The sequence below is a fragment of the Pithys albifrons genome, chromosome Z (genome assembly GCF_047495875.1).
Source record: "Pithys albifrons albifrons isolate INPA30051 chromosome Z, PitAlb_v1, whole genome shotgun sequence".
In the NCBI taxonomy this organism is placed as follows: Eukaryota; Metazoa; Chordata; class Aves; order Passeriformes; family Thamnophilidae; genus Pithys; species Pithys albifrons.
In genome coordinates, this window is record NC_092497.1 from 14,717,634 (window position 1) to 14,839,529 (window position 121,896).

General features: G+C 39.1%; 5 protein-coding genes across 5 annotated transcripts in view; 2 read left to right on the forward strand and 3 right to left on the reverse strand.

Moving 5' to 3' along the window:
• Positions 1–8,228, forward strand: part of PTGER4 (prostaglandin E receptor 4) — a 10,871-nt gene extending 2,643 nt beyond the window's left edge. The window contains exon 2 of the mRNA XM_071581014.1: positions 6,077–8,228. Coding sequence (XP_071437115.1) covers positions 6,077–6,670 — 594 coding nt within the window. The 3' untranslated portion in view covers positions 6,671–8,228. The remainder of the gene's footprint in view (positions 1–6,076) is intronic.
• A 3,466-nt stretch (positions 8,229–11,694) lies between these two features.
• TTC33 (tetratricopeptide repeat domain 33) lies at positions 11,695–51,900 on the reverse strand. Its single transcript, XM_071581219.1, has 5 exons — positions 51,832–51,900; positions 51,439–51,667; positions 29,122–29,203; positions 22,450–22,581; positions 11,695–15,264 (listed from the first exon to the last, which is right to left on the reverse strand). Exons 2-5 carry the CDS (start codon positions 51,657–51,659, stop codon positions 14,914–14,916), a joined length of 786 nt encoding a protein of 261 aa, XP_071437320.1. The 5' UTR covers positions 51,660–51,667; positions 51,832–51,900; the 3' UTR covers positions 11,695–14,913.
• A 712-nt stretch (positions 51,901–52,612) lies between these two features.
• Positions 52,613–74,453, reverse strand: PRKAA1 (protein kinase AMP-activated catalytic subunit alpha 1). The gene is made up of 9 exons (XM_071580344.1): positions 74,292–74,453; positions 68,433–68,574; positions 67,393–67,486; positions 65,599–65,743; positions 63,304–63,391; positions 62,374–62,598; positions 58,486–58,972; positions 57,990–58,116; positions 52,613–55,690 (listed from the first exon to the last, which is right to left on the reverse strand). Exons 1-9 carry the CDS (start codon positions 74,422–74,424, stop codon positions 55,446–55,448), a joined length of 1,686 nt encoding a protein of 561 aa, XP_071436445.1. The 5' UTR covers positions 74,425–74,453; the 3' UTR covers positions 52,613–55,445.
• A 4,993-nt stretch (positions 74,454–79,446) lies between these two features.
• Positions 79,447–81,935, reverse strand: RPL37 (ribosomal protein L37). The gene is made up of 4 exons (XM_071580417.1): positions 81,831–81,935; positions 81,164–81,299; positions 80,773–80,857; positions 79,447–79,558 (listed from the first exon to the last, which is right to left on the reverse strand). Exons 1-4 carry the CDS (start codon positions 81,831–81,833, stop codon positions 79,489–79,491), a joined length of 294 nt encoding a protein of 97 aa, XP_071436518.1. The 5' UTR covers positions 81,834–81,935; the 3' UTR covers positions 79,447–79,488.
• Positions 81,936–97,400: 15,465 nt separating this feature from the next.
• Positions 97,401–121,655, forward strand: C7 (complement C7). Its single transcript, XM_071580837.1, has 18 exons — positions 97,401–97,638; positions 97,927–97,982; positions 98,514–98,589; positions 99,538–99,679; positions 101,262–101,403; positions 102,210–102,348; positions 102,987–103,121; positions 104,224–104,467; positions 105,119–105,232; positions 105,654–105,820; positions 106,826–107,054; positions 107,626–107,797; positions 108,165–108,252; positions 109,484–109,616; positions 110,341–110,532; positions 113,011–113,107; positions 117,919–118,103; positions 119,971–121,655. The coding sequence occupies exons 1-18, from the start codon at positions 97,633–97,635 to the stop codon at positions 120,156–120,158; spliced, it is 2,505 nt and encodes an 834-aa protein (XP_071436938.1). The 5' UTR covers positions 97,401–97,632; the 3' UTR covers positions 120,159–121,655.
• The last annotated feature ends 241 nt before the right edge of the window (positions 121,656–121,896 follow it).

Here is a 121,896-nt window from a genome sequence, read left to right on the forward strand (position 1 = left end):
TTTGTCACTTTGCGTTGCGCCGGGGCTTGACCGAGCACACCGCGATGTGCTGCAGCTTGACATATGAAGGAGGTCGAGAGCTGCTGACGGAGCTGTGCATGCAGGGTGTCCTCGGGAGGTGCACATGCGTTAGACAGCCTGCCCTGCAGTCCAGCTCTGGAAACTGCGGGAGTAAGCTGACTGGTGCACTACGACGCATCAAATGTCCGAAACCCGGGCAGTACTATCTGATGACAGTACTTAATTTGCATTTTCAAAAGAGAGACTGGTAAATGCAGAGAATAGGTTCTGTGAATTAAGTACAGTGTCATAACATGATGGACTAATGCACTTTCAGAAAAAAGCCAAACTTTATCCTGTGGCAAAGCAGCTAGAAGGCGGCTGCAAAGTCTGAATGTGAAATACAAAATGAAATTGTTTATATCCATTTGGACCTAGGCAGTCTTTTACATAAAACTGAAAGAAAAGAAAAAGGGAAAAATCAAGGGGAGAGAGGGGTTACCAGACAAGAAACTGGATCACTGAGAGTTAAAATTAATGAACCTAGGTGGGGCAAAAGGTTTATTATTTAAACAGTTGCTAGTGAAAAACTTGCATATAGCAGAAGTATGTGAAGGTGCAGGTGATAAAGTTTTGTAGCTCTCCCAGACCTTGATTTCACTTTCTAGTTACAAAGGCACAGTGTTACTTTGGAAGTGTTCACATAAATTAGCTTTTCCCTGCTAAACCAGCATGTATTTACTATATCTAAAATTACACCATACACTCTGATTTCACTTGAATGAATGACTAAAAATAAAAGGAGCTTTCTCTAAAAAATACTCCAAATAACCATATATATATATACACATCATCATGATGTCCAGTGTGGTTAAATTGCTTCATTGTTAAATGGCTTTTTTAAGTAATTTGCCTCCCTCTGTGGGAATAAGCCCACAGGCACATTATACTACTTCTTGACATGGTACGCTGCCATGTATGATGCTGTGTTAAGCCCTCTGGATGCATGTACGCTGAGGTTAAGAATGGCAAAACTCAGAGCAGTGACACCTTTTTGCTTTAAATCCTTGAAAAGAGCCACTAGCAGAAATAGGTAAATTACTAATACAGAGACTTAAATTTTCATGACTCGGAGGAGTTTGAGAAAGTCTTCACTGAGTGAAAGGCTCACCTATTAAAGGTCAGCCTGGAAGTCTTCAAGACCATACAAATGATGAGGTGGTGGTGCCAGCATGATTCAGACACACAAAGTGGGCTCAGAAGGTGCTTCGTGACTGAAGTTTTCTGGTGAGCTGACTTCCTACTGGTGATTTCAGCTGAATAACCATCACTAATGTATAATCAAAGAACTTCTGAAAGAGACACAGACCTCTGACAATTTAGAACACTTTCACAAGATAAAAAGATAGCAAATAGGGGCAGTGCAGCAGGCTACATTTATTATGGTTTGAAAAAAAAATTCAGGTCTTGAAATATTAAATAGCCCATGAGTCACAAAACCCAATAGTTTTTAATAAGATGCTTCATTACATAGTTCACAAATAGGGTTTATTAGTGTTTGGTAATTTATCCATAAAATCAACAAAAGAACAAAAGTTTACAGTAACAAGTGTTGTAACAAAATTATGGGGGTTTATGCAAAATGCTGAATGAACTTGACTGAGCTGAAGGCTAATCAAATTTATCAAGGAAAGAAAAGTTACATAAAAAAAAAAGTGAAAAGAAATTTTGGATATAACCTGCTATGTTCTTGATGTGGAGAAAGTGGTGTAAAAGCCATGAATCTGACAATTGTTTTAAAATTACATAAGAAAAAATCATAGTTTATCAGCTGACTCTTCTCTTCACACTAATTATGCCATCTCTTAAAATATTTCAAGTTTTGAGAAGTTTGAATTGGATAGTGTAAAATGTAAGAAATAAGATATATTAGGAGGAATTTGGTCAAGGAGAGAGTAGACAATATTATCCAGCCTTTTAAAAAATCACCCAACTTTCAAGAGTGAATAGGTACACACTACTCAAAGTCAGTAATTCAGTCCAGCTGCCTGTCAAATACTCTTAAAATTTTTAAGTGTGTGATCTTTTTCTTAGTGTTTCAGGCTGTACCTCCTGTTGATTGAATGAAATGATTAGGGTTTCTAACTTTAATTGGTCTAAGAGTGGATTTTCTTTCGGCTTGGCTGCTTTCAACTTTTTGATATCAGCGACTGTCTGGGGCCAACTGCAAGGTGTCAAACACAATTTTTTAGCACTGGAATAGTCACCAAGCAGATACTGAGGCCTGTAAGGGCACAAACACAATTTTTTAGCACTGGAATAGTCACCAAGCAGATACTGAGGCCTGTAAGGGCAAAGGTTATTGACTTGTGGAGCTGAAAAACTTGTTCCTGCTTACTACCATACATTTTTTAAATTTATCTTATCTGCATGTGGGTAGATTTTGAGGGCAAGTAGAAGCTGTGAAGAGAATTACTAGTGTGACTGTAACTATAAAAGTCACTTTATAATACTTCATAGGATTAGAAATCGTGACTTCCATCTGTAGTTAGTAAAAAGGAAAAGCACAAACAGCACTCAGGACTCTGATCCCACAAGTACCTATCACAAGCATAAACTCAATGTACCTTAGAGCTATGTGCTTCTTAATTGCAGACAAACTACTACTACTTTTAATAACATACATTGTCTGGATTCTACAGCTGCAAAGCTAACATACAAAACTCATTCTTTAGAGATCTGAATTGTTCTAACTTCCTTCTTTCTTTATCTGGGATTTCAAATTGCACAAATTGAGGCATCAAATTAGATAACATAGTAGTGGATTCCACTTACTTTGCGCTTGCTCGGAAGATGGAAGGCAGTATCTTTTATCATATTGCTTCCCACAGCAGAGGACTTTTAGCCATAACAGGATACATCACTTGGTGTTTTTAAATGATACACTAGTAAATGTTATTTCGCCAGTAAGTGAAGAACTGACATTCCAACATGGATAAATTTTTGCCTTATTGTGATTAAGATGTAACCCCAGCAACAGGTCTGAATTGATATATGCATATGGCATTCTGGGGAGCTTCTAACAAGACATATGGTACCTTTCCTGGAAATAGAACAGTTTTGTACAGTCAGAATTTTCACTAAATAGGCCCACGTTATGAATCTTTAACCTACACATGCTGTGCATCTGACAAAAGGAAATAAAGCGTAGAGACAGCATAAAGCAAACTGCACTGTACCTTCAGCCATAGTCCTTTTCAGCCACAGAGCCAGAACTTAAAAGACATTTTGTCTTTCCGTAACGTCTGCCAGGCAGAGAAAGGTGGAATAGGTACCTCAATTTCACATGCTGCTTATCAAAAGAACAATCCAACTATTAAATCGCTGACATGTAACTGTAACTCCAAGTAAAAAAAAAAAAAAAAAACAAAAGCCAGGTATCCAAGTTGAACTGGGTATTTCTTCTGTTGTCTTCAAAGTGTGTCTTCTCTGATTTGGGTGGATTTACCACCGGACACCCCTCCCTGCACATCTCTCCCAACCCTGCCAGGGCTGCGTGGGGCTGTGTGAGCTGCTGGCAGGGCCCCCACCTTGGGGCACGCACCTGCCCTGCGCGCAGCTTCTGAAAATACACACAGACACCAGCTTCCATAGGATGCAAGGAGGGGTCCACGGTGTGGGGAAGGGGAAAGGGGCATTTGGAAAACACTGAGGTGTTAAGTGCAGGTTGGATCTCTCAGGGACACACGGCCTTGGTACGATTATATATATGTGTGACCTATATATAGAAATATGTTATATATACACATACACATTATACATCCAAATGTAATATATGAACATCATATACAGCCTCCTCAGGCCGGGCTGCGGGACAGCGGCGCCACCTCGCGGTGAACTCGGGAACGGCACCTCCCGGCCCGCGGAGGGACAGACCCCTCCCCATCCCTAATTACGGACCTTGTTTAGGGAATCATCAGCTAATAACACCCAAACAGCAGATATTTAAAAATCGTGGCTGCTGGGAGGGCTCGCCTTCTCTGAGCTATGGAACCACATAGCGACGGACATCGGAAAACACGTGTTTAATTTAAAAGAATTTATTTATAAACCATTTATTTGTGAGTTGTTTATTTATAACATAAATAGCAAAAATTTATTAAATAAATAGGTTAAGTTTAAATATTAACAAATTTTCTTATAAAATAGTTAGAAATAAAAATACTAAAAATAATGGGAAAACTCTTAATAAAAGGAAAAAAAGACATAAAAATAAGTTCATTTGCATAGGATTACTCTTTGAACTACCTGAATGGCACGTTTGGCTTAAGAGATAAATCAGGTGAGGAAATTAGTTGTCAGAAAGACATCTACAGTGTTAGAAATCACAGTATTAAAAATCACTAGGAGAAAAAAAATGAGAATAAAACTGGGATCACTATAATACTGTATGAATTCAAGGTTTTCCCATATTTTGAATTGACTAGGTTACCCATAAGCCTAGAGAAAAGTACTGAGAAAGAAAATACAGTCAATCATCAGTTTGACGTGCCGTTTGAAAGAGACTGTATGCGCAGAGACTCTGTGTTAGTCTGAACATACTTCATTGATAGATTTGGAGCATACTCCATCTCTGAATCCTGACAAGGCTAAATACCACTAAATTACACAATTGCAGGAAAAATTGTCAAGAATTGTGAAATTTTTCATCAGAATTGGATGGTTTCACATGTAGGACATCTAATAAAAATTACTTAAGAGGGCTGTCCTAATGTGACTTATTTATTTCAATGCTTGCATGCCTCCTTGTCTGTAACCTCCTAGCTAGGCAAGACTTGATTCATTTCAGGAGCCAAGGATAAGATTCTGAAAACCTCATAATTTTGCTACTAGATTTTTATTGTATCAGATAAATATATAATTAAGGTATTTATTTTGACTTACCTTAAGGAATCTGAAGAAAACAGAATCTTCCATTATCCACTTTTCAGTGGCTTTCCTAGGCCTTCCTATAATTGGACGCTGCATAGGTTTTGCTAAAATGGAGAATTTTAGCAAAATTTGAGACTGATCAATATAATGAACTCCTTTGGTGCACTTCTCCGTAGTGACACTGGAAAGATGATATCCAAGAATTGGACTGTGCCTTACTCATAGTAGCATTTACCAAAATCGCTTCTAAACAAGGAGAGGGACCAGCTGAAGAACAAAACAGACAAATAAGCTGAAGGAGACATTTCTGTGTAGCAAACAGGATCCTTTAGTTTTAGATTTTGTGCGTGATAAAATAAAATTACTGATTAGTCACTTCACATAACAACTTTAACATCTTAATTTCTTGACCACTTCATCAGTATTTCTGTCAGTAAAAATAAAAAGCTGGCTCATGTAGGAGAACAGAGCATCATCTCACTATCTTGACTATTAAAATTCTGCTAACTAGGGGGCCTTTCCTTTCCCCTCTCTTCTTTTTTTTTTCCACATTTGTGTTTTTCCAAACCATTTTCAGCAAGCAAACAGTTGAGGTTACATAAACAATTCCAGTAAGGACAGGTGCCAAGAAAATTCTAAACTTGAGAATTGACAACTCTGGTCTTGTTTCCAGAGTCTTACGTACCTGGATTATCATCTGTGTTCCAGTTCATTTCTAAAAGATTATTAGACCTTTGCCAGAGGAACTTGTAAAGTCTTCACAGTCAGTTACCTTGTTGCTGGTAGCATAAGACTCAAGGTATACCAAGGAGGCAGGATACAGGTCTGTAGCTTTGCATTTGGGATTTTTTAAAACACCAGCCAAAAGTTGGAGCTTCAAGGATTAATTATGAGGGAAAAAAAGAGAAAAAAAGCTAGTCCTTTCATATGTGTAACAAAAGTGGCCAATTCTCATCTATTGGATTCTTTTACTGTTTCCCAAAATGAGCTCATGGGTGCCCATCTGAGATGCCTGACTTTACCAGCCTCTTCTTCTGATACAGCTTGCAGCAGCAAATCTAGATCTCCACTCTGAAATGTAAAGTTTGCTTTCCTGATGTAATTGTGTAATTGTCTCTTCTTTTTCCCCCATTTCCTGGAGTAGGTCCGTGTCTTCGTGAACCAGCTGTACCGAGCAGAATCGGTGAAGGACATCAAGCAAAACCCTGACCTGCAAGCCATCCGCATTGCCTCGGTGAACCCCATTTTGGACCCATGGGTCTACATCCTCCTCCGCAAGACTGTGCTCAGCAAAGCCATTGAGAAGATCAAATGCCTCTTCTGCCGCATTGGAGGGGCTCGGAGGCAGCACTCTGGGGGCAACTTCAACTGCGTGGATGGCCGCAGGACCTCCTCTGGCATGTCAAGTCAGTCACCCTCCTTCATCTCCCGTGAGCTGAGGGAGATCAGCAGCACCTCCCAAACACTGCTCTACCCTCCAGAGTTAAGTGAAAGCAGCGTCGGGGGCCGTGTGCTGCTCCCAGGCCCCAGCGCCAGTGCAGCCCAATCTGACACCACATCTGTAAGGACACTGCGCAGCTCCGAGACCTCGGACTCCTCACAGGGACAGGACTCTGAGAGTGTCCTCCTGGTGAATGAAATCAGGTCTGGTGGTGGGGCGAGCTCTGCATCCAAGAGTGGCCCTCTGCAGGTCACCTTCCCCACAGAGACATTGAATTTATCAGAAAAGTGCATCTAGATAGCCATGAAAGGCATCAACCCTGGGGATACTTCCTGGTACATTGGAAAAACTGGTGCAATAGATAGGTGTTCTGCCTATTCTGGGAAGAGGGGTTCAGCTGTGCTTCAAAGGGCTATTTTTCTCTTGCCGTGTGATGGGTACATTTCTTTTAGACTACTGAGAACTGTATGGAACAGACATTGATTGCACTTGGGCCCTGCCATCAGAAACAATACAATGGAGGTCTGGTGGGACTGGAAACAAAAATTGCCTTGTTCTGGGACACAGGAGAGCTACTGGGCCTCTGGAAATAGAAACACCCATCACTTGCTATTTTTCTTTCCTTTTCCAAATCTGGTAGAACTGTGTTTTCTCTCCCCATGGTTGCTTAGCTATCAAGAGTTTAAGCTTTTAGTACTAGGGCTGAATGTCACGCAGCTGCTAGGAACTGGACATAGCTACTCTGAATGCTGCCTGGGGTAGAATTTTGTTTTACAGTGTCTCACTAAAGCATGAAAATGTGAATTTTTATCATTGTATATATATCAGGATTGAAAATATTTAAAAGTCTATTCTTCTCTATGAGAAGGTTTATTAATACAAGGTATATAGAAATTATTGCAAGCCTTCTCTTCCCTCAGTATTTCCTGCTGATAAGACATTCTTGGATTAGATTTGTTGTCCATGCTAGATTCACAGCTGATGACGTAAATCTCTAGCTGAGAGTACATAAGCACTTTCTGAGTGAAATGGGAATATACATGTTTTTATGAGAGAAAAAGAAAATGCATCCTTTCAGTTAAGAATATTAGTTTTCAGTATATGTATATACTAAAATACCTAAGGTTTTATTTATGTTCTGAGAATGTTTCTCTGTATAACATATGCGTGCCTTTCCAAGTACTTTGGCCCCCAGTCTGCACACCTTAGGCACATACTTATTATCGCCCATCAGAGTAGTCCCTCTGTTGCCAGGGAGACTCCTTACATGTAAAGTTAAAGAGATATAGAAGTGCTTTCAGTATCAGGGCCTAAAACTTTCAACTCCTGGTTAATAGTCTAAATATTCACTTTAGTTAAAACATCACCGATGTAATAAAGGTATTTTTTCATAACATTTATCATTTTACTTTAAATAGTAAATAGAATTTTATAACTGTGTAATCTGATATTCCATCAATAAATGTACAAAACTATGGAAGCAGAATCTTTATTTAAAGTATAGATTATATAGAACTATATCTTGGTTCTTGAATACCTGGAAAAGTATTTGTTGCTAGAGTTTTTATGGCAAACACATCACCAAAGCTAGCTGTTAACCACTGACAAAATGAAGTTTTGTGTTTTATGTTGTAAGGGTTAGATCGTGTTCCAGAAACACTGTGTATTAAAATAATTCTGTACAGATATATGGAGGAAATTTTGTCAAATACTAAGCATGTTATGCTGCTTTAAGTGTTTTCATGTGAATGCTATATTGTAATGAAAATATTGAGCCTTATGTTGATATGTTTAAGCAGTTGTACCGACCAAAGTCATTTTGGGGATCACAATTAAATGGACATGTTCTGCTTGATCTCAGATGTTTACACGAGTCTGCCATTCAGTGTCAACTTCTCACCTTAACAAGCCACGGATCTTGGAATGCTTTGTGCTTAGTTACTGCCAAAACATACTTTGTCCTGTAAGTTTCCAAAACACCACAGCATGATAACCATTAGCAAGAGTCAGCTGACTTCAAAAATGTTCCCAGGAACACTGACACAGAGCCAAAATTCTTTAAGTAAACAAACAAACAAAGACATTCTGCTTTAAAGTGGGAGCAGCTGAGCTAATTTGTCTACTTATGGAAAGTGAAGTGAGATCTCTACACAAATTTTTGCAGCAAAATCCACTTTTCCACCAGTTAAGCTGGAGAACAGTATTTCTCAAGTTCCTACTGCAGCTACAGATAAAAGATCTGCCTGAATTCTTTGCAATAAAACCACTTAACTATGATCTCTTGCTTACTAGTGACCAACAAATAGACTCACCACACTTCCCAAGACAGGCAAAAGCACCTGGCAGAACAGGAAGATGGGACTGCCACCTGCAGATAACACTACATGTACAAATATGGGACCACACCTTTGCAGCTGGCCCAAAACAGCACCCCAATGTAATTGGTACTGTATGCGATGACAGTATTAAATATCTACAGTGTATAATTAGTTTTTAAATAAGCAAGGGCTTTTTATTTTTTAATAATTTCATTAATATGATTTTATTATTCTTTGTCATCATTACTGATGAGAAATACATGCTGTGTGAAAGAGCTTCAAGCAAGAATAGACCATCTTAAGTAGCTGACCTTCTAGCTTCCCTTAGCAAACGTGTGATAAACCCGAGGTGTTCCTGCCCACAGCATTCCTGGTGTGTCTAGTAGTGGACTGGATTTGCAGCACACACATCATCAACATGAATCCATGATTCCCATCCAGCCCACAGATTACACAGTCTCCTGAGCAATACTGGAAATGCCTGCCCCAGCTCCATTGCAGTGCACAGAGGCAAAATGGGAACACCTCTGCTGCCTAGTTGCAAACACAGATGAGTGTTCAGGAGCAGTTTGGCTAAAGGACTGAGCAAGTCTGCCTTTTTTTTAGGGTGAAAAGAATATCAGACATCCTTCACCTGCCCCACAGTCTTGCTCAAATTTAGCACCTTCCTCCAATGCTGACCACAAAGACATCACTGAATTCTATTCCTTGGCCTCCCTGATCATAACAAGTCTCATAAAATAAGGCTTCAAGTTTGTAGAGTATAATTTGCCACATGGAATTTAAAAGGTTATTTTCCTGCTAGGTATTAAAAGTAGTTTCTACATATTCAAAAGCACTTCTCACATATTGCTTCTCTGTGTTCCCAAGCCCCCAGAGATCCTCAGAATGGCCTTTCACATCTGCATCCACCTTCACCAGTCTGTATTCCTAGAAAACGCACTGATTTACCATTAAAAATGTCTCATACCAAACTTGTATCTGACTCCACCCCACTGGTCCTGGGACTGGCAAGCCCTCTCCCTTGCTTCCAGCACTGCCCTGCCCACACATCCCAGACCACTATTTCACCAGAGCTTTTCCATCCAGAAGCACTGCTAGACCTCTCACCCTGCTACCACACCCCAAGGGCCAGCCCTAACTTAAGTCCATCCTGTGGCAAGGCTTGGAGGATCCACCCACCACAGGCAGGATGGGAGCCAGTATCTGTAGGAGACTGGTTTCTACAACAATCTGTATATTAATCTGAATGCCTGATCAGTAAGTTAGCCTTATGAATGGCTTAGGGTGTAGGATACACTGTCAGAGGACTTAGAATGTAAGGCTGGGCTGTAGGATCCTGTTTTAAATCAGGCATGTACATTCCTGCTGTCTGCAACACCAGCACTGCCCAGCCTGAACCAGCACCACAGACAGTGCCAAGGCAAGATCTGCCATCTCAAAATGGCACCAGAAGACATTCTAAACAAGAAGTTCTTTAAAGTTTTCAGTTCTGCTCCTTGACACAATGGCAAATCTATACTACTTAAGGCAGATTTAGGGCTACTAATTACCACCAGGCCCTTCTACTCCCAGGCTTTGTTCTAGGTCTGGAACTACTGGATCTGGAAACAGACTGAAGACTGAATTTCCTGCTTTGTGAACCCAAAGTCAGCTCAATCCCCACTCCTTATCTTTCCCATTGATCATTTATTCCTAGAGCTCCTAGTCTTGTGGCTCTTAGGAACTATCAGCCCTAAAAACCAGGCCAGCACTTCTGGCAGGATCCAGCAGTCATCCACGCCCATCAGCTCCTCCTGGTTCCGAACTAGCCCCACCTGGAGATGCCACAGCCCAAGGACTCCAGCCCCTCTGAGAACAGAACGTTAACATGATACTGACCCGCAATAAACACGGTACCTGCAACCTGCCAACAAAACAAGCCCATGCGCTTCTGCTTCCCCATGCTCCAGTCCTAACTGCAGTCATTATATATTGTATGACCTCAAAATAAGTTAAGATAGCACCTGCCCTCAACACAAGCTTTTTACCTCCTTCCCCCTGTATTTAGGATTGGGAAGACCCTGGATGGCCAGGCAAGTTTCCAGTATTGCTGCTCTGATCTTGACCTCTAACACCAACACATACTCAGACTACTTCAAACAACTTTCAGAAATTACAAGAGTAAACCACTACATTTGCTTTTTTCCTCTTCCATAACTTTTAAAATCCTGTATCTTACAGTATTATCAAATTAGAGTCACTGTTGTGTTATCTGAGCCATACTTTTTTATTTAGCCTCTAGTATTATCAGAAAGGATTTATTCTCTCAATGTGTTTGATTTTTTTAAAGATAAGTATCTCCATCTCTAAAAGTAGAACTCACATGCCCGGTTTCAGCATTTCAAGTTAACTACCAGTCAGTCACCTTGAGCTCCCTTTGTAGTCAAGGAAGTAATTAGGCACCTTGGGAGGCTGATTCACCTCATTCTGATACTTATCTAACATAAGGCTTATGAATGGCCCTGTGAGGCTGTATATTTCTTTCCACTGGATATAGAGGGATGCATAAGGAAAAATGGTTTAAATATTTAACTTGATTTTTAAATAAAGCAAAATTAATCCACCTAACCTGCTGTTTTTCTTGGTGCTTTCCTCTTTAACAACATTGCAACACTTGAGCATTTTAATATATGATTCACATAGAAGGCAAGTCACTGCAGTCACTGTCACTACTGAGGATGAAGAATAAAATAAATTCCTGATGTCAAGGGGCAAGTGTTGAGGGTATCCTATTTCAGATAACATCTCCCTTTGCTCCATCTCATGTGGATACCCCTGAAAGGCTTAAAAGCACTCAAGCACTACCTTCATTTTCTCCTGAGATATCTTTTTTTCCTTTTTTTTCACTGTAACACATTAATATATTAACTAGAGACAGAAGCAAATTATTAAAAGAGGAGCATTCCAAAATGGGCAATAATACTTTTGTTTTAACCAAAAGAATAAACAGACATCACTAAGCAGGAGAGAAGTCAGTATTTTATTCAAAGAGATCCAGAAAGTTTCATACATGCAAAACATGGCATGCTGTACAAAACCCCAATGTTGAAATCATCAATTTTTGAACTTCCCAGTTTGAGAATAACAGTGCTACAAGAATTTATCTGCTCTACAGTGCTCCACAAAACACTACAGTTCTGACAATACCAAGAATTCATAACCTAGCCTAATCAGAAGGAAACACATTTAGTGCAGATGATGGAAAGAACCACCTCTGGAGCCCAGCACAGCTGTTCTGCCTGATGGTCTAGATGAACACCCAGCCATTAACTTGGCCCTGCAGCACTGAAGTGAATAGAAACTTTGTGAATCATTTCAGTGGAAACAGATTCTGTGATAACATGGGCCTCTGAGAGGAGGAAAACAGTCCTTCCTGTGTGAGTAAATACAGAACAGACGCAAGTTTAAAGTGCAAAGAAAGAAAAGATGTGGTGGATATAGCTGAGCTCCTCCAAAATAAAAACATATCCTCGAGTATCTCCCAGATTTCCTTTTATAGCCAGAGAACATTTTGTCTTTGAAGAAATCTGTCCAGATCCTTCTCATGCTAACTCGATGGGCAAAATAAGATTAAAAAATCTTTCACGTGTAACAATTTAAACCATAAAACCGTACCTTAATCAAATGCCTATTGAGTAAGCATTTAAGATCTATTTTGGAACTGAATGAACATATATAAATGTAGCAAGATGTTTTACATTTAATATATTTTAGCCATTGTAATTATCATTATTTTGAATACTCAGAAGATATTAAGAAGTGTAACTTTTTAAAGTGTGTGCTTGTGCAAGCATAGATCTAAAAATTCCCACATACAAAAGAAGGTTCAGGAAGAATACTGCAAAAATTAATCAAAACTTAGTAAGTACAGTAAGGCAATTAAGTTTTTGAAAAGGATAATTACTTTTTCTGAAGACTGTAAGTGTCCTCTTAAATAAAGATATTCTGATATCAGATATACTGAAAGTATTATTTAAGAAAATTTTTCTGCAATATATTTTCTATTGTAAAAACCAGTATGCTTCGCAAGCAACATTATTTTCTTTTAAAATATGTTACTTTGAAATTATAGATCAGACTTAAAAAATGCAAAGATGACTGATTTCAAAAGGTTTCCCTCAGGTACAAAACTATTTTTTGAATGTTATATAAAATGTTATCAAAATCAAGTAAAAATGACAGGTTCCCAATCCTGAATTCTTCAGCAATTCCTCAGCTGACAATTTTTTTCCAGTGCAGTTAGGAGGCAACCATCTCTGCTATGTGTCCAAGACCACAAAATGAGAGCAGTTTCAGCACAGAGTACATCAAAGAAGCAGCCTGAATTCCTTTCTCTGGACTGCCCGTGTGAGGAACCAACTGCCACCTTCCCCTAAAGACAGATGAACATTGAAAAATCTCTTACATTATGCCTGTAAGTTAACACCATGTGAATGCCCACAACATCCAAAATCCAAAAAGGACAAAAAGGGAGGCACCAGCAATGCTGTCTTGAAAAGCTGGTTCACTAAGAACGTACTTTTAATGGCAGGTAAAAACAATTCTTTCCAGAGAGAGTAATTAGGTGTTGGGATGGGCTGCCCAGAGAGGGGGTGGATTCACCATCCCTAAAGGTTTTTAAACTGAGACTGGACGTGGCACTGAGTGCCATGATCTAGTAAATGGACTGGAGTTGGACCAAGGGTTGGACCTGATGATCTCGAAGGTCTTTTCCAACCCAATCAAATCTATGATTTTATGATTAGGAAAAACAAATTTACTCCCTTTATCACATTAGCCTCACTAGGAATGAAAAGGCTGAACACAAGACACCTGAGTCATACCTAGTTTCTATTCCCACCATTTTACTTCTGGTGATATCTGTCGCATAGCACTCAAGATGAGGAAAAGTCAGTTTCAGTTTCGAACCAAATGTTCTTTCTTCTGGTGAAACATTTAGTAGTAACTAAGCATTCAGGGGCTTATTTGGTATAGCATTTCCTTTCATCTAATCAGAAAGTGTTTTACCCATTCACCTATGAAAGCAATGTAAAAGTTGCTACTTGATTTCATCTGACTACAAATCAGAAGCCAGATCTGTCACATACACACAAAAGCAAAATAATAATCCATCACTTCTTCACAGGAAACTCTCAAAGAAAAAGCAATCTGAATGAAAATAAACACTGCCGATAACAGAAAACAGTTCACACTTTAACTGGAAGATAATGTTAATAATGATTGAAATAATTTTTAAAAATTCCTTTTTCTTTTCGAATAGGTTTTGGCTGGGATAGAGTTAATTTTCCTAACAGTGACTAGAATGGGGCTGTGGTTTGGATTTGTGCTGGAGACAGTGTTGATAACACAGGGGTGTTTTCATTATCACTGAGCAGTGCTCACGAAGGGTTGACACCTTTTCCTGCTCATCCCACCCCACCAGAGAGGAGAGTGGGGGTGCATAAGAAGCTGGGAGAGGACACAGCCAGAACAGCTGACCCCAGCTGACACCAGGGATATTCGATCCAAAATGTCATCATGCTTAACATATAGAACTGGAGGAAGAAGGAGATAGGGGAAGACATTCAGAGTGATGGCATTTGTCTTCCCATGTCGAACGGGATGAAGCCCTGCTTTAAAAGGGAACACCTGTCTGCCCTTGGGAAGTGGTGGATAAATCCCTTGTTTTGCTTTGCTTTCATGTGCAGCTTTGGCTTTCCCTATCAAACTGCCTCTGCATCAGCCCACAAGCTTTCCCCTTTTTATTCTTCTAATTCTCTCCTCCATCCCACCAGAAGGAAGTGAGCAAGCGGCTGCATAGGGCTGAGTTGCCAGTTGGGGATAAACCATGACACTTTTACAGTTTAAATAAAAGCTTCCCTAATTACTGGAAAAATGTAGACATCACTTGTAAAATTAAGAAATACATCAAAATGAAAGCAGCTGTTAGGGCACAGTTAAGCTTTTTAACATTATATTTGTTTTCAGGATTTTTTTAGAATAGACTCTTGGCTTTCTTCTCCAAAAATAAGGGTGGAACAACAACTCGGGTCAATGATTTTTTAATTTACAAGAGAAAAATAACTTCAATTCTCTAACTTTTGTAGGTCTCCTACCACTTAAAAAAAAAAACAAACCACAAAGCAAGCCAAATACAATAACACTAGTTCTTAAAACAGGATGGCAACCCATGTGGCTGCCCTATCGGGCTCTGATGAAAAGGGTTTCATCAGGAGTTGCAGGACAACTGTCCTTCTCAGTAACAGTCTCTACTGCACCTGAAGCAGACACAATCACTACAGTTTTAGCTGCTGAAAGAGCTTTCTCCTTCTCTGCAATGGCAGCACAGACTGCCACAATTTCATCACTTTCAAAGTCATAGTCTGGGATTGGTTCTTGTGCAAGCTCTTTTTGTTTTAGCAGTTCTTGCACTGACTCAATCTTTGTTGCCTTCTGCTGTTCATGTAGTTTTCTTGCCCAGGAAAGGTCCTCTTTCCATACTTCAGGGTTCATTGGAAAGATGTGTAAGGATACCTGGAAGCTTCGGATTGCCTATAAATAGAACAGGAAAGAAACAAAGATTAGACACTTTAAAACCTACCTATTTCATCCTAAAAATTGGCAATAACAAAAAAATTACATACATCATTCACTCAAAGACAAAAGCCATTTTACCCCAGTCTGTCTTTATTGGAGCAACCCTCCCTCAGCCTAAGTTCAATAGCAGCATCATTCCTAGACAACTGTGTCTGAAAGTGTGAAAATGAATGAACAACCCAAGTACCTGGCAACAAGGGCAAAAATAAAGTCATGTCTATGAAAAACAATAATGTAAATGAAAAGGTAAAAACAAAACTAATTCTTGTTTTCACAGTGTTTTATTCCACTTTTCTCTCATCATCAGATGGTATGGACAAGCAAAACCAGAGAGATAAGGTTTAAAGAAATACAGAAATGAGATGACTGGAATTTGAAGTATCATTAATATAGCTGTTTTAAATTAGCATACAGACCTAATACTACATTAACACTACCCAATGATAAGTAGTTTCTGTAACAGGTTTGTCTTTGCAAAAAACACTTAAATAAACAGGCAGAAGTAGGCAAATAAACTCCCAATGTGGAGAGTTCCTCTCAGAAAGAATCCCTATAATCTCACAAACCATGTAATATTAGTATAGGTAAGTACAGTCGATACTGCTTCTCCTTTTGTTCAGTTCAGATGGGAAAAGACTCACAAATACAAATCTACAACCCAGAAGTCGTTAAATATAAAAAAATAACGCATGTGATCATCAAAATCCAGTAGATGTGCTCTTTGACAGTAAGAGGTTGCTACAAAACTGGAAAAAAGCTAGACCAAGAATTACAAGTGTATTGTATTTCAGTTATATTAACAGTGAAAAGGTAAAAACTGACCTTACCAACTCAAACTTAGGTGCATGTGTACAGAGGCATGTGTGTATTTCACACTTATGACTGTACAGTCAGTCATGAATATAGTCTCCATAGTGACCAAGCTCTTGGGTGACAAGATACAGAACCCTTGCTATAGGCTGGGAAAACAATGATTATATAGATTTGGATTATATTTGGGAAGAGTTCTAGCAACTTGCGTATTAAGACTTTAAAGACATAAGGACAAGCACCAGTTTTCATATTCAGTTGTGGTCTATAAATACTTAAAGCATGCAAATTAATTTGTAAAATCCCTGGTTTTCATCTGTATTTACAGAAACTAATAGTTCATACTTCTGATGGCACACATGAATACATGAAGCTCATATGATGTGAACTCAGAAGACAAGAGATAGAAATCAGATTTAAGAAATGATAATTATGCTACCAGCATTACAGCTGCCTCTCAGTTCCAGGGGAAAAAACACCAACTTCGATTATTGGTCCACAGACAGCTTAGAAGTGTAGGAGTATGCTGACCTTTAAATAGAAGGAGGAGTGCAATTTAATTCTCGTAAAACAGTGTCTTTTTATTCAACTCTGCTAGCTTTTAATTTTCAGGGATAGATGAAATCCAAGTGAACACTAAATCTTCCTTTTTGTATTTCTGTTGAAAACAAGACCTAAACAAACACCATATGCTTTTAAGCTCTCCATGAAAGAGACTCCTTAATTAAAACTTGTATATATAGCTATGCTTATGTACAATGAACAACATTAAACACAGGAATAAAATATAAGGTAATATTCAGTAGGCTTTGAAGCTGCTTTGATGAATAATACAATACAGCACAAAAAGATCATCCTAATAAATTTACTAGAAAAAAGCTTTTGTGTGTGACATTTTTATAAAGAAATAATAAAATAATAAATTTTTCAGTGCTGCAAAAGACGAGAGGATTATTTTAAAGCAGCAATGTAATACTGAAAAATACAGACTTGCCATCCATATGAACTTTTATGTTGCCACTGCAACTGTGCCCAAAGATACTCATTTCTATTAACACTGAAGAAGAGTGCTACTTCTAAGTCTTCCCCTAATGCAGATGTAAATCTCCTTTACCAACTACCTACTACATTGTAGGAAAATATAATGATGCTAGATAAAATTAGTATTTCCAGCCTGATTTTAAAGAGCAGCTATGGTTTCAGAGACCCTGCAAGTAAGGACTACAGGACTTTAAGTCAGTACATAGTCATGTATCTCATTTTGATTCTGCAGGGAATTGCAGTGTAAAATCTATTGCAAGACATTCTTGCTTATGAATTACAATTTTTGAAAAACTTGTATTTCCTAAGTATTTTACATTTTTTCTCACTCAAGAATATTCTGTAGCACATAATCTTTCATTTGTCCCATGAGCAGTCTCTTCTGCTAGTTTGCATAGTCTTTAAATGTCTTTTGCACAGTCTGTAAATGTCTTTACACTTTTTACATGTTTTTAGAACCCATGGACTTAATAACTGTCACTATGCAGAGACATCTAAAAAATATAAGGGAGCTTTTAAGAGGTTATGCAGTTATGCACCAAAGTATGTATTAGGCATTTATGTTACATTTGAAAATTTCTGACCTACTTTAAGGGATGTCCGTCAGTGAAGATGTGCATACATCTACCATCTTCTTCTGTGTTTAATCAACTTTAATGTGGATTTTTATTGTTCATGTTTTTGTTTGTTTTTACAGCATTCAGCTTAGTGCTTGGGGGTAATGGTCCATGAAAACCTGGACATGTGCTCTTGCATCCCAGAAAGCTAGCCATGTCCTGGGCTGCATCCAAAGCAGGGTGGGCAGCAGGTGAGTGATGGGATTCTGCCCCACTGCTCTGCTCTGGAGCTCTGCATCCAGATCTGGGGTAAGAGTACTTTTACCTTGAAAATCAGGAAAATCCAGGAGGCTAGAAAACATTTACCTCTCTATTACCAAATTCTATTAAATTTACTGAAGTTATTACAGTAATTTTAAAACAGTGTTTACCAGTGTTTAATAAACTTTCCTCCACACCCCTGTTTGTCTTATACTGTGCATCTGTTGTAGCTAAAACATTTAATTACAAGGTCAAAATTTTCAGACATTTATTTCTCCAAAGTTCTGATCATCTGGCAAAGGTAACTAACAGCAGATATAAGCTAATCAGTTGCAATCACTTGCAAGAACTCAGTTCCCCAGGCAGAAATGGAGCTGAAAAGGGCTTTTCAACTTTTGGAGACCTACTTGCCCTTCTTTCTTGAAGGAAAATAAAAATCACCTCTGACTAGAAAATACTCTCATGTGTTAAAAACCTCTAGGTGAGTTATCACAAAATATATTTATGATTTCCAACAGCAGTTAAAAAGGGAAAAAAGGATTGCACTATAGTAGATGGAGACTAATACAAGACCTTTCGGGGGAAAGTAGTATTACTGGCTAATGCCTGTAGCACAGTAGGACTGTTTAAAGCTGTTAAAAATAATTTTATAGAATCCCACTTCCACTGACTAAGCATGGTATTTTCTCTCTAACTTAGTATTTCCAAATACTTAGCCTTTCAGTGGAAGGTCAACCATCAGTTTCTTTTTGATTACCAAAATTTTTTTTATGTTTCTAAATGCTAACATTGGTAACAGTTTGAAAAATCATCTCAAACTCAGAGTTAGTTATTTTAATTGGCTAGATTCCAATAAAATGTTTCTCTCTTCGGGAGTACATAACTCCCACCATTATCTACAAGACCTAAAACTATGTCTTTCAAGAGAAGTAAAAGGAAAGGGCTAATCTGAGAATTCATATTGTCAAGGCTTGATTCCTTTGACAAAATGTTGTGTCACACTTGTGGACTGTAATGCCACTATTTAGTAAGAATACAGCAAATTACAGCCTTCAAAACATCAAACAAAAAGCCTGAAAAATGTGGTGCATATTTACACACCTACACAGTTCAATTTGTGATCCTCCGTACTCCAGATCCAACAGGGACCCAGAACAGGGTCAGGTGAAGCCACAGAGTTGCAGAATGGCTGAGGTTGGCCAGGATCTGCTGAGGTCATTGGGGGCCAACCTCCTGCTCAACCAGGGCCACCTGGAGCTGGTTGCCCATGGCCATATCCTGATGCTTACAAAATTTTCCACCATGAGAAACTCTTGCAACTTTCATTTGGTCCCGTTGTTTGGTATTTTTTAATGCCGCTTTTGTTTGGGCTGTTCTTTTTTCCTGTTTAATCAAAGTATAGGGTTCACTCTGTTTCATGGTTTTAATGAAGCTAGTATTGTGAAATTGTTACTGGTTAAGATGTCATAACCAAGACAGTAAATGAAATTTGTAAACCTAAATATTTACAAAGACATGAGAGAAATATTGCAATCTTGACTATATTTCTACAGTTTCTAAATTCCCATTGCAAGTTTACTCAGGTGTGATCTGTAGACTGATTTATAGAATTTAAGGAATTTCAGCCTTTACAGAAATAAAGTTCTCCTTGCTCACACTGAAGTAATAGTGTTGAATTACCCTATTAAAATTCAGAGGAAAAGAGCAAACAACTTTTAAAAAAGCTAAATAAAAAGGGACTACTTTACCTCATCCTTTCTATCACAAGTTTGACAAAAGATAAAACAAATCTTTCTTTGTTTGCAAGAAATTAATATATTACGCAGTTCATAAATTAGATTTATTTGGAAGCTCTAATGTAGACCTGGGAAACTTCAAATTAAAATACAATAAATTGAGGGGGTTTTCCCTAAGAAAAAAATGCATAATTCATTGTGAAGTAATAAAAATATTTACAACAACCATTTGGCAGGATATTGGTGATTGGTGGGGGAGAAATGAAATAAAGACACAGAAGAAGCTGCTTTTCAGGGCAGTAATTTCCAAATCTCATAAAAAATACTAAAAAGCCCCAACACTTATGCTTTATTAACTTTTCTATGTAAAAAACATAATACAGGGGAAAATTAAAAAATCAGGACAATGAAAGACTAGTGAAAAAAAGGGTAATTATGACTTAGACCACTTGGTCAAGAAGCCCCCACAGGTTCAATAATTATGAATTAATTTCATATTTTAAAACTCCTTCCATCTTAACCTTTTAAAATTCCTTACAAATTGTTTGGTTGAAAAACAAATAGTGGACATTATCTACATTTCAGAGCAACTCCTCCAACTTGTCTGTATGTGAGAACACATTCCTCAGAAAGCAATTCAACCCTCCGTAAAGACAAAAAGGCAATCAAGTGGAAACAACCAGTACCAAAGCTCTGGAGACATCAACAAGAGCTTACACCCCTCAGATTCCCTACTCAGAGACAAACAAAACATTAAGAGGGCAAACTACCTGATGGTAATAACTCATTGTCCCTACCTCTTCACAGACAGAAATGTCAAATAACAAGAACACCTATACACTTCGATGCAAATATCAGATTGTTCCTATTTAAAATGGCTCGCTTTGCATCATGGAATAGTCACAGACTACATAAACCAGATCCCTTTCTCATGAAGCTCAACAGTGCACTCTAAGAGAGCACCTGAAGTGCTACTCTGAAATGAATCAAAATGAATATAATGTGAACACTACGTTCCCAGCACTTCAGATATCCATTTCATTAGAATGTACACAAAGCTTACAGGATCTAGTAAGCAGACCTGGTGGTGTAAGCAGTATGTGTATATTACTACTTAAACCTGACATTACAGCAACTATAGCATTTTTCAGAGAATAAACATCACCAGTTACCTAGGATCCTTGAAGGAAATAAAACTTTGGATTTCCTCAGACTAATGCATTTAGAAATCTCATCTATAATTTACAGCAACAGTTTCATACACTTAAAAGGAAAAGATCCAGACAGTATACAGACCATTTGCCTTTACATTCTACACCACAAAAGCCATGGAATGCCACCAGTATTGTAATGCAGATATGCACAGATTTATATTGGGTATTTCATATTATGATACTGCAGCAACAAAGGGAGCACACTGCACATCTGCAATACACAGCTTTTGTCTTAGGTTTTGTCTAAGGGAATTGGAGCACCTGCTCTACAAAGACAGGCTGAGGAAGTTGGGGCTGTTCAGCCTGGAGAAAAGAAGATTAAAGGGAGACCTCATAGCAACCTCCCAGTATCTGAATGGGACCTACAGGGGAGCAAGAAAGGGACACACTGTCAGGAACTGTAGTTGATAGGACAAGGAATAATGGGTACAAACTGAAAGCTGGGAATTTTACACTAGATTTTAGGAAGATGATCTTTAAAGTTCCTTCCAACAGAAACCATTCCTTGACTCTATAATGGTAGGTTATTCCCATTGTTTGGGTTTCGTTTGGTTTCGTTGGGTTTTCTAAATACTGCTCCTTAATACAATTTAGAAATTAAGTTTTGCATGAATTGTTAACCTCCTTTTTTTTAATTCTTGAAAATTTTCAGACTAAACATTCTAATTTTGCAAAAACTGTAAATTAAACAACAACATTAATTGTATCAAACCAGCACACAGTTACTTCTATTCGAAATACAATCAGTATCTTTATCTGAGAGCTCATGATGAATTATTCTTCTGACCTTTGTGAATGTGTCTGAGTTTTAAAAGGTCACTTGCTGTGTTTCACACTAACTAGCAGAAATCTATTATACTCCATATGTTACATTGTTTACAGAGGGTATACAATACAGAGGAAGAGTCTCCCTTTGCATCACATCATGTACCCAAAACAGCACCATGGCATACAGATGCAGCTAGAAAAAAGATGCATTCCATCTACTACTGCGGAGTATTCCTGGCTTTTTGCTGTCTTACTAAGTGAAGAAACATTTGAGGTAAAGGACGCAGAGAAAAGCAGGAATTGAGCACACATGATTTGCTGCATATGAAGCAGGAGAGCAGGAGACAAGGAAAGTAAGATACTAGAATTTTATCAGCAAGCATGTATAAAACTGAGTCTGAGTATCAACTGGGAGTTCACATTACCTTCATAGTTAAACTGTGGTGAGCTGCAGCAGTACAGCACCCAGAATGTAGTATGTGCAGTTATGTCAACATAATTACTCTATTGCATTAAGCCACCACATAAAAATAGTATATACCACAAAAGTCTTTGAGCTAGGCAGGTCTTTATCAAGTCCACTAATAAAACCACACAAGAAGCATTTGTGAAAAACAGTAAAGTAGAAGGAATACTGGAGATAAGTAACAATAATCTTTTTTCTTGTCTATATTCAGGATACCATCAGGATATATAGCTATCTTGATATCTCTGTATTTTCCTTCTCACACACAATTAATTTTGTTTTCCCACCAGTGCTATCTCTCCTAATCCAAGCTGGGCACGTCCCAAAGTCTGCCAGGCATCCCAGGAACGTGGGTTTCTCTGGACAGCCATTTCTGCTGCATGCACTGCTGGGAACATTTCATGTAAAGACATCAGAACCTATAACAGAAATAGAAAAATAAAAGAAAGAAAAATAAGCAAAATTGAAAATAAATTTAAGTGTTCTAGGATTACCCAGGCAACAACCATTGCTTCAATGACTAAGGACCAGCTCAGCTTATCTAGCTTTTTTTAGTTTGTAAGTTAAATTATCTGATCTCAGATAGTCACCCAGACTCATTTCAATTCTCATGGAGAGAAACAAGCATGCTAGGAGATGATTCACCTGAACTATTTAAGCAACTCCATTAGAAGTAGATTAGTTGCTTCTGATGGTGTACCTACCCCCTTGTTTACAAACCCTATGCTCTGTAAAAGATTGAAACACTGAAGGACAAACACAGGGAAAATTAAACACAATAAATGTGCAACTATTGTTGAAAAATTTTTGGGTTGCATTTTTTCTTTTTAATAGAAGACTGGAACCTACCAAAGACAGTTGCAGTGCACATGATATAATCACAGAAACAATTCCTGTAATTCAGGCATAGAAAGAGATCTTAACAATGACTGTTGTATTTAGAGAGTAAGCATTCTGAAAGAGCAAAGCCTAATTTAGACATGAAGTCACCTACTTTTGAATAAGAAAAAAAGTGGTTTCTTAAAGTGAAAATCTCTGTTATTCAGCAGTGTGCATAATATTTTTCTTCTTGCATTGAATCTCCATAACTAAACCTATAAATCATAGTTATCAATACATAATGTGGCTCAAAGCTTGCCTTACGTTTCCAAGACCACCACGAGATTGGCACATTACCTGAAGAACTGCATCACTCTGAGATCATGATTTCAGACACCCACATGCTATGGTGATAGATAACAGTGTAAGAAACAAATGACAACTGCATTCCTGCAGTATGATGAGAATGTCAACCACAAGAGTAAGACTCATGTGTGGGCAACCACTTTCATCCCATCTGACCCACAAGTAAGATGAATAATTTTAGAACACATTAGGATGATTACTGAAGTGCAAAAAGCATTTATTTAATCTCACTGTTCTATGATATATGAAATAGATAAATATGAGTGCAGAAGAGGATTCAAATGTGATGATCTTGAGTATTTACTGTAATTAATGGGAAAGTACATGCACAGCACAAGGGTGAATACACTAAAAAACAAGTGAGGGTGCTGGGGAAGAGAGGAAGGCAAGACTTAGAGAAAATAATTCTGTACTGAAGAAACCAAGACACATCACAATCACAGCTTCTGATAAACCCTTATACATACTTCTGCTGTCTTGGTATGACTAAATTTTTCTAAAGACTAGCTCTCTATGGCTTCTCTTTGATTCAATTTAATGGACTGTACCTTAAAATTTAGAAATAACAAAAAAAATCTATAAAAAACAACCCACTTTCTCCTTTTTTCTTCAACAGTTCTCAATGACTGTGAGTTGTATCAAAGTCTGTAATGAATGTTACATATTTTTCCAAAACTTTTAGCGCATTGACATTGTTGTGTGCAGCTTCTCTTTTCTGGAGACATGTAAAGTGAATCAAACTGTTACTAGTGGACAGGTGTACATCCTACCAAGATTAAGTGATTCTGCACCTATCAGCTATGTTTTACACTAGTGTCTTAATGTGCTTATTCCCACAGGAGAAAACACAGACTATACACTCACCAGAACATTTTTATGCATCCCAAGTATTCATGACTTCCTACCAATATTTTCTACTGCAAAACAGTAATGTTTAGGGAATCTTTTGCAGTTTTTAATGTATTTTAATATTTTGTTGACTGAATTATGACCTCACTAATAAAAGACCATTATTCTGCTTTCATCTGTTTATGACTGTTGTATGTACATGGACAGCTGCCTTGAAAATGTTTTTTCAAATCATGGCAGTAATTACTGTGCTCCTAGTAACTCTGACATCAGTTTTTCAAAGTCCATTCAAACAAGTACACATTTGAATGTACATGCATTTTGTCCAGCATAGGTAATTTTTTCAGTTATTAATAAAATGACTCAGCCATACCTGTCAGTCATTGCAAAAGAGTAAATTTATTAATGCACACTGTTTTCCCACACTTTTGTTTTCAGGTGAAGAGATCATAAAAATGAACATACAATAGAAGACCTGAATGTGTGCGGCCTTGTAATAAGTTACTCTACCTGTATGTTATTATCATCTTAATACAATACCTCTACAGGCTGCTGCTTGGAAACTGAACCAGCAAGCCAGGTGTTCTGGAAAATCACACTGAAAAAGGAATAAAAAACACGGCTTGCATGAAGTTTTGCTTTGTACATATTTGACAAGTGGTGATCAGACCTTTTAATAGGGTGGGCCACATGGCCAAGACAAAGCCAGAAAGACACCACACATGCTGTAGGTCTTGTACAACCTGCCTGTCACATGCTCAGCATGCAGCCACATTAAGCAGCAGATCCATTTCTGTGTGTGTAATATACTTATCATGTGCATATATACAGTGCACATATATAGCGATGTGTGCATATATATATATATATATATATATATATGTAGTGATAACACTCTATTAGAAAACTTTCTTAGAACAAATCCAAAAACTAGAAAAAAAAGTTACAAAGTGACAGAAACATCTCAGGACTCTCATTGCACATATATAGATATGTGTACATATATATACATATATACACACACACATAACTGACTAGAAGGAAATGTCTATATTATAAAGATGTTCAGTAAGGGGATTTTCAGGACTTTATTCCAACAGATTTACCATTATTGCATGCATTAAAATTAACAACATCCATGTCATGCAATGACTTAGTTCAACAGACCTAGTTTTAAAAAAAAAAACCATACATGAGAGATCAGAAGAATCAGAAGAACTCAGTGGCAAAAAGCCAACTAAATATACCAACTATCATCAGGAGACTGACCAAGCATTAATAATCCAGACATTAGAAGGACCCATCCTGTTTTACCGACAATATTCTGGAAGTGTCATGAATCTGAGTAAGTTCTGGTTTTAAATGACCTCACTGGATTGAGACTGAATCACTATATATAGATACATTCCAGGCCCAGTGAAATTGATCCAATTCCTTTTTCCACCCAGAAACTCATTTCAAAATACAGATGAATAAAATTCTTCCTATTCATAAGCAGCTTACATTCATCCATAGGCAGTTAAATGCCTCCCTGACATCCAATCCCGTCAGATCTCGGAAGCTAAGCAGGGTCAGCCCCAGATCAGTACTTGGATGGGAGACCTCCTGGGAAATGCCGGGTGCTGTAGGTTCTAGTCCTGAGGAACTTCACTGGCACTGTCCAAGCTCGCTCAGCCGTAGCAGATGAACCTCAGGACTTAAACGGTGGGGCCAGTTCTGCGCACGCTGAGCCTCACCTAAAATCCACTGCGCAGGCTGGAAGGGCCCACCCACGTGGGGACAGCCCTTCCCAAATCTTCGTTCGCGAAGCCGAGCCACACACACACACACACATTCATCCATGCTGTAAAACAACTACCATTACACCACCCAGAAATGCTTTTTGGAAATTTAGATTTCTGTAGTTTACATAAATGTTTTGATGGTAAACTTGTCTCACTACACATCCCAACTTAAGGAGAAATAAAAACTTCAAAATGGTCAGCAGTTATTAGCTGATTAGTTATAGCCTAAAACTTGGAACTGTAAGTCTGGTAATGTCTTAAAAATGTTATAATGTCTTAAGTGGGAAGACGGTTGGATGGAAGTTGATATCATTTCTTTACCAGTTCAAGATTAAGAAAACCTTTAGAAAAGGGGAAAGGGAATGATTCAAATATGAATATGATGGGTTTCATCTATGGAAACAAAGAGGAGACATAAATCTGAAATCCTTGTTGTGTTCAATGAATGCAAATTCAGGATCCAACATTATATGAAACTAGATCCTCATATAGCTGGTGACAAAACATCTAAAAAGCTTATTAAATGGAACTAAACCTGTGTGCTTTCATTTGAACTTATTTGTTTCTATAAATATCTATAAACTATTCCATTCTGTACTTTAAAAGTCCTGTCATAGTTGCATAGTGTGTTTCACTGTTATCTGAGGTCTGAGGTGGAAGTTAGTTTTACACAGTCTTAGTGACTGCATTAATATAGGCAGTGTTTATACACTCTTTCGTATATACTTACAATAGTACTTATCTAACATTAGAATCAACACTAGGCTGTTACTGGGTCTTTATTTTATTGATTTTTGTTTTTCAACTAAAAGGTAAAAATGAACTTGTATAAACATTTACTTGCCACTCATTGTTCTTGCAATGGGGGAGTAGCTTAGACAGGTAATGGAATATTAATTACATATACCACACAGGTCTTGCATGCAAAGAAAACTGCATCCCTAACCTAACCTCCTTACACACCATAAAAACTGTTTCTAAATGGGTCAAAGAGTAGCTAAGAGAAATGGAAAAAATCTCATCAACTTCAGTGGGTTTCTGCAGCAGTTGAGCAACTCCACAATTCCCAAATGATTTTCTGGAAACAGTTATTTTAAGTGTCTTTGACAACTAGGAACTTTAAATGCTATTTCCGCTCTTCAGAAATACTGAAAAACATTTGTCTTACATCTGTTAAAATACAGATCTTTAAGAACTTACCATAAACATTTACAGATTCCTATTGTGCCATTAGCATATTTATCTGAGCTGCCTATTAACAGTATGGAAAACATCAAATTTGCTGCTCAAAAATGAAACCTTAATGAACTGGGAATCTGCTATATAACCCAACATAGGATTATCTTAACAAATGTAACAGAACATAAGACAGATATTCAAGCCTGGGCAAAACTCTATATCCTCCAATGTTAATGCTCAAAAGAAATTACTTTACAAATAGACTTTTCCCCACTGAAAGAAAATTAGTATAGACCATAAAGAATCTTTGCATACTGCACAAAGTATCCTCCTCCTCCAGTATGTGACCAACACACCAGCATGGGTAGATTTTTAAAGACCTGGTGCTGGTCAAGCCCTTGCTGAAAGTGGTGTACAATTCTTCCGAAACATTTTCATTGAGCTACGCACTAACAGCTGCAGTATTTGAGCTGGTATGCTGGATTGGAATAACACGGTCAGCTCTAAAACAGTGCTATTTAGATGTTAACTGCAATATTTTTTGAATGAATTACATATTCCTATCTTGGCAAAAGCTCATACTAACGCCTTTAGAAGAAGAAAGCGATCAAATTACGCATTAAACAGTTTCCAGTAACCATAAGTCATACTGCAAAAAACATCTGTAATAATTATCTACATGTACGAAAGAGAGGTTACCAAGTGTGTTTGATTTAAAAGACTCACTAAAGAGTTTTATAAACGTATACTTTGTAGATAAGTTTTTCTCCTATTCGCATTAGGTGTAACAGAAGTGTTAAGCAATATGAGAAAGTCCAGCCAAACAGAAACAATGAACTGCCTAGCCCTGATCTCCTCTTCAGGAAAGAAAGTAAAGGTATGGTAGAAGCAGAGGCCTGGGTTGCTTTATTCTTTCAGCCTTCATTACTTTCCAATGGTTTCATTAGACAAGGAAAGATATTTTACAAGATGAATTAGAGTCACAGAGCTGGTTTCTGAGCTGCACCCAGTGAGCAGGAAACCTGTGTGCCTCTAACTCACCTTTGCTATTTTGGTGAAATAAAGGGACTGGGGTGCTGAATAAGCAACAACCCCTCAGTATTAGGTATTGCATCTGAAGCAGAAATTGAAGCATGTTGTAGTAAGCATCCATTTGGATTAGTCATTGCATCATAGTTCAGATCCTTGTAAGCTGTTCCCCTCCTGTCCTGCAATTTCCATGGTGAAAATATTTGATTTTAGTAAAATTTCAATTAAATAGAGTGTTTTTGAAGACCTAGCTTAATTCTTACCTACACGTAAGATCCTAAAAATGAACTGTTGGAAGGGAGCTGTTCACTAATTTGTCTCACAGAGCACTGTCCCACTGTCCTGAAATTTTCAACAGCTTCCTCTTGACTTCAGGTTCAAAAAAAATAGTTTGATTCCAAAATAAATGCTACTTTAAAAACACCCTGTGTTAAGGACTTAAGGAGTCACCATCATCACTATCTTAGCACATAAATCGTTTCTTTCCAGCATATAAGACACCTTAGTAAATCTATGTAATAATATGAAATCAAACTGGAACATATCTTTTGCATACAGTATCCCAGTATAATGTTGATGGTATTAAGCCAAATCTTTAAAAATAGCAGGTAGATTTTTAATAGTCAAATTGCCTAATCTATCACATTAAGGCTCTCCTTGATCCTTTCAATACAACTTTTAAATCTTTCGGTTTTTCCCCCACACTGTGACATACTAACAAACTACCCAACAAAGACATTTATTGTCATTGCCTAGGATAACAGCATTTTTGAATTCCTGTTAAAAAGTACTTTGTTGTTGGGAAAAATTAAATACCTAAATTGTGCTGTAGTGCTTGCACACAACAACTAAACAATGTTGCCTGTTATCTGTTCAAAAACACAATGCTTTCTTTCCTAATTTGTAAACTGCTAATGAATTGTGATGCTTTACCTGTGATTTCATCTCATAAAGTGTAGCATCCTCTGGAGTTAACTGAAGTGCTTCATCCCACTTGAGAATAGCCTCTCGGTACCTGCAGTTAAAATAACAGTGTAACTGTGTTTAAAGTACTGGATATTTCTATTTATATCCTGACGTTGTCCTAAAGAAAGTGTCATGGCATATAATTAATATTAATCACTTTTCTAACTATTTCCCCATAAGGCATACTGAACTGTTTTCAGGAACTAGCTATTTGTTGTTTTCACCAAGTAGATGCTAAGTAAAACTATACAACTGGCCTCAAGTGAACTTACAAATCCATGTAAGAAACCTGTGGCAAAGCTTAATCACTTAAAATTAGAAATTTTAAACCGAGTTCAATTCCCCTCAGTGGCAAAATCATCCTCAGCCAGGCATAAAGAAACATATTCTGAACCCAACATCCCTTAATACAGTCACAATTTAAAACTTCCTTTCTGCACTGTAAGATACTGTAAGAATCTAGAGACACCTAAGTAACTTGGGTATATAAATAGAAGAATCAAGTTGAAAGTAAACAGCTATACTTCAACTTTGGGAAAGCATACACTTGCTTCATATGTTGACCTTTCCTAGAAAACAACAAAATAGAAGAGGTGAGCAAAATCAATAAAAAGTAGTTCTTTGTCTTCAACGATGAGGTAAATTTGGACAAATGCATACTATGGTTTTGAACCACACTGAAGAACTGTAACAGAATAGCGAGATGCAGTTACAGGGCTGCAGCCTTAAAACTGGCATCAGGTAAACATTTATCAGTCTGGGGGGTACCACATGTTGTCTGATTCTGTTTCAAAATCCACATTTGTTACACAGACCTGTGTAGGAATCCCTGTATTCCATTGCAAAGGTATAAAAATAGTTACTCTTGGTAGATACACATGTAACAATGTCAATGTAGTGTAGATAATGCTACAGTAATTCTCCCATGCACTTCATATGGAAACACCTTCCTCTACTCCCCATTCTACCTTGTCATTCCTTTCATCGTTTTTCAATCTTCTGTGTTGTGTTACACCTCCAGGTTTGCCAGAGCAGTCACATGAAAACTTTACGTAGTTCTGAACGAAATGGGAATAGAAAAATAAGACTGCAAAAGCAATTCAAACTCTCCTTATGATTCAGGTTTTATTAGTTTGCAAATTACACTGATAAGTATGATGTTTGATTTGAGTTGTAAGCAAAGAATGTTTCAATAAATTTTCACATTTCCTCAAAGTTCAGCCACCAGCTGCGCATTTTGTCATCTCTGCTCATTCCCAATGGGCAGGTGTTCACTCTAAAGAAAACATCATGACATTTTCTACATATGCCAGCAGAATCTTTAAGCTGTTATTTAGTTGGCAGGGACTACTTTTTAAGTAGAAGATTATAATTTTGTCCCAGACCTACCACAGACCTTGCACAATAAAGCCTACATGAGTAAGGGAAGTCCTCAGCTCAGTTAAGTGGTTATTCTGGCCATGCAGAAAGGTGCAGTAATACAAGTGCAGCAAAAAAATTTTAGTAAAAGAAGATTCTGGAAAACAGACCAAACACAGTAATAACATCAGCAAACAGACAGGAAAGAACAGTACTGGCATCCTGCAAGTAGAAAAGTATCAAGACAAAAAGTTGCATTTCAGGAATCCTAATTTTCACTTCTATGAAGAGATCATTGCTCAAAGTGTCAATCTGAATGGGATAAAAATGGGATAACAAGAACATGGTACCTCTGAAGGACGTGCCAAATATAAGCTAATGTCCACACAAATCCTCTTAGGTTTTGCTGCCAATTTGTCAACAGTCTGACAACAGAATAAAGATGGACAAGGGAAAAGAAGTTGTCCATTAACAGGAACTGCTATGTGTGTTCTGTGTGTGAACAGTATGTTACTTAAGTCTGCCTGTGTGCCTCAGAAAACAGAGAAGGGACAACAGAATGCCAGCATCACTTCCCAGACAGAACACAGCTGCAGAGGCTTGGTGAAGGAAATGTTTTTCACAGGTACATGCTGAACTGGCTGCTAAAAGGACTGACCGCTGAGTACTAGTCTGTAGTGCGCAGATACCCACAAGGCTGTGAAATAGTCACTTTTTCAGTGCGTGCATTTTCTTGAGAGGAAAGTCTCCTAAAATACGAGTGTTCTATTCCTTTAAATACTCAGAAAGAAAGGTATTTCCATTGGTGCTCCAGAAGAAACTAAGGTCCTTACTAAGAGAAAGAGACACATTTCTTGCTTGCTCTAGTAATGCAAATTTAGGAAAAAAATCATTTAAGTAAAGATAGTCCATTAATGACATAATTTTCTACCTCATTCTTTTGAAGGAAAATATTATATATGTATTAAAATATCAAATTATTGAAAAAGCTTCCTAGGGATATAAGATGCAGTTGTAAAGAGAAGGTTCCAGTAAATGTTTTATGCAAACCATAAACCTTGGCTGAAGCGAGCTAACTCAGGAGCAGTGTTGTAAAATAATTTAAAAAATAGAACATTTTTCTATCTTTTTTTGAGCTTTACCACTACAAGAAGGGAGAACTAGTTTTGAGAAGGAAAACTTCAATACAAATATGACATCTGTTTTGGGTTTAATTACTACATATTTAATGGGCATTCCATTTGCTGTTTCCATTTCTTTTCTTAGAAATTAAACAAGCTCACACACAGTTGTATAACTAGCAAGTCACAGGCTTGTATGCATCAGCTGCGCTACAAAGACTGCCATGTCACTGCTGGCAAAATTGAAGTAATGAATTTCAGCTTGATGGTGCTCCACCAAGGTCTGCAAGGACTTCTTCCAAAATGTCTGTTATGGAGAGAGAGTACACATGTTCTGAACACAAGCTATGGCACAGCTAATACACAGCATCACAGAATATGCTGAGTTGGAAAGGACCCACAAGGATCATCCAGTCCAGCTCCCAGCTCTGCACAGTACCAGACCCAAGAGTCACACCATGTGCCTGTGAGTATCATCCAAACACTTCTTGAACTCTGTCAGGCTTGGTGCTGCGACCCCTTCCTTAGGGAGCCTGTTCCAGTGCCCCAACATCCCCTGGGTGAAGAACCGTTTTCTAATATCCAACCTAAATGTCCTCTGACGCAACTTTAGGCCACCCCTTGGGTCCTGTCATTGGACACTGCAGAGAAGAGATCAGTGCCTGTCCCTCCAATTCCCCTCAGGAGCAACTTGTAACTGCAATGAGGTCTCCCCTCAGTTTCCTCTTCTCCAGACTGAATAGACAAAGTGACCTCAGCTGATCCTCATACAGCTTCCCCTCAAGTCCCTTCACTGTCTTTGTAGCCCTCCTTTCGACACTCTCTTATAGCTTAATATCCTTCTTACATTGTGGTGCCCAAAACTGCACACACCATTCCAGGTGAGGCCACCCCAGTGCAGAGCAGAGTGGGGCAATCCCCTCCCTTGCCCAGCTGGCGATGCTGTGCCTGATGTCCCCCACGACACAGTTCACCCTCCTGGCTGCCAGGGCACTGCTGACTCATGTTCAACTTGCCATCCACAAGGACCCCCAGGTCCCCTTCCATGGGCCAGGTCTCCAGCCTCTCATTCCCCAGTCTGTACACAAATCCAGGGTTACCCCATTCCAAGTGCAAAATCCAGTACTTGCCCTTTCATTTGCCCAGGCCTCCAGTTCATCAAGGTCTCTCTGCAGGGTCTCCCTGCGTTCAATGGAGTCAATTGCTTCTCCCAGTTTTGTGTCATCTGCAAACTTGCTTAGTATCTCTTCCAGTCCTGCATCCAAGTCATATATGAAGATGTTGAAGAGCAAGGGCCTAAGATGGATCCCTGCAGAACCCTGCTAGTGACAGGTCACCAGTCTGATGTCACCCCATTCACTACTACCCTCTGCACTCAACCCATGAGCCAAGCGCTCACCCACCACATGATGTGTTTATCCAGCTGTGTGCTGGACATTTTCTCCAGAAGAATCTTGTGAGAGACATTATCAAAAGCTTTACTGAAATCCAGAAAGTTTGCATCTACTAGCTTCCCTTGATCAGTTAGGTGGGTTAACTTGTCATAAAAGGAATTCAGATTTGACAAGCAATAATATGCACTTGAATCTTAGGTCCCTTCAGAAAAACGGATATGAAATCTAGCATTTCCAAATCAAAAATAGCTCATCTCAAAAATAACATTTCAAAAACAAGGATGAGACTCAGAAGAACACAGATATATCCACCAGTGATCTATGATGGTGTATTTCTTCAGAAATCTCTGATGTTTAATCAAGCAGAGATTAATCCCAAGAATGACTTGTCTTGGGATTAATTAATGAGTTGGCTGTGGGCCTACTGACCTGTACAGCAGTTTTACAGATAAATGATTTCGGGGACAAGAAGCTGTGTGTGAGTCAGCAATGTGTCCTTATGCCAAAGCAGCCCAACAGCATCCTGAGCTGCCTTAACGTCACCAGCAGACAGAGAGGTGAACTCCCTTAACTAGTGAGCCCACACCTGGAGTGCTGCATCCAGTTCTGGGATGCCCGGTGTGACAGGGACATGGACACACTGGAGTGAGTCCAGCAATGGGCCACAAAGATGATTTAGGAGCATCTGTCATACAAGGAGAGGCTAAGAGAAATACGACTATGCGATCTGGAGAAGAGAAAGTTCAAGAGGAATTTTACCAAGGTGCAAAATAACCCATTTGGAAGTGGGGCTGGGAGTAAAGAAGATGGAACTAGACTCTTCTCACTCCTACCAAGGGACAGGACAAGAAGGAACAAGCCAAAATTGAAGCACAGAAAACTCTGTTTAAACATATCTCCATCACTGGAGATATCCAAAATGCAATTCAACAATGTCCTGAGCAACTGTAGGTGACCTTGCTTTGAACAGGAGCTGAAGCAGAAAATTTTCTAGTGTTCATAGGATTATATAATACCAAGATATGAGCAATGTCAGTGATTCATGATTTAAGATATAATCTTCTCTTGGTTAAATGAAAATAAATCTTAAGCAAAATATCATCTTACAACACTGATTAATTTTTACATCTCTATGATCACTATAAAAACGTACATAATAGTAAAGAAGTGACAGAATATCAGTAGTGGACATATCCTGATTTTACAGATTATTAGACTAGTATTTCCAGAAAAATTAAAACTCTTATCTGTATATGTATTGTAATGAAGTACCTAAACAGGAACATAAAGCATTTTTAAAAAACCCAATATTTTGAAATATTGAATCACTATGAGTTTATAGATACAGTATCCTTAATTTTACCTATCCACAGTGCTATCAGTACAGTAGTATATCTCATTACAAAAAAATTATAATCAGAATTTAATTAGCATTTTCTCTTCTTTACTGCACATTCATAAAAAGGAATAAATTATTGACAAATAAATACATCTCATAAATGGCCTCAGCATAGAAGACTTCATGGATCTTGACAATTTTTATTTAACAGCACATGAAATCCCATAGCTCCCCTAAAGTACTGAAACTGCTCTCTTTAGATGTGCTACTGACCATCTGGGAGCTATAGAAACTTGGCACGTTTTTCTACAACTTACTAAACTTTTGAAACAACTCATGCTTACACTTTATGTTTTAAACACCACTTCTGGGAAAACTGGATCTCTCAAACTCTTGAACAAAATAATTTAAAAATTCCTACTTCCAAAGAAAATACATTTAATTTGAGGTTTCCGGGTACAAAAACCCAACACACAAGTTACACAAGATCAATTTTTGAATCATATATACATAATGCTAGAAAGCATCACTGCGGCTCACACAGGATTTAGAGTCTTACAGTTTTACTCTGACAGGCTTGCCACAGTTGATGCTTCAGGACCAGGGAGAGACAGGACATGATCAGAGTGATACTGAAAATATCTGCAAATATATAGAAAAAGCAATGGTATCAAATTCAGACAAAATGAGACACATCTGCAGGAGACAGGCAGAATACAGGTGTAGAGTGTCAGGGGAAGGCATAAGGAAACATAACTCCTGGCATTTCTGTGAGACTTGGATGGCTATGCCTACAATCAGATGTTATAGGAGAACGAGGAACAACATAGTTAGACAGAGTTAAGAAAGTTGAAGTAAATTTTAAAAAGAATATGCCTAATTTTCAAACACTCATATCATAGAGGATGAACATGAATGACCTGTGGCCACCAGCAACACTAGTTAGAACAATTTTAACCTAATACAGAGTCAAATTCAGACCTTATTGGAAGCTAAAGAACACTAGTCAGTAACTATACAGAGAAACGAAGAGAATTCTAAAAAGAAATGAAAATTAAAGCAGAAGTTGATTATAGGAATAAACTTCCCCTTTTAAACTGGGAGATGATGCAGGGCTAGCCTGTGGGAGAAAAAAATTCAAAGAACAGGAGAAGGAGGAAACGAAAAAGAATGAAGGAGAATGAACACAGCTTTTTAATGTTTTTTATGTTTAACAACATCAGAATTCTCTAAGTGAAATACGTTTTTAAAGTAAAATACTTCTGCTGCTGTGGGTGGGAAAAGAGGTGTACAGCACTTCATAAAACCATCCAGAGAACAGTGCAGAAACAGGGAAAAGGAAGTTGTTTGCTTAAACATGCACAGAAAATTCTTGTTCACAGTTAGTGCCACAAAGCATGTTCTAACCTCACTGGTAACCATCATAAGATTGGTACATCTTATTGTACTTTACATGTTTAAAATGTTCTTTTGGAGTCTCAGCAACTTTCAAACTTTTTTCAGACAATTCTAATGCTACTGATGAATCATCACTACCACAGCCCGAAAGCATAGCTATTTTGTGGTAAAGTCACTCAGGATTACCTATGGAGAAAATAACTACTTAACTATCTCCTAAAATTTCCAATAAAATGTCTAAATTTAACAGGCTCATTTAGGTGTGACAACACTAACCTGCACAGGTGGAGAGATACATGGCAATTCTTCAGTGGCAGCTGACCATATATATTGTCTTACCCCACGGCAAAGAAGAGAGAGACACAAACTCGCTACAAGTGCCCTTCGAGCAGGTAGACTATCCTGAACTGACAATGAAGCAAAACAGCATGTACACAGCTAATGCACATCATTTCCAGGGCACAGGTGTTCAGAGTACTATTCTCACACATATTAGACCACTCAGAATCATGTCATTGACACCTGGACACTAGTAGTGTATATAGTGAACTCAATCTGGTTTGTACAGCTGAATCTTTACCTATCCCACAAATACAAAGTTCTCTTACATGTAAATCAGCTAATACCACAAAATTAAATGGCTATACAAATATTTCAAAGAGACTTATCTCTCTTAAGAACTTTCAGAACAGATGGAAATAACATTTCATGATGTGCCAAAAGCAATTACTGCCTATCATCACATGGAAATACAAGATCAAGTTTTTAACATAAATTCCATTCATCAGTTTTCTCATTTTTAGTCCATCCATACATGTAAATATGGGTACTTTTGATCATTGTGTCTATTAGGTAAATGCAGTTTTGAAACTACTTTTGTTAAAGAACAAATATGAAATACAATACTGGAGAAAGATAAAGATGTTCATATCAAAACACAAAAGCCACAGAACCAGGATTCTGATACCATCTCTGACAGACATCCTCTCTCACACAGGAATAACACTCAACTTCCTCACATAAAATGTGAAAAAGTAGTCTTACTACCATGTCATAGCTATCTTTTTGAGACTCAGGAACAGAAGATACTGCAGTAAATAATTTTAGCAATAAATTACAGACGAAATCCAGAGTGAACACTGCCCCCCACCTGACATAACATGTCTTTTACAAATACATTTTAAATTGAATTGTGAGCTGAGGGCTCTGCTGCCCCTGCCTTTGACTGATTCTTTCCCTTTCCTTACAATCTGGTCAATCACTGATTCATGATCCACCCCACTCAGATACTGCATTTATCTGTAAGGAGACAAGAAAATTTACAACACAGAGGCAATACATCCAGGTGCTAATCCAGTCTCTTGGAGCTAACTAAAGACCACTCTTCTTCCTGTGCACTGGGCCATCAGTGTGTGCAATTTCAGGGCCTTGTGCTCAAAGGGAGCTTTGGAAAGCACATATGGATGTACCAATGCTTCAGTTTATTTTTCAAACGTGAGATCATTAGTTCAGCTCTGACTGAAGAGAATTATACAGATGGTTAACAAGTCCAAAGCATGCATTTTTCCTTTTAAAAAATTTTATATTCAGGAAAAAAACCTAGTAAGTTGCATATTACTAAACAAAACCTTAGTTAAACATACCAAACACATGCCAAAGTCTAGAAACCCAGTGTTCTACAGCTTTGTTTCTGGCCTTGCTGCAGAATCTTACTGGACTTGACACTGGTACTTCATAGTTTCCTTTCAAAATATGGATATGATACAAAATGCATATAATATAGAATTTCCTTTCCTGCAGTAACATCATAATGACTGTCAAAAGCTCTAAGAAATATACTGCTAATCACTTGTAGTAGTGCTGAGAACTCAGCAGTGCAATTTTTAAGTGAGAATGGCTAATAGCTCAAGTTCTCTCTACAAGTTGTTAACCAGGGTGTTACTCGGAGTGCAGGAAAAGAAACATACGAAATTAGCTTCTTTCAATCAAGTGACGGTTTTGCTGGTTGAGTTTTGTCATAAAAACCACCCAATGCTACTGCCACTGACTGCATACCTGATTAACTACAGACATATTAACAAACAGATTGTAGTGACAAGTATTTAGAATTTTCTCATGTAAAAATTAGAAACTACAGTATGGATAATGTTTGGCCTTAATAGAGAGACAAAAGAAACAAGCTATTGCTACCTGTATTCTATCAACACTAAACTGGCAAGTAATTACAAAACAGGACAGAGATGTGTAAAAATGTGTAAAAACTGTTAAATGTGTACAGATGCACAATTTTACTCATCAGACAGCATGCAATAATTCGGAACTTCTTTAGAGACAGGCAAACATTTTACCTGTATTTCTCTAATATCTATGGCTACAAGTTATAAAACAAACCTGTTTTTCTTAAACACATAATAGAACAGTAATTTTTCTATTTAAAAAAGCAGTGCTAAAAACAGACATTGATACAGATCAAATAACAACTGCATACACATACTGGCATACTAGAGTGCTTAAGAACCAAAATTGTCAAGACATTCCACACCACCAAGAAATATTCTCACACGAAAGAATGCTTAGTGTGTTCTGTAACTGGTGTTCATTTGAGAACATTAAAAAGAATAAATACAAATTGCATTCATATAATTAAAAAAATCCAGTTTCAAATGCTTTTATGTTCAACATTAATATCAGATTAGACCACAACTGGTAAAAGAGAGGACGCATAAGAATACTTCTACAGCATCTAGAAGCCACTTTCCAACCACCTATAAACATATGGGGTACTTCATTTAATACCAGACTTGTAATTTAACGTAATATAATTAAAATCGGTTATTAATTCACATTTTACAGGTGACAGCTCTGTAGGAAGCCGAAATAAACATTGACAAACAGAAGTAGTATGGAAATTCACATTAAAAAGACAAAGGTTTTATTACACATCAACATGCTATTTCATTATTTAAACAGTAAGAAGAGAATTGTTTCAGTAAAATCAATTCACTATTTTAGTATCCTCATCAGAAACTGTAAATCAATATATATCAAGTATCAGATACTGCAAAAGCAATATTTTAAGTATTCACAGAGAAGTAACACATTTTTATTGTTTAAATGAAGTTTTAAATACAAACTTTGCTTCCTCAAAATAGTTTCAACAGCAGTTCCTCTGAAAGAACAGGAAGGAAAATGTAGAAAAAAAAATTGAAGCAATATTCTGGTCTTGAGAATTATTTGTTCAGACACCCTTCAGACACACAGTAATAGAGCTAGAATGATGGGTACCATCTGTTTTGTTCTTAGTTGAGTAGTCATTTATTCCTTTTAACCTTTTAATTATTTGTCCACAGACGGCTGACAGCTGTGTCTCTCTTACCTCACGTTATGATCCTAGAGGTTCTCAGAAATCAGACACAGAAATTAAGGTACCAGATCAACAGGTGTCAACAGTTTCAAAAAAAAAATCTGGAATTTAGCTATCAGTATTCCTCTATCTTGCTCAAAATTACTTATTGCCAAAATATGATGCTCAGGGGTAGGGTATTAACACAGCAAAACATCTGGGGAGAGATGATACACAAAAAGCAATAGTCTGCTCACGTTCCATTCTGATCAGTTCCATTTCATCTAGTTGAGATGCTCTTGTTATCTGTATTCAATAATGTAATTTCCCTCCGTTTTCTTTTCCTTTGTTACCCCTTGCCTCTTTTTCAATGTTTGCTGATGTCAACATCGCAGAATAATAATGACAAAATGTACAGACAAAAACAGCAAGAAAGACAAAAACAGGGGAAATGTACTTCTCTCTGGTATTTTAGTACTATTTTATATTTCATGAAAGTTGTAGTAAGTTAAGTAGGCAGGTACCGTGTAAATTTCCCACACAGCTGAAACTATCCAAAAGTATTGATGTCAAATAACTATAAAGTATTAATGCAAATACTAGCCAGCAAAAGCCAAGAAGTCTCCAGAAATAAGTGAAATACAGATGCAAAATAAACAGAACAATCTACCTACAAAGACCTAATACACATATGACTGTACAGAGACTGGATATCACCATCTAAGGAACTAAAAAAAACTATCATACTTCTAAACCCCAAGATAAAAATGTAACTCTTCCACACAAAAGTGCCAAGAAGAGTGGGAACTCTCACTACCAGCGCTGCAACCAGTGCTCAACTTCAGCTGAACAAAATGTTCTGTGAAGGGTCAGAAGACGCAAGTTTATGCTCCAGTTACCATGACAGAGCTAGTTAGTCACTTTCAGTGCTGTTGTTTCTACTGATATGCAACCTTGCATGAACCAGTAGATTCAGACTGATGGTTTGTGTTTGGCAGCATTATTTTGGACACATATAACAATGCCCCACAAAAAGGAGTAACAGCAAGAACTCTCTGAAGTATTCATTTTTCTTCCCATATTACAGCATGAGATGCAAAACAAAATACAAAAGATTCAACAGAAGATTAAGACATACTGTGTTTTTAGATACATTAACTACTAGATAGGAATACTTCAGTCACTTGTCCACAGTATCCCATGCTTCTGAGTCCTGACTTCTAAAATTGATCCTACTTGTTACTCTTATTTGATGACTCAAATCCCTTGCTCTACCTAGCAAGAAACATCTACAAAGAATATTTTGAATTCTGGAAGGTTATTCCGTTAAACTACAACACACTTTCAGAAAACACGAGTTTGTGATAATGCACATGGCTGTAAAGCACCTGAGAACTGGAAGATTTCCTCTTCTGGAGAAAAAAAACAAATCAAAACAAAACAGAAACCTAAGCTTGATTGCTTCAGTGTTGCATTCTGGAGAAAAAATCCATGTCTCAGTCATAAAAATATGCCCTTTAACATATATTGTTTACTACGTTCTATCTTTAAACATTAGGTTGATCATACTGATAAAATAAACACAGTTCTGTCTGACTTTAAAAAGCCTTCTGTCTCTACAGTTCCTTTTCCTGGATTTAACAAAAGCCACCATCTACAAACTAACAGCACCAATGGATTTTCTTTAGACTGGGAAATACGGTCACTTTGGTAGGTTTTTTCCAGTTTTGCTAAATATTTAAGATTTTTCTCTCTCAACTTCAATTTATTATCAGAATATGATTACCAAACCCAAATTACTTTGACGACTTCAAAATCAGTTAAATTATATTAAAAAACCTATAAATTACACTGAAAAAGCCAGGTTACAGACTTCTCATACCTACAAAATGCTCAATGTAATTGTTTGTATCAATAATTTGCATAACACTTCCTTAGGTTTTATGGCAGCAATTTATTCTGTAAATTAACAAGAACATTTTAATATTTATTATTCTAATTTTCTATCGATTTCTTTTATTTTCTACGTCAATAACACTCCTAGATTTTTTTCAGCATTGTTTGGAATTCCTTTCTCACTTTTGAATACCACAAAAAAATCAGCTACTAAAACAAATAATTTCTGAAACCTTGTTCATTCAATTCCACCCACAATACAGAAGTATTGGAATTCTGCCACATTTCTGAAAGGCAAACACAAATGTCTTCAAATGACTCTGCAACTTTCTAAGTCAATCCTCAGAAGTCTGCTCACCTCAGTCCCCTCCCTTGTCCCTGCTATGTACAAAACAAAAGCTTTTTCTTACTGAACGAAGCCAACAATCTAAACCAGTTTATGACCTGTCCAAATACTAGTTTGTTTTAAAACACCAAGCAGCAACCTCAAAGAGATTATTGCTCAGCTGTGCTCCTTCTCCAGTCCTGTGACAAACTGGTGCTGTGATTGGCTTCCCCACAGTAAAACAAAAAAATATTGCAAAGTGGTGGAAATCAAAGGGCAGGAGAGTTGGGTCACATTAACCTCAACTCAGCTTAACCAGTGATGGAATTGCAACCTTGGACTAGATATTTGACTTGCAAATAACCAAAGCTATGTAGCATGCGCACCAGCCCTTGCTGTAGACAACAACTGTCTACAAAATTACTACATCATTAACTCCCAAGTAAATAAATCAACAGAACCAAAAAAACCCAATAAAGACAGGTAAGGGGGACAATAAATTAAATTCTTAGAAACTTGATGACCCTATAATACAAATTTAATAATATATAAATACTAGAATATATTATGTTACATATAATACAAATTTGATTACTGTTCAGGACTCTCCCAAGCAATTATTCTTGTGGTAATGCATTATGTTATAAAGCCAACTCTTTAACAATCATCACTCCTATTATACCAAATATTTCCACAATGTAATATGACGACATACCACTCTCAACCCACTACCTGAATCAAACCTTCAAAAGACCCAGCTGAGCAAGATGTTGCTCCTAGAGAGTTTTTATTCTGAGTCTTTACTGCCAAGCACCCTTTTCAATTTAAGGATGCTTCCACAATATGCCACTAGATGTGGAGGACACCATTTGCAGAACTAGCAAACAAGTGCACACATATATAGAAACCCACATCTTGGTAACAAAACACACAGTCATATCCTGCTTCCTTAGAAAACTCCTGAGCCAAATGCTGATGGGCAATTATAATCTCTTAAATTCAGGACATTTTAATTTTAGAAGATATGGACAACAGATACACATCATGTTCTTCAATGAGGATCAAGCAGGGATACAGAATTACTGTTTACAAATTAAATTCCATGAACCACAAAGACAGTTAAAACAAAGACAGCAGAGGGGAATATTATCTTTGTCAGAAAAAATAACTAGAATTTAAGAACAACTGGACAAAAGAGATTCAATTAGGAAACCACTTAATTTTTTCCCTGAAGCTTCTCCTAGGAAGGGAAATAATATTATGAAAAAATAATTTCTAAATTCAAAGGTTTTATTATTCAAGTAAAAGCAAATAGATGTATTTAACAGTAGATCTGGACAATAAACAAACCCACAACACTGTAACTTTAAAAAAAAGGAGATTTGATCATATTTTACAGTATGTATATTGCAATACTTGATGTCATTAATATCGGAAATCCTATGAAGGATGTGGAAAAGGGCCCAGGTTGCACTCTGATATATAAACCCACTGTCCCTCATATGCAGCAAAAGGCTGTAAATATTGATGTTGGAAATTATTCAAAGACTGGTGGTACACACACATCAGATTCCATAAAAATAAAAGACTTTCAGAAGAATTAGGAAAAAAAGGTAGAATCAATTACTCTACTCTTTTATACTTTATACAAGGCTAGAAATATGCCAGCACATGAGCTGTCATATATTTAATTTTTCAAGTACAGCTATAACTAGTGACCGAAACTAAAGTGTGAAGGGAGATCTTAAGAGATATATTTTCAAAGATTTAATTTAAAAAAATACTACATAGCAGATGTCCAGTGAATAAAACATCTTTGCACTAGAAAAATTCTGTAATTTATATTTCACGCATAGAAGGAACATACTCTCTAAACTTAAATCCAAAGACAAGTAACACAAATTATATTTCATCTCCAAACAAGTACTGGCAGTCAGGCTCAATTCCTCTGACTTAAGTTTAGGTTCCACAACTCAAGTGTTTACAAGAGGACTTTAGAGCCTGTATTTGCACTAGGACACTCTTGGTTCCAGGGAACATTCCTGGACAAGGCACCTGAGCAGCATTACACCCACTTGCAGGGTGATCCCTGGCATGGCTGTGGCCAACTCTCTCACAGTTTGTCCACAGTCACCCAGTTCAGGAAGGCAAAAGCATCACAAAGTGGTCCTGGTACATGTACAAAGTACCCAGAGGGTTACCAGCAAGACACAGGAACCTCCAAATTGCAATGTAAGGTCTTCAGTGAGATTAATTATGTCAATACCTCCTTCTCCTTTCATTGTCAAGAGACGTTGAATGATGATTCATATCTTGGCTGACTACAGTAATTGTCTGAAGTTATATAGGATGATACATTGGCATCAATTAAATCATGCTTTCCCTTGAGGAAAATACAAATACATGTGTGTGTATATACATTAATGATTCCACAGTCTACAGTTGTTCTATGGATATTCCTTCTGCTTCTATTTACAAATACATACATACAGAAATATGCACATGTTCAAATACAGATGGATTGTACAATGTCATAGTTTAACATCCTCAAGGAACAATAATTCTAACAAAAAGATCCTCTCAAAAAAAATCAGAAAAATCTGCACTAAATTAGTAACAATTTCATAACTGAACTGCTTTGTCAAATAATAACCAGCTGTTGGAAAATAGTATTTCCCAGAAAGAAAAGAAAAAAGCTAATTTAAAGCTAAATTACAACCTAAACAAAAAGAGGTACTTGAACAGTCTGCAAAGAACTTCCTCCTCAGTGAGAGGAGATGCATCACCAGGAAGCAACAACTCTATCAGTAAGTGACAAAAACCAATAGAGCCAGCAATAAAAATTGACTTTTATAAAAATTAATGTATTACTTCACACTGCAGTTTACACAAGGGTGTTAAACACTGCACACCACTCTTTGAACTTTTTTTAATTCTGTAGAAAGGTTATGAGGCCTAAAAAACAATCTGTATGTTCTGACTAGTAAGAGAGAAGCTGTAACATGCTTTTTCCAAAGAACAAAAGTGCGAAGTCCATACTTGTTCAGCCTTTTCTGTTACAGCTCGTGTGTTCTATATTCAGACTTCCAGTCTACTCAGCCTTAGTCTCTTTAGTGAGCACATCACGTGTAAGGCATTCTCAAGGAATCATAACAGAAAGGAAGTTTTATACAGACACAAACTAGTGATGCTAAACACTGAAAAACATTAAAAAGTGATCACGTGTTTTGACTAGAACTCATGACAATTTTCATCAAGCTTCTATTCGCACTGTACAGTTTTATCTACAGTGTGAAACCTGCATTTTTGCATGACTGACCCTAGTAAACTCGTAACTTAATCAAAGATAATAATAATTGATACTAGAAAGTTTCTTTTTTTTTTCAGAATGCTGGTATTGGTAAGTTACTCTAAAGCAGGTAAGCACTATATTATTATATATACCTGCTAATTACACCTGGCATGCAAATTACATCCCGACTGATACCAGTTATTTTGAGCCTAAAAGGAACAGTAGGAGTACTTAATATGTTCTCCCAGTTTCATCATGAGCATTTTCCAGTAATTTCACCTACACTTAATCATAAAAATCAAAACTGTGTAGGGCTTTCAGATTACTCTCATGAAGAGTCAACATTGCCAATACACTACACTAGCAGCCTAACAGAATTTTAGACTTTATTATAGGGGCTGGAAATAAGAGTTTGAAGACTCCCAGACTTTATTTTTTATTTTTCTAACTTTTCAAAATAGACCTTTGCTTTAAATGAGGTCAGCTAGCAGACAGAGACAATAAGGACAAATAGACTGCCCACTTTTTAAAATTTCTTTGTGTCTGTAGTTTTAATGGGATATACTTACAGAATGGCCAAGACTGAAATGAACCTCTAGAGATCACCTAGTCCAATCACCCTACTCAAAACAGGGTCAACAAAAGGAGGTTGCTCAGGTTATGTTCCAGTGGGTTTTGAGCATCAACAAGGATGGAAAATCCACATCACCCCCTGATGAATCTGTCATGTGTCAGGTGGGCCAAGCATAACTGCACCTTTGCTAATCAATGCCAGCTAGTCCCAAAAACCTTCTTCTACTTAACATGTTTCAAAATGGTTTCCAGAATTATTTGTTCCCATATTCAGATTTGAGGCAAATGGCCCTAAAAGCTTCTGAATCCTCATTCCTATCTTTCAGGAAAGTCAGGAGTGATGTTTGCTTTCTAGCAGCTCCCAGGAATTATGCCCAGTTGGCATGATCATTCAAATGAAGTTGAAGTCTTTGTGATGACATCAACCAGCTCTCTCAGCACTCCAGAATGCAGCCTATCAGGTCCCATAAACTTCTATACATCAATTTTATCTAAATATTTCATAGTCTGACTCACCGCCATCCAGTGTAAGTCTTCCTTGCACCACTTTCCCTCAGGTCTCATGGGCCTGGGGTTTCTGAAGGCAAGACTGATCAGTAAAGGTACAAAGAAGACAGCAAGTACCTCTGCCAGCTCTGCATCCTTTTCCACTAGATTCCCTACCTTACCCTGTTCAGTGGAGGACCGACATTTTATGTTATCCTTTTCCCTACTGATACACCTATAGAAGTTCTACTCTTTACATACCTCCCCAGATTCAACTCCAGGTGGGCTTTGGCTTTCCTAATCCCATCCTTGCATATTCAGACTGAGTTTCTACAGTCTTCCTGAGTCACACAATTGTCCTCCCACCTCTTACACATTTCCATTTTGTATCTGGATTTTTTCAGGAGCTTCAGGTGCATCCATGCAGGACTTTTATTTACCTTTTCTTGATTTCTTCTTGATTGCTCATCAGCATGAACAATCCTTGAGTTTGGTGGACATAACTTTTAACAAAGGTCACCAGCTCTCCTGGATCCCTCTTCTATCATACCCTTTTCCTAGGCTATAATGTAACTTGGCCTATTGAGCTGCTGAAATGATTCTGCCAAAGGTAGCTGTTAGATCTGCTGGGAAACTTTATTAATACTATATTATGTAAATAATATCAGTTTCATTGACTGAAAATAGAAAGGCAATTTCAACATAATATTTTTATTGATGATCTGGACAAGGGGATGAAGTCTACCATTAGCAAATTTGCAGATGACACCATGCTGGAAGGGAGCGTCAATCTGCTGGGCTCTGCAGAGGGATCTGGACAGGCTGGATAGATGGGCCCTATGCAACAGAATGAAGTTTAACAAGACCAAGTGTCGGGTTCTGCACTTTGGCCACCCCTTGCAGCACTACAGGCTGTGGACAGAGTGGCTGGAGAGTGGCAAGGCAGAAAGAAACCTGGGGGTTTGGACTGACAGCAGCTGAACATGAACCAGCAGTGTGCCCAGGTGGCCAAGAAGGTCAGTGGGATCCTGGCCTATATCAGGAACAGTGTGGCCAACAGGACCAAGGAAAGGATTCTTTCCATCTACTCAGCACTAGTTAGGCCACCACTCAAGTCCTGTGTCCAGTTCTGGGCCCCACAGTTTTGGAGGGATACTGAGGTGCTGGAGCAGGTCCAGAGAAGGGCAACAAGGCTGGTGAAGGGTCTGGAGCACAATCCCTGTAAGGAGCAGCTAAGAGAGCTGGGGTTGTTCAGCCTGGAAAAGAGGAGGCTCAGGGGAGACTATCACTCTCTACAACTACCTGACAGGAAGTTGTAGCCAGCTAGGGGTCAGTCTCTTCTTCCACGCAACCAGCAATAGGATGAATTTCTTTACAGAGAGAGTGATTGGGCATTGCAATGGGCTGCCCAAGGAGGTGGTGGAGTCACCATCCCCGGAGGTGTCTAATAAGAGACTGGATACGGCACTTAGTTCCATGACCTAGTGTGCCAGGGGGTGTTTAATCATAGGTTGGACTCACCAGGATCAGAGATCTTTTCCAACCTAGCTGATTCTGTGATAATGATCTCTGTCCTTTGCCATGTTAGTTGCAACAAAATAAATTATCAATATAATCTCAAAGCAACTTTATTACTTTAGCATTTTCATAACTCATTGGTAATCAATACTGAAAATAATCTAAATGTAAAAGACACAAGTAAATTGAACAAATACAAGTGTTAAAAGAAATGTGATAGAAAGGTTGTTTTTTTATTTAAATAGGTGTTACTCCTCTGCTCCCTCTGCTAAACATAAATTTTGGTAAAACTTGACTTACCACTACACTAAACATACTTTTTAAAGGTATATGCCTCATCATCTGACATCTTACAATGTCTAGTGAGAAAGAGAAGCTCAATTATAGCATATATAGTTAAAGAATCACAACCTACACATTGGACTTACAGCATGAGCATCAGAGGAAAAAATGACTCTTCAGAAAAATTTCATTTTTTTCAACAGATTAGAAAATTAAATTTAGCATTTCTAAAAAATTGACCTGTTACGTGGTGTGTGCTCACTGCATTTTGACAAGTCCTTATTTAATTTGCTGCTGCAAAAGCTAAAGGAAATAAAGTCTAAAACCTTCTTAATCAGTCTAATTTATACACGAAGTGACAAAGTGACACAAATATTTATTTTAATATAGGTGAACCTCTAATGTAAGAGCATTCCAGTTAACATCATGACTTTCCCAGTCAAGATGAGAGATTTGCTTTCAGTGCAATATGGAATAAATCTCATCAGAACTGAGAGCAGTATTAACTTTTGTTCAGTGAAACTGAAAAATTGAATGCAAATCAAGAAGAATTGAAATCTGATAGTATCTATTTCCAACAGAAATTCTGCACCTCTTCAAGGCATATTGAGAAGAACTCTATCGCCACTTACTGGGCATCTATGGAAGTCTGTGGTTTGAAATGAGTTCATAGAAATCACAGAATATCCTGAGTTGGAAGGGACCCACAGGGATTATTACAGTTCATCTCCTGGTACTGCTCAGGACAGTCACCAAGAACTGCTCTACGTGCCTGTTTCCAAAAGACGGTGTGTACGTATTTAATTACTCTTTTCACAACTGAAAAGACCATACAAATGTGACGCTTTTTTCATATGTCTGTCTTTTGCTGTTCTGACAAGATCACTCATTCACAAGCCATCTTCAAAGCCGCCTACTTACAAGTTTCTAGGTCAGGATCTCCTAAACCTTGCTTTTCACAATAACAGATCCACTGTGATCATCAATCTTGTTTTAACACCTTTTCCTGGTAGTCTCCTAATCTTTCCACAAAAAGACTAAAATATACATCAGAAACTGTTGTCTTCACCATTTTTCTTCAGTGTGTTCCTCTGCCTCGGCTTCACAGGTTCATGTATACAGATTACAGCAAGTACAAATACTCCCCAAGCAGCTCCACAAAAGCTGAAAACTCACAGAGAGCCACCACCTCCCAACCAATTCACCCACGCCATTCCCGAGTTTGCTGATGGGCAAATAAAGCAGGCTGTGTAAATTCTGACACGTTAAGAAGTCTATTCATTATTTCCGCCCCCAAAGAAGCACTGAGACCCATTTTACAAACTCAAAACAATCAGATCTCACTCATTCACAGAAACAAGCTTACTATACACACAGAGACTAACAAAAAGATTGTAACACCATCACTGCCCTTCTCTACAAGAAACATAATCTAAACAGATTAACACCACATAAAGGTGGTAAGTACTAATTTCACCTTTCATCAAAACAATCTTGCCATGCACATTACCTCAGAGTCTCTTTTCTACAAGAAATGAAGCCGAACTTACTACTTTCCACTCTTTCATTTATTTAGCCTTTTGCTTCTTCACAAGTCTGTTTTCTTTTAGGATCCCCTTCTATTCTCCACTCCACAAGTAACACCAACAAAGAATCAACCTTTGTTATTCTCTAGTGCTCATTCCTTTGCTTTTTTCTGAGTTTCTTCAGTGGAAGAGATGCATACCATCCTTTTACCTAAATGCCACACAATTCAACTCAAATATTTCCTTAATTCTTACTAAACTTTGGTATTTCAGGAAACAATTTACCTTAAGTATTTAACTATCTGCATGAGTCTGCTCATGTTGCACAAATGTATGTTCAAGAAACAGACCATGTACACAATTACAGCAACCACCTTCCACCAGGGAAAATAAAGATTCCTTTCAGTCTGCTTCTGCCATGGTACATCAACTACTCCAGCTGCTTAAGTAATAAAACCCTCACACTGTGAGTTTAGCCATCAACCTATCTAGGTTTTTTTTAAGAGAAAAATCTGTCTGAAACTTATGGACCCCAACAGCACCATTAATCACCATCACTGCCTGAACCGTACAGAGGGTGAGAGATGGAAATTACAGTTTTAAGTAAGAACTTCTTTTAAGACTCAGAATGTTAACTTTTTTCTCGTATCTGTTAAAAGCCAGTCGGAGTTTCTCAGTAGTTCTTACAAGCGTTCCTGATGAGATATAGTTCTCACTAAGTTCACAAGAAATGCTTATACTGCCACTTATGGATGGGTTAAGCTTTTGTATTGTTTTCTGACAGGTAACAGAGAACTCAATTTCTAAGACAAACTAAAGATACAAAAAGCATCAAAAATTACCGGGTGCTCAGTATCTTACCGCCCTAAACCACATCTACAACAGAGTATTTGCCGCCGTTCAAGAGATTTACTGCACTTTACATAATACACAAAAAAAAATCAAAAAAGAACACCAAAATCCACAGAGAAAAGATATATAACATCCAAAGCAAAATACAAGGAAGGCACAGCTAGAACAGAAGGCAGAAATAAAAATCAATCTTTGTTTAATAAATGTAAGTACAGTATGCATTAACTGATACCAGATTAGAATGACATTTTTAGAACTCTGTACATCCTGAAAAGGACAGAATCGATCTACCTATCTGTAGACCTCTGTATGATTTATTTACAGTGTTAAAAACAAAGATGATAATTGTCTCTTAATCCTGTGTTTTCAGCAGTTAATATAAGCCAATTATGCTACTACTGCATTATATCCATTATTACAATGGCAGCACGCTGAAAACTGATTTAGTTTAACCTGGTTTTAAGTGAAACTCAACTTTAAAAGGCTTCGACTCTTTTTCCGGAATTACAGGACTCAGGAATGGACAGAACTCAATCACTGGCCTCCTGGAGAGTGTCACTACTTGAGTGAACAGTAAAAAGAGGAAACTGTACTTAAATATATGGAAATTGGCCTTTTCTCAAAGAGATTTTGTATTTACTCATAACTTTCTTTAAAAAGTCAGATCAGATCACACACATAGTATGCTTATTATTGCATAGAAACTTGCCTGCTTTAAACTTTTAAGTTACTCTCTCCTCCATATTGCTCAGGGAACCCTTTCATTAGGCTGAAATTTATTAACACGAAAAGTTTAACAGCACAGGAACACATACTGACATTGAGGTAATGTTTCTATTAGGAAAATAATGTTATCTCTGACCTGGGACAATGAAGTGGAGATGCTCTTACAAGTATCTTACAGGATACAAATTTAGATGTCAAACATTCTGAAGACTTTAAGGGGTCCAATCTTGGAACTGTTTTTCTCCCTCCAGAGGAGATCTGACCAAGTTGTGTAATTAATATGCAATTTATACTCCACCTTCCCCTCTTCTAACACTCCTCTACACAGGAGCATAACAGGACAATGGAACTACCTTTGCAATATCCTTCTAAACCTGCCAAGCTCTCAAGACTCAGCACTGCTACCAGCAGACGTGTAGAGCAGCTCCCTGAACCTGACTTTCCGAAAGCAGATTAACAGTGTGTTAGCTGCTTTGCAGTATCTGCCTGGGCAGTGTATGCAGTCGAAACAGGCTTACCCTCCATAAGAGAAAAGACAGATTTTCAAGAGTAGCTAAAGTATTACTTACGGTATGGCTTATCTCACTGCACCTTATGTACCCTTTCAACTTTCAGATCCAACCAGGTTCTCATCTCTTGCCTTCTTTTTTTGTGTTTTGTTTTGTTATGAGCACACAAGAAATAAGATGGAACACAGGCTTTGTTTCACAGCTGACAACGCCACCTACTACCCAGTAAAGTCAGAATGAAAGAAACTATCACTTTTTAAAATATGAAAAATACGAATGCAGATCCCAGTGAATTAGCTACTGTTTAGGTATTTATTCAGTAAAAGAGTAAGACAACATCATTACCTCCTATTTTCTGCCAAATCTGCACCTTCATCCTTGAGCTCCTTACTTTTCTTTACACAGTCTTCTAAGAGAATTTCCTTTCTTCTCTTAGTTGCATGCACCCAGTTAGTATCATCATCGTCAGCCAGATCCTTCTCATCCGCAGCTTCTGCTTCAAATTGCTGGGAAGTAGCTTTTGAAACTTTCTCACCGATCCTTCTTTTCCACCCAAAGGAAGCCATTTGGAGAACTGGAGAAAAATGCGTTTTCAGTAGTTAAGTTTTAGCTCTTAAGTACACAGAATAAAAACCACACCTCACTGCTCTCGATCCTAGAACAGGAATACGGAACAGCCCAGCACTTCCCCACAGGACTTAATGAGGTGAATCCAGGCTGGAACCCCGCTGGCGTTACCTGCCGCTCCCGCCGAGCGCTACCCTCAGCTGGCAGCGCCGCACCACCCTTGACCCGGCAGCAGGAAGCGGAAAGGCGGGCGGCAGCAGCAGGAAGCATGGAGAAGGAAAAAAAGAAAGGGAAGGAAGGTCCGCGGCAGCGACCATCGCCCCTCGCAATGCCGGGACAGCCGGGAGCTGTAGTTCGCAAAGGGACGGCCTGGCTCGGCGGGTCAGTGCCGGCGAAACCCCGCTGCAAGGAGGCTCCCCGGGATGATACTTCCGGCGGGATGCGCCGCGCGGACCGGGCACCGCCGCGCAGCGAGCGCGGGACACAGGGCGCGGGAAGCGGCACCGGCAGCAGCCACCCCCCGCTGGGCAGTACCGCCAAGGAAAAGTGACCAAAGCTGATACGATAAGAGGGGTTTTAAGTCTAAACGGAGACAGGCTGCAGGGTTTAAAACTACTCCCAAAGGGACAAATACCAAGGGAAAACCCCCATCCACGGTGCGTGGAAACGGCAGTCAAGGCCAGTCACCACAGGGGGGCAAAAGGCAGCTTTTACAGAGTATTCAGTGTTTCATCTCAGATTCCTCTTCTGCAGGATCTAGGGAAAAATGGTCCGTAGGACCATACTAGCTCAGCCGGTGGGGGCCAGACTCCCTAGGTGGGAAGTCTGCAGCCATTTGTCAGGTTGCTGCTCCTAAAATTGTAACTGCTGCTATTCTTAAAACAAGTGTAACAGTTCTTGTCCACTTATACAACACTAGAAGACGGCATGCACACAGTCTCAAACAAGGTGGTTCAGTATTTTATGTTTACTTAGTTTTAAACGTTTAAAAAGTTACACAGTTATAAACAAGCATTTTTGCCATTCAGCTTTGTCAAAAGAAATCAACAGAGGAAGTAGGCACATCTTTGTTAAAGAACAGGACTTCATATCTTACAATAGTAATCAACTGGTAAAATAAAATGTAGTTCAAAGTTTGTATTAAACACTCATATCAAGACAAACATGAAAGTTTTTTGTTTTAATATTGCACAGCCAAGATGAAATTTTATGCATTACCTAGTGACTTATATTGCACATGGACGGTCAGGTTCATCCATGTTATTGAAAAAGTTACAATACAAAGGCAAGATAATTCATTGTACTCCAACAGCAGTAAGCCTGGGAATACAGAGTAACACACTTGACCAATTTGTGTATTTGCATAAACTGCCTCCTTACGACTGTGCCACCTCTCTTACTGAGTTTCATTTCCCAGCCTATTGGCAGCTTCTAGTGCAATGCTAAGAACAGGGCTGCAAGATCAGTACAAACATGTGAACAAAGCAGTTTCAACAGCGAGATCTACAAAGCATAGAAAAGTCACACAACAGGCAACCGGGTTCAACTAGATTGTTAGTGCCCTTTTTCACCCCACCCACTCCGTAAAAAAAATCTCAGTTCAATCAGAAAGCCTTTGGCCATCAAAACTGATCTACTATACCAATAAAAATTTACTTTATTTAAAACCACACATATTGTACATTGCTGCCAGAAACTTGCTTTAACCTCCAGATAACAAAACTAAGAAAAAAACATAGTTGCCTTAATGCACAAGGGGCCCAAAAAGGTATATAAAAACTAAAGCTATTTGCAACTTGACACATTGCAACACATTGCAACATGACAAGGAGCAGACAGCATTTATAAACAGTTCAACATATGTAAGTGATCCCAAATCAATTCCAGATGAGGAATTAGTACAATTTTTAAAAACCTGTGCGTTTGTAGTGTTTTTACAAGTGCAATAACTTCAAAATAAAAGGATTACAAAGATGAACACATTGATTTATTCAGTACACCAGAACCAATTCTTAAGACTAAAACCAGGACTTTATTGAAGGATTTGCAACTGGTCCCTCATGTTGACATCTGAGTCTTGGGAGTTTAAACCCAAAACTTTATCATCCCCTTTGAGGTACACTGATACAGTAAATGTCTCTACAGAGACCATATGTGACACTTGAGGACAAAGAAATAAGTTCTAACTTGTACCTACCTACTAGACAGACCTCACAATTGCTCAGTTAAGTTACAGCAGTTCTGGGGTTTAAAACAGCTTTTTGTTTCTTCAGATTCTGTGCATCTTCAAAACATTAATTTCTGGACTAAAGCCAGCTGGCCAGGATTAAACTGTTCTTATATCTGTAGCTAGCAGTTTCCAATGAATAAAATCTCAGTCACGGGCAAGAATTTCCATCTATTTGAAGAGTCCAGGTTTCACTGTTCCTACTAATGCCTGGATTTCCAGCCTCTCCCTGGAAACTAAGTAGGTCATGATTATTTTGAAGGGAATGTTAATCCTTGAATACAGCATATTAATGACTGTTTCTGTCTAACAAGTGCTAGATGAAAATGGAACTGTGGCTAATTATATGCAATTTACAAGACGCTAAAGGTGCAAGTACTAGCTGCAATTTTAACATACAAGGTTCAATTTTTTTCCTGAAATGTTGCAAAAACCATATATGCAGAAAAAACTTCATTACAAGTAATTGCAATCTACTATTGAAAAGTTTTTCAATATTAGCACTCAAATTGTCCTGATCAGTATTCAGTGTTCAATTGAAAAGTTAGACTGTTTAATTTGATTACATTAAAATATCAAAATTTGCTATTTATAAGTTTTTCCCAGGACGATATATGTTTTAACTGCAAAGCAAATACTATATACTATATCCTAACTTAACATGTGATTACCAGCTGTATCAAAGTATTAACATTTGTGTTAAAAAACTGCAAATTTCTGATTCTGGAATAGCATAAAACAGCCCTTAGGCAAGGCTTTAAAATGTTTCTAAGGAGAATTACTTTTTCTGCCTGCAGCGGTGGGGAGCTGCTGTGCTGCTGTCACATTAAGGTATATGCACAGTTCTTCATACTGCAACATTTTGGTTTAGCCCATGGGTTGCCAAATCTTCTCAGCATTAAGTCTCTCACCACTGTTGTGGACTCAAGTCATTCCACTCACTGCCCACAGAATTTCACCCTCAGTGCATTACAGAGCACCTACACACATTTCCAACTGGCTGTATTTGCATGCATTTAATAAAATTTATTGTTAGACATAGTATATTATTTCAAACTACTCTTTATCAGTTACTGTCCCGTAAGGGGGAAGAAACACAGCAGTGTTAAGACATTACTATTAGAAGATGTTCATAGTTCTGACCAACTGAGTCACAATTGTAGAGGGTGACCAACAAGTCACGCTTATGTCACTGAACTAATAAGTATATGTCTACCTACAGTGCATCAGATACATGTATTACCAGTGAAAAAAACAAGGAGGTCCATCTAACTTAAATGTTATATGCAGCCTAATGTGCACTCAAGGTTATAAATACCACCCAAAGGGCATGTTATTTCCTGTACCTGTGTTATGCTAATGGGCAGCAAGCAATCAGAATTCACTCCAGCTTCAAAATAATATATGCTAACTGCCCATATTTTAATCCCCATGCAAATTGCATTCTGTGGCTAGCTTTTTCAGCGCATTAGTTAATTTAACTTGATTATAATTGGAAGCATCTGACTATGATTTAGACATGCTTATTGCTATAAAAGAAATAAGCCCATCTTCAAAATTATTGTGCAAGGATTTTAATAAGATTTGCGCACATCTCAAAAAACTCTATTGTATGACTCCCTGGTCTTGGAGTTACATCAGCTGTGGAAGATTCAAGCGAAGAATTCACTGATGAGGTAAGGGATGTATCCGCAGATTTTCCTTGCACATCACCATCTGAATCTTTTTGACAAGATTTATAGTTGCTCACAGAACCTGACCTCTGTGGAGTTGCAGTCCCAGACTTCGCTTCAGTAATTTCATCTGAGGGCAGAAGAGAGCAGGAAAATTAGGAATCAGTATTAAACCACTTGTAGGAAAAGCAAGTACATTGCCCTTCTCATACTTTTAAATCCCACCTTTTAAAATCATGATTAAGATCAGCTTTTGCAAACTGTATCTCTGATACAAAATAAAAGCTTAAATACATAGTAACACAAAAGCAACTGTCCGTATGCTAATTATTTCTGTATTCTGAATGAGCTTCAGAACTATTTGCATCTAGTTTAGACAAGCATCGACCATATTTGTTTAGACCAGCATCGACCATATTTTTCATTAACTGATTTCAGCAGCTAGTAGTTCAATTTAGGTTACTTAAAACAAAACCAGGATAGCATAAGATTGATAATAGTTCGAGCACTTTGTAGATTTTTTTTTTGCTATCATCTACTTTATTTTTATTGTATTTTTATTTTCTTTATATTTAGGTATTTATGCATTGTTATTATTTGTATTTTTAATATAATTCATTAATACAATGTAATTGCTAGGATCTGCAATAATTTATTCTTCAGTTTTGGAAGTTTTTCACCATAGAATGTTGTACATTTGGACTGCAGCAGCTTTCATTTACTTTCAGTATGAGGAGGAAATAGTTTCATCTTAGTAGTAGTGTTATGCTGAAGCATCTCTATTCTTATTTTAAATACTGAACATTAATTTGACTCTAACCTGGCACCTGCAAAGTTATTTCAGCAGAAATTAGTGAAAAGGCAATCTCTCCTGTTTACACAATGCTACTTTAAAGTACCAACTGTTAAGAGGAACAGAGAACAGTTAACCATAGTGAAGAGAAAGGCACATCAAATCAGCTTCCCTGTTGGAAGAAGTATTACAAATCCAGGCCCTTGAGTTGCATTTCCTCAAGAGTTGAAACCAGGACTGAGCAGGCTGCTCTCCCCCAGCTGCGTGGCTCTAACCAGCCATCTCCTCTCCAATAGGGATGGCATTTGTCCTATACTGTGGTAGGTTACCATAAGAAAGTTACTGGTCCCCTGGATCAAGCCCACTGGATCTAAGCAAGTACTTGTACTGTTAGAAGGAAGAAGGCAAGAACTGTTTGGCTAAATCATACCAGATTAAACTATCATGGGACACAGTCTTAGCCACCCTATGCTGTAATCCAGCAACACTCCAATAAATCCTTTTTCTGTGCAATGCTTCCCTAAGCATGTCATCTACACCACTGGCTGTAGGTAATTTTGCTTTAGTGTACTATGCCCATAAACAAGCATTGTGGTCAGTGTCTATTAACTCCTCCATTCACGTTATCCAACCAGGATTTGATTCTGTTACTGTCACTCTATAAAATACATCTCTCTACAGGTCAGACCAAATGCTTTCAATACTTCAGTTACTGCAAGTGTACAATTCCTGTCTTACATTTTAGCTCCTTAGCACTGGTGCACTGACTGCCTGGCAGCTGATACCTCAGCACAATGAGGAAGAAAACTGAAAGGGCAAAAGTGAGAAAACTCCTGAGTAGAAATAAAAATAATTTAGTAAGGAAGAAAACAAAAAGTTGATGCAAAGGCAACCATTCCTTATCTCTTCAAAGCAGACTGAACCAGACAGTCCCAAGCTAACCAGCCCCAAAGCCCCAGCCCTTCAGTTTCCTTGCTAAGCACAACATAACATGGCATGGAATATCCCTTTGTTCAACCTAGATCAGCTCTGCAGAGCTCTTGCTCCCCCCCCTTCCAACATGACAGAGTAGGCAAAACTATGCCAGTACTGCTCGGCAACACTGGTGTGGTTGTCAACACTGTTTTAGTGACAGATCCAAAACACAACACCACAGAGGCTGCTGTGAAGAAAAACTCCAACTCAGTCAAAAGCAGTACAGCAGAGTATGGTCCAAGTCAAACTTAATGCTTAGATGTCAAGCTAGGAAATGCATTACTAGGAAATGTTACTCTCATGCTTACTTGAGATCTAAGTATCTAAACTCGCGATGAGGCTCCAAAGGCAGTTTAGGTTTATCCAAATCTCACTTCCAACAGCTCTGTCCCCTTGTGTACTACTGATTTTAGTTATGGCACAGACACAAAATGGACACTTAAGGAGTTGACATTATTTAAGAGATTATTTAAGGTACTACTTAAGAGATGCAGCAGCTAACCATTTATCATATGAACAGTAGATCAGGAAGGAATAAAGGAAACACTAATACAGATTAGATTGGTTTTAAGTCATAAAAGGCAGCACTTCCAAGTAAATAAATGAAGACATTCCTACATTTCCCATACAACTCAATTAACTTAAGTAATTCTTCACATACCATCAATACTACGGAAGTCCAGCAAGTATGTTCTGCTATCCACCTGATACAACTGTAGACTCATTTTGGAATATGCACTTGTTACTGGATTCTTCCTTCGAACACGCAGATAATATGGATTTACCACCTAGCAAAAAAGACATTTGAGTCAGTAACCAAAACTGCTTGAAAATCACTGCATATTGTTCTCTTCATTTCAATTCACTAGTATTTATCCAATGATTTTCAGGCTTACCTGTTGGATTTGTGGGCTGTGGTTTGAGTTTTTTTAGGCAACAAAAAAAATATTCCTACAGCCCCAACAGAAAACTTAAGACATGTTAGGAAGACTTTCCTGTCAGCATGAATAGCCTCCCCCAAAACCCTTCTTCCACAGCAAAGTTATATTAAATTACATTCCAGCACAGGAAAATAAAGTTTCAGACCTCTGGGCTATGTAACTACACAGCTCAAACAAAACTGCACTGTTTGCTGCGAAGATCCTCTGTTGGGTTACCTTCCATTCATAATCCAGTTGTTTGATTGCTCGACAAACTTCAGCCATGATATCATTTGGTCGACTCTGACTCCGTATTCCCAAGTGCCACTTAGCTCTTCTCACACCTTGGTGTTTTGACTTCTGCGGATTCAGCTCATCAAGAGTATGTCGAGGACGTGGTGCTTCAGCTACTAAAAATGGCACTCTTTCAGGGTGAGGGCGAGAAAGATGGTGATCATCCAGAAAAGAATCCGGTGGACTTGTAGCCAAGTAGAAGTCTTTGGCCTCGTTCATTATTCTTCTGTTATCTATAATGAGGTGATAAGCAACAGCTAAAGGGTCCTGATGATTTCGGCTGTATAGACAACTTAGCACTTCCTCTTCAGTGCATTCAAACTTCTCACACACTTCTTTTAAGGCTTCATCGTCAATCATGGTAGAGCTATACGATGGGTCTTCAGGAAACAAATATTTTGGAAGATCCTGTTTAAACCACTCATGTTCCCTAGATTGAAAAGTAAGAAATTATGAGTGTATGTGTGTAAACCAAACATTTTTAAAGCGAAATTCTTTTAAAAAATGAAATTTTAGTCTGTATAAGAAGACTCAATCACAGTTGTCAGTCCAAGTCTCCTTCTGTGCACACAGAAAATACAAGAGCACATAAAGTAACCACCACTTGCACAAGATTTTTTTTAGACATTTTGCACGAGATCAAAAAACCCCCAATCCTCTTCACTGTAAGATGTTTCAACTATCTGAGCTCCAAAAATATCTTTGTATAACTCATCACCCAGCTTTTTATATAAAATGATGTATTTTTACCAGTCTTTGGATACATGGTTGTCATCCAGATTGCTACAGATAACCATACAGGATGTAACTCCCTCAACGATGGTTAACTTGCAAGATCTTCCCTGAAAACTGTCTTCACCTCCAAAGACCGAGGACGCCTGATCCTTTTACAACCTTCTTGTCAATGGCCTTATCACAAGCAAGGGATTCCAACTGCCAGGATTCCTCACCCTCCAATTTGACTTTTCAAACCCAATATCCCAGCATTGGAATAACCAGCTGAAAATTTGCTCATCTGTTTGATTGTTCGAATGTTTTTGCCATCTTCCAAATCACTTAGGGATGAAGATCAGCTGGTTCCTTTCTCATTTATACTTTCAATCCCTTCCTCCCCTGTTCTTGTGGCTCCTCCGCTACAGCAAGGGCTGCCTGTCCTGATTCTCTCCTCTTCTCTTAGGAGAAGCTTCTTTGTTCCTTACTAAACAAGATGCCTTTCTCTTCAGTTGTTTCTTTTTAGTTACAGGAGCAAATGATACAGTTGAAAGAAGGATTTCTGGTATAGCCACAGTGTCTGCTCTGCTACATTTTCCAACCCAGGAAGCCCCTTTTCAACTTGAGGGTGCTGAGTGAGTAGTATTTAGCAGTGCTCAATAGGTCCAAGTCAGGCCCCAGAACAATGCAATAAGCTATGCCTCTTTGGAACAGCAAGGGCATTCTTTTTTCAAACATTCTATCTCTTCATGAGAATCTTGTACTCATTTTGCAGTGAAGTCCTGGACCATCAGAGGTGATAAGCTTTTTAGAGACATGGCCATATTCTCCCACATTCCTTGTCACCTATAACAACACTGCTCAGAGGCCTGGGAGATATTCCAAAATAGCTTGGAAACTTCAGAAAAAGATTAAACTAAGAAATACCAGTAGAAGTATTGACTACTCATGGATGCTCAAGATACTGAAGTCATTGAAACAAGGGAGAAAACATCACAGAAGAATGCAGTGAAGGTGTCATTTTATATTTCCTCCACAGGAAAAAAAAATCTCAGAAAAAGAAGTATAATTGATAATTTTCTCCATCAGATGATAAAGTACAGAGCCCAAATACCAGATTAATCTCAAAGCCATTGTTTTAATACAAAAAAAAAAAAAGCTCATTAAGCATTACAGGGCATAGTGAATTGCAAAAAAATAAAACAAATCTTCAACATGTAGAGCAAAAAATGGTAAATGGCAAAGATTAGATAAACTAATACTGAGAACAGACGAGTTAAAATTCTGAGCAGCAACTGTTAACAGAAAAAATAACTATAAATTCCGTCTAATATGCTTTTGTCCAAACTGTCTCAAAACCTTCAAGCCCCACGCTGAGTGCCAAACAGGACTGCTCTAGTTTCACCCCAGCCAGCAACTAAGCACCACACAGCCACTTGCTCATTCCTCTCCAGTGGAATGAGGGGCAGAATCAGAAGAGTAAAAGTGAAAAAAATCTTGTGGGTTGAGATAAAAGCATATTAATAACTACAAATTTATTTTTAAAAATTCTAAACTAAAAAAAAAGATCAAAAACACAAGGAGATGAGACAACAAAACCCATGAAAGACAAGTGATGCAAACAAAAACAATTGCACACTACCAACTGACCAATGCACAGCCAGACCTTGAGCAGCAGTCCATCCCTGTCAACATTCCTCCGATTTTTACTGCTGAGCAGGACTGATATGGGATGGGCTGTTCCTGTGGTCTGCTGGGGTCAGATGTCCTGGCTATGTCCCCTCCCAACTTCTTGTACCCACTCAGCCTGCTCACTGTTGGGACAGTGTCAGGACCAGTACAGGCCTTGGCTCTGTGTACGCCTTGCTTAGTAGTAAGTATGATATCCACATATTATCAGTACAAATACAGCCCTATACAATCTACTATGAAAAAATTTAACTCTATTCCAGCCCAAACTAGAACAACGGACCAAGCTCTAGTCAATGCGATCCTGACAACCTTGTGCCTCTCTCCCTTCATGCATGGACTAGAAGAATTAAAGTATTCAATTTAACTCAGTTTGCCCTTTAAACTGTAGGATGATATGTTGTATGGCTAATAAGACAGAAGTGTTTAGGATTTATAATCCATCCTTGCTCTGTAACCAACATTCCTCAACAGCTTTTTCACACCATTTCTCTTCTGGACTTACTTAACATGACAGAGATAAATTATGTTCCCACCCACTCAAGTTTCACAACACTTAGTTCTCAGAGGGCTTTGATCTCTTCAAGAAAGTACTTTCCATTGTAATAAGGTAGTAAGGGGTAAGTGCCACATTTTTTGTTCTACTGACAAAACATGAGTACTGCTGAATTCCTAACTTCTAACCTGAAAAGAAGTAGCATTTTCATTGTTTGTATATCATCAGTCTTTCCTTAGAAGTTCTTGCAACGAAAATTAAGCTCCTGCATGAAGGACAGTTCTATTAAATATCAGGTTTTTTTCACCTGACCTACTGTACATTTGTCAACACAGTCAACTTCTCCAGTATCTTCTTTTGAAATTTGGAGCCCATGATGGCTATCTCTACCTACAAGCTTTAACTTATCAGTACTAGGTGCAGGAATTATCACTTATACACAGAGTCATGCCAGTGTTTTGAAGATAGAAAGTGTTATCTTGCATATGGAATATTCACAGGCTTAAAAATGGCTTTCCAGAACCTGAAGAAATACAAATAAAAGCAGTAGCTATTAGATTAAAAAGCTTCCTCAGACATTTACAGTACAGACCAGTGGTTCTAAACAGCAATTTTTTTTTACCCAGAGAATTCCATACAGTGCATTTTTTGCAAACCATTCTGCACATAAACAGCTTTGATGTGGCAGTCAAACCTAAAGTGTCTCAAAATTTCCATATGTAACTTAAATAATTTGTTTTACTGTGACCTCCAATAGCTAATTCATTGTCCACTGGAAACCAGCACTATCAGAGCTCAAACCAAGCCACCAGAAGCTGAATTCTTCATCTCAGTCTAAAAAATGTGGATAATCTGTACAAGTGATTTCTTTGTTCTGTGTATTTGCACTATCGTAATTCCAGCATCTTGTACCCAAACATCACTTAGTGTTTTACCTAATGTCTCTGATTGTTGCTCTCTTCATTGGATCCACTTGCAGCATGTGCTTCAATAGACTAATTACAGAGGGATTCAGGTACTGAGGGGTATAAAAGATACCATCACATATCTTCTTAAAAAGGGTTGGCACATGATCATCATCAAATGGAAGTGTTCCACATAACAAAGCATAAAGAATAACCCCACTGCTCCAAATATCTACTTCTGGGCCCGCATATAACCTGTGAAAAGATTAACCATTAGTGATTCGTATGCAATACATTTAAATATTTTTTTCCTCTACTTTCTTACACTGTATCACCGTACTCAAAAGCACAGGAACGTGCACCTTCTACTAAGAAAGCCCATGTTATACATTGTTACCAATGTTTTAGAGGAATCTGTGCAAAGTCTCCTATTCCCCAAAACGAAGGTTGAAAAGTTTAAGACAAGTTCATATAGCAGAACCTGTCACATATTGTGTGCTACTGCCAGAGTAACATCTGGCCTCCAACTAACAACTGCACAATATTAGGATATTGGCTGAATGCAGATTGAACAACCACAGTTCAAAAAAAGGCAAGTTACCTTCAGACTGAGTATCTGCTCAGCAGAAGGTCCTTCACTGCTACTCAACTTCACAGCAGGCTTTGCCTGTAACTATCTACACCTCTGCTTCATGATCTGAGCTGTACACAAGATTTTTAAACCAATTCAGGCATACTGTACACACTGGATTTGGGCCATTAGACATTACCTCTACCAGACAGGAATTAATCAAACCTAGTTCACAGAACTTTAAATATTCATGAGAAATTATCCATACCACTAACAGCTCAGTTTCTCAGCATCAAGTTTGTTAACTAAACTAGTTTTATAGCCTTTAGAATCAAGCAGCAAAATGACCAAAGTACATGCACACATGTATCCAATATAAAAGAAACTACCTTCCTGAAATTACTTCTGGTGCAGCATAGTTAGGGGAACCACAGCTTGTTCTTAAAAATTCTCCATCTGACATCATATTTGATAGACCTGAAAGTGTATAAGAGTAACTACTAAAAATTCAGGGAGTAAAATTATTTCACACTGCATATACTACCTAGAACTGCATATACCACATAGAACAAACCACTAGTAATTCAAATTAAAAAAATTAACAAATTTATACCAGTTAAGAAATAACATTGCTTGGAATTATTGAAATTTTCATATAAGCATGCCACAAAACCCTCCATTTCATTTACCAGAAATCTGAGTAACATCAATCTATTATTGTCCCCAACCTAGAAATGTCTGAGAACATATGCATTCCAAGACAAAAGCTGGTTCAATTTGGATGATAGAGAACAAAGTTGGTCTAGGGAAGATGAAGCAGTATAGCAAGATAGAGGACTTTGGTAATTTCCAAGAAAGTACTAAAAACCACATTTGCTTCTAAAATGCCAAAGTGGAAGATGCTACCATAGAATTTCCTATAATTCTGTAAGAAGTTACATGGAGTAAGGCAACTGAGAACTAAACATGACTTCATGACCATTGAAACACCTACACTGTTCAGCTGGTTCCAGAATGACTGCAGTTCAGTGGTTTCGTTTTTAGATACTCTGTTAGCAACTGAAGTGTGCTTTAGAACTAGGCCGTCTTTACTCCCCAGACCTCAGTACAGACTAAGACCTGTGGAAAATATGTTCTAGTTTCTTCAGAAGCTGTATGACCAAGACAACCACAAGCCAAAGAACTCGGTCTCCAAGAAGGAATCATGCCCTTTTATGGGAAGCAGGGAGTGTGGGGTGGAGTAGTGGTGGTGTGTGGAGATGAAAGAGTACAGCTTGACTAGCTTTCATATTCTAAGAGACAAAAGTTTTTATTAAGCTCTTGTTTAATACACTAGTCATGAATAACTCAGTGCTAGTTTTACTGACACTAAGTTACTGTACTTTGTTTCTTCACCACATAAGCCATTTCACCCAAAGCATTTTCTACACACGAGAAATCAATGATTCCCAGGGCCCGCACAGTTGAACACCATACTTATAAAACATACTTAAAGTACTCAGTATTACCTACCACCTTTCACCTGAGTCTCAAAATGCTTTACAAGGGCAGGTATTATCCACTATGTCTACATGAGATATATCATCCTGATACAGCACTACAGGTACCTTACTATGCTTATATGGTGGGGTTTCCTGATTCAGATAATTGCAAGAAGTAGCTATAAGGAGCAGCTATGTCACAGACAGCTAGTACAAACAAGTCAACTTTTTGTCTAGTTAGGCAGGTATATAGCAAAAAAATAAAAGCATAAGAGGCTGCAAGACAAACTGTTCTTATTTTAACTTTTACACTTTCTTTTTTTTTCAGTAATTTAATAGGAGGACTAGTGTATTTTACTATAGCACTGTGGTTCTTAAAGATGAAGTGCCCCTGTACTGTCCTTTCAGGAGAGCTAAGCATCTGCATTTTACAGATCATGAAAAAGGCAGTAGCAGTAAGTTTTGAAGTGGCAAGATCAGGAACTAAGTTCATCAGCATTTCAGAGAAAAGATTCCCAAGCTCCAGTGTCCATGTAGGTAATTAGAAGGCAAAGAAAGCCGTGGACTTTCAAGCAAGAAAGGAAGTTTATTTCGGCAACACTTACACAGCTGCCAGAACTTAAAGCTAGGTGGCAAAAAACACACACTCAGGTCGCAGTCTTCTTGGCTACACATAGACATGCGCTGTGTTGCCCTCTGAGTCCTTCCCTTTCCCTCCTTCCCTTCCCCCTCTTGAGAGAGAAGGAACACTTCTTTTCAGATAAGCATTTGTCTCATCTAGCTTAGCCGAAAACAGCTCTGAGGGAAAGACAAAGAGGGGTTGTTCTCACACATTCTCTCTTTCAAATTATTTTTGTTTCTTTTAGCCACAAAAGGTTTCTTGAGCAACCAGAAGTTTTCAAGTAAATTTATGACCTGCGCAGGATCCCCTCAACCCTCACAGTACTGTTAAGTAAAACCAAACAAATAAGTTCACAATTTCACCCAGTCACAGAAAACACTTGAAAAGAAAGCTTGAGAGGAAAACAAGTTCAGTACATGTGCAAGAACATTATTTTCCTTTACATTTATACTCTTCATGATCTTGTATTGTGTCCCACCACCAGGATATTCAAATGTACACCTTATTATTTAATATTTCTCATAGTAATTAACTGGATCTAACACTAGAGATGCAATCAGCTATAAAAAAACAATGCTTACCAAAGTCAGCTATCTTGGCATTCATGTGTGCATCAAGCAGCACATTTTCAGGCTTCAGATCTCTGTGTACCACCATATGTCTGTGACAGTAATCCACACCAGAAAGGATTTGCTGGAACAGACGTCTACTTTCCTTCTCGTCAAGCTAAAACAGACAAAGCTTTTATAAGACAGTGGAAGTTAACTTATTTCTCATTTATATGAGCTGGAGGAAATTTTTTGCATGGTCTGAAGTTATCATTTATCATTCTGATCCTTTATACAGCAGATTATCAAAACTTGGTATCTTTTATCATTTTGTTTTTACCACAGCAGTAAAAGGACTAAATAAAACAGACACTGACTCAGAAAGTCACTAAAATTTCTCAATCACATTTTTTAAATCAGTTAGGCAGATGTTACACACTCATTAACCAGAAATGCAAACATTAACTTCATCTTAATTGTAGTATCAATGAGCTTGGACATTTAAGCACAGCATAAGATTTACGTTGGCAAAAGCTGCTGAAATGCACCACAGAGATGACAAATTTCAGATGCTATTCATGTTGTTAGCAGCTACTCCCAAACAACAGCCTTACCTGGGTATTTCCAAAGAAAATGCCCTAATCCACATCAAAGTTTCTCCTAACAACTAATTTAAGTATTCTACAAATGGTCTGTCAAAAGTGACTTCAGAGCTTTCACAGAAGGTCTTTTAAGAGTTAAACACCATAACAAGTGCACAATTATTACTACTGGTAGCTTTCCAATACTGGGTTTTACTGAAGAAACAGTTTCAGCTACTCCAGCTAGATATGAATCAATCCGTATCCAGTCACTGAAAATTAACATATTAGCAGAGAGGAAGAATGCTATGACAAAGTCACACATAAAGATGTGAAATATGTTAACACACAACCACTTGTAGTTTCAGAACAAAAGGCAGTCAAAGTACAGTTTAATTGTTAACAGCAAAATTAAAGCCAAATACATGAAAACACCCTTTCTTTTAACAAGGTGTGACCAGTCCCCCTGCTTCCAGCCTCCGATAACGTAGATAGCTTAATAACACCATTTTATGAGGCAAGCAGCCATCCGTGACCAAGTGAGTCATGTGTTCATGTCCCTTCCCTCATTATCAGGCCCTGAAGATCCTGTGAATCAATCAAATAAACCAGGTTTCCTCTTTCCCTCCCCACCAGCCTCAAGATTCCTGGGTGCAGGGCTGATTACCCACTTCCTTACCAGCATTTAGTTCCCAGGCACTCAGCCTGATGGTGGCAATGACTCTGTCACAGAATAAGGAAGTGCAAGAGGAGCCAGAGCAGTGTCTTTATCATCAGTTACAAGCCCTAAGTGGGAATGAGACCTGTGACTTCCCAGTGGCCACAGACACCTCCACGACACTCTTCTTCGTCTGAGAATTGAGTGACTTGTATTCTTTCATATGATTTTCAAGTCTAGTCTATAATTGTCATAATGATACAGCAAAAATGTATTAAAATTTAACCAGATCTGCAGAGGGTCTAGGTGATCTGATATTCTAAATTAATCTGTGTTAGAAATTCTGCGCTACACTACTTATAAACTGTACTACATCAATTCTGCTCACTGAAAGCCCATGCCACTAATAATAAATCCTGTGCTACACTAACCATAATATCCTGTTGAGAAAATACACCTTTAATTGTACCATTCTGCCAAGGATACCCAAAAAGAATGTTTGTCCCCTCACTGTGAGGTGACACAGAATGTTGCAAAAGCAGTAACACAATGCAAGTCGTTGATCTGCAGAGCTGGACTACTTCTTACCCTTCCATTTTTACAGATATAATCAAACAGTTCTCCTCCTGAAACATATTCCATCACCATGAAAATGTCAGTGGGTGTACTGATGACCTGGTACCTGGTAAGAGAAGGTATCTGTTAGTCTATTCACTCAGTAAAAGAATAGTTACATTTAAAACAAAAATTGTGCAGAGTCAGATAAAAATATACTTAAAAATATTTATCAGCCAATCAATGGCTACTGGAATGACAGTATCTTTCAGAACCTATTTCCTCTCCTTTCACTGTTGCCTCATTTGTTTTCCATGATGATATTTCAGCTGGTGCACTGACACTTGCTACTCTGTTTTGGCTACAGTTATGTCCTTTGGACTCATTCATGGACTTTAACTAGCAGCAGTAGCAATTTCAATGACAAATCAGCTCAACAGTCTTCTGAAAACTAACCCACTTAAGAATTAACTGAGATCTTAGACAATACAATTTAGGTTCAGTGTAACAGCTGTTGCCAAATTAAAGGCAGTGAATAAACATGGCATCTGCCACTGGCAGCAGGGTCTTATGAGACTCCACCAATAAAAAAACCCAGCAACACCATGACCAAGACAGTGAAAGTCACCCACACTTTAGAGATGCAGGTTAACTTTCCAGGAAATTGCAGTCAAAAGAAAATCAACATTTTTATAATTTGTTTCCACAGACCAGACATAAGGATTTCTTACTACAGAAATTACCTTTACAGTATAGTTCTTAATAACTCATTTTTCTAAGCAGAAAAACCAAATCAAACATAAACTGGAAAAGAAAAATGAAGTAGCCTCTAAAATCAGAGATGGATGCTACTAGAAGTATCTATCATGACATTACTTTTTATACACCTGTCCAAAGAATTTCTAAGCAAAGATCTAATGGAAGCTTTCCAGCCTGGAAAAAATACCCATTTTGTGAAAACATGTTACAAAGGTGCAGTCTGACAAGCTATTGTTTGTAGTATTGCCCTTTAAACGTATTTCAGATCAATGAGATTACTGCTTAAATGTTTGATTACAGCAAATAAAACTTACAGCTTAATTATGTGAGGATGTCTGAAGAGTTTAAGGTTCTGAATCTCCCTGCGAATTTTTCCTACAACATCAAGGCTGCGAATCTTCTGCCGATTCAGAATCTTCACTGCAACTTTATGTCCAGTTAACTCATGTTTTCCAACTGCAAAAACAAGGAAATATTTAGTCAGGGTTTTCAGTTGCTCAGTAAACACATTATTTGCCCATTTTGGCTATAGCCAAGAAATATGAGTTAAGACTAGCATTCCACATAACCGCAGTATCTTTAGGGAGGTTGAAAATCAGATAGTGTGTAATTTCTTCTGCCCTACTCCAGCTTCTTTCACAATTCTATCATTAGAAGCTGTACATATCCCAAAACCCTGCCACTCTTGCTAATTAGAGACCATTTTTTTAACTGTATGAGTCACTCCCAGCTTTTGTTTTTACTTGGTAACCTACTCAAACATATTTACCTGTATCTCTTCTATTTCATCTGCAAGGATCACCCTTACTAAAGAAATCCTTATTATCCCTCCCTCAAGAAGCCTGTTCAGCAATTACTCTGAACTACCACTGTAAATATCTGATCAGTTTACTTATACAAGTGTATCTGTCCTTGGCTCAGTCTGACCCTACTTAAGTGCCACAGTCTGTGCAGTTGACATCAGAGCTTTATTATGTAAGTGGCAAAAGCTACCAGAAATGCACAAAATAAAATACAACAGTAACAACTAAAACCAGCACAAACCATCAACGTCATACAGTCCTAGAAATGGAAAAGGAACTGAGGAGAGTTTAATTTTTGTTTAAACTGTAAAATATTTCCCAGTCAGTTACTCCTGTTTAAGTCCTTAACTTTGCAGGTGCTATTGGAAGCAGTCACAATGAAGTCGCTAAGAATATTCTTCTTAAACCCACTGAATCACAGACAAAACAATGAAAAGTAAAGTATCTCTTCCACTAGAACACTTCACTATCTGCCTGATTTCTTCATACAGTTCTTATAAGTCGACCATATTCATTTGCCACCTTGATTTCTACCGTGTGAAGATAATCCAGATTCTAGGGACACTTACATGTTTCATCCCTTTCCCACATGAACAGGTAGTCCTAACAGACCTGTGCTCAATACATTGCCTGGGTGCCTCCCCTCACTTGAGAATTTAAATAAGCCCCAGGCTTCAAGTTTTGCTTAAACTTTGCTTAAGCTTCCATGGGAAGCTGTGATTAAACAGCAGTCATCCACAAAAATCTTCCTGCATTCAACAGATTACTTGGATAGAATGCCATCTAAAGTAAACAAACTTTTCGCGGAGAGAAAGGACTTCACAGTACAGATCTGTGAGATTCAAAGTGAAGACATTTTATTCCACAGAACACACGGTTTATACAGGGTTAAAGGTGCATCTTACTGACTAAAAAGGTCTCACCCCCACACGCTAGAATCTCAAATTGGTTAAAAGCCTGTATCTCACAAGTCCAATGTTTATATTATCTCATCCTGATGTTTTCAGGTCCACGTCCTGAACACAGTTGTGTTCTCATGAAAACACTTCCAGGGAGTGACCGTCGCCTAATGGACAAACAGCAGGTGTGTGTCCTTGCTTAGCTGAAATATCTGCACGATTCTCACGGAGCTGAAGCAGTTTGGAAAATTCACTTTCTGAAAGAAACCTCTCAGCAGCCACCTCTCAATCTGCAAACCTCATTCACAACACCACCTTCCTGCTGACTTTTCCCTCTCTATTGAGCTAAAAAACAATGCACGTGACAAGAAATTCCTAGCAGCAGAGAAACAAAGGTAACGATAAGCATCTGAGTGCTTATTCTTACAAGAACAGAGCCACAGTGCAAAGTAAAGCATTTTGAATTCCTGCAAGGAGCCAAGTAGTGGATTACCCAAGACAGTGAACCATCACAATGCTGCAGTGAAACCCCTCTGGTACTGAGTACAGACGGGCTCTACCTGCAAGGTAAAAAGACACGTCCCCTCATTCAGAAGGCAGCACCTAAAAATGGCCACAATAACCAAAGTACTCGGCAGACACTTCGCACTGCTGAGGAATGCAGGGCAAAGTCCACATCCACCACAAGTCAGTGACCACAAAGCAGTGACAGGTGAGTGCCTGGAACTGTGTGAGAATTCTTTGCTTTGAATCCGATCTGCAATTAAAGCACTCACATGCCCTTCCTTTTCTTCAACTCAGCTGTGATTCAAGTTTTAAAGGAACCCAGCAAATGATACCGCCCATCTTCAAACCCTAAGGGGTAAAGAATCATCATCACAAAAAATAAGAAAAGCCACTACTCCCTTTGAATTACAAAGTCTTTGCCTATTCATAATGGGAACTGAAGTAAGCCAGAAGTGCTTCAAAAAAATCTTTAAACAGTAAGTTTAAATTTAACATTAGTTTTTTTAGTCAGAAACAGCTTCTCAAAAATCAGATAGACACACGAATCTGCATCTTCCTTTCCTTTACAAAGTACATTTAAGAAGATGTTGCAATATAGTAAGTAGCATATGTGGCTGACCAATTTCATGGCTTAGCAGATACATACGCAGTTCTGTGTTATGTGCATTAAAAGTATTCTGTATACATGTTATAAAGCCTCATTTTTGAGCCAATTTAATTCCTGATTTGTCAGTCTACCTTAGACTGAAATTTCAGTGGCACAGAGAAAAACATTAGAAAGTAATTTATTAGCTACAAGCTATGTTCAATATGCAAGGCACATCTCACGAGAGTTTTTCAAAACAAATTTTTCATTCAAAGTAATTAAACAGTAACATTTGCAGTTGACTGAAACCAATTCCAGCTGTCACAGCATTCAAGGCTGTGTGCCTCGAGCCTTAATCTTATTCACTGACTGGGAGAAAACAAGATTTTCTGCTTCTTCAACTCTCCCAACTTTGAATAAATTACCGCAATGAAAGCACACTGTGGTTTGGTACAGGTAGACCCCAAAAAGTCTGTTCTCTTGCTTAAGAAATTTCAAATTCAATCTCTGTTTTCTTCAGAAATTTTTGCCTCCCTTTAATTCAATTTAAAATTATAACAAATCTAACTTCTTAAGATACAAGTTTCCTTGGATATGGTTCAAGGTATCCATTACCCGTAAAACATCAGACACTGACTGGTGACAGTCTGCTGACACATTCAATTTTGGCATTAGGACAGAACTGAAAGCATCATCTCAGATGGTAACACCAAGTAGAAATGTAAGTAGACAGTGTTAACTTTCTGAAAGCTACTTTGCATTACCTCTTCAACAGAAGTTTACCTATAAAAGCAAATGCTTGCAAAATTTCAAGTAACCAAAATGTGTGTTTATCACCCTAATCCTCAACTAGCTATCAGTCCTTCAAAATAATCACTGAAAAAAACCTTTCAGTGATTTAACAGACCTATTACTTCCCTGTATTTCTTTATTCTCTGCAATCCCAACTGCCTTCGAGCTTCACTGTGACTTTGCATAGCAGCAAGATTTCTAAGGCAGGGACAGTCTCAAAGCAGCAGTTACTTCATTTAACTGAGGAAGCACATGAGCAAGTCTCTAACCTAGTTCAGTAGGAAAAAAACTGATTATGAGGCCATTCTGAGTAAACACATTCTCACGAAATACAGCTATCAGTCACTAAGTGTATAGGAAAAAAAAAAGCTGAACAAGCTTATGTTGTATTCAGTGAATGGAATAGGCCAAAATGTCAGCCAAAAACTCAGAGGAAAGCAGTCTTGGAAAATATGAGATATTCAAATGTTTTCACTAACATGAAAAGAAAAAAGCAAACAACAGTTCATGCAAAACCATATGGCCACAGATCAGATATCATACTGATCTTCACTGTCCACTTCCAGGTTCCCTATTGTTGCCTTGATAAAGGCCACCTATTTTTACATCACATCTGCAGTCTATACAGACCAACACTGGTAACTTAGATCAAGAGATATGAAACAATTACTGTGTATTAACAGTCTGAAGTAGTATCCCTCATTTTCTCAGTACGGAACACCGCAAGCCTAAGTACTCTTCCTTTTATGAAAGCTATTTTTAATTCAAAAAATATTTGAAAATGTAAGTTTGCATTTGGTTGCAGCAGAAAACATCAGCAGTGTTAAAAAGAGAATGACAAAAACTGGATAGATGTTTTACACTGAATCATGGTAAAGTTTCAATGAGAACGTCTTACAGAGTTGATTTAAGTTCAGTGTTCTTCCACCTCACAGCTTTTCACTTCTGCAGCATTTTAGCAGGTAGGGTAAGCAGCAGGCTGAATTCTTCTGACAGCTACCCTGACAACAGGACACCTTCAACAATTACCAAGTAAAGCACCGGTTTTCCACTTCAATCTTTTCAGGCTGCCACCACTGTTAAATATCCACTTTCAAGGAGCCATATGCCTGACCCATTTTATCATGTGAGCTCAACAAAAACCGCAAATGAATTTTCAGAAGTGAAAACATTTATTACAGTTTTCCACTTCATGTCAATTGATGAAACTCTATAACCAGAGAAGGAAAATTACTGGGAATAGAGGAAAACCATCACAGATCTGGTACTAAAATGAAGAAAATACATGCTCAGGAGGAAAACCAGTGCATAACAGATAAAATATGTCCTTTATTACACACAGCTAAAGCAGGACGAAATAATACATCATATAGTGACAAGAAAAGCAGTGGTGCAACAGTGCTCTCTTAAATTTAAGAGCATATTAGAACACTGATGGTATGACAATCTTAGTTTTTGAAGCGGGCTGGGTAAAAAATCCAAAACAAAGACATCTTTTGACTCCTCCCCTCAACCATGTCATCAGTTCAGGGGGAAGGAGAACTCGATGCCTGTTTTCTGGGCTATCTTATTTTCTCTCTATTTAAAGACAGAAAGTCCCCAAGTTAAAGAATGGTCTCCCAGCTGCTAGCTGCAAGGTCACTGCTCCCAAGTGCCTTACAGAGGAGACTCGAAGGTCTCTGCTCTCAGTGTTTTTCACTGCTTTCCTAGAGAAAAAATATCCTCATTATTTCCGACACATTAGTAATTTCTTCAGAACACACCAATAGTTGAAAGAGCTTGTGCAGAACACGTAAAATGGAACATTGATACTGAAAAAAAAGCTGTGGGGTTTTTTACTGGTTATAATCACAAGCACCCATAAAGTTGAAAACAAAAAAAACCTAAACAAACAAATCCCCCTTTCCCCCCAGAAAAACAAGCCAAAAAGTAGAAAACCCGCTGAAGAATATTGCCTGAGCCTTGCTCAATTCATTTGAGGATGTTTTCAACTTGTTTGCCCCAATATTTGAAACTCTCACAAGCAACACTGCTAGAACAGTGAGTATAAGCTAATGTACAGTTCGACCTGTGCCTAGCCTTCCAACACAGCTCAGCATCTGCACCCCTACGATGTAAAGTTTTTTAAGTCTGAGATGAAAAAAAACTTTGATAACCACTGCTCAAGTACACTAAGCATAAACTCTTTCCATATCTGTGCGCCAGCTGCGTTAACAGTTAATCCAACAACCCCAGACCCACTTTTTACGCTTATTTCTCTGTTTCTAGAGAGAGAAATCCTGCCCTCCTTACAAGGACATCGAGAGTTCGCACTTAAGCACAAAACGCAGTGCAAGACTGCTCGGAAATTAAGACTCCCTACTTTTCGCCACACGCAGAGCAGCACTTTAGCTCCGAGCGGGCATTTCCGCACATGGGGACGAGGAAGCTGGTCCTGCCCAGCCCGCGCCTCCCGCCGCGGGACCCACAGTCCGTCCCACCCCGGCGCCTCAGCCCGCGCCGCTCCGTGCTCCGAGCGGCGCTCGCGGGGCCGCGGCAGCGCTGAAGGGCGGCCAGACGCCCCTCGGCCCTGCTGCCGCCGCTCACCCTTCACTTTGCCGAAGGTGCCGACGCCCAGCGTGTCCCCCAGGATGTAGTGCCCGATCTTCACCCGGCCGTGCTCGTGCTTCTGTTTATCCGCCACCGCCGCCATCTTGAGGCAAGGGCCGAGCCAGCGCATTGCGCCCGCCCGCGCGGCCGCCGGGGAGGAGCAACCACACAGCGCCCGCCCGCACCCGCACCCGGAAGTGAGCGGGGCGCTCTCCGCCCTCCCGCGCTGCCCGGGGCCGAACTATTGCGGCCCGCGGGGGAGGCCGGGCCGGCGCTCGGCGCCCGGGGAGGAGCGGGTGCGTGGCGCTGCTCGGGGACGAAGCATTGCGGCCCGCGGGGAGGCCTGGCCGGCAAACGGCACCCGGGGGGTTGCGAGGGTGGAGGGGCTGCCCGGGGCGGACACTGCAATGCGGAGCTGCAGCGGCCCCGGTCCCGTAACAGGGACTGCCAGTAGTCTTGTAAATTAATTCTGTTTTTTCTCCTCACTTCCTCTTCCCTGGTCCAAATCCGGACCCTGACAATTCAATGAAAAGTAGGCCCCCCTCAACCTCTACCACCTGGACCAGGTGACCCGCCCTCTGGTTTGCCTCGCAGTCCGCTCACTCTCATCTCATTTGGGACCAGGAAAGATTTTTCTATAGTCAGAAAATAAGAGCCATGAACCTCAATAAATGTATTTAAACCATCTGAGTCATACTTGAAAAGAGATGTTACTTAGCATAGGTCTGGCAATGGTTCCCTAAACTCATTATTATGCAGTCCAAGATATGAAGGCACCCGAACTACAGAAATCCTGGCAAAAGGTGGGAGTGGCCCACACCAGGTCGTTCCTCAGGGGCAGTCTGGTGTAAGTGGAGCTATTGTTCTGTGGAAACGTCCCCAGACTGGTGCTCTCCAGGGTTGTTACCATTGTCACAGCCCCTCCTATATGTGTGTCTGCCCAGGGATGCTGCAATGCCATCAGTTCAGAGCTGGGAAGGAGACCAGGAGGATCTCAGTAGTGGTCTACGTCTAATTATATGACAGTAAAGGAAATAAAGGATTGAAGACAAAAGGAAAAAATGTCCTCAGCTTTACTGGCAGTATTAAGCAGGGGGATGTTAATGATGCCTCTAGACCCCCTTTCCCTGTGAAGAGACACACCGAAGACAAGTTAATGGAGAAAGATACAGGGTTTTATTATTAGAAGTTCCACGTTCAAACCCAGAGGGGTCTGAACCCCAGGTCAGGAAGTTTCAGGGGTTTTATACCCCTTATTAACATCCAATTAGTACTCTCATTTCTCTTGAATGCCCACCCAAAAGACCTGTCAATCTACGCCCTTCTTCATGGGGGGACAGTCAGGCCTTCTCCTGTTGTTTGTCTCCTGTTATCTTGCAGGTGGCTGCTCAAAAACATGTGGCCTTGATTGAGGTTTTAAGCAGCTCCTAAACTCGTGAGATAGGCCCTTAATATGCACACTTAAAATCAGTGTAACTCAGCAGAGACTATATGATTCTAAAACCTTCTAAAATTACATTAAATTCTTAGGCATCCTTAATGTGGATGGTTTCTACTTGCTGGTGTTAGGACTTCCTTGGCATCCCTGGTGTGATTTTGTGAACAGAGACTCACCTCTTGCCCTTTTATTTTTGACCTCTGACTCCACATTACCACTGAATGTACCAGGTACTATTTCCACATTCCCTTTGCTCCCCCTGAAAGCATGTTTTGCCCAGCTTCAGGTCTGTATCTCTCTACTACTTCTAGCTTTGAGATTGAGGACAATGCAAAAATCAGAATCACAGAATGGCTTGGTGTCACGTGAAAGGGAGGAGGGAGACAGAAATACAAAGATTTCTAGCCTTAACTGTATTAATTAAAAGTTATTAGCTATAAGTGCTTCCAGACAATCAAATCCTTATGTACCCCAACACTGTCTGTCTTTTAACTGACAGCACACAGGTTGGAAGGGGTTCTGACCTCTGACATGAAGCCACACTTCAGCCAGGGAGAAATTATGGCTATAAGCATCCTCAGAGTAATCAAAACTTTATGAACCCAGCACTGCCCACCGAACTCTGGACAGAACACAGGCTGGAAAGATTTTGACTCCCCTACGAGGACCACACTTAATAGCAACAAGAGAAAAGAACCTTTCTCACAACAGCTCCCGAAATAACATTTATTAATACTAATATGTGACAATGACTATATGGGTTACTTAGTTGGTGATAGCATTTAGCTGCAGGATTGCACAACATACCCCTCTTCCAAGACATCAGCACAACACACATTTCAAGGGCCACCCCAGCAATATGCCACTCCCATAGCAAACTCAGCTGACAGAAGTTTATTAAACAGAAACACAACAGTTCAACACCACCAGTAAACACACTCAATAACCCAAAAGAAAAAGCAACAGGAAAAATATAGCCACTTCCCATTAACATGCATACACCCAGTGAGCAAATTACAACCAATAAGGTATAAGAAAAGTAAAGTAAGAATTCTGTGGCTTACCCTGCAATATTGATGGAATGGGGGAGACAGGGTAGCTCTCAGGTTGCCCTTCCGGAGGTGGAAAGTTTTTCTCCCCAAGTTGCAGTTAAACTGCACTTCTTTTATATCGGTTTTTTTTCTTCTCCAGGTGTTTGTGTGACTGATAGTCTATTGGGGGTGAATGCAGATGCCCTCAGGTGAGGTGGCTCCTTTGCGTGGTCATAGAAGATACTGCAAAAGGAGGCCTTGCTATTTCTTAACACTCCGCCCTTTGTTAATCTCATCAGTTTGAAAGCTTTTGTTCCCTGCTGGGAGCACCCTTCCAGAGGGGCTGAGGTGTTTCCCTCAACCCATCAGGCTTTATCAGCTCATCATCCCACACTTGGGTTGGAAGAGACCTGTAAAGGTCCTTGAGTCCAATAACCCTGAATCAGCCAGGACATCTTCAACTAGATGGGGCTGCTCAGAGCTCAGTCAAACCTGGCCTAGAACAATGCCAGGGGATGGTGCATCCACAGCTTCTCTGGGCAACCTATTCCAGGTCTTGGCACCCTCATAGAAAAAACTTTCTTCCTTATATGTAGCCTGAATTTACCTTCCTCTAGTTTCAAACCATTACAGTTGCCCTATCACTGCAGACCCTACTAACAGGTCTGTCTCACGCTTCTTATTAGCCTCCTCCAAGAATTGAAAGGCTGCCATAAGGTCTCCCTGAAGCCTTCTCTTCTTCAGGCTGAACAGCCCCAACTGTCTCAGCCTTTCTCATAACAGTGTTATTCCAGGTCTCTGATCGTTTTTGTGGCCCTTCTCAGAACATGGCCCAGCAGAACCATATCTTTCCTGTGCTGAGGCCCCCAGGGCTGGCTGGATGCAGCACTCAAGGTGGGATCTCTCAGTAGAGGGCAGAGTGACATGGCAGAATCACATCCCTCACCCTGCTGTCCACACAGCTCTGCATGGCAGTCCAGGATGTGATTGGCTTTCTGGGCTGCAAGTTCACATGGCTAACTCATATCTAGCTTTTCATGCACCATTACCCTTCTTCATGAAACTGCTATCAATCCCTTTATCCCTCAGCTGGGGGTTGCCTTGACCCATGTGTGGGACTTTGCACTTGTCCTTGTTGAGCCACTTTTTACACATGAGCCCATTTCTCAAGCTTGTCCAGGTCCCTCTGGATGGCATTTTGTCCTGTGGACACGTTAACTGAACAACTCAGGTTGGTGTCACCTGCAAATTCTCACAGGTTCCCTCAATCCCACCATCTTTGTAGCTGATGTTGTTCATTGGGGAGGGGGTGTTACACTTTCTTCGACCCTTTCTGTATGGATCACAGGGCTTTATAAGCCCTTCCTCTTCTTCGCAGCCCTTGTCAAGTTCAGCTTTAGCCACAGGTTGGACGTCCTGACCCCACCCCAAGTCAGCTAAGCAACATCCCTATACTCTTTCCTACGCATCACCAAAAAACACATTTCAGAGCCCTGGGAATACAGACACGTAGTGTTGCACAGTGTAAGTTAATAGCATCACCACCACTTACTCTGTTCTGGTCAGATGGACCAGTTGAAACCAGAGCAAGTACAGTGTATTTCCTACATTCTAAAGAACAGCAGGGTAAGACTTGTTTAGAAACAACCCAAATCCATACACTCAAGTATCAAAAAGCAGACTCTACTTAATTAAAAAATGTAAGGTAGTACAGCCAGGGACACCCCAACCTCATACCTGGCTGAAAGTTTCTTCTGCCATCTGCTTAAGGTGACACATTAACTGTTGATCATTCAGTAATGACTAAACAGGCCATGCTTCCGAAGTTCGGGACAAAACTAAAGAATTGCAAAAAGAACAGCCTCAGGAGCTTAAAACATTGCAAGGTTTTGGTTTTCTAGTATTATCTCTGGAAGGCATGTGAAAATCCTCTAAACCCTTGCAGTCATTACTGTAATTCCCCAAACTTTGATTGCAGCATCTTATGATCACCTTCTCAAAGCAGTTTGAAAACTAGTAACATACCATGCAGGGTACAAATGCATCAGTACCTGATTTTTACGTAAGTCTAAGTGACCTAGTTCTGTTCCATGCAAATCATCGTTTATTTTTATTTATACCCAGCCATTCATTCAGATCTGTGTCATCTTCCCACACCAGCCTCCAGGCCATTTGGGCAACTTGTCCCACCTACAGATCTCCAACCCCTCTGTATCTGGCAGTGTTCATGCTGTGGACCTGGGAGTTTCTTTTTGCCCAGGAAACAATGACCCCACACAACATGTAGCACCTTTGCAGGCCTTTCAGTGCCACAGAGCAGCAAAAAACTAGACAGAACTGGAAATCCCTCATTCACTAATGCCTCCCATGCATGTAGAGCCATTATTATAGCTATGGTTTTTAAGACATAATTCAGACTCTCTATACTAGGGCACAATGAGATTCAGAGGAAAGTCCATATTGCCAATATCCCATTTCTCTAGCTGCAGAGTTCTTCTGAGGAGTATGTACAAGTCTCTTTTTCAGTTCAAACAATCCTTTTAAAGACAGAGGTGCTATCAAATGAAAAGTCAATTAAAGGGTTGTTTGAAATGTATCTCTTCAGAATTTGTGTTTGTAGGTGTTTATGTATTATCAGGAGTTCTGTATTTCAGTGATGTAAAGTATATAAAAAAGTGACAGATTTTCTGGATAAGACCATTTATTTTAACAAATAGATGAGTCTTTACGATGAACTGGAGGCTGCAACAGCTGCTCTCTTGGGCTTTGGTGTGGTTCCCTCACGGAATCCATTCCTGCAAGAAGAAATACAGTCACCACTTTTTGAAAGGTTCATTCCTGTTCCAAGTTCTTTTCTGACAGTGGCCTTTTAGATTAAGCTCATTACATTTTTTCAGCGTATCTCAGTAATGCACTGAAACCAGTATGGAATTCATACAGACTTTTCTAAAGAAAGAAACAATTGTTTTGAATAAGCAGTACAGTTTTCACTCTCTTAAGTAAATTCGACTTCTTTGAACAGGAAGATTTTAACTGAGTGACCATTGCCAAGACTGCACCAGATACAGCACACCTGCTGAAGGCACGTGCCATGTTCCTGAAGCACGAATCTATTTCTTACAGAAGGCCTTCATGCCTCCAACTAGAGACTTATCAGCTCCAAGCTTGCATTTGGATATGACACTTCTATGTCAGCAACACTCAAAAGAAAGCAAGCTACAGCTGCACAGTGGAAGGTATATTATGGCTGCCACTGAGAACGAACATGCTAACCTAAAGAAATGAATTGATCATTCAACTACATGCAGGACTAAGACTTAAAACCTCCTACTTTTTGTTATTAAATCAAATCTACATTTTTATGACAACACTCCTGAATTAGCTAGTATTTTTCATACACCTTTCTTGTTTGTTAGATCAGAACACTGGTACAGAGTTCAAGTTTAGAATATGGAGAAACTCTTTAAAATGGTACAATAAGGCTCTCTCCGTCCCCCATATCTCCTAAGTACAACTCAAAGTTCCCTAACAAGTTTTAGAAAACTGTAACTCAGAATCTGATATAACACCTACTTACTGCTAACTGAGCTCTAAACACAGAGGCTCCAGAAGTTCCTGCCCCAACCTTTTTTCTGGACAAATGGGGACTGGAAGGCATTTCAAGACTTGTCTCTATACACTCCCACACATTAGTGTAACTTTCAATTTAACCAAATCACAAATAGAGGCAATGCTACACAAAGAACAGTTTTTTAACGTGGGCTTTTTACTACAATTCTCTCTGTTCAGTATTACCTTCACTTAATTGAAGCATCAACACTTACATCCTATGTCTTACCAAAGAGTGAAATATATAAAGCATTATTTCATGATATATATTTAAGATGATACCACATTAAGTGCAACTAAAAAAATAAATTAAAATGTTAAGTTTGAATGAAGAATTTTACAATCAAGTCATGTCTATGCAGGATTTCACACCACACTAGTCTGTAATTACGTGTCATACCTGAATCGACGGTAGACCTTTTTCAGGTGCCTCATGCGACCAGTACCAGTGGTATTGCGTCTTTTAGCCTTTGCACTCCAGTTATCTAAAACATGCAAGTTACTGTTACTCATCTGTACGAAATAATTAAGTTGCATATTACATTTTTATGACACATTCATTCAAACTGACAAAAAAACCCCCCAAACAATTACAATTTAAGTCAGTTTCTACGCAGTAATACTGCAGAATACCTAAATCATAGGTAAATAACCAATAAATTGAAAAAAGCTCCAAATGCCGCAAAGTGACACAACAATCCTACCTGGTTGAAATAAAAACGTCAGACTACCGAAGGAGACAAAGAAAAACGCGTTTTTAAACTGAAGCCAGTTAAAAGTTTGCTACTTACACTTTCTCTTACGTTTAGCAGGGTAACCACATTTCCCACAGGTCGATTTTTGCAGGTGGTACGCCTTGGACCCACACCGACGACACAAGGTGTGCGTCTTATTTCGCCGCTTACCAAATGACGATGTACCCTTCGTCTGAAAAGCAGTTCAAGACATGGCACGTTGGAAATACTTTCAGGTCACGCAACTAAAAGAATAAGCCCTAGAAGCACCAGTGTAACCCCACACAGCGATAAAGCCGCGCCGGAGGCACCCTGGGCTCAGCCTCGCCTACATGCGGCCTCCATTTCCAGCAACAGCGTCCTCCCGGCCTCTCGCCGCCATTCCGTGGCACCCCCGCCCCTGAGATGAAGCAAAGATCCACGGCGCGGTCCGCTCGGCTCCGCGCTCACCTCACCGCCGACAAACAGCAAAGGGCCCTCTCCCGACAACCGACCTGTTCCCTGTGCTACGGTCCCGCACGGCTGCCCTGAACACGCGGGCATGGAGGTGTCCCGGACCGCCCGGCGCCCTGCACCGCATCACGGCCTCCCTGCCCACCGCGGCCTCCGTGCCCGTCACGGCCTCCCCGCACGCCCCGGTACCCGCGCCCGCCGCCAGCCCCCGACCCCGGCGGCCCCGGCCCCACAGATGGCGGCGGATGCTCCGCGCCCGCCCCGCGCTCACCATCTTGCCCGGCCGACGGCACCAAAGAGACCGTGCCCCGCCCCGCTTCCGCCTCGGCGCGCAGGGCGCTTCCGGCAACGACTGCGCCGGGCGAAGGCGTTCCGGGCGGCGGCGTTCCGGGGGTCGGTGTCAGTGTCGGTATCCGCGTCGGTGTCCGCGTGCCTACCCTGCACGTCGCTGTCTTCCTGGTGCTGCGACCCTGCAGCGCTGCCATGCGGAGGTGCTTGCAGCTCCCAAGTCCTGCCTCTGCTTACACCTTCAACCAGAATCATACTCGTAGAATCAGACCCATAAAGTTTGGAAGAAAGCCACAAGATCGTCCAGTCCGACCACCCGTGCAGCACCGCCCCTGTAACTCCTAAATCGCTAAACCACATCACCAAACACTAGGTGCAGATGCCTCTAAAAATACCACCAGGGACTGCACTGCCTTGTCACCTGTTCTATGGCCTGACCACCCAAACAGTGAAACATTTTTTTCTAATATCTATTCTGAATCTCTCCTTCCTCAGCTTGAGGCCATTTCTTCTTGTTCCCTCACTGCAGGCATGGCTGAAGGCACGCACCCCCCACGTCACCACAACTGCCTTTCAAGGTAGTTACAGAGAGTGATGAGGACTAATGAGTGAGTTTTAATAAGCAAAAATCAGGGACAGGGTACTCCTGCCTGTAATACATACTTGCAAAGTGAGTTGAAAAACAGGCCCTCCTGTGCGCTTTACTATCCTTGCCCTCCCCCAGATCCCCCCATGGCAAGAGCCAGTCCATCTGCAGCCAAAAGCATCGCAATGGGCACCATGAGCGCAAAAATTGAAATGGTCATGGCACCCAGTCTGCCAGAGTCCAAGAAGTGTTAGGGCAAGGCTCTCAGACACGTGTTGTGATTCTTGGGGATGGTCCTGCGCTGGATCAGGAGTTGAACTTTGGTGATGACTTCCTCCCAGCTCAGAATATTCTGAGATTCTGTGAAAATCAGCTGTTGTTTAGATGCACCATTTAAATTCTCACATGCCTATCTGGTATGCATCCACTATGCAGGCTCACAATCTATACACAGTCTTATAGTAGAAGACTTCATTTGAGGGAAGTAACATGCACAGAGAGAAACTGAAGAAATTTGTGTGTGTCTTATTAGCAGATCATTGGCTTGTCATCCCAAACAAAGCCAGAAATTGATGGTTACGCCAGTTTATTTGTCTTTGATTGTAGAATTACAGTACTTGATGAAAGTCTGTCTTTATCTGGCAGGCTAGATCTCACTCCTGGTTTACTGACTGAAACTGCAGTTTTTCCAAAGTATGGCTGTCTGGGCCTGCCAGAAGGCAACAAACTGTGAGGAACCCTCTGACAATAAATGAGTTGAACCCCTGTAACATGAAGCTCTTTGCCCAGAAAAAGAGGTCATCCCATAGCACAGACCCCAAAGCAGTAAAGATGTGTCTGGCAGCTCCATCTTTAAATGGACAAACCATGCTTTCATGGTTGTCTCAATGTTAGTTTACCCTCACTTGTTTCTGAGTGTGGCCTCTTGCTGAATTCCTTTGCTGCTAATTTATGTGCTGGGAGGCTTTTGACCTCTGCTAAGGTTGACGGATGAGGCAAAAAGCCATTTTGATTTCAGCAGCATTGCTTCAAGACACAGAAAGTTGTGGCCCAGGATGTTGGCTCAGTTCTTTCATTTTGGATGGCAATTTCTGTCTCTGAAATAACAGAGGTCTCTGTCCTTACCTTATTCATTTTGTCTGAAAATCCAGGCATTTAGTCTATCCATGGTCCTGCAGTAGTTAAAGAAGATAAATTAGTTCCAAACAGTATGTAATTTCATCTTATATTAGGTGCCTAAAGTAGTGTAAAAAAAGTGAATCTTGGGAGGAACGCTTCTGTGAATACCAAGAGAAGCCTAGACAGCCCCCTTAAGCCTAGGCACATAGATGGCTGAAGTTAGGTAAAACTAATTTTGCCCTGTGTGATAGGTTTGATCATACATTGCAATTTATAGCAATTCTGTCTTCCTTGCCAAAAAATCAAAAGAGAAACTTCAGTGTCCTTTGAATGAAATGCCATCAGAAAAAGAAAAAAAACCCAACTGAAACAGGATGCATACATCCTACAGGCTGAAGTGGAGTCATATTTCTCCAGCAACTTTACTGAATGACTTTTAACTAGTGCCTCCTTTCCTCTTTCTTTCTCTCTAAGTCTCAGAAATCTGGAAGATGCCATGAACCTTGGACAGATGCCATAGCAACAGCCTCCACAGGATGTCTGCTAGTTTGACTGACTGCAAGAATATGCTGCTAGAGGAATTATTCTTGTCCTTTGTGGGATAAAAATAACGTTCTTTGTTTACACATCTTCAAACCTGTTTGGGAAGAAAGATTTTTGGTACCAACATGCAGTTGTCTTTAGTATTCAGGAAGACTGGCTACTTTCAGGGTAGAGAATGGGCAGAGCTGTGGCTGACTCAGTACCATTTAGAAGCTTTCAGCCCCTGTGAAGGTCTCAGGTGACAACAGAATTCATTGCCCATAGTGAATTCCTGCCTGCTCAGAACCCACAGACTCAAGTACTGGCAGCTGCTGAAGTCTAAATTCAGCACTGACTAATTCACACTGCTTCTTTGTTGCATAAGAAGTAGTCCAAAATTTAGAAGGTGACATGTCTGATTTCTGAACTTTTTTGATGTAGGAAACAGCAGTCTGTCACTGCAGCCGGTATCCTGTCACAGCTTCCGCACAGCAATTTTGGTACATCTAGGTCTGTTGGTGGGAGAAATCCTTTGTAGTGCCAGCAAACAATGATCCTGTTAATCATCTAGATTAGGATTTGCTGAATACTTTGCACTGTGTTCTGCAGCCTGTCCAATCTAGCTGAGGTTATAAAACTGAAGTAAAAAATAGATAGGCCCTTAGAGATAAGTCTAGCTCAGGGACGGGAAGACAAAACCAAGGCTAGCTAGGCATTAGAGAGGAAGGTGTGTGCGACCACCAAATAACATCAGTGACATTGTTTTGCCCAGGTTCAAAGCTGTGTTACTGCACCACACTATCACTTGGTTGCAGTATAGCCAGACAGGCCCTGATGTGACCATGGTGAGATCTGCTTCTAAAAACAGAAGAGTTGTACTGGTTCTACAGAACTTGAACACTGCTCAGAGGACTAGAACAAATGCACAACTGATACCAAAGCAAGTTCTGTCTAATGGCATCATATGGCATCACTCATTTGTGCATGTGTAGCACCCTTTGCACAAGCAAGGATGACTTAAAGGTATGGGAATAGTGAAAATTTAAGCTTCATATATATATGCTTGAAGTTGGTCAGCACTTACTACTAATTATCTTCAGCAGGCAACATGAAGTTTTTGTTTCTTAATGTGATCTCTTAGATCAAGGGAATGCCTTTCAGTATCCTCTTGGATATTGAACACTTTGACATAGGTAACACCACCTCAGGAATGCAGCAGTAGAACTGAGCAATTCAAGGGCAACATTTTCATGAGGGTCAGTTTGGATCCCTTTGTTTCTGGATATCCTGATTTTTAGACATAAGTATGTCAGTTGAAATTTTTGGGGAAGAGACTACACTAATTATTTGTTATCAGGCAGACACAAGAAACTTAACTTTATTTGTATAATATCAATACTTCAGTTTGAAAATTGTCATATGTGATTTTGGACCACAAACATTTGTCTCCACAAGATGACAGTATAGTTCAAGTAAAACTTTTCACCTCAACAAGCCAGTAAAAACTCTCTAAAGAGTAACAGTAAATTAGGTTAATAAATTGAAAACCATATTATCTTTACAGTTCTTACATATCTATGACAATAACAGAAAATATGAGCAAACAACAATGCTTATGAAAAAGGCTGTTTTATCCTGCTAAGAAGGAAATAGTAAACATAATATAAAAGTGTTTGTTTAAGATGAAAATGGATAAAAAAAAGGTAATAGCTGTCACTGACTTTTGAAATTGCTTGTTAAAATACAGTGGAAGTGATTTAAAAATTGATAAAAACTCAAATTTTTAAAATTTTTACTTTATAGCAGCCTTCCAGTACCTAAAGGGGACTTACAAGTGGGATGGAGAGGGGCTTTTTACTAGGGCATGTAGTGGCAGGACAAGAGGAAATGGCCTTAAGGTGAAGGAGGGTGGGTTTAGATTAGATATTAGGAAGAGATTCTTTACTCTGAGGGTAATGAGTCACTGGAACAGGTTGCCCAGAGAAATTGTGGATGCCCCAGCTCTGGAAGTGTTCCAAACCAAGTTGGATAGGGCTGAGTTACCTGTCTAGTGAAAGGTTCCCTGCCCACGGTGGAGGGGTTGGAACAAGATGATCGTTAAGGTCCCTTCCAACCAAAACCATTCTATTATTCTACTGGCTCTCCTTAGCATCAGACAGACTAGACAGTAGCCTTCAGACCATCTTGGAGGGTGGCACTAATACTTGTAGGTCTGACTGAAGCATGACTACCATCACAAACATAGCGATAATAAAAGCGCCCCACTTGTTTCCTCAGCTGCCACTAACCTTTACCTTAGGATAGTGCAGGGAGATCCTGGATACTTCCCCTCTAGAAACCCCACTAAAATCTTTCTTTGTTGTTCCATCCAGCTAGGGAAATGGGGAGAGCATACCTCTGCACAGCAGGGGTAGGTGCAAACCTGGGACACACCATTTGTGCACCCACAGTGGAACAGCGTAATTCAGAATTTTAAGTTTTCCCTAATTTTTGGTAGGTTGTGTTTGGTTTTGTTTTGCTTTGTAGCGTTTTGGGGTTTTTTTAATGTTTCTGCTTGGATACATTACAGGGCTGTAGTGAGTAATTCTCAGAGTGGGTACTGGCTTCCCTCAAGCTTGCAGAGTGGTTACATGGCACTTTGGGCTGAGCACCAGGCAGGGTGCATAGAAGAAAACACAAGTTCCTTTACAAGGAATTGTAAACAGCAAAATACTCTTGTCAGTATCATTTTGATAAGAAACAACCTTATTGATCTTTTTTTGTTTGACACTGTTGTGTTAAACCTTTGTTGCATTATTCATGGACAAATGTATCCATACACAGCTAGAACTGGAGAGATACAAAAGGCATGACCATGTGGTGTAGTCTGCATCACGTGCCTGATGGAAAGTCCCAGCTTCTAGCCAGTTTCCTCTTACATTGCAGCAGAAAATATTTTAGTGAGTTGTGAGGGAAACTTTTGTACCAGTACACACTGCAAAGCACTGGGCTTCACTTTCCATCAGATGGTTCTGGAGTTTTTGAGAAAAGACTGGGCAAATGTTTGAAATGCCTCAGGTGTGGTGGATCTTGTAGTGGGAAGACAAGTAGCCTAATGACCTTCTTAGATTTCTTCCAGACATATCTTGTCATGCTGTGATTTTATGAGAGGCCTCTAAGTATAGAGACATAATTGTATCTCTTATCCCATGGCTGTCATTTTCTCAGAAGAATGCATTTGACCAATTTTGTACTTGGAAAAAATGTCAGATCTTCACAAATTCTGCCTTCAAATTTTGTCTGCATTTCCCATTATGATGGCTGACCAAAGAAATGATATGGCCCATTTCTTACAAGCCCACTGACAGGCCTTCATTTCAAACATCCATCCTTCCCCAGGTTAATGTAAGTCTCTGACCTGCATTTTCAGAATAGCTCTAAAGCACATGAAACCCAATTTATTTATTATTGAATGAATGAAGAGGAAATGTCACATATATATATGTGTGTGTCTGGGTAGACAGGTGCACAGGGATGGTACACACTTAGCTGTACTAGAAATGGTTTCTTTCCTTTCCTTTTTACTAAAAATTATAAAAAGCTTGTCTGATTGACAGCTAGACACAGCCTATGTCTAAACCCAGTCATTATGGATGAAATTTGCTAACTTGGAAGCCAAGCTAGTTTAAACTTACAAGGTCAATTCTTTTATACTTCCGAGCATTCTGTATGAATGATACATGGGCATAATGTCTGGAAAAGAAATACAATATCAACTGGTTGTGAATAAACCATCTCCTTCCCATGGAAATGTTGAAGGAAAAGTTTTTACAAGAAGTTGAGGAAAGGAAGGCAGCCTAAATTTAAAGTTATATTCAAATAGTTGGCTATCTTACCATCTAAATTTTCTCACTTCTTACATGGAATTGCTTGCCTAGTTATGTCTCTGGCATCACATTCCCTCATGTTACTCAGCTATGCTTCAAGAGCATATGTGAATGACTTTAGTAAAAGTATGATTTTACTACATGTGAATAATTTTACTTATCGCTAGCCATTCCTTAGAACATAACTTAATGTTCTCCTCCTGGAAATGCTGGAGAAATGCACATGCATGCCTTATTATACTGCCTTCTGTCTCCCAAGGTAGTTAGGTAATTCAGTTTTACAAGACCTATCCAGGTTTTGTACCTGTTAGCGTTAAAAACCCTGATACAGCATGTACATGGTACAGTAAATTTTCAAATTTTTCATGTCTGTTGCAATTAGAATTACCCAGTTCTGTAAATAAATGCAAAGCTGTGCATAAAATGTGCATTAACTAAATATAAGGTGTCTGATTTTCTTTCAACAATTTGTGTTTATTTCTCACATATATTTACTGTTTGTAAGTTTCAAGTTTTACTTTAAATCTAACATTTGGGAAGAAATACATGTGTTTGCAGTAAAATGGGAGGTCAAAGAAGAAAGCTCTGAAGAAAACTGGGGCACTCATGTCTATTCTGGAAACCAGTAAAATAAGCCCAATATGATAGTTGTTTGTATATTTATTTACTTTATCTCACATCTCACTTCAGGAGTCATAAAGAACTTACATTTTTCTTGCTCCAGGACTACTGCAAATGACTGCATTCCCTGGTCAGTCTGTCTCTTCTCTAGAAATAAAAATATAAGCTCACTTTAAAGCAGGAAAACCTGACACTTGCCTATCATCTTTACCCTGTATAGAGTTGTGGTGTTTGCCTTTAATATTCTGGTGTAAGATACAAACTCTAAGAAAAAAAGGCTTTGCAGTGGAACAGACAAATGCAAGCTCTGTGTTTACTTAAGATAAAGGCTTATTCCCTGGGTAAAGTAAGTTCACATTCCTTCATCAAAATCACTGTTGCATTTTATCATTTTCACCGCCTGAGAACCTTCCCTAAGTACAAATGAATTGCTAACAAAGGTCAGCTCGACTTTGCAGTTACAAATGCTATCTTCTGTTTATTCTGGAGTATGTTTTTCCTGTATCAGGCATTTTTAGCTTTGCATTTACTGGAACTGAGGCACATGGGCTCCATCAGGGAATTCCCCTAACACCCGTGCCCTATTTCCATCTTATACTATTTCACTTTAACAAAAATAGAGGCCAAAACAGTGCCCAGCTTTATTTGTATGTGAGGACACAGAAGATAAATGGAGCTTTTAAAACAGCACTGATGCAGATGGTGAAGGGTATGCAAGGATGTACAGTTTTGGATTTGGTTTATAAGTTGAGTTAGTCCTTCTTAAATAATTGCATAGTTTTCAGTTGATCTTGAACATATGTTAGGAAGAGATATAACCTAAAAAGTGTCTGTTGAAGAAGGGAGAAATGTCTGAGGGAATGTTGCACTGTGAGAAGGTCACAAAACTGTGTTAAGTCCAAGACTGCCTATTCTGTATTACTGTATTTGAACAACCAAGTAAAATATGGAAACCCTTGCAGCAACAATGTTGGTAATTTACCTTTTCTTCTCTGTCTCTCAACCATTTTACAGGTTTGTAATTGATCTCAGTCAAAACTGACCATCAGTCTTTCTCAGAATACCTTTCTTGTGGATGATGCATGTTTTTACATGGGAGTATTTCCTTGCCCTGGTGTTGTGGTTTAATCACAGCTGGCAACTAAGCCCCACACAGCTGCTTGCTCACCCTGTACCAGTGGGACCAGGGAGGGAATCAGAAGGGTAAAAGCTATAACGCTCATGGGCAGATAAATTCAGTTTAATAGGGAAAGCAAAAGCTATGCACACAAGCAAAGTAAAATAAGGAAATCTTTCACACCTATTCATGTTTAGACTGGTGTTCAGCCATTCCCAGGAGGGCAGGGCCCCATCAAGCATAATAGTGGCTTGGGAAGATATCAGTTTCACTCCAAATGTCCCACACTTTGGTCTTCATCTCCCCACTTCATATTCTGACCATGATGTGATATGGTATGGAGTATCTCTTTGGTCACTTGGGGTCACCTGTTTTGGGCATATCTCCTCCTTATTTCCTGTGGTCCCCAAAATTTCTTACCAGTGTGTCAGTATGAGAAGCAGAAAGGCCTTGGCTCTATGTAAGCCCTGCTCAGCAATAACAAAAACATCTCTATATTATCAACCCTCTGTTCAGCATAAATCCAAAACCCAGCCCCATACCAGCCACTGTGAAGAAAGTTAACTTTACCCCAGACAAAACTAGCACACATTACTGCTTCAGAAGGCCAAATATGTATTCACCAATAAATGGGCAGAATTGCTACCTCTCTTTGCCATGAGCCCCTGCAAAAGAGGAAACAGGAGGCTTCATTGTCCATTGTTCTTGAAAACCTTATTTGTTACATTCTGTCCGTGTCAGCATTTATCTTTTTCTTTTTTCCCAATCATTTATAAAATTCTCAAAGTAATTTGCTAGTCTAAAAAGTCTGGACAGCTGTTTGCTGAGTACTTTTTCCTAGCTATTAGTTGTTCTACAGAACCTCTACCTATATTAGGAACACCATACTTTTGACCACTCTTATGATGGTCTTTCAATGAAATAAGGATAGAATGGGATGCCTTTTCAGGCTAATTTGAAACAAGGATCGTGTCCAGAAATGCAGATTCATACAGAGATATTTAGGGGTATGATTACTACCAGATAAAAGCATTTCTGATTTAAATAACTCAAAATCAACCTTTTTTGTACTAATCAAAATTGTTATATAACAATAATTGCATGGCTGGATAGGCAGAATTTGTCTAAGTCTTTTATATCTGGAAATAAAAAAGTACATCATTAATGTGGCCACAATGACTCTGTGCTTCAGTTCTGCTCCTTGTAACTGAGATGCAAGTATAGACAGAAGCCAGAATAACTCACAAAAGGCCATCATGTCAGTTTTAAGAGCTTAGAAGCTTGTTGTAAAAGAAATAACAAATGTTGAGCACATATGAATTTCTCCAGAGTTCAGGTGAATCTCTGCAATTATATAATACCTTTCTTATTACTGGTATGTGTTTTCATTCATTGTAGTCTGATACTGTTTATATGCATAGCCAGTCCAGAATGGGGGAGGGCAGAAGTCAATGCTGGGTCATTGCTGTTTGTACCCTCTGTTGCCTCCACTAAAATTTGCTAAACCTTGCTTTATTTGTTGAACTTTTGGAAGATACCTGCAAAAGATTATTTCAGAAAGTTTTGCAATAGCAGTTAGGTTAATTACTGACTTCTCAAGTAAGCTGAAAAAATTATAATGAATTTCAGATGGTCCTAAAAATGTTGTAGTTCAAAAAGACATCCTAATAACATCTGTTTCTTTGAAGTCCTGCCTTCATTTTGTTCCCTAATTCTCCTTTATAGGAGAGACATCTTTGTTCTGCTTATTGAAAAACATTTTTAAGTTTTTATTTCAAGATACTTGGAAATTTTCAGAGGGAGACTGATGGACTTTAATGAAAGACTTTTGTTCAAGGTTTTCTGCTTGAAGCATTTTAGCTTTCTAACTAGTTGCAATAATAATTCTAGGATATATAATGCACATACACCACTGATTGAGAAAGAACCAGAAATATAAAAGCATGGGCAAGGTCACTAATGGCTAATGTTTGACATTCTATTCACTCTACAGAGAAATAAGAAAGAGATGATATTTTTAAAAGCATTGAGACCTCGATGTAAAAGACGTCTGGATTTTCAATGTGAAATACTGTCTCAGACAGTCATATAAAGCTGCTTGTGAATTTATTTAACTGTAGAAATTAAATTAATAGTAAACAATATAGAAAAATGCAAGAAAAAAACAACAAAAACTTAAATCACTGCATTCTTGTGAAAAATTGGCTTAGGCTTGAAGGGTTAAGAGCTTAGAATAGGCTCTGCAAAATCCTTGATGTGGTTTAACGTCTGATACACCCCTTAATACACTGTGTATTAAGGTATTGTGGTTTTGTGTAACTATTAATACAAATGTAATAACAGAATCACAGAATCACAGAACAGGCTGAGTTGGAATGGACACGCAAGGATCATCCAACCCCTGGCCCTGCACAGGACCATCCCCAAGAGTCATATCATCTGAGTGCATTGTCCAGATGCTTCTTGCTGTGACCACTTCCCTGGGGAGCCCGTTCCAGTGCTCAAAAACCCTCTGGGTGAAGAATCTTTTTCAAATATTTAACCTATCCCATTTCATGTGACTCCTTCTGTGTTAGCTTTTATAAAGTACCAGAATTATGATACCAGCCCTCTGGTTCATGAAATTTGCCTATTTTATGTATATGTGAGCCCCACTGTTGCTGTACATGCGAGAGCTTGTGGGTCTGTCATGGACACAGTACCTCTGCTTTGCACACAGCTGGCAGGTGAGCTCTCAGAAGAGCTTATGCAGGAGCACTGGCCCCTCTGAACTTTCTCAGAAAGATTTTCAGTTTGAGAAGGAATCTCAGTGGACCTATGCTTGGTCCCAACCCTTAGTGATTAAAGACCATTGAGACAAATCTCCCTCATCTTTACTACCCATACTTTTTTTGCTGTCATCTCCAAAGTTAGGTGGTCTGAACCTGAGCAATTTTTATCAGCCTGAAGGTAGAATGTCTCAGGGAGTCAAGTACCAGTAATGGTAGAAATGAAAAATAACTATTCAACTTCAATGACTACCTAAATTAACCCTGTATGGGCAACTGATCACTAGATAATATGGTGCATTTGTATGCCACCATCCTGTCCAGGAGAGTCCTGTGAGGCAGTGAGCCGTAAGGTGATTTTTATCTGATAGTCTAGCATGAGCCACAACCAGAAAAGTTTATGCAAGATGTTGTTTCACTGACACTTGAGCAGATGCAATGACTGGCTGCATCTGCAAGCAGAAGGTTCTCCCATTGCACTCCTTCTTTTCCCACTTCTCACATCTTTTGTCCTATCTTTCTTCTGTGACTGTATGTCCATGGGTCTGTTGCTCACCAGACCTTCCTGAGAGACAATCTGACTGATAAAACCAGCACAAAACCACCCAGATTTGGTTTTGGTTTTGTTTGTTTCTTACTGTGGTTTTTTTCTTTTTTTTTTTTCTTGGGTGGGGGGGAGGGGGCTGTTATTTTATGTCATTGTAATGAATTAAACTGGCTCTCAGAGAGGACTGAAAAATGCCAAAGCCAGCACCAGATGTGCAGAAGAAGCACATGACAGGGATTGGGAGTAAAAACAGGCAAAGATGGGGAAAAAACAGAATAGCAGCTGAACTTGTTCACCACATCTTGTGGTCTAAGATCAGAACATAACTCCAAGAAACAGTAATTACTTATTTGCCCAGTGATGACCTGTGTGTACATACAGGCTGAAATGTCTTTGCTCTGGGTAAGTCTGATGTACTACCAACTGAAGCACTCTGCATTTTGAATCCTAATAACATGAGCTCTTCTAACCCAGCTCTTTCAAACCAGAAACCTCACAGCCCTTGTTTGTTTGGTGCAATTTCTGCAGCATACTGATTCCAGTATCTAAGGCAATATCCTTCTACAAAGTCCCCTGAGAGAGAATCATTTGCATTAAAGTTAGCAGAGCAATAATGTTTTTTGACATATTTCATGGATTCACATCCCAAGGCATTGTCATTAATCCTTGAAATGTGGCAAATATATTAGAAGCAAAACAGGCAATTAAAAAGCTTTTTTTAAAAAAGGGAGATGCCATTTGCATACAGAAACAAATACAAAAACTCTCCAAATCAATTTCACAATTCAAAACGATAATAACAGGATGTTTTCTCCACTCAGCTGTCACTGGAACCTTGGCATTTGCAGCAGTCACAAAGCACAGACTGTCTTTAGGGATGTAATACATAATGAACTTGGACAATGAAGACACAAGACTATTTAAAGCTTGGTAAACTATTGAATAACCTTAGCATCAATCCTATAAAAGGCTGGAAGTCTACAGGGAAATATCGTTGATATAATTACATACTGGCTGACCTTAGTGTGAAATAGAATACAGCCAATAGCATTTCATGCTGTCTCCAGACCAGGCAGGATATCATTAGCCCAGCAAGTGAAGCACTGCATTAATCATTCCTGTACTAGAATTATCATTTGGTCCAAGTCAAGAAATGCCTTGCCTTATGGCTATCCCTTTGTGTCTCTGAAACTACTGCTCTTTTAATCCCCTAAAACATTGGATTTAAGTCTAAAGATGGTTTATATCTGAATATGGAGTAGAAATGTTTTGCAAGAACAAAAAGTTGCTATGATAAAACACATTTTTAATAGCAAAATGGTTATTAGATTGTTGTCATTTTTACTAACAGTAAGGGAAAGTTAGCTTGAGCTTCTGTGTAAATTACATTCCATCCTTCACTACCATGCATTAAAGAGAAGTAATTGGGAAGCTCTCCAATCAGGCCTTTTATTATAATTGATATTACTGTAAAACTTCTTGTCAGTCAAACTGAGACTGTACTAGGTGTTGTGTAGTCTAATGTCACAAAATTGAAGTGTAAGTAGATTGTCTTGCGACTGCACATTGTCTTATGTGTAAATAACACAAAAAAGTAGGAAACTATCTAAACGGTTCAGAGCATAAATGCTAAGTAGAAAAAAAGTAAGTGCCCTATGAAATGAAATAAGAAGCAGCCATTCACAGTTGTACTGTTGTAGAGGAGACTTAACATCCACCCACTGCAAACCAGTGAAGTGCTAAGGCACCTCTGAACTTGCAGTCCAAGGAGCGGCACAAGTCCAGCTCTAACCTCCCTCTGTTTTGCATATGTTGGTTCAATTTCTTTGATTTTATCCCTGCTGAAGCCAGGATCAGTAAAAAAGCAAGATCCTTTTTCCAAATGAAAGAAAGTAAAATCGTTAGGTTGAAGTAACTGAAAATGAGTACTAAAAGAAGTACTACAGAGAATCTGCCAAAGCTATGTTTTTGTTTTGCTGAAGTACTTTTTGCAGGAAGACATTCCACCAATTAAATTAATTTGAATATGACAGCCATTACTATTAATAATTTGACTACCTGTTAATTAAGGCCAGACCCCTGCCACCATACATGCTTTATGTCCAAGCTCTATTTGTCCTCTTTAATATTTATTTGCACGGTTTGTTTGGGACAAAATTCCAGTACCTCTTTATCTGGAGGGTTATCATATAGCCAGTGATACATTACAGAAAGTGAATTTGCTATCTAAGCCATTGAAACAGCTGATTGCAAGATCAAGACATATATCTGAAGAGATAAAATATTCTTTGGAGTGCCTGTATTCTGGGCCAGCTATTAAAGGCCTTAACTTATTTTAATAATTTCCATCATAGGCAATGACCAATGTCAGTGTTGGACAAATTGGTCATAAACTAAATGGTTTTGGATAAAAAGCAATAAAATATGTATAGAAGTGATGATAGTGTATTAATTACATTATCAAAGGGATTCATAGTTACTAAACCTGAAAAGTCCCAGGAACAGTCTTTGGGTTATCTAAATTGGCTCTGAGGAGTGGACAAAGGCATCTCTCACATGAATGAAGTTGTGTGACCCAAGATGTAGAAACTGCTTAAGAAAGGTAGACCATGCCAACAGAGTGCTTAAAAGTCACCATGTAGTTTATGCCTTATCCTGGAAAAGGCTTTCCAAACAATATTAGTGGAGATAGAGGGGTGGTCCCATGGTGTAATGGAGAGCACTCCAGACTACGAGTCCCAAGGTCATGAGTTCAAGTCTCAGTAGGGACCGTCCCCTGGCAGTTCAATGCCTCCCTGCCATCCGATTCCATCAGATCTTGGATGCTCAGCAGGGTCAGCCCCGGTTAGTGCCAGGTGCTGTGACAGTCCTGAGGACTTCACTGTCACATGCAAGCTTGCTCAGCTGTGGCAGATGGACCTTAGGACTTAAACAGTGGGGCCAGTTCTGCGCACGCTGTGCCTCACCTAAAAAATCCACTGCGCAGGCTGGAAGGGCACAGCCACGTGGGGAGAGCCCTTCCCAAATCTTTATTCGCGAAGTCTGGCCATACATACAGTGAAAGAAAGAGAAGAAAAAAAGAAAGAAAAAAAGAAAGAAAGAAAGAAAGAAAGAAAGAAAGAAAGAAAGAAAGAAAGAAAGAAAGAAAGAAAGAAAGAAAGAAAGAAAGAAAGAAAGAAAGAAAGAAAGAAAGAAAGAAAGAAAGAAAGAAAGAAAGAAAGAAAGAAAGAAAGAAAGAAAGAAAGAAAGAAAGAAAGAAAGAAAGAAAGAAAGAAAGAAAGAAAGAAAGAAAGAAAGAAAGAAAGAAAGAAAAGAGTAGCCTCTTTATTAGGAGTTCCAAGGTGTACAATAAAAGTGTGTGTGTGCCAGCTAAATGTTACAGGTTTTATAACTTTCAGTAATTAAACTTATTTGATGACTATACCCAAAACGTGATACCATTTTCCCCTGGTGCCCACTCTCAGAACTCCTCAGAACTGCCCCTTGGAGCCCCTCCAAGGAGTCTGAGCTTAGTCTCCTGTTTTGACTGCAAGATATCTTATGGTTTCAGTTGGAGTTTTTGCAGGTGTTCTTCAAAACAGTGTGTCCTTGATAATGTATGTCTAACAGAATTTCAGGAATGTGTGAGAAAATGTTCAGTAATTTCTAAATGCTACTTAAAATGTGAGAGACTTAGAAAAACTTATTCAACTTTTTATAACTCTATGAACATCTATAAAATGCATACTAAAATCCATCAGCATCACAGTGATGCTGTGACATGAAGCATTTAATTTTCAGAGGATTGGCTAAGCAGTTCAAAATTGGTGTATTAGCTGAGTTCTAGTATACGAAAAGTTTTCACATAGGAGAGCTACTTTTCCATGAGGGTTTTATCTGGGCTACAGTGGGATAAATTAGTGTAAATTTCCCTAGCAGTGGCATTTGCTTGCTGTTACTGCAATGGGTCAGTTCTGGAAAGTGAAAAAAAAAAACAAACAACAAAACAAACTGAAAATAAGGAGGCATGGCAGGCTGAGTAAAGAGAAAATGAAGCGCCCTTTTTCTGTATGAGTATCCCCAAAAAAACAGGCAGAACCAGCCCAGAATTGGACAAAACTTGCATTCAGATCCATAAGCTGATTTTCTTTGTGAAAATTGATACACAAAAATCAACATGTTCAGAAGTGGAGATGAAGTTTTGTGATGAGCAATATCATTTTTATCTGGAGCAGCTGTTTCTGCTGAAGCTGTGAACTCAGCTGTGGTGTAGTTGTGTGCCCTGGGATCTCTGAAAAGTCATGTTCAGAGGAAAAAACTATGAGAGAGAAGATAAAGAAAAGATGATTGTTCTTCCGGTAACCTCTCCTCACAATTTTCTACCAAATCCAGTCAATACATCCAAGACTTGTTTTATATGTCTTAAAAACACTGAGCAGCTCCCAAAGCAGACTGTGTCCCTAGGGAGGACTAGATGGGCGAAGGTTAAAATTCTTTGGCAATATTAAGCCCTCTTAGGGAAAGAAAAGCAGAATAGCAAGGCAGAGTGAGAAGAGATGAACAGCAGCAGACAGACTGACTGACTTTTGGCTGCTGAATTGAAAATGCTGGAAGTGCATTTTCCCTGGTAATTGCTGTGTATCTCAGTATTTCATCTAACATGAAGGTAAGACAACTGCTTACTTAATTTGAAAAGTGAATATGTCAAGTGCAATGAAATATGATTTTATATGGAGAAATATTTAGCTGAAAAAGTAATTGGACAACACTACAAGAAAGAAGAAAATTAAAAAACAAAAGCCTGCACAGCTGAGAAAATCAGTGTGAGATTCTCCCTAATTTCTTAAGCTGCTTGGTGTAAAGACTGCAGAAACCTTGAACAGCTGCATGAACTAAAACAGTGAGGAAAAAGGAGAAAAGCAAAATAAGTTTGCTTTTACTTCTCTTTTTTCAGGTGCTGGGGATTTTTCTGTTGCTGGAAATTTCAAGCTTCTTTCCCATTTTTTCCAGGTGAATATTTATTTAATAACCTACATGCTGGAGGCTAAGCACATATAATTAAGATGCATAAAGTGAGGCAGGGCTTAAAGGGGTCTTCAGATGCATTTCCTGGCAGAAATACACACTGTTTGGCATCAGTGCTGCCACAGCCATCAGTGGCACACAGCCTCTGTCAGCTTCCTGCCCATCTCCAGATGAAGGCTGCCCTCTCCCTGATTTGCAATGTGAAGCTGCTCTTTGAAACTTGTATTATAGTTGCACACAGTCGTTCCTGATCTTTATGTGATGCGAATGTGTCTAATTTCTTCTTTTTAGTTATCAGAATACCCAGGTTGAGACTGATTTCATTCTTACACATGAAAAGCAAATCCAAGTGGTTTTATAGAGAACCTGATCATAATCCTAATTGTTATTGAAGATCTGCTTTACTGTTTAGGAAAGTTTTGCACTCATGCTTATGGATGGGAATTACTGATGATTTTCCTGTCTTCCTTCTTTTCTTCTTTTTTTTTTTTAATGCAAAAAAACCTACTGGAGCAGCCCTTCTCCTCGAGTCCACTGCCGCTGGAATTCTTTTGGCCCTTGGTCCGAGTGCAATGGCTGTACTCTAAAACAGGTATAGATGGACACATCTTTTCTGTACTCATGACATATTCTTTTATTCCCAGAAGTTAAGGAGCCACTGTATCTTTAAAACACCAAATGAGTTGTCACAAAAAAGTTCCAGAAAAATGAGAAGGCTGAAGAGCAAAGAATTCTTCAAAAGATAGATCCTCACTCTGTCCCCAGTATGTTCTCTTTCAAAGCTATGATGTTCATGCTGTAAAATAATTTGTGCTCTTTTTATTTTGGTGATAGTTTCAGAAAGCTCTACTGAACTGTTTGGTAAACACAGACATTCCGCCCCTAATGCTGGTTTGTACCAATTCCACCGATTTTTCATTAGTGCTGCATCTCAACGAAATAAAACTTCATTGCAAAGTGTTACTCTTGATGAAAATAAGATGATGATTTTTACACTGGAACTCTATTAAAGTGAAGGATGGTTGCTTTTGAATATCCTTTTCATCCACTTTGATGTTGCATCAATTAAGTAGGGATTAGTCAAAATTAAATATGTGCCATGAGACAGTACTTGCTCTTTTTAGAAACAAAGAGTAGCCCACTTGATGTTAGATTTTACTGTCTTCCTTAATGGTATTGTTTACATTGAAAAGCTTTAATAACAAATTTGTATCAGGCATGATTAGCCTTATTAAGAATGTAAAAAGAAGCAAGAAATTTCTCAGCAGTTTTTACTTGTCTTCAGTTACATACTAGATTTCTGAACAAACCAAGCGAATTTTATGTATCAGTCTAAAGACCTTATAGATAAAAGAGTTGTCTTTCTATTAACTTGAGAGTTTTTCATCGTATTATGGTAATACCAGGTGTGGTTTTTCTCAGGAAAAAGTAGTGAATGTCTCATTTCCTTACAGCAGCAGTGTGGCAGCATGTCTTGACACTAACAAACTATTCCCGCTTTCCAGATGGATTTTGTTAAGACCTCTCAATTTGCATTTAGATTCGGAGACGGACAGTAGCAGTTTATGGACAGTATGGGGGAAACCCCTGCTCTGGGGATGCCTTTGAAACAAGACCTTGCACCCCCACAAGGGGATGCCCAACAGAGGATGGCTGTGGTGATCGGTTCAGGTGTTTCTCAGGTACCATCCAAGGTGTTTTTCACCATTTTCTGGTCAAGAAGTTAAGAAGATAAACTTGTTATCTTTGAACTTCAGTAAATGGGCAAGGTCTTTGCAGCACTCTTGATCTACAGATGAATTTGATTTATGTAGATGTTTTCTTTGTCTCCAGCCTTAACTATGCATGTTTTTAATTTCATTTGGAGTATTGCAGAGCATTGCAGATAATACACTGTAGCCCTGTTACCATCTTTAATTCATTCTGCCTTACTCATTTGCCCCAGAGAACAGGTTTTTTTTATTAAGAGAAGGTACTTAAGGAATGCAACGTTAGAGATGTGGTTGTTTGAAGCTGTTCTAGTCTATATCCAGGGATCTTGGAAATCACCTTGTTGTAGTTTGGGATTATTATGTAAATTCTCTCCCCTGCCACTTAACTGCCCAGGCCAGCGGTTAACAAAAGAAGCAGTTAACTGTTGATCACTTGGGTAGGGGCAGGTTTGTCTCTTTTGGGGTTTTTTTTGGATTTTCTTCCCAGTCTTGGCTCGGCGGAACGCGGGAGTGGGGGCTCCGAGGCGGCAGGCTGCCCTGCTGGTTACTGCTGGGGCTTTCCTGGCTGTCTCGCTGCCGCTGTACCCGGACTGCTTTTCTGGCCACGCGGCGGCTGCTGCTGCCTACCCCTGACTGCTTTTCGGGCCGCGCTGCTGCTGCTGCTTGCCTTGGATTTGCTTCTGGTTGCTCGTACTTTTCTGCTTCTTGGACGGGGAACACAGGGGGAAGAGACTGAGTCCATCTGAAAGCTCACTGCTCGTCTGTCTCGCTGGAGAGGGACTGAAACTCACTCTGCAGCCAGACGGGCTGTGACATTGACACTTAAGTATAACCTTTCCTCCCGGAGGAAAACCTGCTGGGTTTTGTTGTTGTTTTGGGTTTTTTTTTCTTTCTCTTGTGGTGTTGAGGAAGTGGGTTGCACTAGTCTGTTTACATATATATATATATATATATATATATATATATATATATATATGTTATCCTTCTTGTATTAAAATTCCTTTTCTTAAATTTGATAAAGAGTGGTGTGATTATCGTGGAGGAGGCCCCCTCCCCTGCTTGTGGGTGAACATTTTGGGTTTTTTCCCCTCAAACCGAGACACACCTGGAAAAAAATGCTCTGTGGAACAGTCATTGTATCCAAGCAACTTCCATTACCTTCACAGAAGATCACATTATCTCAGTAGGCAGACATTTATCACAGAGGACTATGATAAACATATTTTAGTGCTACCAGAGAGATAATTACAGTTAATTATAAGGGATTGTGTCAAAGGGTGAGAGCTTAGGAAATAAATCTGGAAGCCAACTGTTTTATTAATATGTCATAAGCCTAGAATGGCTGTGGTTCCCTCAAGTATGCTATACAGTATTTATTTATGTCTACATTTACTGTTTTTTTTCGCAAGTCCTTGTGGGCACAGACTGTTCATCCTGGGAGTGAATATGCTGATTAATGTAATAGATAAATAGGGCTTCTGCTTCGATTCTATGTGATCTATTTTTAAACTAACAAACACTTCTTTCCCCATGCATTTTTGTTCTGATTCAGGTCAGTGCATTAGCAGATCTCTTGTGTGCAATGGTGATCAGGACTGTGAGGAAGATGGTGCAGATGAAGATCGATGTGAAGAGAAGAAAACTGTATGTGATATTGACAAAACACCTCCGAATTCCGAACTTACAGGAGCAGGGTAATGTTCTGTGCCAGGCTCAGTATTACCGGTGCCAAATGCACTTATATTTTGATGTATTACAGGCTCTGGGTGTACAGAGGGATTTCCTGCGCTGCTGGTAAAATGTCCCATATGCAAAAGTATTCAGTACAACTGCCTCCATCAGGCCGGTGGCTCAGTGCAGCCAGGAGGTACAGGTCCTTTGATTTGAAGCACAGAATGAAGCTTTTAGTGTTTCATTCCTGTTACTGAAGAACAGCTTTTAAGATAGAAAGTTAAATTTGAACTAATAACACATGATCTTCATCATGGAAAAAATGATCAAGCAATCATCGTTCTTTTTATTCATTGCTGTTGTATTTAGTACTCTAGATCCATACAGATTTCTGTTTTTACATCCCACCTGCAACCTAGCAAAATGAAGTTTCTTTTGGTAGTATTGTATCACTTGTTATGCAGTATATACTTCAGATATAATAAAAACACCCACATCTTGGAATGAAAGCCCTGTTGCTACTGTGTTGCAGTACTTGCTCAAACAATAAAACTTAAAATCAGTTGAGATAGATACTAATGTCTAATGTTAAGAGGTAATGAAATCTGTTCATTTTTGTTGACAAATCAAGACTAACATTTTACTTTCACTACTGCAACATGCTCTGAATACTGCAGTTCTGCATGGACAGAAGTCTGTTAGGCAATAACCCATTTTCTTGGGTAAATAAGCTTATGATCTTAATTTGCAGATGCATCATTCAGTTGTAATGGCTCTACAGTTTTTGCCTCTCTGTTTTAATGACCTTTTATATTTTTTCTTCTCATAGTTTTGATGTTATTACTGATGAAACTAAGGGCAGAGTTATTCATACAAAAAGCTTTGGAGGCCAATGCAGAAAGATCTTTAGCGGTGATAGGAGAGAATACTACAGGCTAAGTGAAAGTGCTCTTGCATATTCTTTCCAGGTATGTTACCATTAAGCACAGCTTTTTGTTTACAGTCGTGATTAAAACTGGGAGAACGATGCAAAACTTGCAGAGGTCCTTGGCAGGTGTATTTCCCTAAACACACCTCAGCAACACCTGTTCACTCTCTGCAGTTGCTCATTATTTCGAAATACAAATTGGTGTATATCTTGCTAAAACAAAAGGAAAAAGAAAAAAGATTAATTCCTTGAAAGTGATTTCTGAATTTATCACAGTTAGATTGAATGTAAAAACAGCTCCTTAGTATAAGTAGTGTCTTGAATCACCCTAAGAGATCTTTTGGGGGTGAAGTGCAAGGCCTTTTCAGACACCTTTGAGACACTGTTTGAAGTCACTGTCTCAGAGATTGTTTGTCTCACATTTATCAAAAGCATGCCAAACAATCCTTATTGTGCTTTATTTCATAATGTAAATACTTAATATTCATATTTATATAAGTATATACATACAAATGAATGCTTTCCAATAGCGTTCAGTACTTATAAAATCTGAAATGGATTCCGCCTAGAGAATGCACCAGCTTTTTTTGCATCAATAAGGACTTGCTGTTATCTATAAATTATAATTATAATCCTACATGAAGCTCTTCATATAGATGTCTTTCTTTCACCTTCTAGGTTAAAATCCAGAATGATTTCAGTTATGAGTTTTTCAACAGCACCTGGTCTTATATGAAACGCACAGAGGGCTACGAAAACTCAAATAGTCACGCTTATTCACAGAATAAAAATCTGCAAAATAGTCTGCAAAAGGTATGTATAAGTTGTCCCTGTGGCTTAGTATTTGACATAAACATTTTCATTATTTTTGTCATGTCTTTTTATAGTGAGATACGAATATTTATTTTATCCAGACATTTTTGGCACAAAGGGCATGACAGTAAATATCCTGTAAAACCTATTTATTAGTAATTTATTTATTTACTAGCTGTTTTTCTCACTAGGTGAGGGAGAAAATCTTTGCCTTCTTTTGGCTTCCTCACATAATTGATTCATCTTTTCTATTTTATCTAGTGATTTATTGTCTTTTTTTTGTTACTGTTGTTTGTATTTGGTCAGTAACTTGAGCAAAAAAATTGAAATAATTCTGTTATTAATGTTAATTTACTTTATAATGCATTTGCTATTAGTAGCACTCCATTAAGAGAGATACCTTGTTTTCTTTAACAGCCCAGCCAGGAGGTCACAATGCTAATGTCTTTATCTTATTTAAAAAGGAGCATTAGATAAATAATTCTAGAGTAGCTCTCAATGATGAATTATAACCTCTATGTTACAGCAAATAAAATCAAGTAACAAATTGTGCCTTTTGTGGCCCCCAAGCAGACACTAACAATGACATATTTTGAGATTCAGCCTAACAAACTTCAAAAGAAACTTTCAGAGTCGGAATTTAACAATATTGTACAGGCATATAGGATTTTATAATTCAACAGCATCCTCAAAATGGCTAGAGCCCCTTACAAAAAAACATTACCTAGACAAAACAGGCTGCAAAGGACACCTCTCTATTGCCTCTGACCTGCTTTCAGACAAAGCTTAACATCCTACTGTCAAGCTTTGGGTTTTGGAAGCTACCATTAACTTTGAAGAGTGATATTTTCCTTTCTTATATGTCCTTATGCTAGTTTTCAAGTACACAGGAGGAAAAGATATTGCAGCAATTATAAATAAAGGTTCAACAATATTTCTTGACTTCATAGTGGTTTTTTTGCATTCACTGAGTTGGTTAGACATATCTGACAGCTCTTTAAAGCTGTGGGTTAGTAGCTAACTGAATTTACATGCCACCTGGCTGGTAGGAGTCACCGTGATGGTAACACAGAGCATGACTGACGTGTTTTCCGTCTCCCAGAGTAAGCAGCTGATGGTTGTTGAGAACAGTGTGGAAGTTGCTCAGTTTATAAACAACCGCCCAGACTTTCTCACTCTTACGGAATCTTTCTGGAAGGAATTGTTCAACCTCCCAGTCGTCTACGAGTACAGCGCATACCGAAGACTTATTGAGCATTTTGGGACTCATTTCTTTCACTCTGGATCTCTAGGAGGACATTATGAAGTTATTTTTTATATGGATACTGACAAAATGAAAGCAGAAGGTAGAGTACCTAGAGTATTTGTTGCAGGAAACAAAGTCAATAATCAAGAATAAAAGTTTATTTTTCTATTTTCCTAGCTAATATCTAAAATGGGGTAAGAGACTTCTACAGGTCACCATGTTCTCTTCATGGGCAAAAGAAGGAAGACTAAAAAAATGTGCTCTTACCAGAACAGTTATTTCTAGATCCATGTCTGCAGCACTCTCAGTAGCAAAATTCTGATAGCTGGCTGAGGACCTCATCAGGATAAACTTGAATTCTAGTGCCAATATGAATTTCAAACCATGTTAAAGTTTGAAAGTTACTTGGAGATGAAGATTGGGTAAAACTGTGTCAAGCAAAATAAACTACAAACAGAGCAAATACCAGAGAGACAGCTGTGATGGTTATCAGTGTATAACCCTGCCGTAGGATAAGGGACTGCTGGGAAAATAAATGAAACTGTAACCTTTTCCCAAATACACCGCCATCTCTCAGCCTCCATTCACAGGCGTTAGCTACATGTGGATCTTCCCACAGCACACACAGGCTAGTGAGTTGCCTTCTAATTTAGGCATAGTACTTCATGACCTCATTAACCACTGTGAAACTCGGAAATTAATCCAACACACTTTCTGTGTACAGTGTTGTTAATGGGTGAATTATCTGCAGGTATCACCATAACAGACTTGTATAAGTGTACCACGTCAGGCTGGAATGCATTCATTGTGAAAAAGAAGAAAGTGGAATGCTCCAAACTGCATGAACTGCTACAGACTTCTTCAGGTAAATGTTCAGTGGTGACTCATACAGTTGTCATGTATTCATTTTTCTTGTCATCCTAAATAGCTCTCAAAATGAGCAGCAGGTGTTGACAACTTTCTTGATTTCTGTCTTAATGTGCTGAACTCAGACACCAAGTACTTGGTTTAAAAGGCTTTCCAATGCTCATGAGTTATTGCTGATGCTTTCCCAAAAACCACACTTTTCTGGACACCCTAAGTCAAGGCTGCCAAGACACTTGCAAAAACAGATACTTCTCATGTATTATCAATGTAGGATCTCTTGATTGAGGCACAAGTGGTTGAACTGCACTAGTCAGTCTTTTCACTACTTCCTAGCATAGTTTTTATGTATATTGTTTCTGTTTTCATTAGTAAATATAGCAATGCTGATATTTTCTGTATGTCATAACCTGAATCTACAGGAAGCAGTGGCAATAAGATTAAAGGAGACCCTTACATAGAAGGAGGAAGCCCAGGTGCTGTTGCTGGCCTTAGTTATCTAGACCTGAATGATCCTGCTGGAAACAGTCAAAGATACACCCTGTGGGCTGCATCAGTGACAGACTATCCCAGAGTAATTAATAAAAAGGTAAGGATATTTCCCTGAAGCAGAGGTGAGCAGATGGGGCCACTTCGAGAGGAAGATTATTAAGCTACAGCTGGTGATTAATCAGTCTGTGGTCTACATTCATCTTGTTTTCAGATCTCTTTGTAAAAATGGAATGTTCTTAGGAAGCAAATGCCATGAAGATAACATGATCAACTGCATTACAAATATAAAGCCACTTGCAAGTCAATATCTATAATCTTACCAGCCTTCAGTGACTTCAGCTGAGTTCTGGTTAGGAGTAGAGAGTTAGGAGTAGAAAGCCCACATTTGAGATAACCCCTTTCTTGAAGTGCATATTGGCAGGTCTGTATGACTTCCACTTCAGTTGCCAACTTCTGCATATCCACTTTATCACTCCTCTTTCACTCTGCATACAGAAATTTAGCATAATTAGAGATTCTGTGAGTCACACACTTCAGAGCTGGGTGTGGCCATGTTCACTGCTGCCTTGCTTACAGCCTTTCTGGGAACTGCTCACATAGCGAAGAATGATATAAACCCAAAGTATTTCTGTTAGGAAGTGTTCAGCTAAACGTAAAAGCACATAATATCATGAAATAAACAATGGAAATGCAAAATGTTTTCAATTATTGTTACCTTTGATCACTGTTCAATGAAATACTATAGTGGATTGTTTAAATGTCCAGCCTTTTTATGTCAGGAAGAGCTGGGTGAGAATTCAGGTTGCTGTATGCTGGTGGTCTGTGTTACACTTTTATCTGAACCATATCCTCATAGATCAAATATGTTTAAATATGACTGATCTACCAACAGCTTTAAAGGATGCTGTTACACAGAGCTAACTTTTCAGAAAATGGCTAATATTAAATACTAACATAAGATTTTGGCTAATTAGCAAATTAAAGCATGTAATGTGCTAACTCCCATGTGCAGGAGCATATGTCACAAATTATTTTACATGCCTATAAATCCTTATATCCCATTCATAACTAGTTAATATACATATTTCTCTGTTGTGTGTAGCTAACACCATTATATGAGCTGGTAAAGGAAGTGCCCTGCTCCTCAGTCAAAAGGCATTACCTAAAACAAGCCATTGAAGAATATATGGCTGAAAATCATCCCTGCAGATGTCAGCCCTGCCAGAATGGTGGTGAACCAGCTGTGGAAGGAACACAGTGTGTGTGTTACTGCAAGCCTTACACCTTTGGAGCAGCTTGTGAGCTGGGAACTCTCGTGCAAGATCAGCCAGGTCAGCACTCTTTAAACTTGTGAGAGTTCAAAAGTGGCAAAGTGTGCCCTCCTGCTTCAGAGTCTGTCTGTCCCACTGCACACCTGTACCGTGACTGCTTGGGTCAGACATGACTGCAGACTCACAGCATGGGGAGGTCCACGTCAGGCCTGAGTCTTTGTGTAAACAGCACTTACCAAAGAGCTGGTTTTATTATTAGAGTTAAATACAATGAACAATACTAACTGCTCAATGTAACCATCTATAAGTAGGTACATATCCTAAATTAATGAGTATCAATAACTTTAGAAATATTTGCATTATAATTTTTTATTTTGTTGTAGCCAATAGCTGTTATTATGTTCACTCAGACACTGACAATATACAGCCTCTGGAATTATTATCTAAAAGGCACATTGGGGCAAGATGGAATATTAGATCATTGCCATCTGGAATTCTCTATAAGGGCACAGATGGGGCCATCACTAGTTTTGAACAGCCTGTGCCTTCAAACCACTCACAGAGAGTGCTTTAAAGAGGGAGTGGTTTAAAGAGAGTGATTTAATGTGAAATATTTCCAAATGTTACATAGGTGTTGTTGATGGACACTGGAGCTGCTGGTCTTCCTGGAGTCCTTGTTCAGGGGGAAGGAAATCAAGGAGTCGAAGCTGCAACAACCCCTCACCGCGTGGGGGTGGTAAGGTCTGCATAGGAGAGCAGAGTGAAAGCAGACCATGTGATGATGAAGAGTTGCAGCATCTTCGGTAAGCGATAAAAAACGTCTGGAGCACAGCTTCACAAAGATTTAAAACTTTATTTTGGAAGGGTACGTAAGCTATTGAATTCAGGGAAAAGATCACTTACTGAGCTTTCATACTTAAATTGAAAGAAAATGAAATTCAAAAGCTGTGAATTCAATACAAGGTAAGACTAGAAAATGGGGTAAAAACCAGTAAACTTGACAGCATTCTATTTATCACTCTCTTGGATAGCCTGGCAGTGCCTGATTTAAATATAATTGTGATGAAAATGTATGCATAATTGTCTTGAAAATGGGCTTCACTGAGAAGTATAGCATTTTGAAAGGAAAGACTAAATTTAAACTAAATTGTACTTTTGTTTGCTTCATAGCTTGATTGAACCACACTGTTTTGATTTATCCACAACTCCTACAGAATTCTGTTCACCACCTCCTCCCTTGCAAAATGGATTTGTTCAAGTAAGTTATTTCTACTGCCCTATCTGCAATGTCTCTACTACAGTTAATACAGATGTTTACTTCCAAATTAGTATTTTTCTTGGTAAGCTTAATATCAGACCTACTACATAGTAGCTCATGCAGCATTTTTCACATATTTACATAACAATATCCAAAACTTCATGCTAAAAATAAAACAAAACTAAAAAAGGCCCACCCCCAAAACCAGAACAAAATCTTTGCTTTTCTGAACCATAGTACCTACAGAGAAAAGTCATCTACTTTTTCTTTACCCTATATATTTATTAAAAAAATTTAAGCCACAGGGTATACATATAAAATCACAGGAAATTAGAGCAAAAATTCACAGAAAATCAACTGTCCATGGTCATCCAGCAAGTCCACAAGGAAATTATAAACAGATTTTAGGAATCTTCACTCTGTAACTCACCATTCCACTTTCTTGTTCCTGTGAAACTGTGATCTGGCAAGGTACGTGGCTCACTGTAACGGGCCTGTTTAACAAAGGAGAGTAAATTCCTCCCTTGGAGGAATGGATTATGCCTTCTCCATGTTATCAGACTGTCAGAATTCTCCTCACTTGATAAATAGATAAAAGGATTAGTTCAAAATCCATTAGTTGCCTCTACACAACTGCAAACTGAGGCAAGGTCCAAAATTTTGTACTCCCTCTTTTGCTAGTGATTTTAATTTATTTTTTTGTAATCAATAGTTGTCTCCCACTTGATATTTTTGGTTCACAAACTAAAGGTAAAACCTGCCACTCATGGAGTAGTCTCGATTTTTCATAAGATCTCTCCTTAGAAGATATTGGGATATAAAATGAGAGAAAACCTGTCTTTAAGTCCATCATATTAACCTTTAGAAAGCTGATAACATGCCATCCTAAAAATTAGCAAGCCATATACTCTCCACTGATCTACCCCCAGCCAAGGCTTTTCCAAGATCTTATCTTGCCCTGCTGATGCTTGAAACAGCCATATTTGCAGTCAGTTTATATACCATCAGGAGTCAGGAGAGTGCTGTTCCATACTGCTTTTGATCATATTTACTGACCATTGATAACCAGGATTACACCCAGTATTCCAGATGCTCTCATCAGTGCATTGTAGAGTAGCATTAATAATTCTCATTGTCCTCAGTTACTGCATCCCAGAATCAAAGGGAGTTCAATACTGTGGCGAGTTCTTATATAGTATATTTAAAATTTAACCTGTTTGTTTTCTTTCAGAATGCTGAAAACTTGTATCCTGTTGGGAAAAGCATTGTTTATGCTTGCAGACATGGATATTCTCTTGTTGGTGATCCTGTTGCTAAGTGTGGCAGTAGTTTACAGTGGCAAGTTGGATATAGATATTGCCAGGGTATGTCTAACTGATTCTTGTTTTGAAATACAATTCCATTTCTGAATTCCAGTGAAACATCTCAGAACATCTGCTTTCCATCAACAACAGGGGGGAAAACACACACCCTCATTTCCCAGCTCCCTGGCTTCAGTCACATCAAAATGGATTATTATTACGAATCCAGATATTGTAATAGTGAATGAGAAGCACATCCATAAAGTGTGTTTTTAAGGTTGGAAGTGATGGAAACTAAATTCCAATCCAGGAATTACTTCCTCTGGGAACAGTTAATTGCTTACTTTGGTCCTATGGCTGTATGCAAGAACCATGGGAATTTTCAGCACTGCATTTCAGCAGCATCCTTCCAAGAAGGACTGATTGCCCAGAAATGCTAGTACACACTGTTTAAGTGCCTTCTCTTTGTGTATCAGTACATGACCTTTCTCTACTAGGATGTTACTCCCTAGTATGAACCCTCAATAGAAACACGAGTCCTAAAATGCCATAAAGCTGGGCTGCACTTGCAGGCAGTAGAAGATACTGCCATTATGTCCTTAGTATTGCATGTTTGTCAGGTGTGATGAGTTAATACCCTGCACAAACATGATTGATATATTTCTGCAGGAAAATCAGCTAATCTCAGCATTCAATTTGTTAAGGAATTTATGAGAAGATAAAATGCATGACAACTTTATGCAATCCAGTGATTCACTGTGGCTTTCTCCAATGCTTCAATCCATAGAAACCGCTTGTCTCCTGCCAGACCTGGAGGGGGGTTTACAAGGAGAGCCATGGAAAGCTGTGTATGAGATTGGTGAGAGAATAACCCTGTCTTGCCCATATGGCATGCATTTGGAAGGAGCACGCTCCATTTTGTGTGAGCCCAGTCTCAAGTGGTCTCCTGACATGAAGACTATTCAGTGCAAGAGACCAGGTAAGCCATTTCTGTCCTCCAAGTACAATGCAGGAGTTTCTTTGCTGGAGCAATCATGCCTTATAAAGATGAGTTAAGATATAGGCAGAGCTATTGGTGATATAGTGATAGAGAAGCCACACTTATATCACCAGCTGGAAGCACAGAAAGCATGAGTGTGTGTTTTCTGTGCTCTGTTCAAACAAGATGCCTTAAGGCACTTCATGTGAGGTTTCCTTATGGCTTTTTGCTTACCACTTCTCTATTGTTATCATGTATTGTCACTAGCAATAATTTAAGAGTTTGCCTGGAATGTATGCTATCTATTCTGACACCCAAGTATAATTCACTTTCCACCATCTTGTATAACACAATCACTATATGACCCACACCTTAGAGATAGAATTTTCCTATTGGAAGCTGTTCAGTGCACCACAGCCTCCCGTGGCAGAGATGGACACAGCTGGGTGACTCCTTTTGCTCATCTGACAGTCATACAGCTGATATGAAGTAAATCTCCAGAAACTGCAATCAGTGGGAAAATTGTGTTGAAGTTCATGGTGATATGGGCAGGCACTGGCAGAAATGGGGCTATAGCATTTAGAAGCTCTCTTTAAGTCATCTTTTCCAGCTATGGAAAACTTACAAGGATTTCTCTTGAGCACTGCTATCATGCTGATCAGTGACACAGAGGCACCCAAGCAGGTTGCTCCTTCAAGCCAGTCAGAACTTCACCTGAGGTTCCATATGTTCCTGTACACCTGGGGAGATCACTGACTGGGGACGACAGCCACTACTGTAGAAGAGTAGGCATGTCTCCAAAACTTCTCGTCTGTCCTCTCCTTGTGAGCCAGCTGCTACCTGAGGTTGCCTCAGGTACAGGAAGAGGAAGGTGACAGTCACGCTTAGACCTTGAAAAACAACAGTCCTGTGAGATTTTTGGTGTACGTTACCTGCCACCATGTCATAACCACATTCACAGGAAGTGTAGGGATTTCAGAAGGAATAGTGTGGCTGTATGTAAGTGACTCAGGCAGTTAAATGCCACCCTGATGCTCGATTCTGTCAGATCTTGGAAGCTCAGCAGGGTCAGCCCTGGTTAATACTTGGATGGGAGACCTCCTGGGAATACCAGGGGCTGCAGGTTCTAGTCCCGAGGACTTCACTGTCACTGTCCAAGCTCACTCGGCCGTGGCAGATGGACCTGAGAAGTTCAAGGGTGGGGCCAGTTCTGCGCATGCTGTGCCTCACCTAAAAAATCCACTGTACAGGCTGGAAGGGCACACCCATGTGGAGGGAGCTCTTCCCAAATCTTCATTCGTGAAGCTGAGCCATCATGTAAGTGACTCACTGCTGCTAAAGTGCCAAAGCAACAATGCTGAAGTGCTGTTGCCAGTTACTTATGCTTAGTCTCAGTGATTTTAATTTGTTGTTGGGGTTCTTTTTATTTTGGGTTGGGTTGGGTTTTGGTTTGGTTCAGTTTTTTGTTGCATCATGTTCTCAAATTCCCACAATAGTTAGAAAGTTTCAAATGCTTCCATCTTTATAAACCCTGCTTGTGCCTCACTGTATGGGAGCACTATATTAGTACAGAAGTTTTTTTAAAAAAGGACAACAAATGGAAGACAGGGCTATGCCTGCTGTCTGTATTGCAATACACTGCAACTTTTTTTTCTTCTTCTTCTGTGGTTCTCTCCATCTATTTTGCTTAGCCAGTCTTAATCTGTGTAAGGGAGGTTTTTTGGTTTTGTTTTTTTTTAAGGAAGGAAGAAACATGCTGGAGTACTACAATTTCATCCTAACAGACACATAATCTAAAACATAAATCAGGATAAAACATCCTCAGAGACTGTGTCCATATGGATTTAGCAAAGTGTTGCTGTTACTTGTTACAGAAACCTCCAGAGAAGTGTTTAGCAAAGTCTGGAGTACCACTTTGTGCTTAAAGAATGGAATATCTGCAATGATGAAAATTCCCCAAGAATTATTATTGTTTTTATATTTAAAGTTAGTACAAACTGAAGACTAATGATGGAACTTGTAGTTTTCATTCCCATCAGTGTACAGATACTCACATTTCTACATGAGACTTTGAGGCCTTACGTTTTCTAGTGGCAACAGTGAAGTCAGGAACTCTGAGCCTTATGACAAAGCCATTCCCAGCTATGATTCGGCAGTGCTAAATTTAGCAGAAACAAATAGCTGCTGCAGAAATGAGATGCATGTTTAAGCTTGAATATAGTACCTGTCTCTTTCCATCTGACTCATGACCCATAGATAAATTACAGCACAGTAACTCTGCAAAGTGTATCAAATCTTTTTTATAGTGTTTATTCTTTCCATGCAGTAGATACCTCTAATAAACATGCAGAATGTGACTTTATATCATGATTGTATAATTCAGTACCTTTTAAACTCAACTGATAATTTCAGAGTAGACCTTGTGTAGTCCTTGTTTACCTGACCCTTAATATCACTGTTTGTATTCTTCTATTTCAGTTCCCACTGTGAAACCTGAGGTGACAGAGCCCAAATGTCAGCCATGGGAGAAGGTGTATCAGTTGCAATGTGTGTGCAAAATGCCCTATGAGTGTGGGTAAGTTCAGGCTCAATCTGGCAATTATATTCTCATTTTATTCAAGACCAATTACCTTGCTTGAGTCTTCACTTCATAACAGAGGAGAAAACTTTATTCATATGCAAAGGAGGCATTGTATTTTGCTTTACAGCTCAATCAGTGTCCTGTTATTCACTTACCTGCCTTGTCAGAACTGTCAGTGGGCTTTAGTAGTGATGCAATTTGGTAGGATGACAGAAGATGAAGGCAAAATTTCACTTTATCTCTGAAACAGGTGGAAAAAGATAAAATTATCTTTTCAAGATTTAGAAGATTGAGTAAAAGTTAAAACAAAGGTCCTTGGGACACAAACATCAAATCTATAAGCCTAATGAAATAAATCATATTTCTTTTCCCTGATGAGAGACTGGGGGGGGGGGGGGGGGTTGTGAAAGGCACAGTAATCTAATTTCATCTCACATTTACACAGCAGCATTTACCAATCATGTCACCTCACCTGACCTCATAACTTGCAGAGCAGAGTTTATTGTTTCCTGTTTGATCTAGCCTGTATTCTGCAATAAGCAATGCAGAAGAAATAATATAAGGAAATTAATAACTCTCTCAATTCTTTGCTAAACATGGAAGTACCAGAACCAAACCAGAGTAACAAGAAGACAGCTGAGGCCACCTCGCACTGATGGCCTGACATGCCAAAGACCTCAGCACTGCAACATCTGGGCTGGTTTGCATAGACTGGATGATGTCTTCTATAAAATCAACACAGATGATGTGAGCTCTAGGTATGAAAGCTGGCCACGTTTGTGTGACAGCAGGAGCTGAGCAGTTTGGAAGCTTCAGGATAACAGATGAAATTTCTTATCCATGTGTAGTAGGAGGAAGAAACTTTGATGTCACCTCAAGTGATTTCAAGATAGCAGAACTTTCAGTGGGCCATGTGTACTTTTCATCAGCCACATAGACCACGAGTGCCCTGTGTGATCACTCGGATTTTAAGCCAAAGTTAGCACTCTTTGAACATATTATAATTGAGGAGCTTAGTTCAGAGGCAGATCCACTGGGCAGTTCCCTATGGTCTGAGACCATGGCCTTTCATGCAAAGAAAGTGACAGGTTTGTAATAACTCTGCTATCTAACTCTATCCCTATCCTTCAACACTTAAACATTTTAAATAATCTGGTCCTGCTCTTTTTCTGTCAAGACTTATTTTAACAAGGCAACAACTCTTCTCTGTTTTATGGATGTGTTGAGGTTAGTTAGACAGAATATGAAGGGAGTCATAATGCTAGGGAAAGCCATGGGAAGAGTCACAGTAACCTTGGAAGTTAAATGAATTACATTTATTTATTCACTGAAGCTTCATTTATAATTAATCTACTACTTTTTTTTCTGTTTTTCACAATTATGTTCAAAATGGCAAGAGGATATATAACAGTCATTCCTGTTACCTGATGCCATCTTTTCACTGTCTTGAAATAACACATCTAATGACAAATCTTCAGCTGTCAAAGCAGACTAATCTTCCAGCCTGTTAAAGCTGTAGGAGTAAGGCATGTAAGCAGGTCTTGGTCCTTCCTCAGAGAGCAGAATTAATTTCCTTTGCTGTGGCTGTGACTTTCAACAATAGCCTCTTCTCTGAAGGGAGCTGGGAACAAGAAGAGTTCATGTGGGAACTCAGGTACATCATGGCTTCAGACCTGTCCTCCATCCTTTCAGTTTCCAAGAGACTGCCCAGGGCAGCACAGGAAGGCCAGAACAGGCTGGTGAGGGGTAAATTTGCATCTTGTGATATGGTGCCTTATGTTACACCTATTCTTGTCAGTTAGAGCAAGGGAACAATTTCTGACACCAGAATGGTTAAAATGCTAAAGCAGCAAGAGCCAATTCCTGCGTAATTCCCAGGCACAGCACAGGAGTTACTGAGTCAGAGACCATTCTGGTCTGATGCATTTCTGACCTTCTGGGCGCAGAGAGAGTATGGACACCTGCAACTCTGTGTGAATTGTCCCTAGCACAACGAAGGGTCAGAGAACAGTTGGTGAGTTAATACAGATGGAACCTCAGCCTCCAGTAGCTAAAAATTATCTCCAAAATGAAACATGAGATTTGAAACTTTTTAAGTATTTTCCCCTCTTTTTTCCTCCAAATTTATTTGCATAGCATCTATGTCTCTCCTGAGAGTTCTTGGCCTGTGGTATATTAAAACTTAGGGCCTTGAGTATAGTTTTAAGAAGTTAGTATCATTTGCAGCATGATGAATTTTTTGTTTCACTGAAAGTTTCCTTTCTGTCATTGTAGGTGAAAAGGAGAGAAGATAATTGTGGTCTTACTGATATAATTTAATTTCTCACGATATAAAATATTAGTAAAATATTTTTCTTATCCTAACCTTCATTTTCAAGCAAAAAGTATTGCATTTCTCACATTCACTTTTCACAAGGATTATTCCTTCTCTGTACTATTTTTTATTGCACTTCTGTGATGCTCCCAGCCCTGGGATATACCCTTTCTCAGCAATAAGTGCAAATTATTAATTTCCCTTCTGCATGCGGATTCTCCATCCTTTTTCTTAGGCAGCTGAACCTGTTGATTTCCAGTGGCTTTCTCCTGGCTGACCAGCTATAGCAAATATTGAAAGCACTCTTAAGACAGTTTGAGGCATTCTACAGTAGCAAGAGCTTGGCAACATGGTCCATGTATTCCTGGATTCCAACTTCAACAGCTGGTTAAATCACCTCCCTTTCCTCTTTTGGGTGTTGCTAAAGTGGTGCAAAGCAGACAGATTAGTGCAAATGTCTGATCTTAATATTTTCAGGTAGATGAGGCTGCCTTGTGTACAAGAATTTGACCTTGAGCCTCAGATATTGAGATTTATCGCCTCAGGCAAGGAAAGAAGGTGTTTGAACAATTGTAAATATAATAATCAACTTACTTACAGATTAGTTGCTTTCCTTGGAACACAATTTGTTCTTCCAAATTTAAAGGTGGAGGTTTTTTTATACCTCTATCTGTAAAGATAACTGCCACAAAAATCAATGCTCCACTAACTCAAAGGCTGTGCAGCCAGATAAGCAAACCATATAATGCATAAATATGCACCTGCTTCCTTTATCAGCTGCTTGGTGCTACGTATTCCTTGAGCTGTCCTCTCATAGTGCCTCAGAATAAGAGGGTTAACCTCATTCATTATGGTAACAAAATGAATGAAGGAAAATCCATGCAACAAACTTTACTAGGGATATTGTGGCTGGTATTTTGACTAAGCACAGCAGTTAAGGGACACTTAGCAGATGACGATGCTAACTTAAGTGGGAGATATAATATAATTAATAACGTATTTCGTCACACAGGTAGGTGCTCTGTGAGTGAACTTCTTGCCATATTTTAAATATCGTAAAAATCCACTACGTTACAAGTAGTTTAAGATTTCTGTAAAGGCTGCTCTTTTAAGAGACTTCAAAACCATCTTTCAAAGAACCATTCCAAAAGCTTGCAGAAGACACTTTTCCTTAGTGTCTTATTTATAGATCAAAAACCACTTGCTACTTTGGGGGGGTGGGGGGTGGAAAATGGGGGGAGGGGCAGGGGACAGGAAAGGAAAAACATTATTTGACAAGTAAGTGAGCAAAGTTTGAGTCAAGACTTTCTTAACTGGCCTCCATCTTCCAAATTCTTTTTCCCCTCATCCAACAAGCTACTTTCACAGGGAGTTACCCTCCCCTTCAGTCAGCCTTATGAAGCTCAGTATAGCTATTTGTCTGAACCTCAGCAGCCACTACAGCTCACCAAACACCTGCTTAGCTGAGGTTGGCCTTCAGAACCAACATGTAAAACACTAAAAGTTTCTGTGAGATTGTTTGTGTGCTGGAAATCTTCAGGGCTGAATTCCAAAGCTCTCCATCTACCAGGACTATCAATCTACTCTCTGGTAGCCTGTGCAGCACCTTACCCATGGCTGTAAAGTGCATCCAGCAGAGCATAGGCATTCTCTGCTCCAGATAGTTGCTCTTTGCTCACTCAACACAGATGTCCTTGATTGCATTGAGAACAAGTGGAGGAGCTTGGGGTTTGAGATTAAAATGCAGATGTAATGGGAGGGTTTTTTCCTCCCCTCCTACACTCAGATCATAATGCACAAATTATGACAACTTCCCCAAACCAAACACTGTTTTAGGTTGTCCAAGAATTGCTGTTTTCACTTTTACACTCTCATTTTTTGGGGGTTAGATTACTATCTACATATCAAGACATAAACAAGCAAGTTTCCTGGACAAATATTTTTCATAAAATTTTTGTGGAGATGCATGTGTATTTCAAAAAATATCAATGGCCATTGATGGTGGATCATAAGATTTTATGTAGTAAAAGCTGAGTGTTTTAAAGGACAGCATAGATCTTTCAGGATATTCTATTGTCTTAAAATTAAGAAATAGTTGCAAGATATTTTAATATATGTGTTGTTCATATATATCATTATATGCATGAAAATGTGTATTTACTTGTGTTCATGCATATGTCATAAATTGAAGAATAATTGAGAGCTGAAGTATTTTAAACTGAAGTCTCTCTCTCTCACTGCTGCTGAAGTCACTGGCAAATAGTAATATCCCTGTACTTCACATGGGACAGATTTTGACTCTGCTAAAGTGCAGCATGGAAAAGGAAGAAGTCTGGGTTGTTTACATGTCTGTGTCTTGGGTTCCTGGCTTCAGTCTTAGGAGTTACTTCAATGAACAGGGGCTCTGTATATTTTCCACTCCCTTAGCTTTGTTTAGGAGGTGCCAAGATAAAGCATATTTAAATAGTGCAATCCCTGCTTTTGTTTGCAGTCCTTCCCTGGACACCTGTGCTACAGATCAAAGAACAAGTAGAAACATAGTTTTAACTGTTTGCAAGATGCATGCATTGGAGTGCGCAGGCAGAAAATACTCTCCTGCTAATGAAGAAAACTGCAAAATACCCCAGGCAGCTGAAATACACTGTGGATCATGTCGTTCATGGGAAAAATGCAATGGTAAGAGATTCTAAGAGATTCTTCACAATTATAAGCAACATTTTTCATATCACCAATAAAAAAATCTTTATCCCATTAACAGTTGGTCTATCCTGTTATGGCATCTCCAGTCCCTCCCAGAAGCACTAGACACAGCTACGCTGGTTCAACCCTTGAGCCCAGTGTTTGTTTTCCAAACATGGAGGAATCTCCTACCATGCAAAAGAAAACCCCACAGAATATTTTAATAAAATGCACTATCTGCAGGAAAAGCTTATTCCTGGTCCCTGTTAAGTAAATCAACTTTATTGGTTCACTGAAAGTTTTGGGTGAAACCCTTGCCCTACTGTTTTTCATTGTTCTTCCTATGTAAGTCCTTACTACCCATAGAAATAGGCAAACCTTTCTGGAAATTTGCCAGGCACTTTCTCCAGCAGTATCTTGTGGCAAGGGTTTAAATGTCTTATTGCGTAGTAGCCAGGAAAGCCAACTACTGTTTGTGCTTCACTGACTATCCCCATTTTCTCATATAGTGATCAAAGGTGAGGTCTCTTCCCTCACAGGAAGTCGTTCCTGTCATTTGTAACCTGCAGAAGAAGTTTTCAAATTCCCTGATAGATTTTTCCTGAGTATCGTAAACTACACCGCATTTAATGGAGGGTTGCCAGGAGTGGAAACAGGAGGAAAGAATTACCCAAGCTAGAGGCACAGTTATTCTCATAATGTGAAAATAAAAAGGATTACTGATTAGGAGTTCATCTATTTTGTCTAAAAGTGTTGAACAGACAAAAATAGTAATCAAAACTGGGTGGAGCTTCAGCAGAGACAAACACTGAGAAAAAAACCCTAGGAAGCATACAACATGAAAACAGACACCATTATGAAAAATAAATGTCAGGTAAAATCGTACGTGATTATCACTGATACAGCTACACACATTTATTTACAGGAGTAAATCCTTTGATTTTAGTGAAACTGTCTGTATGAAAATAACGATAGTAGTTGTAAGAGTTTGCATGACCACTTTGTTAGTGTCCAAGGACAGATCTCTCATCTTACATGTTATCTGACCTCTGAAGTAGTAAATGTATGAATAAGTACTGAGAAGTCTTTGGGGCACCTTGAGCAATTTTTTCCCACAAGCATGATCAGCCTCTCCAAACAGGGAAAGCCCCAACAGTACACTAGTGATTCCACTTCTAGTTTTGCCACAAAACCTGAGTATCAGCTAATGTTACTGAAATTATTAGGGAATTAGGGAATTAGGTTAGGGAAAGAATCACAGAATCATAGAAAGCATTGGGCTGGAAGGGACCATCTAGTTGTAAACACCATCCAGTCCAATCCCCCTGCAATCAGCCATAAAATCTTCAACTAGACCACGTTTTTCAGAGTTCGGTCCAACCTGACCCTGAATGTTTCTAGGGATAGGGCATTCACCATCTTTCTGGTGAACCTGATCCAGAGTTTCACTACCCTCATCCTAAAAAAATTCTACCTAATATCTACTCTGAATATGCCTTCTTTCAGGTTAAAACCACCTTGACCTACTATTGCAGGCCCTACAAATAGGTCTGTCCCTATCTTTTTTACAAACCCCCTTTAGGTACTGGAAAGTGCTATAAGGTCTCCCCAGAGCCTTCTCTTCTCCAGGCTGAACAACTCCAGCTCTCTCAGCTTGTCTCCACAGGAGAGCTGCTCCAGCCCTCTGATCATTTTTGTGTCTTCCTCTGAACCTGTCCCAGCTGATCCCTGTCTTTCTTGGGCTGAGCAACCTCCAGAAGATTTCTGTCAGTCCTACAGTTTTGCTGGAATCATTTTAATCTGTTTTGGTGTTTTGGTGCCTTGGATGTTATCCTGAGTATTTTTCCTCCGTGCTTTTTTTTAGTGCAATCCAACAGCTGTGTTTGTGATGAAGAAAGTCTCTGTGAGGACGGAGGCATCCAGGTCTGTGCTGAAGTGGGCGGCTCTACTGCCCGTCAGACCATGACCGAGTGCGAGGTTGGGCTGCTCAGATGCCGGGGGGAGACTGTCACCCTTGTCAGCATAAGACCCTGCAACGTGCAGACTAAATAAGATATGTTACAGTTTATTTCACTTATTGCCAGGGGATATGTCAAAATGTGTCAACTCTTGGGCAGGACATACTTTGAACCTTGCTCTGCCAAATCTAAGCTCTTCTGTGAAATCCACTGCTGCTGATGAGACTGTGCATCTGGTCAGCTCTAAGTCAAGGCCTGAGGCTTTTCATTAGACAGAGATGTACTTGTCAGCACTGCTCACAACAAAGCTCTTGCTTAGGCACCAGCCTTAGCACTGGCAGCATTATTGCACGTTTCTATCAGAATTAAAAAAATATTAGTGAAGTGCAATTGCCAAAATAGCTATTACAGGTATGGATTACTATGTCTGACATTGTAAATATGTTTTTTTTAAAGCCACACATATGCTTGCACTGAGTAGATCTAAATCAGCAAAACATACGGACTAAGCTTTACAGAGCAGGAGGTAAGATTCTTCTCTTTTAGTGAAGTAGTTCATTCCTACTATGTGTTGTTCAGTTGAGCAAACAGTATGCACCGCACCAAACCTGTAGTTGAGCCTGATGGGTTTGAAGGTCAAAAAAGTGTGCATTAATAGTAAAGCCACCTTAAAGTAATGAGAATATATCTATGCTTGCAGCTTCTCATACAGAGAACCACTTCATGAAAAATCACCATTTTGCATTATCATTATTATCATCACAAGCTACATGGGGCACAGGTAACTCAGTGACAATTATCATATGCATTTATGTTTGTGCCAAGAGCAGTTTCCTTACAAAGAGGCCTTACACCACAGCAAAACTTTCTTAAAGGCAGCTACTAGGGAAAACATATATTCACAGCAATGGAGACATTCCATATGCAATCCCCTTGGAAATACCTTTGGACAATCTTCAAAGACTGTTCCTGAATAAAAGAAGGCCCTTACACTCTTTCCTTACACAGCTAAGCATGCTCCCTGGTGTAGTCAGACAATGATATCTTTGCTTACATGTTACAAGTCCATTCATGGATCTGTGCTGGCAGTGCCATCCCTTCTGACCATTCAAAGATGCAAACAAGGACAAAGGGCTGGGTAGCAAGTGGGTGTTTAGGCAAGTGCAGTACTATCAGCAAGAAACATGCATGCTTTTAAAGCACTGGATTTTTTTCCCGCTTTGAATGACATAGTAAGGTGAAACATCTCCTGGTTGTCATGTTTCTACCAGTAGCTTCCTTGCATAATCCCAACACTCAGCTGGAAAAGATTTGTTTTCTGAGATGCCAGCAATAAGGAATAAGCCTGAACAGGAGCAGCATGCTTTGCCTTGGATACTCTCTCTTATGGGGGCAGCTATGTTGGAGGGGAAGATTGCCACCACACTAAGTGAAAGGACCTCCTGACTTTTATGCTGTCTGAAAAGCAACGTTAGTTTTTGGTTTTGGTTTGGTTTTTTGTTTTGTTTTGGGTTTTGAGCAAATAATAAATTTTTGTGAATAGTATATAGATGAAAAGAGGTGGAATAAAATCCAAATAAATTTAAATGGCTATTTGCTCGTTATTATTTTCTTAGGAGTAGCATGTTTATAGAGCACTCAGGTGTTTGCAACTTGTTTACTCCCCAGTCTCTTGTCCACAACTTCTAACCTTTTTTCTTGTGGCAACTGGCACAACACATGATTGAACCATGATCTCACTGGGTAACAATAGATTCTATAGCTGCTGAAGGCAAGAAAAAAATCACCTGGAAATTTCCTGTTATAGATAGCACAGAAATAATAGGGACTTG

What these genes read in the sequence shown, in the direction of transcription:
- C7 (XM_071580837.1), top strand. An exon ending in GAAGAGTTGCAGCATCTTCG is followed by an intron (nt 107,798 to 108,164) that starts GTAAGCGATAAA and finishes TTTGCTTCATAG; the next exon opens with CTTGATTGAACCACACTGTT. An exon ending in TGCAAAATGGATTTGTTCAA is followed by an intron (nt 108,253 to 109,483) that starts GTAAGTTATTTC and finishes GTTTTCTTTCAG; the next exon opens with AATGCTGAAAACTTGTATCC.
- RPL37 (XM_071580417.1), bottom strand. An exon ending in TGCTAAACGTAAGAGAAAGT is followed by an intron (nt 80,858 to 81,163) that starts GTAAGTAGCAAA and finishes TGCATGTTTTAG; the next exon opens with ATAACTGGAGTGCAAAGGCT. An exon ending in AAGGTCTACCGTCGATTCAG is followed by an intron (nt 79,559 to 80,772) that starts GTATGACACGTA and finishes TTCTTCTTGCAG; the next exon opens with GAATGGATTCCGTGAGGGAA.
- PRKAA1 (XM_071580344.1), bottom strand. Translation starts at nt 74,424, where the DNA reads ATGCGCTGGCTCGGCCCTTGCCTCAAGATGGCGGCGGTGGCGGATAAA. An exon ending in ATATCTGTAAAAATGGAAGG is followed by an intron (nt 65,744 to 67,392) that starts GTAAGAAGTAGT and finishes TGTCTGTTTTAG; the next exon opens with CTTGACGAGAAGGAAAGTAG. An exon ending in GGACTTCCGTAGTATTGATG is followed by an intron (nt 55,691 to 57,989) that starts GTATGTGAAGAA and finishes TTCTGCCCTCAG; the next exon opens with ATGAAATTACTGAAGCGAAG.
- TTC33 (XM_071581219.1), bottom strand. Translation starts at nt 51,659, where the DNA reads ATGGCTTCCTTTGGGTGGAAAAGAAGGATCGGTGAGAAAGTTTCAAAA. An exon ending in GATTTGGCAGAAAATAGGAG is followed by an intron (nt 29,204 to 51,438) that starts GTAATGATGTTG and finishes TTTTAACTGCAG; the next exon opens with GTACCGAGAGGCTATTCTCA. An exon ending in GATTAGGAGAGATAGCACTG is followed by an intron (nt 15,265 to 22,449) that starts GTGGGAAAACAA and finishes TTCTATTTATAG; the next exon opens with GCAATCCGAAGCTTCCAGGT.